The sequence below is a fragment of the Ascidiella aspersa genome, chromosome 6 (genome assembly GCF_963924565.1).
Source record: "Ascidiella aspersa chromosome 6, kaAscAspe10.2, whole genome shotgun sequence".
Classification (NCBI taxonomy): Eukaryota; Metazoa; Chordata; class Ascidiacea; order Phlebobranchia; family Ascidiidae; genus Ascidiella; species Ascidiella aspersa.
Window position 1 is genome coordinate 15,345,892 of NC_139452.1, and position 121,896 is coordinate 15,467,787.

Consider the following 121,896-nt stretch of genomic DNA (forward strand, 5'->3'; position numbering starts at 1 on the left):
TTGTTAGCAACCCTTTTGAAACAAGATAAACGCAACAATAAGGCCTGTATGCAATTAGCAAAAACAATTGGGCTTTTGTGCAGACATAAAGCTGTTGGTTGTTAATGAGCCCCACAAGTTACTTGCCCAAATATTCTTGATAAATCCCATTATATCAAGAAATGTGCCTTTTTTATCCGTGCGGTCGCTCTGTGTAAGTGAAGAACAAATCGAGTGATTTACTATACATTTATTTCCGTGTGTGTAATGTGTGTCCCTTTGCGGTTAACCAAGTAAGAATCGCGATTTGGGTTTGTCCTTGCCTTTAAGGATCCACAGTTATGAACAGATATTCTAATTTGTGAGGCCAAACTAATTTTTTGCAGCTGTCTTGAAGTCGCGATATCTTACAGTGTTTACTTTTAAGAAATTTCTAGTTTAGGTACTAGTATTCATAAACCTACTTTAGGTTACAAATGTGGTTGTTCAAACCAGACTGAGCTGCAGGTTGGGTTTCTCTAAGAAAATTAAAATAAGCCGGTGATTGGACCTACGCATCACTACTCTCCGGATCCAAACCCCATTGGTATTTTATAGAAAAATTTAGGAAATCTAAGGGTTTAAAAGGACAGTTTTCACACTATACCAGCTAAAATTCGCTGTCAAAGATGTTCTTTAGAATGGGACTTCATTACGTAAAGTAGGAATTAACATTTCATTCGGGTTGCAGTCATCGTATGCAACCGTTGGAGGTGTGCGTTTATGGATTATTTAAGAGTTTCTTTGGCGCATTTAATGATTCCTCCATTCAAATACCGGTAAAGTGAAGCCATAATATATTATGAAATATCTAACATTTGATTTAAGGTGCGCGTTCTACACGGTTTGGGGGGTCCGCAAGTGCACTGAAAACTAACATAGTTTTTAAGGAATACCGAAATGAAAATGAAGCCGTTATATGTAATAAATATTGAATATTTCGTTATATGTATTAAATATCCATTAGCAACAGAGTTTCAGCCTTTAGCAACGAACCGGTTGTAATTCTTATATGGAAGAACATCCACCCCTGTGTTACTTTGTTAATCAGCAGAAGCCTACGTTGGCTTTCTTAAGGCGAAGTTTTAAAACGATTGTAGGAGCCCAAACATTTGAATGTTTAAGAAAGAAACAAGAAGCCTTACTTTTCTTAAAATTTAAGTTAAATCATTTATGTATAGGCCCTCCTATTTACCTAGCCGATATTTTCGGTCATACTAAAAAGACGCTCTTCCGGCAGTTTATTTTCGGTTATAAGAACAACGTTAACTTAGCCATCCATGAACTATTACTTATGGAAGTAAATTTGTTTAATGCAGTGGTCTCCAACCCCTGGGACGCGACCCCAAGCGTCACCTGAAATTTTTGTGGGGTCGCCATAAACTCACCATAATCCTGCTTTTAGTACGATTTATGTATTTCGTTTTCTTTATGAATTCACTCTAATAAACGTGACTGAATGCATCTTCTACATAAAATTGCAGATTTTGTGTATAATTTACGCATATTTGCTCTTGTTACTTTGTTCCAGTATTATTTAAAATATTTTTAATTCGTACCTGACACAAAATGGGGTCGCAATATAAATTCTCATTTCAGTTTATTTAAATTGGGGTCACTTATTTAAAAGGTTGGAGATCACTGGTCTAATGTATCATTTAATGTATAAAAAAACTTTTATTTAATCTGACCAATATATAAAAAGGTTAGGGACCACTGTTCTATATAGGCTGCCTATATTTGCTAATGTATCTATTGTCAATTGACATATACGGGAACACACAGCAAGACCTAAAAGGCACGACAAATACCTATACCAGGCGTAATACGTCCTTAATTCATCGTAATAAGGCCCAAATAGCAAAAATGATGCCTGAAACTTAAGGGAAAGGGTATGTGACGATCGGGGGCCGTCAGTCTGGTATCGGCCGTTTTGGTGTCGGCGTTTGGACGACCTAGTTTGACCGGAGCCGTTTTGGCACCGGATTGTTTGTCCCTGTTTTGGGTTAGTGGGAGTAAAAAATGGGTTTGGGTTAAACGTAGTAGGATAAATAGTGATGTACTTAGGGTGGGGTTTGGGGTTAGGTAAAAATATATACTAAATGCAGTTTAGAATTTTTTTACAACTTTAGGCAGTGCAGTCAAATTAATGGCCTAAGCTCATTCGCTACATTCTCAGTGAACAGATTTCTCATTCTCATCACGCGCTAAAATAAGTTGATTTCATTTTTTTATTGATGATTGATTGATGCACGATTTCACTGGTTGATTGATGCAAGAAATCAGTGTAGGAGATGTGTAACAATTTGAATGGTTATGTCACATAAAGAGAAATTAGGAATAAGTGATACATAATTAACGGCTGAAGAGGCATGAGTTATTTTAGTTGTGAGAGGAATTATGGCAAAACTGTGGGACAAGTTGAGCGGTAGTTATAGAAAGCCTTAAGATTGTGTGAGTGTATTTTAAACTGTTATTGAGAAAATAAAGATGCCAGAGATACACAAAAATTTCTCTATTTTGTTAATACCAAAAAAATACCACCAAAAAAGATTAAATCATAAACCACAGACAGTGGCTAGTGGTCATACGTTGATACAAACTTGCGTTTTACGTAATGCTGGCTAAGAGCACTGTGACCAGAGGGGACACCTGACCATGCCCCATAAATATATATTTTTCGCGCGAACTTCTATCTGTCTTTATTGTGTTTTAGTCCATTTTAAGTAACTCCGTTAATATCAAAGTTGCTATGTGTGTCATAGCATGTTGCGCCGCATGACTAACGAAATCCAATTTTTTTGTTTAGTTATAACTAGGGCGATTATTTTTTTTTTTTTGAAATTTTGTCAAAATTTGCATCTTAGGTAAAAATTGGTCAAAATTATTTCAAGTCAAAATCAATTAAAAATGCACATAAATCGTTTACAAAATTAAAAAAATGTAGTTCGATTTTTGAAATTGTCAATTAGCTGAAATTTCATCATAAAAATTCAGTTTTAAATTGTGTCAACAACATTTTAACTCTTCATTAGAGCATACGCGAGCCGACAGAATTAACCACTATAAATTCAGCTATAGAACTTCGTTTTTGCTTAAGGCCTATGTAGTTGCATTTCTGTTTTGCCCAAATGTAATGAACAGTATTTGTGTTTTTTCGCTTGTGATTTTTTATTCTTTGCAGTTGAACAACTTTTTCCAAAATTCCCAGCGTTTTGTTTATTTAGGAAATTTTTAGCTGTTAATCCTTTTTTTTAAAAGATTAGCTATAAGCTTTGAATAAACCCGAAAAAAAAATATTTGTGTTCGACCGGTAGTCAGTCAAACATCAAAAACGTGTGTTGACGACGCCAAGACACTAATGCAGTACTTTAAACAACAATATGTTGTTTAAATCAAGGCGCTGGCCTAGAATCGTATCAATAATAAATGCCTGTGTTTTTAACAATTATGCGATTTTTATGTGCATAAGCCTATTTCGATTAAATTAAAAGTTTTTCCAAATTTGAAACTAACAAACGCATTTTTTCGCGCTTTGCGCGATTAGACTGCATTTCAGGGACTACAAATCGTCTTTTTAGGATTAATAATTTTATGACTTCACGATTTGTCAACTTTTTGTCATCCTTTTTTAACTGGCCGCCGTGAGAAAAATAAAGACTGTCAATGCGGCCGTCAAGAGATAAAAGGTTGGGCACCCCTAATTTAGAGGTTATTACGAATTTATATTTTATTCCGACGTTGATGTTGTTCTTATTTCGGTATTATGGATAGTGTTTACATATATATACTTTGTAGGTGTATCGCCCAAATGTTTTAGTGTATGCCGCGAGTGGAAAAAGGTAAGGTAGGTTTCAAAATGTATAAACTTCGGCTTCGTGTTTCATGTAGTTTGAGTTAAACGTTCAACTATGAATCGCTAAATATATACAATAATTGACTTTTAAGAATATTAATTGACTCACATCTAACCCAAGTTCTAAAAAGTGTGAAAACAAACTATCAGTTCGCTATTAACAGCTCTTAGCATGGCCTGCACAACGGTTACGTCCTCATAGGAAATCTGAGGTTATCGTTCGCCAATAAAGACTAATCGGTACCTTGACAGTCACTTCAGGCGATCAAGGCTGTAAGCTTTATTAGTTTGAGTAGCAGAATACAAAGCGGCCGTCCACAACTGTTTGGTCAGCAAATATATTTATTATGTTCAAAGTATAAAATTTAGTAGAAAGAAATATTCGAACCATTAGCCTTTTAGCGCATAAGTGGAAATCTCAGCCTACATCATCAGCACGGTCAAGTTGAAATGTATGCCGAACTACAATAACACAATTTGCAGTGCTGTTTACCTCACGGAAATTTAGCGTTTTTAAAAAAATATTGAATACAGTTTTGCGAGGTACAATGATATATCGCATTGTAAAGTACGAATTTGACAATTAAAGCAGTTAATACAAGCTTTTGTTCTACTTTGACATAAAAAACACGGTAAGCTTGTCGAGAAACAATACAATATCGTATTGTAAGGTACGAATTTGACAATTAAAGCAGTTAATACAAGCCTTTGTTCTACTTTGACATAAAAAACACGGTAAGCTTGTCGAGAAACAATACAATTTGTCTTTATATTGTGCCACCTATTTACCGCTTAGTCTTTCCTTTCTTCATCACGGGTTTCTTTCGAAGACTATTTAAATGTTTATTCGTTCGTTTTGAGACATTGCTGCTGTCTTCTGTTGAACTTTTTTGCGAAATGATTGTCGATTTGACTTACTCGAGAAATAAAATCTAAAAGTTTTCAATCTTTATCATAAAACACTCTAATAACACTGGTCAACAGCCAATTGTAAACGGAGATGTGATGAATGGCTTCTTAATGTGTTTTTGGTACTGATTCTGAAAATGCCCTCATTTTTTTCTAGCACATCAGGCACTTTAGTTTTTTAGTGTATTGCTGTATTCTCCAAAAAAAAACAGTATAGAAAAGATCTTTCATCAACGATTTTTGTAACAAAGCAGTTAATTTCTAGATGTAAAAACAGCATCCGAGCTGAGTATACATGTTGTTCAAACAACTTCTCGTAAAACTACAGCAGAAAAAAAGATAATGAATAAATGTTAGGGGTAATGCCAGATTTTAATCAGTAATGTTGTTACATATACTTTTCAAATTTAAGTGACCAACGACAATCAATGAATCACTTCAGATATCACTAAGTTGGAAGATTTTACGTAAGCTGTTTGATGAACCAAGAAAACCTATACCACATAATGCCCCAATGCATGTTGTTTCACTTCCTCCTCATAAATGTCACGAATTCTTCCTGATAAAGTTGAAGATTGAATGGAGTTAATAAGCACCAAACAAAAGCCAAACAGATTTAAACAACCTACTGCAGATGCATGTTTTTTTTCAAACGAAAATTCAGAACTGCTTGTATTATACTTTAGACTTTCTTGTCTCAGGCAAAATCAGTCACTATAGGTTTATAAAAGAGAAATATATTTCGCCAATCACGGCATCATCAGTCTCTAAAGACCAAATGCAAAATAATGTAAACACGTAAGTTAGGTGGTAAAAATTAAAAGTCATAGTGAAATAATAATAGAACCAAGAGCAACAAACTACGGGACCAGGTTAAAAACATATAAGAAAAAAGTTATAGGTATAGGGCTATAGAAAACCGGACCATCCTGCTACCCAAGTCTTGATAAAAACAACAACCAGCTGTGTTGGTAAAGCGAAAAGAAAAAAGGAAAAAAGGGTGGCAAGAGGTGACAACAAAGAAAATAAGGCAAACGGTAGAGGACAATTGTAACTAAAATAAAAGATAAAACAATACAAAATAAAATAAAAAGTAAAAACAAAGAAGGCGCATTATTATTTAATACCTGGTAAAACCATTTTTTGTATATTGATACTGGCATGAACTTTATTGTGCCATTTATCTTCTGCTATATCCAACAGATAATACGGAGGTTGAGCGTCAAATTGAACATAAAACACTCGGGAAGCAACGGTTTGTTTGACAAATAACTTTTATGACACATAACATAATGGTGTTGCAAAGCAGCCTTGTCCGAGTTGCCATCGGACTTAAACGAGTTCCAAACCGAGCGATCTGCTTGTATTAGGATTAAAATAAAACAAATTGCTTGAGATTAATGTAGTATAAATACATAACGGATATGAAACTCAACCTACAGTAGGTGGTTCATTTTGCTACAACAGCCGTACTACCAACTGCATCAATATAAGACTATAAGCCTATAAGAAACTGTAAGTGACTAATATCACAAAAGTTACGCCTACAAAAAAATGGAGCTCTATATGTTTAGCATTTCTCTCCAAAACGGTTTTACTACTAAGCTAACCAAAACGAAAGTAATCTTGATGGAACAAAATATTAGTAAAATATCAAAGGATGCACATTGTAAAAATGTAGAATTACGCGCTTGCCTGGCATTTGGTGACTGTGTGCTAACTTTCAAGGAAATGCAAATTGCATTATTTTCCGTTCGGTGTTAATGACCTGCCTAGCTTAGTATATAGATGGGTTATGTATATCCCTCAAAGTGCATTTTCTGCACACCTAGTTGAATATTTTCCAGAAAATCTAGGTTTAGTTAGTGACAAAAAAAATTGACATTTTAAGCAACAAAACCCCATCACCAAGGATTTTAAAAGGGGGAAATAGTTGAAAATACCATCATAGAAGTTCTATGGTGATGACTTGAGTTATGTGTATAAATAAGCTTTATGTCAGACGTTTTTAAAGGCCATTTATTACTGATGTGCGTTGTTTTAAATGAGTTTTTTCGAAAAATTTAAATTTAAAGATATTTTAAAAATGTGATGTGCTAGAGATAAACTAAAGGTTTATTCGAAATCAGCGCGAAAAATACATCTAAGATGAAATACTCACAATTTCGTTTGGAAAAAAAAGTCAAAATTTGTTGACCAGTGTAATCCAAACTGCTACGTTATATAGGCATAAACTGTAGCGGCATGTTGAAATTTATATGACTAATTGCAATTACAACAGACGTTTTCTTATTTTAGGTAAAATTTATCCACGGGAATATTTTAACTAACGCTTTGTTATTGCGTGTTCTGTTAAGTCAGCTAATTATTATAGATCAGTTGTTCTCAAACTTTTTTAAAAAAATTACGCAACGGTCCCCCCAATTTATTTTAAATTGCTCACGGTCCCTTGAAAAAATAAACATATAAACACAAAATAACCCCTTTTTTTAATGGTATCAAAATGGGACGGGTGCACTTGCTTCTTTGCTATCAGCTCGGCTATATTATCCTTAACGCAGGGGTGTTCAAATGATTTCTGCCATGATCCAACACAGCCAAACCTGACAACATGATGATCCACCAAATACGAATAGTAAACATGTTGGACACACTTTAATTTTTATGGTGCTTTATTTATGTAAACGCGATAACTGTAATATTTAATCTCGTTTATTGTTTTTGTTAACCTTTATAAGTCAGGGCGCACGTGGCGAGCGAAGCGAGCGCGATTTGTTTTAGGTAAACCTGCATTTCTTTTAAATTTCGTTCAAGTTTTTATTACATTGCCGGATTTACAAAATGTTAAAAAATATATATGTTTAATATTTTTGAATAAGTTTACCATTAACGGTAACGAAGCGCTGGTCTAGTTCAAAAGACCGCATCAAAACAAGCCGGACGTAGAAAGATGATTCGCGCGAAGCGGGAAAATTTTTCGCACTTAAGTAGTTAAAATAGTCAAAAAGTATTGGAAATAGACTCGTATCTATAGTTTGTCAAAGAGGCGGCGGGTCGAATGAATTACATTGGCGGGGCGCATCCGGCCCGCGGGTCGTAGGTTGCCAACCCCTGTTTTAGACTTTAGGTCTTACAATAGCATCGAATTTGGGTTTTCTGTCGCTGACTTAAATCCTCAAACGCTCACAAAGATTAGCATTTGGGAGTTTCTTTCTATGCTTGATTTTTTGCAAAATTCATTAACACTGACAATTGGTATTCACATGAAACACTGTAGAAAGTTTGTTTTTTTTAAGATTACTTTAGAAGATCCGCACAAAACGCTGAAAAGATCGGGAACCGGATCGTGATCCGCCATTTGAACATGACCGCTCTAACGAATCACTTTATTTGAGTAAAGCAATCCTCTCACAGTGGCAACGCAGCAGCTGTAAAAACGTAATTCTCATTAACACTATGCAACACTATGACGTCACAATGCACAATTTAACTCGAAGCGTACAATAACGTGAATGAACAACTAATCAGCTTGTTTGGAAAAGTAAGTTGCCTGAAAATTTTAATGCACAGAAAAAAATCTTCTTTAGGAGCGTCGTGTTGATTTTTTGTTAGGTGCTTCGCGGTCCCAGAAAATTGTCTCGCGGACCCAAAAGGACCGCGGACCCCAGTTTGAGAACCGCTGTTATAGATTATCAGAAAGAGTAAAAAAAGTAATCGGTCTTCTCACTAGGGTTTGAGCATAGGCGTAGCCAGTGGGGGGCCTGAGGGGCCATGCCCCCCCCAAAATTTATAAAAATTTTACTCTTAATAATTTGTTTTTTAGCATTTATGAGCAGTACCACATCTGTCGATCACACACATACAACACCTTTAATTGTCATGCATTGTTACGTCACAAACGATGTAGTTAATATTACGTTTACTATACATTAAGGTAGTTTTACTACTTTTGACAGTTTTTGCTCTTTGAATGGAGTATTGCGTTGAACACTCAGTCAGTTGATGCTCTAAACGTTTTGCTAGCATTGTTTTTGTGTTCGTCACGGCAGTTAATACAATAACAATAAGCTAAACAAAAAAGTCGAAATTTTTTGGCCCCCCCCAAAATTTTCGACTGGCTACGCCACTGGGTTTGAGTCATGTTTCTATTATATTTGACACTAGATGAAATACCCGGAGTTGCCCAGGTTAAATGGGTATTTAAGTGTAACAATAATATTCAGCCTTGGGCAATAAGCGCGATATATTATTTGCATTCCTACAATGTCCCGATTTTGCGTGGTTAAAAATGTCTGAAGCCATCCAGCTGATGATTGTGGATTACCATTGCATACTATGGTGTACCAAGTGTAAATTAATGTGTAATTTACCATTTAACCCAAAGTAATATTTGTGTAAAGGGTCGAGTGAATACTTGCTCACAATTAAAGTAGGATGCGGCCCTTGTGAAAGCAGCCACTATTTTAGGCCCCACATATTTGCAAAGGAGCTGTGTCCATAACAAATATTCCCCGAGCCAAATCATTCAAGAGTATAGGTTAAACAAAATGTAAGATTCCATCAAACTGTGGACTCTTAATAACTATTTCATATAATGTTACACCCTGCGATATTTGCTAAGCCGCGTAATATTGCCGGATTGCGTAATATCCTTGCCAGAGTGCTAAATAGTGTAAAAATAGTGTGTAAAGTGCTAAATATTTTATTTTCCTAATCGTTGCACTACGTAAGAAATTTCATATTACGTGCTTTTTTAATAATTTGCAATGATTGGATAGCTTATTACAGTAAAAACAACCATGGTACTGGCGCCTGGTAATCCCTGTACTTTTAGCCACTGATTGTGTGTGAAATGAAAATATTTTTCCACAATAAAACCTTGTATGGAAACGGCCTGCGGTGTAAAAGCGGCAATTAATCGATTTGTGTCATATTTAAAACAAATATCTAATCCCGGTGCCAAATCGTTCTCGATTGGCCATCAAGTTGTTCCCTGGTAATCACCATAACATAGCATTATGTTGACCCATAAGGTGTCAGTGTTTTCGTATCTCGCTTTATTACGGTGCCAATGAAATTACTAGTGGCAATTAAGCATGTAACCAAAAGGTAATGTTCCGCATTGTGTCTAAAATAGGTCGTCGAAACACTTACAATTAAACCTTTTAACGATACGACCAGTGTTGTAATGTTTCAGTGTGCTTATATCTAGCTTTATAACCGATGATTTAAAAATTACTTGTGGCAATTTAGCATGTAATCAAAAGGTTTTGCTTCTTTTTTTTTGTCTAAAATAGGTCGTCGAAACATTTGAAAGGAAACCTTTGGATGCGGCCAGTGTTAGTGACAACTCCATAACATTTTCGCGATGGTCGGTCCTACTCCCAAAAACCCGTGGGAAACCACCCACTAATGCAAAACGTTAAATTGTAGCAGCCATTGTTCGCATTGCGTGATATTCGAGCAAAAGCGTAATCCTGGTACCATACTGCGTTAAAGTAAGTAAAATCTCTCTTTGCCAGCGACCGACTGGGCAAACATGTGCCGGCAGACAAACTTTCTCATTTATATAGTAGATAATGTGTGAAAATTTGGTCATATAATAATGTATTCTTTTTATTTGCAAATTCATATGTTATAAAAAAACTTTTGTTTGCTGCGAATTTCTATTTCAAAAGATGAATTGGTTATAACTATAGGTATCATTGATAGGCACCGCTATAGGTGGTAACAAAACAATGCAAGGACCGAGTTTTCAAAGACGTAACAACCAAGGCAAAAAAATCGAAAGAAATATGGGCAAACTTGTTTTTTGCACAAAAATTGTCTACAGTTAAATGTACAATTTTTCTTTATGTTTCAAAAAATCAACATTGGCCTTAAATTGTTATATTAATTATTCACGCGTAAACATATGCACTGCGTAGTCGTTTGCAGTACTGTAGGTTAAGTACGATAATATTAGCGGCGTAAAAAGCCTAGTTAAAGTTAGCTTGAGAATTAGAGAACAATATAACAATATTGACTAATCAGTACAATTAACTATTTGTCCCACTTTAGGCAATTATAGGTTTGTAGGTTTGTTTAAACTTCTTTGGTTTGTGTCATTATGGAGTCATTCTTGTTGTTTTAGATATTCGCAACTTGTTTGGTTTGTAGCGAATAGTGATTTACACATGAGGCAATATGTAGAAACAGAAAAACTTCAATCTTGCGTTTACCGTAACCAAATAAAATGTCTATAGCCACTGTAAAGTTACATGCCATGAGTTTATTTTTTGATGCAAGTCACGTTAGGAAATTTCAAAAGTCAATGTCTTCAATGATCATAGCTTTTTCAAAAAACAAACTTTCCCATTAAAGTTTATAATATTTAAAAATGCATTGACGACAGCATAAGCATGATTGTATAGATTTGTGGATACAACATGATTTGTATAGATTGAAAACAGGATTTGTATAGATTGAGGAAATTATACAATCACAACAAAACAAAAAAAATATGACGTCAGGTAAACGTATGGTGGTGCAGAAAATGGGTTTTCATGTATGTCACGTTTCACCAAACGTAGTGCCGCCGAAAAATTGTTTATGGGGTTATGTGCCCGCTGGCCACGATTTAAACGAGCGAGTGCGTTCTGTCGGCCGCATGTGAGTGAGCTAGCCTATTGATGCACGATTCAAGTAAGCCGGAGAAACAAGTTTTGCGTTGACGTTAAGCTTTTTTACTTTTAAAATGGGTTCATTGGAAGAAGGCAAGTACAAATACATTCACCTGGTGAGTACAACAGTTAGCCTAAGTTGCGGATAATTTCAATTTACGGCCTATATTTAACTTATTCAGCGTAATAAAAGAAAAAAACACCTATAACTGTATAAGGCTATAGCTATCTTGGTAATTTAAAAACGATAATAAGCGTAGAAATAGTATAATCACAGACAATGTTTAGAGCACAATACAATGGTTTAACATTTGAATAAAAGCTTTATCCATTGAGAAGTGAATTTTGCCAAATGCTTCGTTATCACTTCAGTAAATTATGGCTCCAGGCGTATCGTACTTAAAAAGTTTCTAGGAAACTCAGAGCGTTTTAAAACGAAATGTAAAACATTTATTATTATTAATTTTCTTGCAATTAATGTTCAACTTTTGGCCAGCGACAATGATTAATTGTTATTAGTCCAACATTAGCTCTCGTTTTTTTTCATAAATTCCACTTTTTCAAAACAGCATAGATATGCAACCTGGTTTGACTGGTGTCTTCTCTGCGTTGGTTCGTTATGTTCAATAGCGACCGGCGCGAGGTTTCCGTCGTTTCTGTTGTTGTTCGGCAGTGTGCTTGACGATTTCACATCATATGGTATTAACGAACAATGCGGCAATAACTGCAGCATTCTATTGAAGAACCAATCGTAAGTGAGAATGAGGTTAAAGTAAAATGTAACTTCTTTGTTCTACAAAGACACTCTATTATTTTTTGCGTGGTATTCTTTAGTAGGTAAACAATTTTATTTAAAGGAAGGGGAATTGCTTTTATTGACCTTTACAAAAAGTTTTATTTTAAATACCAAATATTTGTCGTTTTTGTGTTAATTTTACAGCGCATGGGATGGATTTTTGGGATCTAATGCAACGTTATCGTTCTATGTGCGAGTCGGACAAACGTTTCGCAATATTGCAGTGCTTGGGATTCTTATTTTTCTGATCGGAGGAATGCAAGCCTTTTGTTGGTCATTGTACGGTACAAGGTAGTCTAGGTCTATGGGTACATGCACTATACGTACAACTAAAATGAGCAGAACTATTTCTACAACGATAGGACTAAGTCTAAATATAAAACTATACTTACACAGCGAGCGTACTTTGCTAAACGCAGCGCCATTGTTTTTTTCAGACAGGCTTCAACTATTCGCCTGAAGCTCTTTGGCGCTATACTTCGTCAGGAAATCACGTTTTTGCAGTCTGCCTCTGTTGGAGAACTTAACCAGTATTTAAACGAGTAAGACATATACTTGCTGTTCAGTTTAATATGGTGTTAAACACTTGAACAAGTTTTACAAAATACGTAGTAATAATTGAAATATTTTTTTAACAAATTTTAGTAGCGAACTTAAGGTAAAGTCGTAATTATTAAAGAAGTATACACAATCGTTATTAGTGGCCAATATTTTGCACCACTATTATTTTTCCATATTTTATGGAAAGCCAGTATTTGTATATTTAGGGCAGGTTTCACCGTATTACTTCCCACGTATGTTAAACAATTAAGACACAATTTTCAGTCTTGGAAATTGCTAGGCCAAAAACTCAAGCAGATTCAAATACCCACAACGTTTTAAACATAGTTCAATCTGTTATTCTCGGTAGATTTGCACATTAAACGCTTGACAAATTAAAGACTAAAGCCTGTGGCGGACGCCATTTTTTATTTCGCAGGTCACATTTAGCCGGACTGCTACAAGGTGTGCATCCCAGTTTTACACTGTTAGCATGCGATAAATCGCCAACATTATACCCCATGCAACGGACTCCGGTTGTACGATAACACCAACCTTTGTCACAAGTATATAGCAGTTTTGTAAACAAGTCATTTTTAAATGACTTCAGTCCCCAGTCATTTGCAAAAAAAAGTTAAGTCCAAGTAAATTTTTTTGCAAAAATAACAAGTCAAGTCCCAGTCCAAAAAAATTCGTCCGACTATGAGCAACAATTTAAGAAAAAATACCACAAACGCCATATACAGGAATAAAATTGTTTAATGTGCTATACTTTGAATTCATTTTAATGAAAAACACTTAATTTAATCCCAAGATATTTGACAAACTGACTTAAGTCCAAGTCAGGTCATTTGTCCAAAAGACTTAAGTCAAATCAAGTCATTTGAAAACAGTGACTTACGTCAAGTCAATAACTTAAGTCATTACAACACTGGTATGTAGGCTACTCTATATTTAGGGACATGCACAATATTCAAGTTGGAATTTCGGAGCAAGTATCGCACGCTATCAGCAACATGTCTTCAGCTATTCTCTCGCTAGCTTTGGGGCTCTGGCTTAGTTGGAAGTTGTCACTGGTAGCGATTGCAACGCTTCCATTGTTTATTGCAGCACGAGTAGCCATGCTCCGGGTAATTTTGTGGCAACTTTATACAGTGCATAGTCATACGTGTACTCTAAATGTGTTTTAATTTAGGCACATCTTTTAGTAATTCGGCTTAGTCGTACTTTAACCACAGTTTGTTTATCAGGGGAATGGCGAATACAGAGCAAAAGAGCATAAAGCTTATTCGCAAGCTGGATCAATCGCCGAAGAAGCAATCGCTTCGATACGAACAGTCACAAGTCTTGGTTGTCAACAGGAAACGATCCAGAGGTAAGTTCAGCAACAACGGTTTATATAAGTACCGGTAGGCCTATGTCAGGTTAACATGATTCTGGTTCGGCTGTGCGCTTGCTTTTAATTTATTAAAACAATATAATGTGTACAGATTTTTATAAAAAAAAAACTTGTTTAAAAAAGACTATTACTTAAATATCAACTAAGTCATGGAATCCACATTGATATACTGTAATCTAGCACTGTTTAAGTAGTATTGCCAACGATTAGGAAATATTCATACTGATATAGGGGTGCTTTCGAACTAGCCACTGGGCCGGTGCGATCAGTTGGCCTAAACAGGATTTTAGTGCAAGCTGGTCGAAACGACCATAACGCCGTTGCTGGCTTCTTCAAGCCTGCGTACTCTCCTCCAAGATCGTTGGTTTGAATTTTGTATTTTCTGTAGGTGTCTTAAATGACATTAAACAATCCCAACCTACAAACTGAGTTAACTTTTAGGATATGTTCTGCTCTACTCGGTATTTTTCTTGCACAGGGTAAGTTAACTTACTAACTTTTTACAATTTGAATCATTTATTTAGATACGTAAGTCACTTGGAGGAATCCAAAAAAGCGGCTTTTCGGACAGGAGTTGTAACCGGAGCTAGTATAGGCTGGATGAGACTGGCGGTCGGTGCACTGTACAGCGTGTCATTTTGGTACGGGGCGCAGTTATTTCTTTCCAACGACTTACGTGCCGGAGAAGTGTCCAGCACCATATTTTCTATGATACTGATGGGACGCAGTTTTGGCGAGGTAAATATAATAGTATTCTCAATCTTATCTATAGATAGCACCCGGTTGCTCTGGATATCAAGATAAGGACATTTGTTTTATGGTATAAGTATAGATCCAAGAAGTATGGGTTTGATTTTTATGGTTCCAAACCAAGTGTTTCCAACGCCTTCTTAAACTCTATAGTAATGTTGTGGTCAAGTAAATATCATGCAACGAATAAAAATGTTCATTGATCATTTCAAGTGTGTATTGATCAACTTTTCCAATTATTTGTCCTAAATTTAATTTGAATTAAAGGTCAAAATAATTACTCATGTATCAGCCTATACCTGAAATTGAGTAAGCTATCAAAGAGTCAAAACTTTGCTCTGCAGTTTGTAACCGGGCTACAATGCTTCGCCAAAGCAAGATTTGCTGGCAAGAACGTTTTGGGAATGATCGACCATCCGTCGAAGTTGGACGTATTTTCTGACACAGGATCAAAACCTTCTGTCATAAAGAGCAACGTAGAATTTAACAAAGTCACTTTTCGCTACCCCAAGCGAGAAGACACAAAGGTCAATGCAAATAAACGTAAATTGAAATGTTTGCGCAAAATATCCAACTTTTTTTTTCAAGCCATTAAAACTAACTTCCTCATTTGATTGATAGTGATAAAGACAGTAACATAACTATGCATTTTATGCCAATTGTTTAACTCCGGTGTTCATTTTTTTAAAGCTAAATATTTACCGATGATTTACTATATCGTCTCACGTATATATCAACCAGGTGTTTGACCAGTTAAGCCTTACCGTGCCAGAAGGCAAGACCGTTGCGATCGTTGGGGCAAGCGGTGCTGGGAAAACAACCTTTGCCAAGCTTCTGCAACGATGGCATGACGTCGAGGTTAGTCGACTATAAAACGATTTTTAGGTTCTGCCTTCGACTTGTTTACCTATAAACGATTTGAATAACTCACTGATAATAAACAATTAGTAATCCTAATTGATAGACAACAATATAATATTAGTATTAATAAAAAGGAAAGCTATCACTAATGGGAATTATGAGAGCGAAAAACTAGAAGAGATGCGTGTATGCGTTTCCATTGCTTTTTACATCCAATACGCAGGACGGTTCGATATCGATCGGCGGCCACGACATCCGCGACCTCAATCTCCGCTGGTTGAGAAGTCAGATCAGCTTCGTTGCTCAGCAACCAGTGCTATTCAACACGACCATAGAAGAAAACATCGGCTGGGGCGGAGAGAATGTAACAAAGGACCAGATCGTGGATGCGGCATCTTTGGCTAATGCAATCGACTTTATCGAGGGCCTTCCCAATGTATAAACTATAAACAATACCACTTGACAAAAACTATTTTGGTTACCTTTACCTAGAGTGCCACTTCTTGTTTTGTGTTACAGGGTTTTCAGACCTTGGTTGGCGATCGAGGAATTAAGTTAAGCGGCGGACAAAAACAGCGGATTGCAATTGCGCGAGCCCTCATAGGCGACCCGAAGATATTGGTGTTGGACGAAGCCACCTCCGCTCTCGACACAGAAAATGAAGCGCTGGTTCAAAAAGCACTAATAAAGGCGTCTGTCGGTTTGTAGAGCAATCTCGCGTATATACAGGCCGTCTATTGATATTACCATAATTACCATTATATGATTACGAAAACATAATATGTTTAGCAGATATTCGTTTCAAAAGACGGAATTAACTCTATAGTTATTTATTGATGCTACTAACAAGTTATTTAAATTACTTTTTTATTTACAAGAACAAATTTCCTTTTATATAGTTTAAATCCGGAAGAAATGTTTTTGCATAGTTTCTAATACAAGACACAACAGGTTCGACTTATGGCCTAAACATGTTTTTCTTTTACAACAAATTCACAGGTCGTACCACGATCGTAATAGCTCACCGTCTGAACACGATCACCAGCGCTGACAAGATCTGTTTGCTCAAAGGAGGCTCTGTAGCCGAGAGCGGCACACACGATGAACTCATGAGATTAGATGGTGGAGCATACAGATCACTGGTCGAACACCAACTTGAGAAAGGCGCTTTGTCTGATGCGTGCTGCGCTCATGGTAAGCCTGATTTGTCCAAACAAGTACTTTCATGTATAGACTAGGGTTGCCATACGTCTGGATTTCCCCGGACATGTCCGGAATTTTAGTGTTCAAACTGCGTCCGGGGGGAAATGCCAAAATATGCTTAAATGTCCGGAATTTTTTTAAATTGTTTGTTGCGTTACGGGTAGTAATTTCATTGTTACGTCATAAACGACAATACTGCGCTTTATTTGGGATACATGGATGATTGAACTCTTTGTATATGGCCGTATTTGTCCTAATTTTAAATAGAGAAATCAGGTGGAGAGAAATCAGGCAGTGCCACCTGATTTCTCTATTTAGAATGGATGATTGAGTGGAGCTGGGCTAATAGCTGAAGGCCTTATATCTTGGTCGATATTGCAAAATTTAGAACATGTCTGAAACGATAAGAGCGTATATTCGCTGAAGAAAATTATAAAGCAGTAAAAGCAGTAGAAAAATAGCGCAACAAGAAGTCTGTTGCAGACCAAATGAGAACTTGCATAGGGCCTACGTGTATTGCAATACAACATTTATTTTCTGTTTGTGTATAGTTTCGTGTTTATCCTTCTTTCACAAAAAACAATGGCGGTAAAGTACTTTGGTAATATTTTAAAGTTGGTCAATGAACTGAGGTAAATTTTTTATGGATTTGCGCATTATCAAATATAGTAACCCTAGCCTAGAGATCACCAGAGGTCAAATCAGAGATGGCCCAATACTAGCCTAGTGCGATCATGATCAATGGCGGATCGCGATCCGGTTCCAAATCTTTTCAGCGTTTTGTGCGGATCTTCCAATGTAGTCTTTGAAAAAAAACGTTCTACAGTGTTTTCATGTGAATACCATTTGCCAGTGTCGATGAATTTTGTAAAAAATCAAGCATAGAGGGAAACTCCCAAATGCTAATCTTTGTGAGCGTTTGAGGATATCATTAAGCGACAGAAAGCCCCAATTCGAGGCTATTGTAAGACCTAAAGTCTAAAACAGGGGTCGGCAACCTACGGCCGGAAGCGCCCCGCCAATGTAATTCATTTGGTCCGCCGCCTCTTTGACAAACTGGATACGAGTCCATTTTAAATACTTTTTGACTATTTTAACTACGTAAGTGCGGAAAATTTTCCCGCTTGGCGCGAATGATCTTTCTACGTCCAACTTGTTTACGTTTTGATGCGGTCTTTTGAATTAGATCAGCGCTTCTTTACCGTTAACGGAAAACGTATTATATTTTTAATATTTTTATTTTCGGCAATGTAATAAAATCTTGCCAGAAATTTAAAAGAAATGCTGGTATACCTAAAATATCGCGCTCGCTTCGCTCGCCCTGTGCGCCTGGAAGTTATCGCGTTTCTTCAAACTATTTTATTACATTTTTCATTTGTAGTATAGATAAAAAAAAATTGTGTGCGGCGCACAAAGACCTTTCTGGGTTTGGTTTTGGCCCGCGACTAGAAAAATGTTCCCGACCCTGGTCTAAACCAACCTATCATTGTTCTCACTAAAATCTTGGTGCTGTATAGCACACTTCACTTTTGAGTTTTTACAAAGTTATCAATATTTTGTAGGGTACATTTACATAAATAAAGCACCATAATAATTAAAGCGTGTCCAATATGTTTACTATTCGTATTTGGTGGATCATCATGTTGTCAGGTTTGGCTGTGGTGGATCATGGCAGAAATAATTAGAGTGTCCGGATTTCAGGCCACGAAAATATGGTAACCCTAGTATAGACGTGCTAAATTGTTTGGTTGAAATGTCCTCACACCGTTAAGGATATCAAACAAAATTTGTCCGGAAAATGGACGAGATAATGCCACTCCTAATGAAGTTGTAACACGATGGTACTAATTATCCTATAAGTTTTTCAAATAAAGGTTTATAACAGGAGTAGATCTCTCATGCATGTGCAAACCGGATGTGTTTGCTATGAAATTGTTGTTTTCTATTTATTCAAACCAATACCTGCGGTAATATTGTTCTTATGTTATAGGTTTAAACTTTTGACGTTGTTATAGATATATAGATAGTCTTATACTATATTAACATAAGTAATTTAAGCCATTTCTTTATTTAGTTGTTGTTTGGTAAAACTGGAGAGGGTCCATAAAGTCCATAGGCTTTCACTAAGCAAAATATATAACCTTTTAAACGAACTACGCCATTTTACATAATTTTTCCAAACAATTTTTTTTTAACAATAAACTCTACAATTCACGTATAGACCCACTCAATCATAGCTCTCTATCCGAGAAGACAGAAAATTGCGAAAATCATTCACACAACGACGATGTTGAGTTTGCAAGTGGAAAATTGGACAACAACTCTTCGTTTTTAAAAGTTTTGTCTCTCAGCAAACCTGAATGGCCTTTTCTTACCCGTGTGTAAATTTGTTTATTTGAAATATTTGTATTGACTTTTTACTTTTTTTTTTTTAACCAATACATTCAAGTCTGGTAATCTATAACTTTATGTATTTGAACGCCATACAGGAAGTATAACTTACGGAAATATTTATAGGCGACAGATTAAAAGACTTTGTATTTCAAAAAAATAAATAAATCGATCCGATGTTTGATTTTAGCTCAATATTAACTTAGCTCAACGATACTGTTTTGGAAACCTGTTTCATTTGTGCTTTTCCTAGTCGGTTGTTTCTGCGGTGTGATAAGTGGCTGTGCTGATGCTGTGATGGGCCTGCTGTTCGGACACTGCATTGCTCTGTTCTTGAACGAAGACGTGCGGACGACGGCAATTCATCTGGCCGCTGGTTACATCAGTGTTGCCGTTCTTAACAGTTTAAGCTACACTGGCTCCGTGAGTATACGATAATATCAACCCAATTTGAAAACTTGTTTTATTTACATATAAACGGTACAACTTGCCGTTTAATCGCAATATATTTTAAAATTGATATAGGGTATCGCATATGCCAAGTGTTCAGCAAATCTCATATTTCGACTTCGCAAGGCGCTTTTCTGGAATCTTTTAAGACAAGAGATTGGCTATTTTGATGAACCTTGTAATAGTTGTTCGTCGTTGGCTGACCGTATGGCAATGGATGCCATACGAACAAGTAATGTGTCCATCGACAAATCGACTTCGGCATCAAGCTAATTTCCGCACTTGGTAAGATTATTGCAAGTTCATTGATATATCACCAGAAAAATTGCCGTCTGAACATAATTGAATAACTATTGTCGGGTGAGGTATGGTGATTAACTATACTCTTCAAATATATTTTTTTGATGCAGGTTGTGCAGTAATCATATCGCTAGCCATGAGCTGGCAACTGGCTTTACTCGCTTTAGCGATTACTCCTTTTACAGTCTTCTCTGCTGTACTCAACACAAGAGTATTTCAACCAACCGTAAATGTCGCAAATGGTAATATCCTAAATGAAGTTATACAAATTCAAAAAGTTTGTGTGTAACTCAGCAAGGCCACGTATTAAAATCAAAATTAAATTTAAAATATTTAATGACTTTAGTCCTCAGAGAGAACGAAGTTGCGTTTTACCTAGTATAAAAGAATAATATTAATATGGTGCTGGTTTTCACTTTTAAACTATTCGTAGACCAGCATTTTTTAATAATACAGGTGAATTTGCAAGTGAAATGATCAGCAATATGACCACCTTGGTTGGATTGACAGGAGAAGAAAGAGCCTTGGCTGCATACAAGGAATCTCAAGACGCGATTCTTAAGTAAGTGACGGTATAGGCTACAAATTACTACTTCGCGAAAATTCATATCGTTCCAAACATAGGGTGGAAACAGAGATGGTTCGTGAATTTTTGTTTTTTGCTGTGCATTTAAACTTTGAAAATTTTGTTGTTGCCGGTCAAACTTATTTTTAAAAAAACAACTGTAATCGAGTTGAAATACCTTTAAGGTGTTGGCGGCATAGCGAGGACGCAATTACGATTTGGTTCAAATTGGCAAAACTGTTATTCAGGAGTGGTGGTGACGCATTGAAAAGACAAAAATAGTTCGTACATTTCTCGATGAAAAGAAAACTATTTTGGTATATAGAGAAACAAATGAGCATGTAGCTGTATTAAAGTTCAACAAATGTCATTCCAAGAAGACATAAACGCCATAAATTAAACAAAACACAGCAAATAGTTTTAATGCGATGGATGTAGCTGTTTTTTCTCCGCCAGCTGCTAACAATTAACGTTTTATTATCTTGAACAAGATAATTGTTACGTCTTAAACATGTGAAACCTCAAATTAAAGGTATTTAAAACGAAACATTGCAAATTACCCAATCTGAAAGTTTTAAAAGTTGAAAGTTTTCGGAAATTTATATAGATGCTTTAAAAAGTTTTCGCAAGATTTATACGTAGTCGCATACCACCTGAAAGACTCTCGCGCACAACCGGTGGTACGCGTACCACAGTTTGGGAACCACTGATTTACGCCATGCTGTATAGACTGTTTAAAACTGGGTACCAAATTTTTCATTGAATAACTTCATTAACTTGATTATCATTAAACGAAGGAAATATAAATAGCTATATGCAACAAATACTGTTTATTAACTTCAGTTTGAAATTCCATTAGAATTTAGTTTAGAATTGCATTCAAAAAACATTTCAACTATATTCATACTGAAACATGCCTCGGGCTGGTAGAATTTCCTCTGGGGGCCGGATCTGGCGCGCGGGTTATAGTTTGGTGACACCCGTTAAAAGTAATCAATAAATTGTTGGGTGCTGGCATACTTGAAATACAGGTTTGTTAATTCGTTTAGGCTTTCTGCCATTACATTTGTTGTTCCTACCAATATACCTATAAACCGATATTTTGGGCGTATGAAACACCAAATGACGTTAACACTAAAGTTAAATAGGAAAAATTGAAGTATTTAAACGTTAAAAGTTTTGTCATCTTGTAAAAAAAAATCTTATTTAAGGTAGAAATCGCTTTTTTGACTAAATATCGCTCTGTTGGCTGAAATGTTCAAGTTAGTTTAAACCAGAAGGCACCGATTTGTATATTTTCGGATGAGTGCCGACACTCTAACTTCGTAACGTGGATCGGCTATTACCCGGGGTCGACAACCTATGGATCACGATCCATATATGGCTCTTTTTGTGACGCCATATGGCTTTTTTAATAAAACAATCTTGCAGGCAGATAAATCTAATTAAGCTATCATATTTCTTAGCATAATTTAAATAAAACTGCACGCGGCCACTACCGCTTTCCTAACTTTATTTTTCCGTTTTTAACACAAATAGTAGTAAATTTTTCGTTGTATTTCGGGTATGTTATCCCGTTAGATGGAATCTCTTTATATACAAAAGGCCCTGCTCTTTCGACAGGGCTTCGTAATGAGAGTTGAGCAAATCATCTGATTGATTTTTTCGTGCTTAGTAAGTGCTGTCTTTTTTTTGAGAAACAAATAAATGCATTGTTCAAATTGCTATTTTGTTTAACCTATAACTAGATGTAAAAAAGAATTATATGTCTCTAATGAAAATACAACCTAGAATATTTGACTTTTATGGCTGCCTTAGCTAAAAAGGTTCCCGACCCCTGCTAAAGTTAGCACTATTTACGTTCGCAGCAATATACAAAAAAGGTTATACACAAGTATTTGTTCAACTCTTTTTCTTTTCTGCAGAGCTAGGTACAAGAATGCTTTGGCTGTAGGGGCTTCGAATGGTTTCTCACAGTGCATGCTAGTATTGTCATTTGCGTCTTTGTTTGGATTGGGTGCTTATCTTATTGTGTCACAAGGATTATCACCGGGAAATGTCATAAAGTAAATTGTTAGATTCTACATAATTAATTTTGATTATTCAGGAGTTTATTTATTTATCATAATTGGATGTTATAAAAAATTGTTTATTTAATAAGTGATTAATTGAACTTTGATGTTGTCCTGTTAACTGAGTATAGCACGTTGCAACCTCTTTATAATGAAAGCTAAAAACACATATTCATATTCAGTACATCATCCTTGAACCGTTCGCGGTAGCCACAACAATTAAACTCTTTTATTTTTCCGCTAAAACTAGAGTTGGAGCTGTAATAACGTTTACAGCAATGGTCTCCGGTCAAGTTACAACCATATCGCCTGACTTTGCGGCAGCGAAACGGTCGGCAGCAAGGCTGTTTCAACTTCTTGAACGAAAGTCTTTAATTGAACCTTTGTGCGAAGATCACCTGAACATCTCAGTAAGATCAGTCATTTTTCAACCGTTTATTTCTGAAGACAATGTGTCGAATGAACATCACAAATATACGCACACTGATACGGACATGAACACAATTTAGAGATATGATTACCCCTTCACATTTCTTAAAAAGGAATAAAGGAACCAAGTTTTTTTATAAGTATTTATCTTGTTATGGTTTGAGTTATAAAAACGACTATTTTTTTGAATTGTTGCCCTTTGATTCGATGAAGGAAATTACTGCACTTTTTGTGCATTGACAGTATACATGTGTCCACTAGTTGAAATTTTATTTCAATATCCATAACCGATATTTTGGACAAAAAGTATCGCGACTCTATCAGATACCAAATGACGCCATTTCTATGCTAAAAAAGGATTTTGAAACGTTAAATAATATTTATGTCAAGTTGTTAGGGTAAAATTGCGATATTCAGTTGTTAACCCATTATTTTGATTAGTCTACCTTATAAAGTAGAAATCTACGTGGGATTGCAACTAATGCAAAAAATTCCTAATGCATAAAATTCCAATATTAATTTACATCGAATCGGGACCGATACCACCTGAGTAGGACATGCATCGATACTACCACATTTTATCGGGTATCGGATTTAACCCGATATTATCGAACCTACTTAATTTGCACTATTTAATAGCAGTGGATCCAACATAACAAAAAGAATATGATTCCACCCTATATAAGGTTTGCTATATCGTTTAGGTTTTGCCTAGTCGTGATATAATTTTTCGCGATGTGCGCTTTTGCTACCCGTCTAGACCGGGACACGTCGTATTGGATGGTGTAAATTTCACGATTAAAGGTGGACAGACGATGGCGCTAGTGGGCAAGTCCGGGTGTGGTAAATCCACTTGTATTCAATTGCTGCAACGTTTCTACGACGTGGATGGCGGATTAATAGTAAGTTAGTAAATCAAGGCGTTTGTGATTGAAATGCACCTTTTAAATGCTAAACCTAAAAATGCCGCACTAAAAACATTAATTACGCGTTTTCCCAAATATGTGTTTTTGACTTTACAAAAACCTTTGTTTTAGACATTGGACGGACAAGACATAAGATTCTTAAATACAAGTTGGCTTCGAAATCAGATAGGAATGGTTGAGCAGGAACCATTGCTATTTGATCAAAGTGTTAGAGATAACATTACGTAAGTGTTAGAGATGATATTACGGTCTTTGGTTGTATTCATTGCCAAAAATATCGGATGCTTTGTTTAGACTGGGCTTACGAAATCAAACTCTGACGGATGTTGAACTCAAGAAGCTCGTCGAAATATCTAATCTTGAGCTCATTTGTGAAAAGGTTTGCTTACGTTTTTGCCTAAAGATTATTTTATACTATAAAAAAGTCTGTTTACTGTGACAATCCTTGTCTGGTGTTTACGTTTTAGATCGGCACATCTACAATCGGCAGAGGAGGGGCATATCTGTCCGTAGGCCAACGGCAGAGGGTTGCCGTTGCCAGGGCGCTTGCAAGAGAGCCCGCCATACTACTATTGGATGAAGCAACGTCATCCCTTGATGCTGAGAGGGAAAAGGTCAGACTTAAACATTCGTGTTTTATTTAGAGAATCAAATAGGAAATCAAAGGCGATCGATTTTAGTCGATATTTGGATAAATGTCGAATCGCTACTATGCCCTCGATTCGTTAATCGCTTTCATGTATTTGTTTATCGAACATCAAAGTTATAATCAAAACTTGTACCGTTATCTGTCTGCTGAACATTTCGATTTTAGGGATTTTAGTTGATGTTTCTCTTTGTTAGAGCTGGTCTATATGCAGTGTTATAAAACCCAGGTTTCAATAGTTTTTGGTTATAGCGGTTAAAATTTACTAAATTTGATTCGATTTCGCGAATTTAAATGTGGTCGCCATCAGTTAATTTGTTCTTGTGTATAAATAAGAACAAAGACCCCTGGTCTGGTTGATTTTAGCTTTAACGTTTTGTCACCAACAAAATTTAAATGAACTGTCTATGACAGTAATTGTTCCTTTTTTGTTTAAACTTGCAGATGTGGACTTAGATCACATGTTTGTTACAGAGAAAACACACATCGCGTAAGTTAAGCTGACCTCTGTTTAAAGCAGCGACCCAATTGACGGAAATAGTTGAGCCTTAGGACCCAACGGGTTATATAACTGTTGAATTCAGTCCAGTGTTGTAAACAAGTTATTTTGAAACCACTTAAGTCCCAGTCAAATCATAAATTTAATCCATCAAGTCTTTTCTAATAAATAACAAACCAAGTCCCATTCCAAGTCATCGGTTTCCCAAGTCAAATCCAAGTCTAGTCATAATTACAGCAACTCAACTTTAAGTCAAGTCCTTGTTATAACAAAACTTTAAACTAACAAAACAGGTAACTTCATCCCATTATAAGTAATAACTCAAGAGCAAGCAAATTATTTTATGTACAAAAATTAAGATAAAAAAACTCAATTCTTTAAAACAAATGCGTAATGAAAGCACTTTATTTCAACCCAAATCATTGGTCCGAAAGGCATAATTAAGTCAAGTCGTTATTTAAAAAAGACTTAAGTGAAGTCACTGACACGACGCAGTAATGATTTAAAGTATTGCCCAAAAAACAAATGGTTCATTTTGCAAATAAAATTATTTCAGATTATTCAAGAAAGCGTTATTATTTCAGATTATTCAAGAAGCGTTAAAGACAGCCAGAAAGGGGCGTACTTGCTTGGTAGTCGCTCATCGACTGTCCACTGTCAGAGATGCCGACAGCATTGCCGTATTAGAGGGTGGAAAAATCGTGGAAATTGGAACTCACTCTGATTTGGTTCGGTCGAAAGGAGCGTATAGCAGGTAACTGTCAATATTTTGCGTTTATCGAGTTTTATATTCTTATTAAACTAAACTAACCAATTTGTTTTACTAGGCTCATCGAAGCTCAATACATCAAGGACTGATGAATGATAAAAAAAAACAATCAAGTTTACACTTTGTATAAAATACTAATCAATGTTATTGTTTTGTCTCGAAAGAATAAAATTGTTTAAAGAAAATTTCATTGTTTTAACCAAAAAAGAATTACAACATAAAAAAGCAAATTATAGCCTCTTAATGCTGAAGTATTAAAAGGCATTATATAAAACAAATGTACTAAAAATGCAAACTGGATAACTTAACTTGTCCTCAATGTTTGTTTGCATTAACCTATGTCAGGGATGGCGAGCCACTGGCCCGCGGGTCCCGAAGTGACCCACCACAGATTTTTAATGACCAACTTTGTCTCTCTAGGTTAGAAATACCGCAATGTTATCCATCATTTTCAGGAATAGATAAATGTAAAAAAAACAATTTTTCGTTAGATAGCACTATACTGTTTAAATCAGGGCTCTCTAATCTGTAGGTCGTGCAAAAGTGTTTTAGGGGTGATGAGTAGGCCTACATTAACTGCACTTAAACAAATGCGTGCGGAAAAGCAGACAAATAAAAGCATTTTGTTTATCGCTGTAGATATGTCGAACGTAAAGGGTGGCAAACACTTAAAGGAAATTAAGAGCGTGCAGACTGAAAATGCTGAAAACCCTGGTTAAACCATGCTAAACAGCTTTCTGCCGAACTCCTGTAATCCCATAAAAATGCTGCATCATTTGTTAACTATATTAGGTTTTTAATATTAGTGGGAATCGGAATTTGGAAATCGACCATAAACCTTGAATCACCAACCCAGACAATAACACTTAAAACGACGTAGCAGCAAAGTTTCGCATAAAATTAGCATATAATTAAATATATGACCGACTTTCATTTTGCAAGGATTACGGTCGTGTTTGTGACCGCGTAATGAAAGGGTTCGCCATCCCTGCCCTAGATGGCGATTTTGTGTTCCAAAATTAATTATTAAGCGTCATAAACACGCGAAAGGAATGTAGTACATGACATTTTTGACAGTGATTTAGTACAGTCGACTTTAAGAAATGTTTCAAGAAGTGTATAACACCTATCCGGTTAAAATATGATATTAAAAAAGCTCTAAATATGTTTAGTCGTAATGTTGTTTCTTTGTTCACCATTATTTAGAGAAGAATTATGAAGTTGTTAGTTTCATTTGCATTTGTGTATTTTGTATTAGTATTGATAAAGGGATGTGCCTGTAAAGGTAAGCAAACGCTTTTCTAGCTTTTAAGCAAACAAATTAAGTATTGCTTTTTTAAACTGCTGCTTATTTTAAAGATTTGATTATTATCGAACCATTCATACAACACAGAAATTTTGCATAAAATACAACAATAGAAACATCCTTTTTATAATAGTATAGGGTGGACATCTCGAATCACGCCTATACCACGTTCGAAACAGCCTGCCCACGCCTATAGACTGCCTACGCCAATAGCCTACCCAATCACGCATATAGCCAACAAATAAGAACAATGTACAATTCTTGATAAAGGTTTCTTGAAAATTCTTAATGAAATACAAAAAAGTTATTTATAAGCAAAGAAATTTAACAGAGTTCAGGACGACTTGAAAGATCGTATAACATTTTTATCAAAAACCATTCGAAAAAGGAAGTTAAATAAAGTCTACGGATTGTTATTGATGCTTAAAAGTTTTAGATTGTAATATGAGATTTTTTTGTTTAAAAGTGTAAATAGGATATATTTTAACTTGAATAAAATAAGTATTCCACATCAGTTATCACTGATAAATAGCCTGCCCTACTTTGCAGTGTCCCTAATAATATATTTGATGTAATCTTGCAAACGCTGCATGCGATTCGGTTTATATTACGAGCTCAATACTCTTTTGGTAGACATGCGGGTACATCAATATATGCTACCAGCTCTATCAGGTAAATCATACATCGCTTGCCAGGGGTGGTTCTGTAATAGGTCATTCCCCTCAAAAAAGATATCAACTTTAACTATACCCAAATGCAAGAATTTTCCCGCTAATCTTTTTCAATTTTATACTATTGTTTTTTCTTTTTAAAGACATATTTTAGGTATAAAGGTGTCGTACACTATTTTCTCTTATTCTATGTTTCCACAGCCGATAGCGCTGTGTGGACTCAGACTCTTCGAAAGTGATATTTTTGTCAGACTGTCGAGTGAACGTAGTTACTTAGCAATGGCGATTGTTTCGTGAGTTAGATCTATTCAGGTTTTAAAAGAAAATAAACGCAAGTATTATATTTTGAGCTTCGACCAATTTATACGAGATTTTGGACAGTTTTTAAGTGTGGAGTCAATAATGCACACCTCTTTATGTGTCCCATGCGCCAAGTCTCCTGCTAAGTTAAATGTTACTCCTACTGAATCCAAATAAACGCATTTTTTCGCGTAGGCCTAATTGTTCACCAGTTCCTTTGGAAATAACACGCTTGTTAAGATTACTTGAATTGTAACCTCAAATTACGACAAACATCTGATGTCATATCTGAAAAACTTTTGTTTTCCCCTGCCTTTTGCCCGCAAACGCACACACAAACAAACTTCCTGGATCCGCCTCTGTCCAATTTACTTACTGTGCAGATGAGAGCCACAGAGTTAAACGTTCTACCACCGGGTATAGTTTTCCTTTGATGGACAGCATTAAACGGGCGTTTGTGGAAGAGCATAACCACTTTCGCCGCAAGCCCTGTGCGAGCAACATGAGGAAAGTAACCTGGGACGAAGCACTTGCGGAAACCGCCACCACATATTCCAAGTGAGAAATGTCGAACACCTCTTGATTGACGTAGGTCGATACGATAAATGGTAACGTTGGAACACAAAGTACTAACCCTATAAAACATTAACGTTGACAACAGTACTATCTGAATCTACTAAGTCTCAATAAACTGCCAACCATTTTAATAAGCACATTACCGGATTGTTGAATTTAAAATTCCTTAAAAATATCTGTACAACTCAGCCTTTTGGCCATTAAAGCTCACATAATTATTTCCTGATTCACTTCAAGTTGCAGCCACACACGCTAAAAAGCAATTGGCGAATATGAGTAGCCTATAGTGAAAACTGTTTCGCTATATATGCTAAAGAGAGTCTGTTTAATGCATTAAATAAAACGTTCATGCAAACAATTACGATAATGTTTGTCAAGTTCTATGTGATGGCAAAAAATCAACTGTTTCGATGCAAATGTGTTACAAAGAGATAGTAAAAAAGTCACATGGTTTCTCAGAGTTGGGAGGCATTGCAATCTTTGAGAGGCAACGATCATCAAATATTTTAATTATTTGTTAGTTAAACTACAATTTGTGATATTGAATAATTATGCTGTCTGACACCTAACCTGGTAAGGTTCTGTGACGATTTTTTGAAACTTGAGCAGGGTGGCATACTTTGCAGGGAGTCCATGGAAAGGGGCACGGACTCATAAAAGGTTCCGCTAACTGGAAAAGCACACACAGTTTAAAATACGCCATTTCACGCAAAGTATAGGTTTTGTTGTAAAAACTTTTGTAGTAATAGGCTAAGTATTTTTATATTGCAGGAACTGTAACTTTAGCCACAGTCCAGATGATCGCCACACCGCACAGTTTCAGGATGTTGGCGAGAACATACAAAAAGGAGGCGGTTCTTTTTTCAAAATCCCCCAAAGAGCGACTGGATTGTGGTACGGAGAGGTGAGTTATCGAATATATAGATGTTTGTGTCAATTAAATTGATGCCGGTCCTACTCAACTCAAAATGGTACAAGGGCCGATAGCAGCTTATAATTGGTAAGTTTTCACTGTACACCATTGAGAAAGTCACGCCGTTTCAGTTAAAGGATCGCTGCCGGAACGGCGTTCCGCAAAAATACTTTTTTAGGCATATTTTATCGGTAAAAAAATTTCTATTTTCACCAGGCTAGCCCGCCATCTCCGTGGTTCAATGTATTTAAAGTACCAACATAACTGTGTAACCATAACTGCTTTACAATTAAGTAGATTCATTGTATCTGCACTAGCCTAATTTGTAGTGTAAATATGATTACAGACGAGTTATATCAGCATTCAAACATACAAATATTAAAATATAAAGTTTAAATATCTAGACTGACTTACTTTGGCGGTTGTTTAAAAAGCTCAAAATGTTCTGAAAATGAAACCTTTTTCTAAGCCAACCCTTGCTTCAAACTCTTTAAAAGTTGGTTAGGATTTCTGGGCAAAAAATATTTCCTAATTTATCCTAACCTCTTTCTTACTAAAAGCCTTGAAATTTTTAAGAAGTAAATGTTTTTTGGTTGAGCAAAAATATTTAAGGCTGGGCAGTAGGGGCCCGGGGCAGATCAATCTTTTTTGTATGGGGGGAAGTCGTGAAAATGTTAGAGATAACGTCATAAAGCGTGACGTCATTAAACAAATATTCTCAAGAAACTTTGGAAATGTTCAATCGAATACATTCAAGGCTATGGCAACAAAGCGATGAAATATCCGATTATTTTGGTTAAATTGACACAACTTCTATTTTTAGCGTTTCAAGATAAAGCGGTGTTACCTACAATACAATACAATTACAATATAGAAAAGAGGTTATAGATTGGCGCGACGCGCGAAAAAAAAACTCGGTATACTTGACAGAAATTGCATTTATGGGGATCTGTGAGTTCATGTGGCGCTAGCCTATGAACACAAACAAAATGTATAATTAAATTGCTTTCTTTAAACCGTCTTAATTTTTATCGTTTATCTAGTTTAATTTGGCTGAATAAGGCCCTCTTGCTCTGGTTTATGTAAAGGCCCTTTTGCTCTGGATTCTGTTCATGGGCGATAAAATGCAGTTATGTATTTGTCGAGTCCTGAGTCCGGCCCGGACTCTACAGCCTGTATTTCACTAATTTACGTAACTAAAATAACATGGATATTCAGCAATCCACTTATAGGGGTGTCGTATAATTCATTCACTCACAATACTTGGAAAATATTCCACCATATAATATTCCACCTTTACAATTTCCAATTGGCGGCCATATCCGTTTTAAAATTCGGTAGGCTACTGCGCCTGCGCATGTCGGACTCAGGTAGTTTTACAAGGTCTTACTCGAGTCCCGAGTCCGACTCCAGCAAAAACAAACCGACTCCTCGAGTCCCGAGTCCGACTCCGCAGCCCTGTTTCGAACTGTGTTTTATTTCGACGTTGATGTTGTTCTTAATTCAGTGTTATGACTGAAGTCCGAAAAACGATTAGGGCTAGGCAAAGTAATTTCCAGCAAACATTTATTACGTCACAATTGACAATGAGATGTTGTTGTGTTTACTTGATATTAGCTACAAACATCAATGAAAAATTGGCAATGCTAAATGATCAAAACTGGGCGAAAAATGTAAAGACATTTTGGGTTTAATTTAAGTAATGTGCAAAAGGCAAATTGCACTGCGCAAAGTATCTGGCGTGGCTGCGGAATTGCGCAGTAACAGTGGGGTAGGCTACTTATTTTTACCACATACCCCTAAATAGTATTTTTGCTGCGCTTGGACCAGTGTACGCATGGAATTTTAGAGATGTGGACGTGGTCAAAAATTGAGGTCACAATACAAATCAACTTTACAATTCTGCTGTTTCCGGTCCAAACATGTGAAAGTGCAATGGAGTCTAAATATTCATTCAGTTTTCAGTGTAAAAACGTTTTATTTTTAATTTACCACTTTTCTTTAAAAAAATAATAACTTTTCAAATATACACTAATATTTCAATAAGGGCTTCATGGACCCCCTTAAACTAGTTCACGTACCAATAAAGAGTCCATGGACCCCAGTTTAAGAACTTCTGCCTTAGAAGGAACACTGAGACTCAGAATGCTTCAACCGAAGCAAGCCATATTTTTCTGTTATTTTAAGTTTCGGCAATAACTTATGTCGGCACCAGTGTTAGATGGAGTCGAGATAAAACTAATAAAATTCCAATTAACAGAAAAATGAAACAATAGAAAAAAAACGCAACGGTAGGCTACAGATGAATAAGCACTAGGCTACTTGGTTTCTTCCAGGGAGTCGAACCGGAACCGAACCGGAACTTTATGAACCGGTTTTAGGTCAATTTTTTCTGAACCGTAACCGAACCTGAACCGGTTTTTATGAGATTTTAAGGAGTCAAACCGGAACTGAACCGAATAATTTGAAAGTACCTGAACCTTAACCGAACCCGAACCTGTAAATAATAGCGGTTTGCTCCTGCATGACGTCACAACTTCTATTTTACAGAGTCAAGTTACGCCATGTTCGAAATTTTATGAAAAAAATATGAATACCGGTACTGAATAAAAAAAATCGTTTATTTGTTATTTTTTAGATATTTCAATATTGAGTTGCTGTTTTTTGAATAAGTCACGTAACTTAGATTAAATGACTTACAATTCAAAGATTATTCTCTACATTTATCGACCCACATTTTGAGATTTAACGCAAATTATATTGTATCTGAATCGGAACTTTATGAACCGGTTTTGAAATAACGATGGTTGAACCGGAGCTGAACCGGAACTTTTAAATTACTCCGAACCGAAACCGGAACTGAACCGTATTCCAAAAAAATCCTTGAACCCGAACCGAACCTGAACCGGGAAAGTCAAACGGTTCGACTCCCTGGTTTCTTCAAACGATAAATAACGGTCTCATGACTGTCAGCTGATTATAAGCTAAGGTTTAAATTGTTAAATCAACAGAAAAAGCAAATAATAAAAAAGTAAGAAAATGAACAGGAATAAATACAACCGAAGTCTGTTAATTGTGGCGTGATACAAATATTTCTGTTCGGTTAAAATTTACTGCATGGGTAGTATTGGTAAGTATAGGTGTACAAAAAACGTAGGGTAATAGTGTTTTTTAACGGGTATTTGGGTTTGGCGAATGGGAGTCTAGTTGCAAGTTGCCTATGTTGCAGCATTACCGGTACGTTTTATATAGCACAAATATTACGACTATGATACAACCACTTGCGAAGCCGGAAGGAAGTGCGGTCACTACACTCAACTGGTTTGGGCAAAAATATACAAAATTGGATGTGGAGTCTCTCTTTGCAAGTAGGTAAAACACGCAATATTTAAATTGCCTCTTTCGACGTCAATTGGACTAATATTTTTATGACATAAATGATAAAGTGGACTTCATCAAACACGTAAACAATTTACTGCAATAAATGTTATTTAAAGTGCTACAAACGTGTGTGAATTTCCAACAAGTTTCCATAAATCATTTTTGTGCGATAAACGCGTAATAACTTAGTTGGAACTTTGGATTGCCAAGCAAAACTCGAAAAAAAGCTTGAATCATTTAACTATTAAGAACCATCTTTTAAAACTAAGTGGTCTATATTGATTTAGTTAGTTTCAAACGCAATCAACACATATACGATGTGACACCTTTGAAAAATGTAAAATAAATCTATTGCTGAAAATGTTTAACTGTTTAGCGTACTTGTTGTGTGTAACTTGTAGCAACCTGCTGGGCAAAGGAAGACAAGGATTTCTCACCGTCTGTCACTATGGTCCCGGAGGAAATACACGGTTAGTAAAATTCGACAGTTTTATGTGGAATGATGAAAAGGCAGGGTATAACGTTGTACCATAGGCGTACATCTGTTCCTGCTCGTTGAAACATAACAATTTAAAAAGCATTGTCAAATTTGTTTTAAGGACTCTTCACCCAGGGGGACATATTACCAACGATAAGCCATATAAGAAAGGAGAAGCCTGTAACATTCCTTTGCGAGCAGTACCGTGAAGTTGAGAGAAAATTGTGCGTGCCCTAAGTTGCGTCCAGTTTTATTACATGAACTAAATTGTCGTTTGTGTTGTATTTTACCAATTTAGTTTCTGTGTTTCAATAACTCACGATATTTAGCCTACTATTATTTTGTGTGATTTAAAATCAATAAAATTGATAAATAAATAAAAGAGTGTGGTGATAAATAAGAGTTTTAAAATGCAGGCATCAAAATTGGTAGCCCTTCTCATGGGGGTAAGCCTTTCTTCGGGCGGCCAATTACCTGCCGATAACCTTCTTAGAATCATCAAGAGTCTGTCAAATGCTGTTCGGCGAGCAACTAATGTGTAATGCCAGGAGGTTTCACAACTTCCTTAAAGGGTGTTAAGTTCCAAAAAACATTCCATCGTATAATGCTTGCTTAAAGTACAATGCAGGGCTACAATATTCAGCGAGGTTATGCACACCGTATTTGTGAAGTAATTTGTTTAAAAATTACTGTACTGAAAAAGGTTTGTATAGCACCACGTTTTCGACACAGGCATGTGGAGTTATTTTTTAACTTTTACCAAATTTAGTGGCTTTGAACCAAAAGTTGATCTTACTAAGTCCGGTTTGTTTACGTTATGATGCTGTCTTTTGAACTAGACCAGCGCTTCTTTACCGTTGCGCCGTGGAAGGTTGCCAAGTGAGTCACGGACAAACGGAAAACGTATTCACAAATATTGGACATATATTTTTAACATTTTTTCATTTTCGGCAACGTAAAAAAAACTTGCAAAAAATTTAAAAGAAATACCGGTATAGCAAAAAATCGCGCCCTGACATAAAAAGGTTAACAAGCACTGAACTAGATTGACTATTATTGCTATCGCGTTTTCTCAAAAGTATTCATATTACACTTTTCATTAGTTGTATGGATGACGACGTGTGGACTCGGATTTTAAACCAAACAAACGCTTTTTTTTCGAGCTTTGCGCCAACACTTTACTGTCTCGTTAAATGTAATTAAACACGCTTTGAAGTGCAAAAAAACCCGAAGCCCGCCTGATTTACAGCTGTTCTTACATTTTAATAACACAATTCCTGGATCCACATTTTGTGCGGCCCGCAGTGACCTTTCTGAGTTTGGTTTGGGCCTGCCACTAAAAAAAGGTTGACGACCCCTGCTATAACAACTACCTATAAGGCCTATGCGTATATTACTTGTAATCTCTTTCAGTCATTTCAAGATATTTAGTCGGAACATATATTGCGAATGATTTTTGTCGTTTAAACTTTAAAGCATACACAATTTACCAATATGAAGACCCCATCACAATTTTCGCCAACTTGAACTATAATATTTAATGCGCCACACAAAAGTATTTTGTTACAAGTTTTTTATGTTGTCATAGCGCCGGGTGGTCTCAAATTCTCAGCAACAAAATAATCCAGTAATCAAGTGCCATTTGCGCGAATCTATAACGTCTTTACAATGTCGACATCAGTAACAGATCTCATACTAGGAAATATATAAGGCATATGCGAAATATTTATTTGTGCGCATTTTTTTAGCACTAATAGCGCTAATAATTTCACATTTAAGAAGGAGTTAAACGGGTCACCTTAAGTTTTTAGCGTTAGACTTGTTTCGTGATATTGTTTTATGTTTGCGTCGTCAGCAAAATAACAAGATTTCTTAGTTTTATTTCTAAATGGTTTTGAAGTTCGCTAATTAGCCTCACTATTAGATCACCACTTAGGTCGATTCAGACCCAATAAATAAAACTTTGCGTCGCGGCAACAAAAAGCTTAAAAATCACAATGAAAATCAATAAAATTATAGCCTTTTCCGAAAGCGCTTTTCTCCACTTTTATGCGACCATAGCCTCTTTCTAAAAAGTGCACATTAAGCAAAAGTAATCCAGAAAACGTAAAATGTTCATAAACGTCATTGTAATATAACTTTTGTATTGTGAGTAACTCTTCAACCTTAAACTTTATTAAGAAAACGAACTGTAGGCCTTTGGTGTTTGGGCTTCTTTACATTGCACGTGGCTTCTGTTCAGCGATAAATCTGTAGGATTAATGGCTCTCGCAGCCGGTTTGCCAAAACAATACATTCACTTCTCATATATCCACGCTTTGCAGCCATCCCAGGGTTTATTCTACGTTAAAATATACACTAGTCACTCCGAATTGTCAGTATTAGCATCCAGGATGAAATCACACTCGCCAAAAATCGCGGCACGCGGCATGCCGCCTACAAATATTTGTTTTCTAATTCCGCCTCGATTGTTCACCTTACCATAATACTCGTTGTTTAATTCGTTCTTGCAAATGCGCAAGCGTGCATTGTTATCTGTTACCCATTGAGGGTAAATTATAATATACCACAGATAAACACGTTAAGACCACCAGAAAGCACGAAAACAACAAACATTTTGTTTACAGGCACTCGCCAGTTATGTTGCCAGTTGGGCGAGTGGCTGTCAATCAGCATCCGTAATTGGCGGGAGGGGTAACATGTGACATCCCAACCTTGCACCCCCTTCAATCTATGATGGCGGTTATCCGCCATTTTGTGTGATGTACCATAAACTCCTGAGACTTAAATTTGCAAAATAGAAGGATGGCCAACAGTAGAAATGATGGTTTATATTGGTGTTGCTTTGAACATTTCACCGTGACCAGGTACAATGTAATCAGCAATGGACAATACTTTTTGCCTGTTTTTCGTTTGCATTTCTACATTTTCACTCAATGATTTCCAATCTTCTGTTTCATGATCATTGCCATTTTCAAACAGATCTCCAGCAATAACAACAGTACCCAAATCAGTGTCTCTTACAACAACAGAGACATCACTGTGCATGTGTCCTGGGGTGGGTATGACATCAATTGTATCACAAAGTTTGTATAATGCAGTATCAGTGTTGAAGTCAAAACTTTCAAACTTGTTTTTTCGAAATATGTCATACCCAACAATAAACTTGGCTTCGGGGAATAAATTTAAATTTCCTACATGATCTGAATGACCATGTGTACAAATAATTATGTCAATATCTTCAATATTATGACCAGCATCTTTAATTAAATCAATGAGTACTGAACGATTCCACGGTCCACTTGTATCCACCAGTATTGGTCCAATTTCACTTTCTATTAATGTAACAGTGCAATCCGCCACAAAAGAGTTCTTACTTTCAGCATGGCAATATCCATTTTGTAAAACTTTAATTTTATTTTGAAACATCACAGAGACATATAAATATACTGAAATCTTCTATGAATTTTTTAGGAAATAATAAATACTTTGGTTGATATATTCACAAGCTTAACTTGATGAATGCTGCCTCAAAAGGGTATTAAATAACAGATAAAAATGTATGTTTTTAGTTTTATACAATTTTTTGTTGAGTGGCTTCAAAAATCTAACAACAATTGTGGCAAAATCTTTTCAATATGTTCAACTTCACAAACAGCACCATCTTCATTTAAAGTTTGTTTTGCTGCTCTTAATGCAGCTTCTTCTATGAAAATGCGTACAAGTTCAGCACACATTACTGCAGATGAATCTTTACTTGACAATTTTGTACTAGAATCTTTAAAATTTTTTTGAAACAACTTAACGATAAATTCAGTTGAAAATTTAACATCTTTTACATCTTCCAAATCACTTTCAGACATCATCAGTATACAAATAAAATTTTAATTTTAAAGAAAACTATTTATGATATAATAACAAATAAAAGCTAGTATGTCACTATATCTTTTTCTAAATACATTAAGAATGTTATTGTTATTAAAAAAATATATATATATTTATATATATATATATGCCTATCTGAGATATATGGTACTGTTGGTCTTGGCGTTTTAAAGGAAACAGCTAGCATGTGGAAATGTACCAAAAAAATGAAATATAAAAACACAGCATTCTTCTAATATTGGTTGTTTACATAAATAGGCAATTAAGCCCCCTATTCCAGGTGTGTCAAACTAACAGTCAGTGGCCCACTACTCAAAAGTCCCCTATTCCAGGGGCTGCTGCCTTCAAGACCATTACATGTCGTTTGAACCAGGTGTGTCAAAACTTCTGGCCTCCGAGTGGCATACAGCCCTAAACAGACTTAGACACATGTATGCCGGCCTAATATTTCAATTTTTTGCACTTGATGTGCAAATGATGTAGAAGATATTGCCCCAAACCTATTCCAGCGCGCCAAGTTCGTGCAGGTGAATTGTACAGTACACCTAAATGGCATGGATGTGCTCTTAATGCTGTGGATCACATCTGCAGGTATTTTATGGCAATGTGCACCTTGACTACAAAAGGTGCACACATGATTCAAGAAATCATGTTCGAAAATCATGTTCACCCAAGAATCATGTTCATTTTGAGAGAATCTCCTATTTGGGCTTGTGAAAGTAGGGCACTATTTGTTCAACAAGCAGTTGTCGAACATATGAACCAACAGACAAGCAGATATTTGGACACTCTTTGGATATCAAACCTAAGAGCCAACGCATAAAAAAGATTATAAAAAGGAAGGTCAACAAATCTGATTTATTTTAGAACTATTGATGCTTTGGATTTAACGCTGGATCCCCACCTGTGCCGGGTTGTGCGTAAGATTTGCGTCAAGTCTGTTCGGTGGAGACGCGACAACTAAAGAAATAGCGTTCCATCTTATTAGTCGCGATCAGACTGCTTTAAAGCGTTTTTGTCTAACCGGTGGGATTCAGATATTTTTACATTTTCTAAACATTAACACCCTCCTGATAAAATGATAATTATCAGCGGTGATTGACCTCTAGTGGAATTTTTTTTTCTGAAAAACGCCGAAAAAATTATAAACACATTCGGTGTTCGGTGACAATACAGAAAAAAAGGACAAAGGTTATTGGAAGCCATTCAAATTTATTTTCTGCACACCACAGGCAACCTTTTTAGCACGCCGAGACCGTGACATTTTTGGAAAATTGCATTTTATACAAATTGTATACTCCTATATGCAGTGACGTGCGGTGAGGTTCCTATAGATGGTGAGGCAAAAATTTTGTCGATTCAAGTTTTTCTTTAACAATCACAAAAACGGTATCGTTCTAATAAAAAAGTTTAACCTTTTTTGTTTAGCTTTTGCCATTGTATGAACTGCGTATCTAACACAAATAAATATGCTAACAAACCGTTTCGAGCAGCAACTGGCTGAGTTTTAGCGCAAAAAATGACTAAAAAGTAGTAAAACTACATTAATATAGCAAACGTAATAATAAGTACATCGTTTATGACGTTACACATGACAATTAAAGGTGTGGCATGCCGGTGATCGACTATTGTGGTATGCTACTGCTCATAAAAGCTACAAAACAAATTATTATTAAGAATATAATATTTATAAATTTTTGGGTGGCCATGGCCCCGTGGCTACGCCTATGAGCCACACATCCACTCCGTTTTTACCAATCTTTTTGAAAGTTGCGTGTTATTTTTTTGTCCAGTTGTCTGATGCAAAACTGTTAAATTTGCAACAGTTCTGCCTTTATTTATGACTTTAACTTTAGAGCTTTACACTACAAGACGTCAATGTACCGGTACACGCAATATGCAGGCATGTAAGCTGGACAAAAAAGGTTAACTGTGGAAGTCACAATTCAGGCATGCCTCAAATCATAGCTAAAACGTTCATCATGTTTTGCGAGAGAATTTACTAAAGAAAAAGGCACGCATAATGCAGTGTAAGGCACTTTTGTGATCTGAACAGAGGCACGGCTTGGCACTGCCTCACTTCGCGTGTTCGATTTTTACCGCATGAACGCATGCCTTACTTCGCTCATTTGATTTTTACCGCGTGAATGCTTGATATTAATAACGCAGCAGAATTAGAAGAAAAAACTAAAGCACGCTTTAGGTATAGAAACGTAATATTTGCGGTAGAGATTAACTGATATAGCTTTTGCTTGATATATCTTCTGCTTTGCCAGATGTTGGTAGGTGAGGCAGTGCCTCACCTGCCCAGAGGCGTAGCGAGGGTATTTTGCGCCCCGGGGCAAACTAGAAATTTGGCGCCCCCTCCTCCATGTTTAATCACATTGTTTATGGAATTAACATAATATACCGTACTTTATACGGAAAACAGTTAAGGCGCGTTTTGGTTATACAAACTATACACGTATGACTCACTTAGTCACTGTCAAACATGAATAATTATCAACTATAGATCATTTTTCTTGATTTCACTGTCGCAACTGGTCAATCACGTCATCGAAATCTGTTGTTTCCCATGTTTCTCTTTCAACTCTAAGAATAGCCAAATCTTTCAGACGATCCTGTCCCATTGATGCACGGCGTTGCAGATACGTCAAAAATAAGTTTCAATTTGCTGAACGACTGGTCACAACTTGCAATTGAAACTGCTATTGTTAACAGAATTTGTAGTGAAGATCGCATATTGGGAAATACGTCATCATCAAAACACAATAAACCAACAAACTCTAAAGGAGAGCTTCAGTTCGGTTACTAAGCAGCATTCGCCAATCACCAATTTCAATAAAAAGATCGTCGCCATTAAAGTTCGTGTCGTAGAAATTCGCAAAATCTGCACAATTTCCACGCGTTGCATCCTCATCTGTGTCAGATAGAAGAGTCTTTAACGTCCAGCAAATATCCAAATTTATTGTTCAGGTCTTTTACTCGTGAAAAAACGTGTTGACATCTCATATTGAAGCCGATCAAATACATTCTTCATAACGCGCTCAATTTCTTCTTCTGATGAAAGTCGTGCATCCTTTGCCAGTTTTCCAGGCATTTTTTACGTCAGCTTATTCTTTTGTCCAGCTCAATCCCCAGATCGAGTGTTTTGTTTTGGCCTGTTTTACAACAGCTTGGCTCAAACCATCACGAAATGAGTCTTGGCTTTTATGGTGATTTGAATGGTTTAGTTTGGTGTTTATTCTGTTTTTTATGATGTCCTATACTTTACATTAAAATTACACGTGTAGGTAACTGAAGACATAGTTCGTGGATTTGCGATTTGCGAGCTTCGCTACTAATTTTTAATTGTTTTCAGTTGCTGGACTAGAACTGCTACATTTACGACCGATTAGGGCTATGTTTAGTCGGAACAATTATACGGTATAGTTGTGCAATTGGGTTGGGCACCACTATTACGCCTGTACAAACTCCGTTTTTTTTCCCAACTTAACGATTGAAACTTCTAACAAGAAAAAAAACGGTCCTATGTAAATTATAGTTTTAACCAAAAGTAACAGAACTTTTTCGCGCTACGTGCAACCAACGATACACTTTACTTTTTTTTATGTTGTCTAACCAATATGTAATTCCAAAATACCGAATTGCTTTTCGTAGGGGGGGGGGGGGCGAAGCGCAGGACAATTACCAAAGGGGGGGCGCGGTTTATTAAAGGTTAAGAACACCTAGACGAAACCAGCTGCACGCAGAATCAGTATCTTGGCTGCTGTGATGGGTGGTAACAACATCAGTCTAGTTGTGGGTTGCGTATCAGATGACGTCTGCCACAGCCGCTGGTGCGATCTTGCTTGTAATCGTTTTTTGCCCTTGTTGTGAACAATTTGTAAACCTCATTTTGGCGCCCCTCCACCTTGGCGCCCGGGGACACATGTACCCCCCCGCACCCCCCTAGCTACGCCTCTGCACCTGCCTCCCCTGACTGCTCGCCCTGCTCCTAGTCCTATGGTATACCGCACCTGGCAAACTTGATGCGCCAAAATTTTTTAAAGGGCAATATCTCCGAAAGTTTTGCTGCTAATAAGCTGAAATTTTATACAGTCTTTGCATTGGGTTTATCAATATAATCAAGCCATCATACTTTCAGCGAAAATTATTTAAAAAAATTAATATTCATTTTTATGAATATTTTATTCTAGCTGAATTTTTCACCATATAAACCACAAGGCATATTCCCTTCATAAAGAGGCATCGCTTGCATAGGCGTAGCCAGAGGGGGGGCTGAGGGGCCATGGCCCCCCAAAAATTTATAAAAATTTTACTCTTAACAATTTGTTTTTAGCATTTATGAGCAGTACCACATCAGTCCATCACAGGCATTCAACACATTTAATTGTCATGCACCGTTACGTCACAAACAATGTAGTTAATATTGCGTTTACTATACATTAAGGTAGTTTTACAACTTTTAGACAGTTTTTGCTCTTTATATGGTTTTGAGTATTGCGTTTAACACTCAGTCAGTTGATGCTCTAAGCGTTTTGCTAGCATTGTTTTTGTGTTCGTCACGGCAGTTAACACAATGACAAAAGCTAAACAAAAAAGTCCAAATTTTTTGGCCCCCCCAAAATTTTCGGATGGCTACGCCACTGATCGCTTGTGCTGTAGTCAAATCAGTTCGGCAATGCTTTTAATAGCTGATTAAAAATTCATAACTGCTAAACTTCGACATCAAGCAATAATGTGTGTTGTATAGTCATTTTTTTCTTTTGCTGAACATTTAGAATTACAATAAATTTAATCTAGAAACGTCTATAGATTTTTTATAGAGAAATCTAAAAATCAATCTAAAAACGAATTTTGAAAATATTCCATACATTTGGACAACAAAATTAACATTTAAAGTTTAAAGCTGTATAAAGAGGTGGAAAGGGTTTTGTTTAAAGCTCTAAGATTTTCTGTTTATAAAACATTTTACTGAACATGACCAGCTACTGAAAATTTGATTTTATGCCCCATTATTTTTTTTTTCAATTCGTAAAAATTTTAAACTTTTGAAATTAATGAAATATTTATCCTGGATAGCGAATCTGTCACTAGTTCAGATCAGGGCTGCGGAGTCGGACTCAGGACACGAGGAGTCGGTTTGTTTTGCTGGAGTCGGAATCGGGACTCGAGTAAGACCACGTAAAACTACCATTGTTCCGAGTCTGGCATGCGCAGTACCAAATTTTAAAGCTGATGGCCGCCAACTGGAAATTGTAAAGGTGAAATAGCATATGGTGGAATATTTTCCACCATGTATTATTAGTGAATGAATTATACGACACCCTTAAAAGTGGATTTTTGATTATCCACGTTATTTTCGTTACGTAAATTGGCGGAATGTATAGTAAGGGCGGGACTCGGGACTCGGGACTCGACGAAATCGCACATTGGACCGGAGTCGGACTCGTTTTTTTTTGGCCGGAGTCGGACTCGTTATTTTTAACCGACTCCGCAGCCCTGGTTCAGATTATACAATAATTTTTTTTTATTATAATCTAAAAAAATCTAACATTTACATTGTATCTAAATCTGTATTAAAATATTCTAGGACGCCAACTATGGTGGGTTGCGCCTCAACCACAACCTTTGAGGTATATCGGTGACAAAGAATCCAAGGCATCGTTGACAGAATGTTCACGAATCAGTGACAGGGTGGCACCTAGTCGGTGACAGGGTGTCACGGAATCGGTGACATGGTGTCACGAAATCGGTGGCAGGGTGTCACCAAATCGTTGACAGGGTGTCACCAAGTCAGTGACAGGGTCTCACCGAATCTGTGACATGGCGTAACTGAATCGGTGACAGAGTCCTGTGACTATACTATGACCAACGCCTATCTATAACACGCTTGGACACGGCGATTGTCTCCCATACGTTTAGATATGTCACGTGACAAATAGCCCTTGCAGTTTCACACTTGGTCGCATTACCTAGTATCGTCGGTGAATGGCGGGAAAAGGGATAAGCAAGTACGGTTTAGAGGGCAAAATTTAGGTGTTTTTAAATTTTAGTCGCTAAGACCAAGACTTAGGTGGCAAAATGTAAATGAGTTGTTTTCACATCTTCAGAACTGTTTATTAATAATGATAAAATAATCATTTGTATTATAACAGGGTATGTTTTTTAGTCACTGACAGTCTGATACGAGGCGGAATTTTAAAATATTTTAGTGATAAATTCTGCTGTTGACAATTTTAGGCGCTGGTCTAGAATCGTACCACAACGCACATTATTTGGGTTAAGGTGGGTCAAGTACTATTATTATTAAATAATAAATTTGACCCAGCAACACCCAAACGCTAACTCGCACCCTTATCAAAATATTGTAGGTTGATTTAATAATTGTGGTGGGATTCTAGACTAGCGCCCAATTTTATAACTGACGGTCATACCATAGATAGATTTCCATAATATGTCATGACATTATATTGCAGAACGTTGTAAATTTGTCAGTTTGTTGACTAATAGTTTTCTAAAAACATGTCAAAAATTTACTGCTTTCCTGGTTGCCCAAGCAAACGCCCAACCCCACTATACAAGATTCCTGCGAAGAAATTTTGTTTCGGGGAAAAATGGCAGTGGGCTGATAACCTGGAATGTATTATTTTGGGCTTGCGTGCTGATTGCTGATCCCTCTATTCATGACTTATTTAAACGTGATTTAGTGAAAATTTGTGGTATACACTTTAAAGAGAGTGATCTTACTACTTCATGTAAGTATGTTTGTATTACCATCTTGTGACACAATAACAGTACTCAAATAATTTTTACCATATGTTGCAACAGCTGCTAATCAGCTTTGTTTGAGAGTTGTTGCACTGCCCAGTCTCAACATGCCAAAGTTAACTACACCAAAAGTTCCGCGAAAGGCTCCAACTCCTCGTATTTTCACTCAACAAGCGAAACATGCCACTCTCTCACAGTTTACTAGTTAAATCAAAGGTCGACTTTGTCAGCCATGGAACATAAAACGTCAATCTGATGATTATGTACATTTGGCTTATCAGTCAGACCTGTTCGATCGGGATAAGTAGGCTATGCAATATTTGTGAATAAAGAATTGGAGTTGGATGTGCAATATTTTGGTTGGTCCTCATCATCTGTTGTGGTTTCTGAGTTTAATGTTGCAAACAACACCTTTTTTCAACTGCTAAACTTTATAAGTTCATTAGAAACTTGTATTGGTACTACCACAGAATATTGGACAAATGTGAAGCCGCATATTGTGACCACCTTATTATTTCCATTTCGGATTAACTTATTAAATTAATTGCAGGATAAATGAACTGCAATGCTCAGTTAAAACTCTGCTTGCAGAAAAAACTAAGCTTGTTTGTTTAGAACCAAGCGAGGCAAACGACCTGGATAACTGCTTAAAAGAAGGTTATTTTAGATGCATGGCAAGCGAAATGTTAGAGTAAAATAATTTAAACATTGTTTATACTACAGTTGAAAAAGCAGGTCAGATGGATGACTTCCACAAAACCTTTTGGAGTGAGCAGTTGAAATTAAATAGAAAGATCAGATAGGCCTACACAATCGACATCATCCAGATTTGATCAAGTAAATACACTACTGACATGCAATAAATCCTCCACTGCAATCAAAACAATATTTTTAGTAGAGATAGACTGATATATCGGTTTACGGATAATATAAGCCAATATTTGGCTTCTACCGATATATCTGTATTGGTAAATGTAGGCCGATACTTTGGCCGATATTTTAGTAAAAAATGCGATCTAATTTTTCCTGTACCGTACAACAAACAAATTACCCATTTTGGGTTTTACAATCACGCCAATTTAAAATGTAAAAGAGTACCGGTAGTTCAATAATTATTAAAGGTATATAAACCAAAACGTTATTTACATTTTATTTTCAATTAGTTCAAGTTTTGAACATTTCGCAGATATATATAAAAAATAGGTATCGGGTATCGGTTGACAAAATTGTAACAAATCGGGAATCAGTAACGGTCCCAAAAAATGATATCGGTCGATCTCTAATTGTTAGGCCCTGTTTGCTGTTGTACTCCAGGGGTCCACAAGCATATCGAATGCTGCAACAATCGAATGTGGTTGTTTTGCCTTTCACTTCGCACCCAACCTTATTTCATTACGCGCGCAAAAAATCAGCTGGTTTTAGATAATGCAGCCATGCATGACCTTGCAAGGACTAGTGATCGTTTAAAAGCCTTTGTGTCCAAGCGTGTTATAGATAGGCGTTGCTGTGACAGAGTCCTGTGACAGATTTGGTGACACTGACAGGGCAACGACATAGAAACAATATATGTCGTTGCGCAGAGTGTCAATGAAAAGTCACTGTTGGATTTGTTTAATGTACCTATACCATTATTGTTTTGCGTTACTTTCTCGCCAATATACGCTTCGCCTAGTTCTACAAAAAAATATTTCGTCGAAAATATCTAAAGCGCTAAATAAAAATGAAAGTGGATTTGAGTTAAGACATGTGTCTGCTCTGTTGTGTTAAAATTTAAGAAAATTCCTCGGTTCGGAAAGTTGTTTATTTTGCCTTTTTTTGTCGCTAATGTAAGATATGCGAAAGAAAATTGTGGTAAACGTGTTTAAAAAAAAAACAAAAAAAATTTTTTTTCGCCGAAATGACAATGGTACTACAGCCTACTTATTTTCTTTTTTGAATTGGTGCATAAGTTATTAACAGACATTAAACGAAAATGTTACGGTTGGCTTATATTTTTACAGTGTAGCGATATTTGGTAGTTGGTGTAAAAACTCGTAAAAATTAGTGGTGTAAAGCTAACAGCAAAGGACCATTTGCCTATATCAAGTTTACAAAATGTCTTATCCGAAGCAACCTAGTTATCCGATACAACCCATGAACCAATGTGTTATTCAAGATGATATTACCCAAGCTATTAACCAAAATTCATATGAGGCATGTCAAGAAATTTTAAAAAAAGATCCCTTCAAAGTGAAAGCCGCGGTAAGGTGAAAGGTTTAACAAAAATACTATAGAAAAGGGTTTCCATACTATGTTTAAAGTAGTGTTCCTCTCGAGAATGTTTCGACGGGAAATTCCCGGGATTTCCTGCGAATTACCAATCCCGAATCCTGGGAAATTTTTTTTTATAATCCTGGGTATTCGGCAACATAGTAAAACTTTAAAAGAAATTGTCGTTTTTGACTAATATAAAGAAAAAAACGTACCAACCATGTTAACGTCGTTGCCTAAGTTGCTTAATTTGCGCTTGCCAGCTGAAAAACTTAATCAAATATTTACCAATAAAAATGCACCCTGCATATGCACCTTTTTTTTAAATAAAAACAAATAAGGGACCTGACTTTAATACGAGAAGGTCTTGTAAGATTGCAGAAGCAACGATACAGAACATAAATGAGCTTAATTAAATGTTTGGAGCTAATATAAAATAATTTCAAATGTTATAATGAGGTAATTTTAGGTATATTTTTTTCGTCGGGATTGTCGGGAAGTTTTATTTTTTAATCCCGTTTCCCGGGATTGAAAAAATCCAGGAAAAAGAGGAACCCTAGTTTAAAGTCTGTGTTATGCAGTTATTTGTCTCTGCAATTATTTGTCTCTGCAATTTGTATAGCTTTGTCTTTTTGTTGGTGGACAAATATAGAAGTAACACACAATAAGACCTAAAAGGCAACAATACCTAAACAGAAAAGTCTATAAAACCATAGTATTAAAACCAATGACGTAATACAGTCAAATGCGGACTCATATCCAGTACAACATAAGATAAAAATTATTTAAATAATCCCTAAATCTGCCGGAATAAGGCCTGAATTCATCGGAAGAAGGCCTAAATGGCCCAAATAACGCCCAAACCTGTGGGCAGAGGGTATGGGATGATCAGGGGCCATCAGTCTGGCATCAGCCGTTTTCGTAATTACGTTTGGACGCCCTAGTGACCTAGTCTGACCAGTGCGGTCAGGGCGTCGCTGTATTGGCACCGGATTTTTGGTCCTGTTTGGGCTTATTGGTGGGTAATGGGTGGGGTTAGAAAAAGTGTTAGTGGTGAAATTATTAGGGGAGTTAGTACTATGCTTAGTGGTTAGCTGTACTTTTGATTTTGACTATTTAGGTCTTATTCCAATGGGTTTAGGACGACTGTTATATCAGTCATTGCCTGAGTTGTTTTATATGCAAAAAAATGCGCCATGCACAGTAAAGAGGCTGAAAATGGCAAGTATATGATTGGGTGTTTGAACTTTTGATGCAATCGTATCACAATCATAAACAGACGTCACTGCACAAAGCCCCATGTTGTTTTTGCAGAGAGGAAAGGGGCAAAATTCAGATAATATTGACATAATAATCTCTTACGCCTATAGATTTTGCGTTTTAAAACACGCCAACTCGAAAAGTGAAAGGGAATCCTGAAAATCCCGACGAAAGTTTTTTTAGGGTACAAGTTAGCATTTGGGTGGATCCAGTATATTTATTCTCCACTACTTATTTCAGTACTTTTATAATAGATTTTGGATACCCTACCGTGTTATTTGTTTGTTTTTTCTGTAGAAAAAGCAAGACTAACAATCTAACCTGTAAAATTACTGATTACAGTATATATATATATAGAATTTCAACCTGTTTTCAACAAACTGAACATAAAAGTCTTAACTTTTTAACATTTAAATTTATTTTTACAAATGAAATAACTTTATTCTGATTTTTATGGTCAGGCAGAAACTGCGCCCAAGTAGGAAAAACTTATAACCCGCTTGAACATAGGCGCCAAACTTTCAAAATTTCAGGGCGTGTTTTTAATCAGTGCAAAATGCGTCAGTAATCACCAACAAAACGTACCAATACTTAAAACCGATTTAGCGCTTCCGTGTTTTGTCATTTAAACAATGAGTTGTGTGACGTAACAAATAGCAAATGCGTGCTCTAAAATGATTAAGGGCAACATAATGATCTCTGTCAGTGAACAATATAATACTTCCTTGATACACGATTATTTATTCACAATACTGAATGGTAAAGCGTTAAGTTATACTTGCTAACAGAGTCGTAACATACCTGAAACTCACACACATAGACCTCATTGTTGCGTTATCTTTAAAGTTTTGATAGACAAATTTTTTTATGTTGGTTGCGATTGGAAGCTTATGCTTAAGATTAATGTTTTCTTTTAAGCGTTTGAGCTTCACAGCGTCTTTTAACATTTAGAAATGTTACGTCAGATGAAGCAGTGTGTAAAATAGGGTATAAAAAATTAAAAAAAACAGGTTGACAGTTCTGTCGATTTCAGGCTCAGTTGATAGGTTGATGCCCACTTTACCAGAAGAGGTTTTACTCCGACAGAACTCTTATCAGCCTATAGGGCTAAGGCTTTGACAACCGACATCAGAGTTCGGCAACCTTTTTCTATAGACGCGTGTCTAAGCTAAACCTAAAATGTTTTCTGGGGCCAATATTAAATTTTCCCTAAGAATTTGAAAATGGGTTTAATTAAAATAAGAAGAAGCTGTTAAATTCATTAAGATATTCGAAGTTGGCAAGTATGCATGGCGCAGGTGCATGAATAAGATTCGCGCAAAGCGCAAAAAATGCTGTTACATTGTTAAAATACCTTTAAAATAATATGAAAGAGGTTGCAGGCTTTAACACATTGGCGGGTCGTATTTTGCGAGTTTAGCATTTAGTCTTACATATATCTGCTAACGGAAACTGTCCCACGCTGTAAGTTTCGCACATTATTTTGGTGAACCTAAACTGTACAACCGGTATGGCGTATCTTCAATATAATTAGTGGAAATTGCACACTAATTTCAAGTTTGACTTGGTCAAATTCTAGGCATTTGACGCTCTGCCAAAAATCCAGGGCGTCAAAAAACGCTCTGCACACCCACGTTCGGTGCCTATGCGCTTGAAAATATAAATTGCTTTATTGTTAAAACCGCTGTAATAAAATTACAAACTCTACCTAAATTTTGCATGGTTTAACATACTGCAAGAAGACATTAAGCATAGAAGTCTTAACTTTACAACATCAATTTTATTTTTGACAAGGTGAACTTATTTTGATTTTTACAGTCATGCAGATAATTGCACTAACTATTTTTAATTTTTTTTTGCATGGTTGCTTTATGAGGTGTTGTGCTATTGGGCACCACTTACAAACAACGAAGTCATGTACGTCGATAGTGACTCCCTGACTGACTGCATACAAACTTCCCTATTGATGTATATACATACAAAACCAAAGAGAAACATGCTTTTGGCAGATAAATATCCAAATTTTAATAGCCAACAATATATTTTATGTATACAATTGACGGCTGTCCTGTGAATACTGGTTTCAAGTGCAGCCGTCAATTGTAAATTTACAAACAAAGTATATTGACATATCATGCATTGTTAACATTTTTGCAGGGTTTTAATGGCATGACTCCATTGCATCAATCCTGTCTTCGGGGACTTCCAGAGATAACCAAGTTATTTCTTGAATACAAAGCAGACATCAATGCCAGATCTGATTTTGGTAAGTTTTTTTAAAATATGTATTATTTTGTGTCTCCTATCAGACTCTGGACTCGAGTAAGACTACGTCAAAATACCTGAGTCCCGAGTCCAAAATGCACATTATCACATTTTGAAACTGATAAGGCAGCAAACTGTAAATTGTAAAAAGATATTAGCATATGGAGGAATATTTCCCAACCACAGTGTTGTGGGTTGATGAATTATATGATACCCCTGTAAATGTATTGCTTAATATCCACTTTATTTTAGTTCAGTAAATGGGTGAAATTCAGACTGTGGGTCGGAGTCGGAGCCATTCGGACCAATCACTGGTTTTAATCTTAAACTAACTCAACAGAATATATGTGATTTTAAAGTAGTGTATTACAATGTGGAAAAGACTTTTCAATTACACTAAACTAAAACAATTGATAAAACGTGTTAAAAACCTACAGTTTTTTTTAAAAGGGATCAAAAAATTGCATATTAAGGAATATACAATGAAGGTTGTTGTTGGAACTCATGTGAGTTCACATTGCAAGTTGTGGTTATTCAAGGCAGAAATACTTTAACCCTTTTATGTAAATACTCTGGTTGGTATTTATTATGTTGACCATGTGCAATCCTGGTCAAAACCAGAGCATTTAGAAAAGTTTAAATACTTACGGACATTGTTATTTATTGTTAAGAGGAAACGCCACTCCATTATGCTTGTCGAAGAGGTGATGTAAGAATAATTCATCTTCTTATTTCTTCTGGCAGCGAAGTCAATATGGTAGATAAGCAAGGGTCGGGCTGTATGCACTATGCCACACAAGGGGGCAGCATGTAAGGCATATTTCATAATGTTGAATACTGCATTAGTTTATAATGCAGGACAATATTGAGTTTTAACAGTGACAATTTTAATTGTATATTACTTCTTTTTCAAATATCTTTACTTTGTTTTTAAAAAATGAACAAGCTAAAATGATATTTTATTCTTTATCAATTTAACAGTGCTTGTTTTCCAGAATTGCTTTAGAATACTTGAGACAACATACCAACCTCAGTTATAATACACAAAATCACCTGGGTGAAACTCCATTACACATAAGTTGCCAATCGCGAAACCAAATGATGACACAATATCTTCTAAGAAAATCGGTTTGTGAAAGCCTTTTCTTTTATGGTTTATGTATAGCATTACATATAATCATAATATATGCCAAACAAAGGTGTGCAGCAGAATGTTTTAGACACCCTGGATTTCTTGCTGTTTTTTTTTTGTTTAATAAGCATTACAGACTGGTACAAAACACGCCCTGGACTTTTTAAAGTTCCGTGCCTATGGGTATAATCATACATCATTTTTGTTTTATTTATACTCCTATTGTTGTTTATGCTATTTTTCATGTCGCTGATTTACTAAATAAGGTTTTTATAAAGGGAAAATGAGTTTATTTTTTCTGACGGTCTTTATGTTTTCCCCTCCCAAATGGTTTGATTTTCCTCAATAGAGATGTGATGTATGTATCCGCAACAACAAAGGTATGACAGTGTTACATATTGCTGCACAACTTGGTGATGCAGAACTTTGCTGGAAGTTGATAACGATTGCTTCTTGTAAATTGTGCCACATAAAGGACAATACAGGAGACACAGCATTAGATCTGGCGAAAAGGGAACTGACTGACAGGTAGGGATGTACACTTTTTATGCTTTCAAACACTATTAATTTTTTTAAACTAAGAATAATATTAATTAGAGAGTAACTCTGATTTTGAATTGTTATCGTTGGTTAGGTTTTTATGTTCCAAATGGTATATTTTTTTAATATTCATTATTACCCAAAGTGAACACTTTTAAATCTGGTGCTTCCCATGTAGGGGCGTATCCAGAAATCCAAAAATGAGGGGTCCCAAATTTTCAACTTAGGGAATTCCCCGTTTTTCCGTGTGACGTTAATGACGTCATAAAATAGTGACGGAAATAATAAAGAAAAACGAAAACAAGATTGCGAAATATATGTGATTGATTTTGGTAGTCTGTCTCTAGACATGTACAGGACAACACTAAACTACAAGCACATTTATCACCACCTACAATACTAAACGAAGACTGTTTTTCCCGGGTGTTATGCGATTAACGCAACATCTGCGCCGAGCTGTGCTGTGCACCAAGTCAGCTAAAATACAAGCACGTCTTAGACATCAGCACCACCTAACTCGATGTTTTGAGCGAGAAAAAACGGAGACCCTTGAGTTATTGTTGTTAATTGTCGAACACACTTGCTGATTAGCCAACCCGAAAGAATAACAAAAGGCGCAAGAGAAAAAATATCCTACGTTTACGGTCGACCAAACAAGAAACAAAAAACGGCGTTTTGCGTTTGATTTTGGTTCCGTGTTAGCTTAATACTCTGGCCTAAATACATTAAAAACATTGCAACTTCAGACGGTGAGTTAAACCTTGACAAAACCAACAAAAAAACGATGTCACCATGTTTGGCACTTATGTTTATTTGCTTATTTATCTTTACTGATTCAATTTTTTTGTTGGTTAGGCACAAACGATTGACTGAACAGCTGGAATATTATTCCAAACTAGAACCAACGTCATATCCAAAAGGCCCAACTCGTAAGATGTCTTTAGTATGTTGTGTTTGAACAAATCCTTTCCACTGCATTTAAGCATTTCTTTACAATTAGTTTGCTTTTAAACTTGTGATTTTTATTTGTTTCACAACCGCATGGTAATTTGGTGTTTATAAATTGATAAATGTAAGACAACAAATTATTGCAGCTTTTTACTATAAAATTAGGCTTTATGTTTATATTGCAGTTACGTGGTTCTTTCTCTTGTTTCTACCTTTTACATGGGCAGCAGTTGTTTTTGCACTTTGTACTTTTCTCAATAGCCACTCAGGATTGTTTGCAATTGTCATGTTTGTCCTTCTTGTTATTTATGTAAGCAGGTAAGTTGTTTTTTGTTTCTTTTTTATATATATACAATTTATTAAACTGTCAACAATTTTTCAGACAAGGACATAGAATTCCACACCCATGCAGATGGCCAAACCCCATATTTTTGGGAGGATTTTCAGGTGGAATTTTTCACTGTATAATTGGTGCTTATTTCGTACTCTTGCCAGATATCCTTTTGTGTCATAACTATGTATGTTGTCAGGTTAAAAGCAGCGCAAACTAACATTTACATGCAGTTTTTCTTTAAATTCATTTGACCTTAAGTCAAACATTTATATTACAAATAGCAATTTGACAAACCAAATTTTGTTGGATTAGTGCAATGTTTTCCTTACATAAGATATTTTATCTTCACGACTATGGCCATGTCCCTGGTCAGCATTACTGATAACCGTTTTATGTTCACTGTGTGTCTACAACTTGAGAAAACTGGTCTTTGAAAACCCTGGAGTTGTTAAGAAGGGTCAAACAACCATTGACGGAAGACAGATGGGTATCATGGACATCGTTCTTGAAAATTGTAAAGAGTCTGATTTTTGCCCTTACACAGAGGTATTAAATCATCAGCTGCATATCAACGCGTTGTGTTTTTTTGTTTAATGGCATGCTTTACAAATAGCTTTTGTTTTGCTTTTGTAACCAAGCCTTGGGTAATGTACATTGGTCTCACAAGGTTCTATAAATTACAGTAAAACCTATTTAGTTATACCACTTACCAACATAGGTTTTTTGAATTGTTTTTGAATCGCAGATGTATTCACAGCTTACAATCAACTGTTATTTTATAAATGTTTTAGGGCAGGTGTATAAAAACTGGGGGCACACAATAACCTAGAAGTAACAATATCTAAAGCAGAATAATTTGTAATACCATAGTATTAAGCCAACTACCATGTAATACCCAAGACATAATAAAAACTGAAATCAACTAAATAAGGCATAGCCCTATAAGTCTTAAATACATCGAAATAAGCACTAAGGGGTTGGGGTTCAAATTATTAGAGCAGTTAGTGATCAGTAAGTTTTAATTTTGGTTCTATGGCTGAAGTCATATTTAGTTATGACTGAAATGCCGGGATGTCACTTGACATTTGATTTCAACACTATACCCAATATTTTGGACCAAAAGTGTTGGGATGTGACTCGTTCTGACACCATATTATTTTGATTAATATGCCCAAGGAAGCAAAATAGATGAAATTGAAACTTTTAAAGGTAATTTTTTTTCAGTTTATTAGGCCAAAATTTGCTTCAATACGATATTACTGGACATATCCCTACTGACATGAGTTATTTAAATTGACCCACATTATTTTACACCAATAAAGCTAATCGATTCGTCTCGGTTTTATTAATCTAGTTTTACAGTTTCTTATATTCAGTTACAGTAATCTAAATATGACAGAATACTGAATTTACACACTTTACAGTGTGGCAACTCGCGTTACTATTTATAATTGGGACATTTAAAAACTGTAATGAGCAAAAAAATTTAGATTTTCTTGATTACTTTGTTGATTTTTTTAATTACTTCACAAATATCAAACAACTTTTGTATACTTTTACCGTTTACTTTTTTGCACCCCTTTGTCTGTGTGATGTTTCGATTAATCTAAAGTAAGTGCCTGGAGAATGCAGATCATTCTGCATTTGAAGTAATAGTAAAAGCATATGAGCTTTGTGTGAAAACTCTGAGCTTCTTGTTTTCAGAGGACTTTCTTTGAAGGATGTCAACTAAGTGATTTTTCATGTTTTAGCTATACGAAACTTTTTGCAGCCAAATGGAACAGAAGTGAAATTTTACAACTTATTTTTTTACAGATAATCAAGCCTTCTAAAACTAAGTATTGCAGAATTTGTGAGCATTTGACTGAGGGTTTGGATCACCACTGTCTTTTCTTGAACAACTGCATAGCAAAACTGAACCACAAAAGCTTTGTTGTCTTTCTACTCATTGTGATGATTTTGCAGGTAGTTTTTTGGTTTCCATCAACTATTTTAAGGATTAAATTTATTTCTGTTGTTATTCGTACCCAACATTGCAGATATTGTAAATTTATTATTGCATGGTTGCTGTTCAGTTATGATTCCAAAATAATATTTTTCATACCTCATTTACTCAGACAAATTTTGATGAAATTTTAAACGGCAATTTTATATAGCTTACCGTATATTTTGATATTTTTTTAGTAAAGTTTCATATGTTTTGTAAAAATTTAGTTTAGTCAAAAGAAGTCATATCAAAACTTTATATGCGGCCCTCGATAGTCAATAATTACAGGTATTTGGCCCGCGATCGCTAGTCCTAATAGTTATCATCTTCCCCTTTATGAAAACGTGTGGTGACCCCTGTTCTAGAGTAGTCTACTTTACCAATTGTTAAGTAAAAGTATACTTTAATTTTAACAGTACGTTAGGATTGGGTGTCAAATTATTTTTTGGCAGCGGATTTAACCAAACGTCAGTATTGTTTGCCGGAGTAGTTTATGACCGCGGAGTTTTCCAATGATATATTTTTCGGTTCACACATGGAAGACTTTCTCTTCGTTGTCCAGGTGATGTTCGTGGTGGAATCATTGCTGTTTGTCGGCTCCACTAATTGCAGTGAATCAATTGTGATGTGCCTGTACCATAATCACGCATGGGTGTTCGATCTGACTTTGCTTTGTACACTGTCATTCCTTTGGGAGTCCACGCTTGTGGGATCACAGCTCATCAACATTGCCAAAGGGCAGACCGAGTACTATAAACGGTGTGTATGTTTTTCAAAAGAAAATAAACTCTTTGTTAATAATTAAAAGTAAAAAAAGATTTTTTAACAATCGAGAAATAGAGCCGTAATTAATCTTTATAAACAATACAATAGTATTAAGACCACCGATATAATAAAACGAAATACGCAGTAATTATTGTACGACGAAGCAAACCTAAACTCGCCAGAATAAGATCTCAGACAACAGCAAAACCATAATGACACCGTATGGGGCAATTTGGCGCCGCCATTCTGGCATCGATGTCTTGACCCCACTGTTTGTCCTTGTTTGGGGTTAAGGGTGGACAATGATGCGTTCTGAATTTTAGATAGCGTTGTATTTATTAGTAGAGTTACTGATAAAGTTTGGTGTGGAATTTGAGGTTATGTAAGAAGTTGTTTAATTCATGCGAACGTGGACTTATCTGATGGGTTTAGGTTTTACTCTATTTTATACTCCGAAATAAAATGTATTCGTCCTATATGAGTCTTGTTATTACTGCGTTTTAAAATTATAAATCCGGCCTCATTCTTATAGTCCTGTTGTAGTTTTCGCTAAGTTTTATTGACAACGTTTTATCTAACAGGCACCATCATAAAGTTACGGCAAAGGAAGCCCTTGTGAATGTCTTTCGGTTCTTCATCGCAGATACCAATAGAAAACGTGAAGTTATACCAGAAAAACAGTCGCTGTTAATTGCGTAATTGAAAGCTTAAATTATTTTAGGATGTTTTAATGTTTCTTACCTTAACCGTTTCCTATTGCATAAAATTTGATTTTGAAAACTTGAAGCTGCACAAGTGCAATTACATTTCTATGTTTTCTAGTAGTTTTTGAATAAAACGTGTTTGTAAGTTTTGTTTTACTTGGCTGAATTTTTTTCTGTCCTATACTGTTACCCTAGATCAAGGTTCACCAAACTTTGACTGTACTTTAATAGAATTTTGCCAGAAGAGCAATTTTACAATTGAAACAATACCTGGCAGCAACAGTATATTTTTTGCTGTGCTATGTATTCTAATTTTGCTTTTTTGTTACGGCTATTTGCTTAATTGAGTGTTTTTTTGTGTTATGTGTTCTGCTACTAGTTTATCTGTTTCTCAACCACACATGCAAAGTTTACTAAGAGCTTTATTGTTGTGTTACTGTGAATGTTAATTCAAAAATTTGGCAAGTTTGTAGAGTACTTTGATCGCCCATCAGATGAAAACCCTAAGTTATGATAGTCTGATGATGCATTGACCTAGAAAAGAACTGTGCTAAAACTGTTATTTTCCCTAAAATGTCACAATTTGATACCAAAAAATACACATTAGCCAGTAACGCCGTATAACACTATTCTTTGTTATGACTGTTGTTTATTGGTGGCAGACCTAGTTGTTCCAGTAAAGAATCGTGCCATTTTTGCCGATCTGAAATTGCCGAAAAGGTACTAGTTGAAATGTAGCCTATTGATATTAACCATATATTGCATACTAAAATATATACAAGATTTTATTATTCGTCTATATATACTTACTCGGTCTATACTATTGTACTTTTTTGAATATCACAAGTTTTTTTCTAGAGAAAAGCTTAATCAATCAAAAACCTTTCGATAGCATATGTTACTTTGTTAAAGTGTGTTTTTAATCTATTTTATGATTTGTTATTTTTATGTTTTTGTATCATTTTATGACAATTTATTCACTGACTACTGCTGATTTGCATTTTTGCCTCGTCCTAACATTGGTCAGAAACCAGATTTTAAGTGTTTCGATTTTGTATGATAAATCTTCGCAAACTGTGTACTTGATTAAAGGGTCTAAACTTGGTTCATATTTTTACCGCGGGTCATAATTTAGAAACATACAAGGACGGATGAAGGATTTTTGTTTGGGATCTGTGGTAAAGAGACCAGTAAATGAATTACTGTTATGGCAAAAAATTTTTTAAGGTACGCCGTACCGTACCGGTAAAAAAATATTATTTTTTTACTGGTTCATTTCCCTTTTTTCACCAGGCCATCACGCCATCTCCTCGGATTAAACTAAAGATTTCATAAAGTTTTTCATCTTTTCGGTAAAAAATGTTCTACTTTGACCCCTGTCTGGAAGACATCTAAAAATTTTAGGCATGACGTCACAAAGTTTCGTCATAAATGTAAAGTCTTGAGACAATTAAGCTTGAAAATATACGCTGTTCTTGGGCGAACTTGTGCGCAAATACGCAGACAAGATCAAACTAATCGCGCGAATTGGCAAAACTTTTAATTTTAAAGGATACGTAACGCAATGGCGTAATGGTATTTTCAGTAAAAATGGGAATCCTTTGTAGTTGTTATGAGATTACACTCCACAATATGTGCTATAACATGCATTTTACGTTTTAGCTGAATATATTTACCTAGCCAAAACACAACAATACAAGTAGAACGAAGCGTCGAAAAATCACATGTAGCCTACTTAATAAAACATCGCAAAAATAAAGTTTCATAGTCTGGTGGCTGAACAGCTTTCTGTTGATTATTTTTGGACCATGACAGCTATGGTTCTTTAGTATTGCACTTAATACACGCACATAAATGGAACCGGTATGCAGTACATTATTTTGCTGTCCGTGCTATCATCAAAAGTGAATAGATAAAAAAAATTCGGCGTTTGATGCAAGGCTCTTTTTAATTGAAATCATTGTTTTATTAACGTAACGCTATACTAAAGTAGCCTGAGTCTTTTTACAACCAATCCTACAAAAATATAAATAACTATAGTTGCAACGAGATATATTGCTGAAGGTAAACTTGGTAAAAATATCTGTTGTCAAACAAGCCCTCCTCATTTAGGTTTGCATTTTTTTCGTTGAAGGAAAGATCGGCTTTCATTGAATGTTACCTCCCATACTTAGAGGCAAAATATCGCGTTGAATTGAATAAAAGCTCCTTCGCTTAATGCTATAGAATAGAACCTTAGGGGATCAATTAAAGCGACGAAATTTTACATCTAAACTTCATATTGGTAAGGGCGGCGTAAAAAAACTATGAGAATCGCATATATCGCATGAATAGGCAAAATGTGAATCGTCTAAAAATCTTCGTTTTAGCACTTTAAAACCAATAGCCAAACAAATACATAGCAATAAAACAAGTTGCCCGTGTGCTTCAATGGCCTATAACCAGTTTAGCGGGCCAGTATTATCACAGAAGAGAATAACGATGCGTTTTCACAATCTGAAACACGGTTCGGCAACCTGCCGGCTCTTTGACAAACTATAGACACGATTCTATTTCAATACTATTCGCTTATTTTAACTACAGTAGGCCTACCTTTAGTGAGACAAATTGCGAATAATCTTACTACGCCCGGTTTGTTTACATTTTGATGCTGTCTTTTGAACAAGATCAGCTCTTCTTTACCGTTGCGCCTCGGAAGGCTGCTAAATGCTTTGCGGACAAACGGAAAACGTGTTCAAAATTATTGGACATAGATTTTTTAACATTTTTTTATTTTTATTTTCGGCCATTCAATAAAACCTTGCAAGAAATTGAATAGAAATGCCGGTACCGGTATACCAAAAAAATCACCCTCGCTTCGCTCGCCAGGTGCACCCGGACCTAAAAAGGTTTACAAACGCTGAACTAGATTAAATATTAAAGTTATCGCATTTGCTCAAAGTAGTTTTGTTACACCTTTCATTAGTTGTCGGATTTTAAACGAAACAAACGTTTTTTTCGCGCTTTGCGCCACCACTTTATTACTGCCTCTTAAATACGGTGCATCTAAAGTATACAGGTAGTATCGCAAGGATCGCTAGGATCGCTATAGGATCGCAAGGATCGCTAGGATCGCTAGGATCGCCAGGATCGCTAGGATCGCTGGGTTCGCCAGGATCGCTAGGATCGCTAGAATCGCAAGGATCGCTAGGATCGCCAGACACACAATGATTGCAAGGTACACAAGGATTGCAAGGTACACAAGGATCGCAAGGTCGCAAGGTAAGATAAACACTCGGATGACTTAAATTAAACATCAAATCGGTTAAATAAATTATTCTTTTAGCGCAAGCATATAGTTATTCGGGCTAATTCGCAAACACATTTTACAATTGAGTCGAGTTTATTGTGTGGGTTTTAACCACAATGAAGGAAAATTTATTGCAAACAAACAAACGAGAAACAGTACTTACAATACGTACAATATTCGTTCGATAATTTACCTCCGTGTACGGTACGTAGAGATCAGAAGTGAACAGTGAGACTGCTGGTTTTTGGTATAAAATTAAATCCCTTGTAGCTCCTAGCGATCCTTGCGATCCTTTTGTACCTTGCAATCCTTGTGTACCCTTCAATCATTGTGTAGGTTGCGATCCTAGCGATCCTAGCAATCCGAGCGATCCTTGCGATCCTAGCGATCCTTGCGATCCTTTTGTACCTTGGAATCCTTGTGTAGGCTACCTTGCAATCATTGTGTACCTTGCGATCCTATAGCGATCCTAGCGATCCTAGCGATCCTTGCGATCCTAGCGATCCTTTTGTACCTTGCAATCCTTGTGTACCTTGCAATCATTGTGTACCTTGCGATCCTAGCGATTCTATATTTTAGATGCACCCTTTTAACAACACAATTATTAGTTAACATTTTGTGCGGCCCGCAAATACCTTTCTGAGTTTGGTTTTGGCCCTTGACTAGAAAAAGGTTGCCGACCCCCTGATTTAAAAGGTTGATAGGCTACATCTGCTAACTAAAAGTGATTCATTTTTTTTGAATTACTTCATATTAGTATTCGATATAGTGTAGCACAAAAAATACATAAAGGCTGGTTTACACTATAGACGCGTCAACGTCCAACGCTAGCGTCGTCAAGTTCACACATAACGCGTTGCCAGCGTTAACGGCAACTTTCCTCGCTTCCAACCAACAGCGTCAAAGTTAAAATATTTCAACTTTTCCGCACCGAAACCGTGTTTTCAAAACATTTTAAGTAAACGCTACACGCGTCTAGTGTGAAATATCTGTGATACCATGTAGCATCCATGTCCAAAAGAATTGCTACAGGAACGACGAAGGTTAGCCTACTATTTCAGACTAAAACCAATAAATGCTAAACACATTATAGAAAGAAGTGCGCCGGTTTGGTTTAAATTGACAAAACTGGCATAGAGGGAAGAATAATTAATTCTAAGCTTGCGACTTAAAAAGTAAAAAACTGCCTTTTTCTTGAGAAAACCCTGATAGTTTCAGTATTGGGGAACCACCAGTAGGAGAATACTTTATTTGTTTTCAATATAAACTGGGTAACACTAATTTACGGAATGATGACTGGTCGGAATGGTCGGAACGCTCACTAATTTACGGAATGGTCGGAATTGTCGGAATGGAATGAATAGGGCCGAAACTAATTTGATGAATGGTCGGAATAGAATGAACGAAGCTGTATGGACACAATGAACTGTCGGAATGAAATGAACGAAGCTGTATGAACACAATTAACTGTCGGAATGAAATGAACGAAGCTGTAGGGACAGAATGAACTGTCGGAATGAAATGAACCTGAATTAGTTAATTGCAAATTCCAATTTTGGGCGCTGGTCTAGAATCCTACCACAGTTATGAAATCAACGCACAAAATTGAGTTGCGGGTTAGCGTTTGGTTGTGGATGGGTCAAGTATTATTATATTTTTTATTTAATAATAATACTTGACCCACCTTAACCCAAACGCTAACCCGCAACCTAACCTAAATAATGCGCTTGTGGTAGGATTCTAGACCAGCGCCCAATTTTAAAATAAGTTAAGTTGTTTGTAAACCTCAGGTGTGCATAAAACCTATTCCGACAGTTCATTCTGCTCCTACAGCGTCATTCATTCCATTTCGACAGTTCATTCCGTTCGGACCATTCATCAAATTAGTTTCGGCCCTATTCATTCTATTCCGACAATTCCGTAAATTAGTGAGCGTTCCGACCATTCATCATTCCGTAAATTAGTGTTACCCATATAAACTTGGCATAAGGTTATTTTCATTTTTTCAAGCAATATTGATGAGCGTTATTTTCACCAGTTTAAACAATAGCATTGAACTAAAGTCATGACCCAAGATCAAGGAAAAATTTGTGACATTAAAATAATTTCAACGGAGTCACTTTGCCAATCGAAATATGTCACTCCTATGCGATTAAAGTACAAACAAGTAAGCTAGTAGATTGTGTTCATCTATTTTACACTATGTTAAGGGTTACTTAAAGTTTAAATAACATTACGACGTCGACATCAGTATGTTTCTGGAATTTGAACTATTGCTTGCCACTATGGAAGGTATGGCAAAGTGCAGCCCCGATTTTTCAACAGACTAAACCTGCACCCCTAGAAAATGAATATATGCACCTTTCTCAAATGTTATAAAGGCGGGGTTAACTTTTGCCTTTATTGCACCCGGTCACCCTGTTTTTTTCGGTTGTTTGTCTTACTCGCTCGCTCAATTAACAAATCTTCCAGTCTAAATTTTGTGGCAGCAGCACATTCGATATTTTTTACCCAATTTGATGTAAATCAAATTAGAAAGGTATATTTAGTTTGGTATCACACATTCAGTGGTAGTGGGATTCCCAACCTTGAGTATGCATAAAACCTTTGCACACCTTTAAAACTTAGCAGTAACCATCTTGGCAAAAATTTTCATAAAATTTGACTGGCCAATCCTTAAAACGTACAATTTGTTTTTTAAAATGTTGCCACCATATAAAACAATAATTTTATTACTCAGCTATTCATGATGTAGTAGCATCTATGTCAGGTATTTTCTTTCTGAAAATATGCAAAAATATGAATAAAGTGTGACTTATAAACTTAGTTTATCTTTATATTTTTTAAGACGCTGTTATCTTTTACTACTTTACTTCTCTGCTCTGTCTTCCACATATATTAAAAATGGGACAGAAATATTTTTCCTAATTGTCTGTCATGCAAATAACTTTTCTTATATCTTTTAATCTTAAATTTAAATTGTTTGAAAGACCATAATTCTTAGGTGACTTGAAAGTTCTATAATTTTAATATTTTGTATTGTTTCAGGCAGGAAAAGAAAAAATATGGGATTACATAGTTGCACATAACAGGTTTATAATGTTTATATGATTTTTTAAGGTATAAACAACACTTTCATGGAAAAGGTTTTATTTTCTTAGTTTGTTTTGTTGAAAGAAATCTACATAAAACTTTTTTCGTTAAAATTAATAATATGTTTTTACATGCAATAGTTCTTTTTATTGCTTATAAACAGCATTTCTAAAATAATTCGTATTTTTATTATTTTAGTGTTGCCATTCTTCTGTACAATACTTCTTCAAAAAGTTTTGTTCTTGTGAAGCAGTTCAGACCACGTAAGAAAACTTAAAGTAATATAACTACTCCAGTTGCTGTACTGTTTTGTGCAAACTTAAGGATTATTTATTCCTTGTTTTGTTGTGAAGCTGTTTATATGACCAATTGTGCAATGGCAAAGGAGCAAGGGAGTGATTCTAAAGGTTTGCAAATAATTCATTAAAATATTTGGCAATAAAATAATACCATACCCGTATACAGTTAAAAATGTTAAAATTTTATATTATATTTGTGACTGAAAAAAAATTAAAAGAATTTGTGTCAACTATTGGAGCATAATGGTTAAATAGAGCTTGTAGTAAGACCTACCGGTAATAAGAATATCAAAGCCCATACAGAAGTTGGTATCTTTTTGAATGTTTCTTCTTTCTGCTGTCTTTCTCCGCACTATATAATATACACTTATAATCAGTGCCTTCTCACTATGTTGAATAAACTTCTGTATGGGCTTTGATATTCTTGTTACGTGTGTTAACCATGTTACCTAATATTTTTTAGTTGCCATATCAAGCGCAGTTACAATCGAGCTGTGTGCTGGTTTAATAGACAGGGAAGACACACCTGAAAACATCGCAGTTTCTGAAGTTTTTGAAGAAACTGGATACAAAATTAGGCCTGAAAATTTGGAACTTATTCAAACATTTAGGTGGTAATTATTATTTTCTACCAGTTTTTATGTAAATTACCTAGTTTTGTGTTTATTTTTTTAAATAAAGTCAAATTTTTGACATATTTAATATATTATAGGAAAATGTTTATGTTGAAAATATACTCATCCCCCTTTTTGCTTTGTTATAGAAGTGGTGTTGGATTGTCAGGAGGAATACAGTGGCTGTACTATGCAGAAATAACTGATGAAATGAAAGTGAGTAGTGTAAAAAAAATGTCAATAGAACATTATAAATATATATATGTTTAAATTTTTTTTTACAATTTTAATTTTGGTCGGGGACAATTAAGCTAAAAAAAGTTTACAACACTGGTTTACATTTAAGGTGTCTGGTGGTGGAGGTTCAATAGCTGAAGGAGAAATGATTGACCTTTTCCATGTAAAGCTGGAAGATGTCCAGTCCTTTATTTTTGAATCAACAAACTGTCCTTGGACCTCAGGATTGCTGCTTGCTTTTACTTGGTTTTTATTGAAAAAACAAAATCAGACATAAATGGATTGAGCTAATTTATTTATTTATTTTTTTTTTGGAAAAAAATGCATTGCATCATTAGTAAAATAATTGTAGAGATTGTGTACACAGTTTCGTTATCGCCCCTTATACTGTATTAGTCAATTATAATTGAAATTACTTAGCAATCTATTATTGATGTATTAGTCAATAATAATTGAAATTACTTAGCAATCAAACGTTTCATTTTTATTTATCAATTCAAAGGTTGTGTAATCACATTAAATGTTTTTGTTTGTTTGGTTTATGCAAGTATCTTGTATATAAATAAAAAGGTGCAAAAACATTTACCATTCCAGTTGTCAAACAATTTTATTTTAATTGTGCCGTGGTACTCGTTATATATTCTATGTACATAATTAAAAAAGTTTACGCATAGTTATATAGGCTTTCGCTGAAGAGAACGGTAGAACTGCACTACACTTACTTTTAATGCCAATTGACTCACTGGCGACTTTGAAAACGATAGGCTATGATAAAAAAGGCTAAACTACCAAGGGGAGCCATCTTTAGTGTTGTTAGGACTGTTAATGACTTAACGTAGGCCACTGTTTTCACATGACTTGGCTAAAGTCTTAAGTCATTTGATATTTGGGTTAAACCAAAGAGATTATGATTATATAATCTCTTTGGGTTAAACATTGTTTTTTATAAAAAAATATCATTGTGTTTGTTCTTAAAATAGTTTACCCGCTAAAAGATTTTTGTTAATTTAAAGTTAACATATTGCTTATAATAATCGAAGGATTTTACACATTTTGATAGTTTAACGTTTTTTATGTGCAAAAGACTAAACTAAAAGTCATTTCAAACTTGCTTATTTGAAAGCAAGCATATCACTACGTTAAATAAGATTTAGGCGACATGGATCGTCGTATTGTGTCAAAAAATAGGCCTCAGTTTTCGATGATATTAGTTATAGGTAAATCTACGAGTCAAAGTTGATCGGCCTTTAGCATCGTTTTGTGTCAGATAAAACATTTAAAACACTGAAGAAAGTAACTGTGTTAGAGGCTCTTGATTAAAACGATTTGTAATTAGTTCGTTAGGATTTTAAATAATTATAATATATTAATTATGGCGGGCATACGTGGGTTTTGTGGTCTTATAAACTATTTTAAGTTTGTGTTTAAAATATTTGACGAAATCACGATATATCCAAGTTTGTTATTGGTGAATTTCTAAGGTTTAAAATAATGCGAAATGGATTTTAATGGACTTAACACGTGGTAAACTTTTTTTTTACCTGTAAATCATCGTGTTTTAGCTTTTAGGTAGTGTGTTTTTAAATAAATTGCACAAATGTAATATATGTCAAACCGGCTTACAACTATTGAGTTTTCCACCTGCTCTAGTGTTTAAGCAGTTGCGATCGGTACGTGTGAAAGTAAGGGCCTCCTATGGCAATTGCTGCAGCTTGCTTTTTGTTGGTCTGTACTGTAGGCGCGGCTATATGCAGTTGAATAGCTGCTGTACGGTAAATTATTATAACACAGATTAACAGATCACCATCGCAAATTTTAAGAAAAGTCCTAGCAAACTTTTTAAACTTGTCGCACCAACGCAAGAGGGAATGGGGAGTTTTGGCAAGAGAAACGGATAGAAAACCACTTCAGTGCAATATTGCAACGCTGTGTTGAACGAGAATAATTGAACTTGAGATTTGCCCTTGGCCGATAAATAAATATTGGCAATGGAAGGCGAGAAGGAGAAGTGGTCAGGTGCATTTATACCATCTATAACGAAGGTAACTTGATTTCACTTTAAAATCACGGTGTTTTTGTAATACCATAGCCCGGTGCTTGTTGTTTACATCTCGGCTCACTTTTACAAAGTTTTTTGGCGTTGGTCTACAATCCAACCAAGTTTATGTTGAGGGGTTTATACTGCTAACAATACTTTGGTTAGGGTGCGAGTTAGCGCTTGGGTTCAGGTGGCATAAGTATTATTATTATATTTATTCAGATTACATATTTATGTCTTCCTTGCAATTTTAACTTTGTCAACTCGTTTTGTTAGTTTTAAAATAAATGTGGTAGATTTTGGATCAGCGCTCTTTTTTACATATAAGGTTGTTATTCTGCAACTATTTTGCAACACAGTATTGTGTGCCTCAAAAGGTTTTCAACTGTGCCTTCTGGTAATTTAAGAAAAACAAATTAACTTCTGGTAATTTAAGAAAACACCCCATTTGTGACAAATATGCAGGTATTCAAGGGGGAGGTACTCATGCAAGATTGTTTAAAACAATTCATGTGCCACATGAGTTTAAAAAGACATCTGCTTACCTTAAAATTTACCGCTGAGCACCCAAAATCTGCCATGAAATACAGACTGGCCGGCAAGCATGCTAAAGTAGAATGCACACATTAAATATACAAATGTTTTTCAACCCTTTTAAGACAGGAAACCCTTTTTAGCAGGTCTACGTAATTACAGTCTAATTGTTACACATCGAATATTACTATTTCACAACAATAAAAAGGAAATCACAATCAAACATTTAAACTGGTTATGGTTTATTATATAAAAATCAAGTTCTGGATTGATTGTGTTAAACCAGTGATTTTCAACATGTGTTCGATATTAAATTATTCAATTATTTGCATAACACCTGACATCTTTCATGAAGCCCTTGTGTTTTGCAGAACACCGAATGAAAATCACTGCTTTAGATAACCGATATTCTCTACTTTACTGTGATTGTTAGGATATAAGTGTATTTTTTGTGAAGAGTGTACTAGGAATTTGTTTTATTGTGCCACAAGATAAAAGTTTGTTAACCACTGTATTAAGGTAGAATTGGTTAGTGGTAGCCACCCACAAGTATTTAGGTTCAGGTGATATTAGAAAAATAGTTATTAAAAAATCCATCTACACCAATGTATGCAGTTTGTAAGTAGCAACCTGTGCTTAAAAAGTGATATCAAAATGTCAAAAAATTAGGGGCATGAATTTAAATGTAGAATAGATCTTTTTTATCAGTGCACAAAAAACTAATGGATCGAAAGGATTTGTGTAGTTGTATTAGGTTTAGCCTAATGCAGGGGTGTCCAACTCAAACATGCCGGCATGCCAATTTTTATCTTATAACTTCTTGCCGTGCCAAAGGTTCGTAACCAAACCAATTCTTTTTCATCATAAAATCGTTTTTTTTACCAAAATCAAAAACGTTTATTTAAACTTGAAACACTGTGTAGTAGAAATGCGCATTACTGCATCTAAGTGTTCGTCGATGAGCTAACTATTGTAACTTCACACCAAGCTATATAGTTGTGTTAATGCTACCCTCCAGCCCTTCACTACAGTACAATGGTATATTATCAGATGTAATTGTTAGATGTCCTAATTGCAAGGATTGTTTTATATTGTGAACAAACAATGGCAATTGGCTGTATAACAAATTTAGTATTTTTTGACAATTGACTGAATAACTAATTGTATTTTTTTTGACAATTGGCTAAATAAAAGTTTTAGTGTTTTTTTTGGGGACTTGCATGCCATTTTTTATTTGGCCGCGTGCCACATTTGGCATGCGTGCCGCTTGTTGGACACCCCTGGCCTAATGCTTAGTTAATGTAAAACATGCAGAAGGATAGTGGGTTGTAAAAAAAAATCTATCAAGGTACACAGATTTACCTTAAATGAATAAATTTTAATTATTCAAATTTTAGCCAATTTTAATTATTCAAATGTAAAACTAATGTTAGATGTTGTTTATTGCACTAAACTTGGTGTATGTTACTTAGTAACCGTGTACAATTGTATTTAGATTCAGCAATCGCGGCATTCAACTCTTGTCCTCTCAACTGATGCCTTGCAATATTTGAATTCCCTCCTTACAAGATTACTTGTTTCAATAATAATTCCATTGCCAAAAAACATTACGGTACACTATTACATATTTTGAATCTGTTATAATCTGTGATTAGTCTTCATCTATTATACTTTTTGGTATGCAATTTGTGAAATATCTATCTAAAACCTTTTCTTTGTTTATATGTTTACTTCACAACCTTTATAGGAAGCACATGATCTTTTGTCACGAAAATTTCCTGAACCACTGCTAAGTTGGGTGCTAGAAGATTCAAAACACACTCGTGAAAAGGGACGAAAGAAACCACATCTATCTATTGATAAAGTGCATCACATAGTAAAGGTAAGTGTACAACTTGCAAAATTATATGTCACACTTTACCTATATATATACTTGCTTATGTTAAACTTATGACTAACTGTTAGATTTTTTATTTTCTAAAAGAATACAAACGTAACTATGTTTAATGAATTATTTTTAGTGTTACTCTTTTCCTGTTGTTAACTAAAAAGTGATGTGCATATTACATATATATACACCATATAGAATAAAACATACATATATATTTCATTTTCACACAACAGATTGAAGCTTTGAAATAGTTTTAAAATATCTCAGTAAATGTGTACATGTTCTCCTATTGTGCACTTAAGATTAACAAGGGTGCAACTATTGTATTACTTGAAGGATCATGCTGGTAGTGGGCCTGATAAGCAGGTGTCACTGTTCTATGCTGCTGTCTTGGAATACATGCTATTGGATATTCTTAAGCTGACTGCTAACTATGTTGAAAACATTTCACTATATCGCAAGGAAATAACATGCCAGGACATAAAAATTGCAATGTTTGCAGATAAGGTGCTGTATAACTGTAGCACATTGTGTATTATATTGTTTTTGTAAGGAGTAATGACCTAAAGGAAGTTAACCCTACTGATGTCATTTCTACAGTGTCTATAATAGGGTTGCCCATTGTTTCAGTTAGTGGTTCCATATTAGTGTAATCATGTACCATTATAGGGTTTATTGTTGTTATAAAACAGTACACATAGGTTTAAGTTGTTTGACATTGTTTAACTGTCCATGGTAAATTGTTCAATAAGCTGTTTCTGTTTATAAAGTATTCATGTAACATAGTTTGTGTGACTCAGAAACAATTTGCAAATAATTATAATATTGTTCTCCCTGATGCTGAGTCTTTTGACCACCCTGGTTAATGAAATGATTGTAAAATAAATTCCTAAATTTACCTAATTTCCTAAATTAACTGCCTATTATTTGTTAATAAAGCAATATACATTTTTATTTCTGTTTAACCAAGCCTAATTAAACCTTGGCCCAACCACATTCTTCAAACTAGTTCTATATGGAATATATTCTAAAAACTCACTTTTTGTATGGCTAAAATATATTACAGAGATTTTTATTGTAATGCCAATATATATTCATTATTTTAAAACTTTCTAAATCTGTCTCAAGGTTTTGGTGAACATATTTCAAGAAGATGAAGCAGATGATGATATTCCATTGTTGCCAATCTTAACAACTGATGATATTGGTATATTAGTTACCCCATACGTTTAAATTTACAAAGCCAAAATATTTCTTGTTAAACCTTCTATAATTGAGTAATAAATACCTTACAGGTCTAAAAGTTTATGTTGTAAAAAGTTGGTAAAAGGCGTCAATCCTTTTTGAATTTGTATTTTTTAAACTTGTTGATTTTGTTTTACTTATTTCAATTTTCACAGGTGATACATCATATACAGCACTTGTTCGAAACCTTCTGTCTGAAGAGCAGCGGTACTTACGTGACTTGCAACTTATTATAAAGCTCATAAAGAATGTTTTTACAGAGCGCTCAGACTTATTCACTGATGCAGTAAGTTATGCAGTTTTGTGTATTTTAAAACTACTAAATTTCCCAATCATACTTGTAATGTTTCTTGGTAACATGTAGCAGAAGAACCTTTAAAAGGCTAAAGGTTCAATTACTCATTGATTATGTTTATATACTTTAAAATGTTTATACGGTCTTAAAGTCATTGTTATCTGGGTGATACAAGCAAAAGTCTAAAACTGAACACATTTTTAATATACTTGTACCCAAACACAATAATGTGAGTTAACTACTTTAACAGGATGTTGACCTTATTTTCTGCAACATTGAAGATGTAGCAGAGCTGTCAACTAAACTTATTGTTATGTTGGAAGAAGCCATTGAAATGACAGATGAGACCAACCCAGTGCCCCTCGTTGGCAATTGTTTTGAGGAACTAGCAGAGGTAATTTTATTACTGTATAATTTTTTATGGGAAACCCACATTAAATATATTTAGATTTGTAGCATTAAACTAATTATATATTTTGCTTTTTATATCTTTTCCTTCCTTGTTTCATACCCTAATACCGATTAACTTCTCGTAAAAAGTTTATGTGTTTAAATGCAACAGGGCATGGTATTGGTACTTTTTGGCAATTGAAGTCAATTTTTTCTGTTGTTTTAGGAATGCAGTTTTGAACTGTATTCTGATTATGCTCGAAACATCACGGATGAAAAATGGTTGAAAAATTTTTATGAAATTTTGCAACAAGCAAATATCAATGCTGTTCTTAAGGTACTAACTTATTTAAATATATTTATATAATACATTTATATACAACCAGTTAACTTGAGCTGTTCAGGATCATAGGTTGTAACTTAATGTTTTTATATATTGAAAGTTTAAGATGTATTATGTCATTGAAAAACATGCGTTACCTTGGTTTAGTCTATGCTGTCACGTCTTGTTTGACATAGACAAGTAATTTGCAGCTATTCTTGCTCGCAAATTGGACATTTTGTTGAGTCATAAATGTTGTGCAGGTCTTGTGGCTATGACCGCTGTGACCTCAATACATTGCCTGCAAGCTATATTGCCAGGTTATTTTAGTTGGTTTATTTACTTAGTCTAAAAATGTCATGAATTTCACACTTTGATTTGATGCACTTGCCCAGAACATGGATAGTTGTTGAATTGTAATTATTTAAAATCTACAGATGCCTCCTTGCTCTTTTGACTTGTGGTGTTTGCTTAAAACGGTATACTTTTTAAAAAAAAAGAACCATTAGGTTTTTAATTTGTCACTCAAATTGGATATGTTTGGATAAATTAATTTTGCATTATCTTCCAATCAATTAAAGTTTTATCAAACAATATTATCTTTAATTTTTTTTTTCATTTATAAATAATGCAAATAATAGAAATCACAATAAAATACAAAAAACTTTAATAAACCTAAGACTGTTAAGGTCAAAAAATAAAAATATTTTAGAAATTGTTTTAACTTTAATACATTTTAAGAGAGATTTTTGACTAAAATATCTTGCGATATTTTTTGATTTATATAATAATGTAGATTGTTTAAATTTAAACATGAATCTATATTTAATTAAAAGGGGCAGTGTAACATTACAAACTGTTATAATTTAGGAAATATTAAAGTTTGTTGTAATATCTCATTTTAGAGTCGTTATGGTGGCTTCCGAGATGTGGTCTACTATGTTTTGCCAAACCTTTTGTTGGCCCCAATTTACCACTGCTTTTATTATTTTGAGCAAATTCAAGTGAGTGATAATTTTTGTTTGAAATAGGTGTGTACCTAGTTAAATATATTTTTTTTCTAATTTAAATTATGTTATCATTCCTTACATTATAGTGAAAACTGTTTAAACCAAAAAAAGCTACAAAAAGAAATATAATAATGTGTTAAAATATCACAATCTCATCCTTGTAAACACCTAAAAATATCAACTTAACAGATTTTGGAGCAAAATTCATTTGATGAAGACAAAGAATGCTTCAGCCAAGCAGTCAGTGCAATAGCTCCTATAAAGCCAATATTAGAATCTTGTGCTGCTACTCTCCCTAAAGCCCGCCCAAGGTAGTGTGTTTTATCTGCGATGAGGAAACTAGTCTGTTTAAGTGGCAAATATTCTCCTATTAATTAAAATAAATACAATCCACCTTTAAAATTAAAACTTCTCAAAGTATATTTGTAGAAAAGTTTGTAAATCTAGCAGTTAGCATTTATAATATGGCTCTTCCTGAAGCAAACTTTGTTTGGATCTCATAGACTATGAAATAGGATAATATATATAACAAACTACATTGAGTACGCAGGGTAAAAAATGCCTTTATCTAGTGTAAGTTGCGAACATTTTTGGCACCTTATGAGTTAAAGGAAGAAAATTTAAACCTTATATGCCAACAAACCAGACCCATACTTTCGCCCATGTATACAATTAATGCTCACAGTACCCAAGTTGTATTATTAAAAATGCAGTGAATCAAGTCTTCGCATTTCTTGGAAAGGAGGAGTTCAAATGGAAAAAATGAAACAAATTGAAGCAAGCATTGAGGGTTGGGTGGGAAAAACAATCACCCAGTTCTGCAATGAGTTTATCTATGAGGTCGGTTTTTATTTCAAAGACGTGGGTTTTTTAAACCAAATATCCAGTGTATTTCTAGTAGAAAAGTGAAATATTGCCCGATAGTTAAATGGATTTGCCCACTGTAGCAGTCCTTAAATACATAAGTTTAAATATCCTTATTGTAAGTTTACTCAATGCCTTTAAAAGCCTGTTTCATAAGGGCAATTTGAATGCCAATTTATTCCCCCTGTTTAATAAAAAAGTAAAAAAGATGTATGAAGTTGGTTTAGAATTCACCAGTAGCAGTAGGTGAAATAACATTGTTGTACACCAAATTCTAATTCACAAAAAACTTCTCCCAAAATTGTTTAAGAATCTCACTTAAATGTTGTAAAAAATTATAAAAAAACAACATTTTGCTGAATATTCAGGGGTCTGATTTTTAACGTCTTATTGATGTGACATGAAAAGACAATTTGTCCAGTTGGTTTTTTTTTCCTCAAGGGTGAACTGACGAGGCTATCCGGAAAGAGGATATCAGAGCGCAAAGTCTTTCTTCTGGATGCCTTATTGGTTTGCTGCAAATCAAACCAACAACGACGGCCAATGCCATCCGTCATAATGACCCACGAATACAGGTTGAAGGAGAAAATTCTTCTTCGTAAGGTAAATTCGACGAAAAAAATTGGCTTGAATGGGTTCGATTAAAAATTTAAGGTTACACGTCTGCGCGAGATTGATTTGCTTAGATATGTAAATAATTATGCTAATAAAAATACGCTATTACGTTTACTTGCATCGTGAAATCCGATTTGGTGAAATTGGACATACACGTTAAATAAACGCTTTACACATTCTCCTAAAATGACCATTCTTTGAAGCGCCGCATTTCGTAACCAAGTAGCAAATATATGTGCTACCTGGGCTGTTCTTTCACGTATTTTTGACAGCACATGGCAGTTAAAAAAGATTAATAGAATTTTAGTTGTACGAAAAAAAATACATTTTCAAGCATCGTTGGTTTCAAAAGCAGGAGTCGGTTGAAATAACCCGAGACCGACTCCCGAGTCCAACTTCGGTCAAATGTGCGATTTTGTCGCGTCCCGAGTCCGACCGTTACTCTACAACAGTCTGTGTTTCGCCAATATACGTAACTAAAATTACGTGGATATTCAGCAATCCACTTATAGGGGTGTCGTATAATTCATTCACTCGCAATACATGGTTGGAAAATATTCCGCCATATGCTATTCCACCTTTACAATTTCCAGTTGGCGGCCATATCACTTTTAAAATTTGGTACTGCGCATGTCAGACTCGGAACTCTGGTAGTTTTACGTGGTTTTACTCGAGTCCCGACTCCGACTCCAGCAAAACAGACCGACTTCTCGAGTCGCGAGTCCGACTCCGATTCCGCAGTCCTGTTCAAAAGTACTCCCAACCCTCCCTCTAACCTTTGTTTATCCGGCCTAAACAATCAATTTTTTTTCGCGTAGATGGAAGTGACCGACGACGAGACAAACGACTGTCAGTTCTTCTTGTCAGACGGTGACACAAAGTATGAGTTTGCCGCCCCGACGAGCGCCCTAAAGCGCATCTGGATGTCTCACCTGGTCCGGCTTCAGTACCGCTCCACCTACGACCGGATGCTAGACCAGCTAATGCGCGAAGAGGCCCGACAGCAACCCCTCAGAATACCGACTCCCAACCTGTAGGTTTTGAGTTGCTGTTATTTGTAAAACACAAAAAACATTTTTGCACAAACCGGTGGTGAATTTATTTCTATTGTCCTATTTTTATGGTTGCGCCTTTGGTCCATTTAGATTGGCCATTAAAGGGGCTAGAAATGTAATCTGTGGTCCACAACATTTTTAAATATTGTATCTGTAATTACCCCTTGTGATGTAAACTAAAGTCCTTATTCAAACAAATTGGGAATGGTATGGATAAGGTTAAGTTTTTTGTTATAGAGATATATACACAGACTGCTATTTGTTTTCTTTTGAATTACCAAGAGTCACTATTTTTTATATTATTGCATATCTGATCTCTAGATATCGTTTCGCCGAGCCCGACAGTCTTGAAAATTTGGTTTTGGACAGTGAAGATCAAATCCCTCCTTCGATAAAGGGCGGAACCGTTCTAAAGCTGGTTGAACGTTTAACGTATCACCTTTATTACGGTACGATAGGTCAACTGTTTTAAAGTTTTTTTATATATTTTTTTATTTTCAATTTCACGTTCGTGTCTTGGATTCTTATTTTAGTATAGCACTGTATTTGTTTCTTCAGGTAAAATGAATAAAGAGATGGTTTTTAAGCTTTAAATATTACATAAAACATTAATCGTCTAATCGATATATGTTTTTGTGGCGTTTGGCATCCCCTCAATGCGTGTAACTATTTGGACTCATTAAAAGCAAAATGAAATATGTGCTGCTCACTACTGTACTTTTTTTGTTGCGCCAGAAAAGGGCTTGTATTTACGCCCAATTTCCCATGTTGTATTTACGCCCAATTTCCCCTGTTGTCCATATGAATTGACTGTTATTCTTTTCGTCGACAGACTCTGGTTTTACAAAAACCTTTCTGACAACTTTCCGTTCTTTTTGCCAACCAAACCGTCTCATGGATCTCCTTATCGAAAGGTATGCCGACATTTTGGTCCTTTGTCGTACCTTCCTTTAAATTAAAAAAAAATAATTGGGTAGCGAGCAGCAGATCGTTGCTTACTCATGAGAAATCAACTTTTAACTATTTTTGTTTCTTGTAAAAAAATTTTGTTAAGGACTAGTATCGAAAACTTTTTTAAGCTTTACATATAGTTTCAATGCGTTTTTTGTGTTTTCCAGATTCAACATCCCCGAACCGCCACCCAGTGGCGAGCAGGCGGCTGCCATCGAAAGGGGAGAAATCGTTACAAGGGACGACTTAAAGCGCTTCCGCAAGGAATACCTTCAACCGATCCAGCTAAGGTTTGGTGGCGTGCTGTAGTCTGCTAAATACCTACACTTGCCTTAAATATAGGTGAGGTTTTGGCTCGCCATATCGCAAATATAAATATAACTTAAATTTAACGATTAAACAATACGGGTATATTTTTTGGTTGTTTTTATACGAATAAGTTTTTATTCTGAGCGTCTTTCCTGAAAAAAAGAAGAAAAAAAAAGCCTTAAAAATAGGGAGTACGATTGCAAACAATATGCTTATATCCGATAAAACAAAATTGCTTACTATGTTTTAAAAAATTGCATTAAGTGATTGTATTTCTTTTAAGTCCATAAATTCTCACCAATAAATGACTGCATACAACGTTTTTTAAAGCAATATCAATTTAAAAAAATTATTTGGATTTCGTTACTGAATCAAACGAACAGGTAAAGTCATTTCAAAAATTGCTAAACCTTTTTCATGTTAATTAGCAAAAAAGTCGAAGGATTGCACTATCCCCATTACGTCGCTCTGTCGTTCCTTCCTAAATTCATCCGTTCTGCTGTCAGGGTGATGAACGTGATCCGCCAGTGGCTGGAGCACCACTGGTACGACTTCGAGAACGACCCGAACCTGCTACAGCGCGTGCGCGACTTCGTGTCGACCGTGCGCGGCAAGAACATGCAAAAGTGGGCGCGCACCATGTCCAAGATCATAGCCAAGAAGATGGAAGGCGAGGAGGAACCTCCCGTGCCGTCGTTCGCTGCAGACCCGCCCGTCGTCGAATGGCACCTCACTCACGAGCAGGAAAAGTTCAACATCATGTCGCTGCACCCGATCGAGATCGCGCGTCAGCTAACTCTGCACGAGTTCTCGCTCTACAGGTTAGTCGCGCCTGGAGATTGAGATATATATATCGGTTCACCGATACTATCGGCCGAAATTTGGCTTTTACCAATACATCGGTATCGGTAAATGTAGGCCGATACGTTAGCCGATATTTTAGTATAAAAATATGACATTTTTTCTTTACAACGAACAACTTTTTATTTGGTAAAAAACATTTGGATTTTAGCATCACGCCAAGTAATATTGGTTTAATAATAATTAATAAAGGTATATAAACTAAACTGTTATTTGGATTTTTTTTTTGATTAATTCAAGTTTTACACATTTCCCAGGTATATAAAAAATCGGTATCTGTATCGGATATCGGTTGACAAAACTGTAAAAAATCGGTATCGGTCTAAAAAAGTGTTATCGGTCGATCTCTGATTGAGATGGTAACGTCTATGGAAAGTGTGCGAACTGCGCATTTGATCGAAAAATTGATATTCCCGCCCCGTTTTTTTAATTTTGTTCGTCCATGTGTGTTGACTGTTTTCGGGAGAAAAAGGTTTTATATTCGCCACGATACGCCCTGTCCACTAAAAATGCCTTTTTTATTTTATTATAAGAATAGCTGCGTTTTTTGTACAGTTGTTAGTTAGATAACTAAAGTATCGGTTAGTAGTAGCATAAGTCAAAAGAAAAGACAAAACGTCTGTAGGTCACATTTTTTGGAAGATTAGGATAAATATTTCTCATTTTGAATATAATAGTTTTTGTTTTTTCAAGAAAACATTTGTAAACTGTTTTTGGAAGTACATATATGTTTTTGTTATTTTTATTTTGTTTAATGGCCAAACGAATACGCATTACCTGGTTCTGTCTTCTCTTAAAATGTAGTTATTCTATTTTTTTCCACATTTTAGCCATAGTTGCTCTTATAAATATATTAGGTCATTTTTATTTCAAATATCATATTGAATAACTTTTTTATTTACGAGACTAAATTTTAAGTTTATTAAAACTGTTAGCCACTACAAATTTGTCCAGAAAAACATATAAAAATTGTTTGAATCAATCAAATTTATAGTTTTGCAGTGTTAAAACCAAATATTCTATCACAAATGAATAGGCAACTTTCGTTTACGGTTGTAAGAATGTCCTCTTGAATACAGTATTATTTTCTGATATCGTTAGTATATCGTCAGTTTTTTCTTTGCAATAGAAAAGTGCAACCCTCCGAGCTGGTTGGAAGTGTTTGGACGAAAGCTGACAAAGAGGAAACCTCTCCCAACCTACTTCGCATCATTCATTTTTCTACCACCATCACGCGATGGGTTACCGACTCCATACTCTCCGTAAAAAATCATTATGTTTTTAAGTAGAGCACAACTTAACTGATAGATACTGAAAGCGAAGGACAACTTATTTCCTTAACTAAGACTGCAAAAATGTGTTAAAAAATAGTATTGCTTCCTTGAACTTCCACATTTATGTATACTTCTTAAATTTATTTATGATTACAAACATACTGCGCAGAAAATTAGTGTTGGGCTTGTTCAGCGCAAAGCAACAATTTTATGTTTAGCGTTTACATCAGAACTTGGGCAGTTAAAACACTATAAAAGCAGGTCAGTCAAAACACAATTCATTTTCAGAACTGTCTCGGCTTACCGTATTCGTTTTGTTTGCCCTCTTGACTAAATCTTCCGCTGATTTTTTAGATGAAGAACTTCGAGGAGCGTACGGCGGTAATGAGTCGCACGATTGAGATCATGCAGGTGCTCAAGCAGCTAAACAACTTTAACGGCTTGTTGGAGTTCGTCGCCGCCTTTAACGCTTCCGCCATTCATCGTCTTAACCACACCAAACAGGTAGCTGGGCTCAAGGCACGCGCCATAATGGGCGCTATTGGATTTGAAGCACTTGAAAAAGAGTGCGAGTCCACTCGTTTTAAGTTTTGTGTCTAATTTGCGTTGTCATGCTGTTGTGACAAAATGTTTATTTTTATTGTTGTTACAATTACGTAAACTAATGTAGTCCTATTTTTGCCCCCTATTGACATAGTATTTTTTCCATAAAATATCCTGGTTTAGATATTTATTGTTTTTTTTTTTATCTCGAGTCGAAATGCTCCTCGGTTAACTGCAGAGCACGCCGTTGGTTTACATTGTAAGAAGATATAATGTACACTGCCTTTCGTTTAGCGTCTTCCCGATCGACTGGTCGAAGTGCTGAACGAGTGCATGGATTTGTGTGAGTCCAGGTTGAAGAAGGTTCTCGACAAGCTACGCTCTTGCGACCCGCCCTGTGTGCCGTTTGTAGGTCAGTGCCTTTATGTTGCTGTAGCGTGTAAAATCCTAAGTTTTCTGTCAAGAATAGGCCGGTTTACAATTTGTTGGTGCTTGTCAATGACATAAAATGATGCACAACAAAGTGCACTTCGCGCAACGTGTTTGTGTAACACAGTGGTTCTTAACCGGAATGCCGCCGGACCCTTGGATGCCATTTCTAATGCCGAAGGGTTCCAAAAGATATTTGAGAATCTTTAAGAATCTGATTTTTGCTTAACTCTTACAACTTTTTGTTTAAGATTAGAGTGAAATAAATCCAATTAAAACTTCGTACATTGTGCGGAGTTGATGTGTGTTGCCCCAGTTTAGTTTATTGTGACATTCTAGTGATTTACCTACGGAAATATCTTGTAGGGGTTCCGCAATCTATTTGCTATTTCTGAGAGGTGCCGAAACCCACAAAAGCTCGAGAACCACTGGTGTAACAGTTAAGCTGTCTCAGTTTGCCATTTTAGCATGCTTTACGTGAAATCCACTTGACCCTGTGTGCTGCTTGTCAATCCGCAAATTACCATTTTCATATTTGTCAAGGTCCTTTTCTCACTAACATCTTGAAAACGGAAGAGGGAAATCCCCACTTGTTGCCTAACTACCCGGAACATCTCGAGTTGATCAACTTTGGCAAAAGGTAATTACATAGAAATGTAGATCAACACCTGGCAAGTCAGACATTCATCACTAAATTCATTCTTCTTAAATCTTGTAGATTGTATTTGAAATTTGCCTACAAATGAAAGGCTGTTTTTTCTAAAAAATAAAAATTTCTAAACGTCATTTGTCGGTCTGTGGTTTGCAGCTTACTTACAAAATAGACGTCATTGGGTTTTAAGTTTTAGGTTGTCCTCAATTTTTTGTATTGTTTTAATCGTTTGTGTTTTTATTGTAACCGTAAATCTTAAAATACGGATCCTTACGAATTGTCAAACACCATACGAATTCACAGTTAACTCATAGTGCCCCAAGCGGTATGGTTTAAAGTTATCTTGCCCACGAACAAGCCCTTTTATTCCCTAGTAATTGACTTGTGAATATAATCAATGGCGTAACAAGACAACGAACAATTCAAACGGTCGCTCGAAGCGTTCTTGTATCGTGATGCAATGGAAATTTCCACCGCCTTTCATTGTTACAGCGTATTTTGTATCCGTGGGCAGTGTTGCCTTCCTTCCGGTATAATGTAAGCCATGCCACATGCTTGACAACCTTATTAGCAATTAACTTCCCATTGTTGATATTCAGGGCAGGGGGTCGCAAATAGTATGTCGCTACCCAAATTTGGGTCGCCATACCACTCTCTTTGGGTCTGAAATATATTAAAATTTCCATATAGTGACGTATTTTTGTAAAGATTTATCGTTTATATAAGAAAATGTCAGACATAACTGCCTCCTTTTTTATCTAATCTTGTTTTGTCTTACAATATATTTGTTGATGTTAATTATAGCGCGACATCCTTAAGCTTAGTAAAATGTTGCGCCGACTTTAGCCGGACAAGGATGAGGCCTTGTAAACCTAAGTACTAATTGTTTCCGACTTTAACTACCCAAACTCAACTTTTTGCTTAGTGGAAATGTTTTTTCGCTTTCTAGTTTGTTCTATTCTGCTGTGAGGTAGTGTTGTTAGCCTTTTCTCTGTGGTCAAAGCGCCATGCGGACGTAGCACTCTATAAGAATAAGTGTTGTGTACTTCATCTTAAAAAATGCCTCAAAGAGCAATCTGGGTAATTCTTTACATAACGGACAAAGCTTCAATGTTTAGTGGAAAAGCTCCTACAAAAAACAGTCATAAATCAAAAGCAAATGGTAGTATTCGCAAACTAAAGAGGTATCGTGCCGATCCGGTAACAAAATAATATATGACTTCCAGCCATGCTTTTGTGATCAAACGCAGCGATTTTTACCTTAGAAGGTAAATTTCTTAAAATATAATTAGTTAACTACTGTAAGGGAACCAAATTTAGGTTTAATAACCTATAAAATTATCTTTAAACGTTTTAATTTCATCTATTTTGCTTGGTTTGACGTATTAATGACGTCATTAAGTATCAGATCGCGATACTTTTTGTCCAAAATATTGAATCGCTATCGGAATAAATCGTCAAGCATCAGACATCCCTACCTCTAACATTAAGTTTGTCATACGTTGTTCGACCAAAGTAAGTGGGCTCTTAGGATAAAAAACTAGTTATTCGTGTAGTTCAACAGCAACGTTAACGCTACATAATTATACCAAGAACAGATCACAATAAGCGGTATACTTATAGCAGTGATTCTCAACCTTTTTGTGCCGGAGCCGCATTTCAAACCTAAGGTTTGCAAGGAGCCGCATAAAAAACAACAGTAGGCATATAATTAGGAAACATTAGGAAAGCTGTTGAAAATAGCTATTTTTTGTCACAGCTTGTCGATCAGGACTAAATATATTATGACGTCACAAACCATAAAATTATTTTACACAGCAGGACGGAAGTAACCCGGTAACATTAGTATACTACTTCGTACCCGGGAGTAACATTAGTTCTTCGTACTCGGTTCCTTGGTGATACAATTCATTAATCCTTGATTTATTTTACTTTCCTTGTTGCAATCCTGCTACTACTAACTAATTTTTCACTCCGTTAGAGCCGCAAAATGTACAGTTGAGAGCCGCGGTTGAGAATCATTGCTTATGAGTATAGCTGTAAACCTAAAATGTTTTGCCTTTTCATCAGGCGAATGGTGGCTTCGATCATGTTGGAGATCCAGCAGTACCAAAATCAGCCTTACAACTTCACCGAGGTGCTACAAATCAAGAACTACTTGACGCACCTCGATCCCCTTGGTAAGATGACCACCAAGCAGTTTCAGGAGCAGACCTATAACCTTTCTTTGGAGGTGGAGCCAAGACACTCTAAACCTGCCGTTTTTGTAAGTTTTCAGTGTTTTTTCTTGGCGATGATATATCGACTTAACGACAACATCTGCCGATATGTCGGTACCTGTAAACTTGGGCCGATATTTTTTTTTTACCAAGAAAATATTATATAGCTTTTCCCTACAAACAAAACAAACTAATTTCCTATTTTTTTAACTTGCGAATTTGTACTAAAAATAAGTTCTGCCATTTATTTGTTTGCGTCTAGTTGGCCACGTGTGTCATTTCCTGATAAAGAATAGTAAGCCGAAACGTTGCTTTAACAAATATATACCAGAATAACTTATTTTTAGTATATTATGCCTGGTAGCAACAACATATTTATTTCGAATTTTTACTTAGCTTTAATTTTTTTGGCCGACTGATTTAACAAGACTTTAGTTTGGTTTACGGTGTTCAGCATCGTGCGAAGGTATTGTGCAAAATAAGGGGTTGTATGATACAATACGATAAATTGAAAATTATTTGTGTTTTATTTTAAATTTATTTAATTACTACTATATCCAAGGTATATCAAAAAATCGTTATCGGTTATCAGTTGGCAAAAACGCTCTAAAAGAGTGATATCGGTTAATACTTTTAATTACCTAGAAAAAATGACGCAACTTTTGAATGTCTGAAAGAACTGGCAGTACGATTCTTAGTTAACTTTGAAACTTTTTTTTATACCTACCAGTACCTATAAAGGGTGGTTGTTTTATACTTATTGTTTACCATGAGTTGCAAACGCATTAAAATAATGCTTTTGATATTGTGTGTGACCACTGATCATCAAGTTAAAAGTGTTATTTTTTAAGATTTTTAATAACGTGCGTCAACTTTATTAACAACTTGTTGCGAAGTACTCACGAAAGGCTGTAAAGAAATTGCTAAACTCATCTCTCCAAATTTTTGTCTGCTTACTAAAATATATTTTCCAGCCGAAGACGCTTCCTGAAAAGGACCTGAAGTCACCGGGAATCGTACCGAGTAAGAAAAACTCGAAGGGTCTGTACAGGGACGAGTCCAGGATCTCGCTCATGATGGAGCGGCGAAACTCGGCGCAAGAGGAGGAGCAACCTCCCGTGAGGACCCCGGCCACTCCGGAAGAGCCCACGACCCCGGTTGAACCCCAGCCCCCGCCTCCTCCGCGCCCCCCCAGGGAGCCGTTTTCCGACCTGGTTTCCGCCCCGCCCACCATGGGCCAGCGCAACGTGTTCGTTTTCGACCGCGAGAAGTTGAAAAAGGGCGCTTCCGTTGATATTGCCGAGCGGGCGCCTCCGTTGCCCCCAAAGGATTTCTTCCCGCCGCGACACAACACTGTCCAGTCGCCTTTACATGAACCGGGCTTTTTCCACAACGAGTCTATGTTCCAGTTTCACCACCCGCCACAGTCCGAGTTGGCCATGTTTGACCCGGAAACACAGATCGACAATGACTTTAACTCGTTCGTTTACCCTCAGCCGTCTCAACCACTGCCCAGTCGTGGCGGCGATCGTTTTTTCGGTGGTCATGTTTTACCAAACATTGTGGACAACGGACCCCCGCCTCCAGTTCCGCCAAGAGATCCGCCGGTCATACCTCCTAGAGATCCGTCTCCAGGCATCGGTACGTTTGACAATAGGTATGTCCTCGACCCCACACGATTTGTGGCACCCAGCGCAAATAGCGTCACCCGCTTCAGCACAAGTTCAGATATTCCGCCCCCAGTTCCACGAAGATATCACCCGCCTCAATAAGGGTTCGGCGGTGATTAGATGCGGTACATTTATATAGCTTTCTTAATATATCCTTGTTGATGATGCTCTAACCATGTTCCTACTTTTTCTTCTATAGTTTGTCGCAAAGCGCCTGAAGTTTCTAAAGCAAAAAGATTTTCAAACAAACATATTTAACTAAATTAATCTTGATAATTTGAACATTCTCTCTACTGCTTTATAATTTCAGGAATCACGCTGTTTTCCGTTTGTCCCCAAATTCTGTTTCATCCGTGCCGTATCGTGTTTTGATGAAATACATTGTCGTAACCTACAAACTCTCGTTTTGTTTTCTCATGTGCTGTTAAATATTGGAACCGCTTAGCCAAGCATCAGCTACATTTAAAGAAATAATGAAAAGCAGACGAGTGAAAGTCGCTCTTCATTTTTCGCAGCGCGACTCTAATTGGTAAAACACGGTGATCCAAGAAAAAACTAAAGCATTTTTCGCTTTCAAAATTTCATAATAAAATGCCAAGTTTACAAGAATTTCACATTTCACTCTCTGTAGCAACGATGCGGAAACAATATTTGTAAACAATGCTAAAAAAGTAAAAAATTTTTAACAAATTATAAAATGGCGTATAACTCAAGAATGCAAATTATAATGGTAAGAAAACTATCATGCAGCGAATGACTATTTACGTTTTTTTTTTTGACATACTTCCTCTTTTTGGTCTAAGTCAGAAAAATACCTAAACCCGTTAGGATAATTATGTTACTGGTCATTTCAGTGTTTCCTCTAGCCGCAGTTTATAAGGTGCGCAACTGCGCAACCACACCAAACAAATTGCGCAGTAAAATTTGCCTTTTGTGCACTATTATTCTCAAATTAAAAACTAAAAAATCTTTACATTTTTTGCCACAACTGTTTGAATAGTTTGCATTGGGTTTTTTTCATTGATGTTTGTAGCTAAAAGCACGTAACAAAACAAATCTGCGTTGACGATTTTGACGTAATACATGTTGTGCTGTGTATGATTTTTATCTAATGTAGAATATATGTCTACACAGAAAAAAACAAGCTGAAAAAATGAGTTTAGAAGAGTGTTGAACAAAGCAGTGAAGTGCTTAATAACAATTTGGGATCATGAAACGCGTAAATGCACTTTTGGGAACGTATTTTAGCACAACCCCAATTTTTTCGTGATTTCTGTGCATAGCTGGGGCGTCAATGGCCCACACAAATTGACAAATTATTTTCATGAGTGCCAATGAGCGAGTACTTTACGAATCTTGATTGTCTGCTAAAGGCAACACGTAGGCCTATCCTATCTCAAAATTCGACCCAAAAATTGAATATTTTCTTGCGCGATCGCTGAGTTGCCATATCTTTGAACTTCATTACTTACTTAAACCAGATTGCAGTTGCACATAGAATTTTCTTAAAAATATTTGTTTCATGACGTCACGATTCGTGACATTTCTAAAATTTTCACGAATCGCCCCCATACATAAAACAATGAACTCCCGCGGGACCCTGCCAACCATAGGCGTAGCCAGGGGGGCCTGAGGGGCCATGCCCCCTTCCCCCCCAAAAAAAAAAATTATAAATATTTTACTTTTTTTTCAACATTTATGAGCAGTACAACAACAGTCGATCACCTTCAATTGCCATGCATTGCTACGTCACAAACAATGTAGTTATCATAACGTTTGCTATACAATAATGTAGTTTTACTACTTTCAGACAGTTTTTGCTCTTGGACTGTTGTTTGAGTATTGCGTTAACACTCAGTCAGTTGCTGCTCGAAATGGTTTGCTAACATTGCTATTTGTGTTCGTTAGGGTGGTACTAAATACCGAATGGTACCGAATGATACCGAATGGCACCGAATGGCACCGAATGGCACCGAATGGTACCGAATGGTACTGAATGGAACCGAATGGGATCGAATGCTAACGAATGCCAACCAAACTAAACGTCTGATTTACTCCTAAATCTGATTTAATTTTACACGAAGGATATCATGTCGCATGAGAGTATTTTAAAACGTATGAGACCTAAGGAGGGATGCAATGAACATGGTACCGAATGAAACCCAATGAAACCTATTGTAACTCGTACTAGAAACACTAAATACCGAATAGAACCGAATGGAACCCAATAGAACCTATTGTAACTCGAAATAGAAACACTAAATACCGAATGGCACCGAATGGTACCGAATGGAAGCAAATAGAACCCATTGTAACTCGTAATAGAAACACTAAATACCGAATGGTACCGAATGGAAGCAAATAGAACCCATTGTAACTCGGAATAGAAACACTAAATACCGAATGGTACCGAATGGTACCGAATGGTACCGAATGGTACCGAATGGTACCGAATGGTGCCGAATGGTACCGAATGGTACCGAATGGAACCCAATGGCACCGAATGGCACCGAATGGAACCGAACGGAACCTAATAGACCCCACTGTAACTCGTAATAGAAACACTGAATACCGAATGGTACGGAATGGTACCGAATGGAAGCAAATAGGACCCATTATTGTAACTCGTAATAGAAACACTAAATACCGAATGGTACCGAATGGAACCAAATAGAACCCACTAAACGGTTCTATTAAGTTCCATTCGGTACCATTCGGTATTTAGCGATAATCCTACGAGATAATTGGGTTCCATTGGGTTCCATTCGGTATTCAGTGATTCTTCTATGAGTACTTTTGGGTTCAATTGGGTTCCAATGGGTATCATTTGGTACCATTGGGTTCCATTGGGTTCCATTCGGTACCATTCGATACCATTTGGTACCGTTCGGTATTTAGTACGGTAAATCTCCTACGACATTGGGTCAAACGAGCTACATTAGGTCCTATTGGATTATTTTGGGTTCCATTCGGTCCATTCGGTATTTCGTGATTATTCTACGAGTTACAATGGGTTATTTTGGGTTTCATTGGGTTTCATTCGGTACCATGTTCATTGCATCCCTCCTTAGGCCTCATATACGTTTTAAAATACTCTCATGCGACATGATATCCTTCGTGTAAAATTAAATCAGATTTAGGAGTAAAACAGATTAGTTTGGTTGGCATTCGTTAGCATTCGATCCCATGTGGTTCCATTCGGTGCCATTCGGTACCAATCGGTACCATTCGGTACCATTCGGTACCATTCGGTACCATTCGGTACCATTCGGTATTTAGTACCACCCTGTTCGTTACGGCAGTTAATACAATGACAAAAGCTAAACCAAAAATTCCAACTTTTTGCTTCAGGTAATATAATTTTTGTGTGTTTCTCAAAACGCTAATTTTTTGGCAATTATAGCCCAAAGACATTATAACCATTATACTCTTATAATCTCTTTGGATAGCCTCTACTCCAAAAAATATAATTTTATGACACGGCTTCTGGAAAAGCAATGTATTTTATACCGGCTTGCCGTTTTTCAATGAATATTTGACTGAAACGCCATTCCGGTTTACTTTTGGCCGGTAAAAGCTTTGTAATCCACCGTTTCAATGCGTATCTTTCAATAAAAGCTAGCCAGCCTACAAAATCTCGCCCTATTTCAGCCTACAATTTCAATGGCAAAATAAACATATTTATTTAGCGTCTAGAAAAAAAAATATTTATATTGAATATCTTCCCTAAATATTATCTTCCCTAAATTTAATTTATTTGTACATATGACGTAAAACATTTTTTTCGGGAATTCCCTAATTGGAAATTTATGTTTTGACCACTTGTTTGTCGTTTTTGTAAGAAGCTTTTTGTACGTCAATCAAAGGTTGTCAGTTATACAGGGTGTTCCAAGAGAAACAGTGCAGTAAACTCATACAGAATAAGTAAATAAAATACTTTCCTAGAAAAATATTATTTACTGCAAATCACAGACAGGCCTTATACTCTTATCAATTGTGAAATAGTTAGGTTAAATATCATAAACATGTATCAAGTCCTTGTGTTACAATAACTGTTGGAACTTGGAAGTGATGTGTGCCGTTAACTTGCTGACACAAATTGAAGCGTTTCAGCATATTGTCAAACAAACTTTTAAGTTCTCCAGGTTGAATTCTTTGGATGACTCTTGCTATTTCGTCCTATAATTCCCCTGTCTTGGGATTGTCTGCATACACAGGGGTAACACTAATTTACGGAATGATGAATGGTCGGAACCCTCACAGTATTATTATTGAATATAATAACACTTGACCCACCTTCACCCAAACGCTAACCCCCACCCTAACTCAAATATTGTGCATTGGTTTAATAATTGTTTTAACGGGTTAACACTTAAATTAGTGAGCGTTCCGACCATTCTGACCATTCATCATTCCATAAATTAGTATTATCCATACACAGGTTTCATGCAGTTTGTGAACCCCTTGGATTTTGTACGGACAAAATTTAAGCTGATGTAGTGTGTTGACCCAAGAGAGACCAGATTCTTCTGACTAACGGCCAGAGATTTCCTTGGACTTTTCTGTAGATTGTCGGTAATGTCCTGTAGTACTCTTTCTGTAGATATAGTAGGCTATGTCTGTCACTTGGTTTGTCTTGAACACTGCCAGTTTCCTTAAATTTCAGCAACAATCCCAACATGCAGTTTTGGTGAGACAAACGGTCAGCACCAAATGTTCTTTTGGATATTCTTTGTAGCTACTTCCTTTGTGTTTAGTCCACCATTAAACAAAGCATTTTCAACCAGAAATATCCTTTCTTTCAAAGGGTTAAAGGGTCTACTGAACTTATGAAAATGACTGTGTTTGATTGTTTATTATGTTATGATATGTTACCATGGTCATATACATTAGGACACCATAATGATCAAAAAGACATGTTAAGAGTAAAATTGTTGTAATATCATTCCAGTGTTGTAATGACTTAAGTCAATGACTTGACTTAAGTGCACTTAAGTCACTGTTTTTTAATGACTTGACTTGACTTAAGTCTTTTGGGCAAATGACTTGACTTGACTAAAGTCATTTGGACAAATGAATTAGGTTAATATAAATTGTTTTAATTAGGAAATTATTTATAAAATTGCGTTATTTATCCCAATCTTTGCACATAAAACAATTTGCTTGTAATATGTTGCTTTTGTGTTATTTTTTTGCTTGAGTTTCTCATACTCGGAAGAGTTTGCCGGTTTTCATAATTTAAAGTTTTATTTTTTTGGACAAGGGCTGGACTTGAAGTTGACTTGCTCTAACTGTGACTTGACTGGGACTTGACTTAGGCAACCGATGACTTGGACTGGTACTTGACTTGTTATTTATTCAAAAAGACTTGAATTGGACTGGGACTTAAGTCATTTCAAAATGACTTGTTTACAGCACTGATCATTTCACAGGAGTGTGTATTTTTCGCCACAATTGCTGACATGTGGTAGATTTAACAACGATATGTTACTACCATGTTTAGTGCACTGATTCCTTAAATCTAAGATTTTAGTAACAAATAGATATGTCTACCTAGGAAACTAAGAAATATTTTATTTTTGATCCGAACATAGAATATTTACGGTGAGTAGTGCAGGTGTACAAGTCATAGGTGTTCAATCAAGGGTTTTATGCACTTGGTTTTGAAATTTTACCACAACTGAACTTTACCTTTTTTGAAATTTAGGTGTGAAATTGGCGCTCGTCTTGAATCCTACCACAACAAACATTATTTGGGTTAGCCCTGTGAAACTTACTAATTCCGTATTTCCAAACAAATTACTTTTAAATAAGTAAGAGGCTATTTGGCTGCCAACCCATTATAAACCGAACTTCGAAGTACGCTAACCGAGAAGCGCAAAATATTCGCAATAAGAATTGTGTGTGCGGTACATTCCTCACATTTGTAGCATATAAAACAATGAAAAGTTAATTTACTTTGAAGGTTGCTATGATTTCAAATGTAGAAGAACTCTAACAGAACCTCATTAAATCAAACCAGTTAAATTTTTGTTTTCAATTTTGAAGCTTTTAGCTTGCCTTGCAAAGTAACATCACCTTGACCATTGCAAGATAAATGTCGACCTTAATTCCTGATCAGTAACAGCAAAATAATCTAGCAAAGCTAGCAATTCATGTCAGACACATTAACTAGGTCTTAAAAGATATATATATATTTCGCCAACTGAGGCATTGTCAGTATATCTGAATAAAAACCAACGCAACAGTATAAGGTAGAGTCAGAAACATTAAAGATAAAAACAAAAATAAAACAAACATTTATATTTTAGTTATTTTACTTTGTTTTATTTAATCTTTGATGTTTCTGACTCTTTCTTATACTGTTTGTTTCTTATACTGAAGATCTAGTTAATGTGTCTGACCTGAATTGCTAGCTTTGCTAGATTATTTTGCTGATATTTTATGAAATAGAGATAAATTTATGGTAAAGTGTAATTAACTTATACTAAAAATGTTAGACAATTTTTTCTACTCAAAATCTAATACATTCATAAAAGTCAAATATAGCACATTGAAAGGTATGACAAATATAAGTTTTGTGTTTTTTTAAATGATTTTGGTGTGAAACTATTACCAATTAATTTATTTTTCCACATTTGTGTTAGAGGGTGGGCTCTTTTTGTCAGGTGAGCACAATTTTATTGTCATTCTAAGATATATAGTTAAGCGGTCACATTTTTTCAAACTGTAGTATTGGAAAAGCTGCATAAGATGCCAATTGTTGTATTACTTTTTCTGATCAAAATACAATTGTTTCAGTTGTATTTTGCCTAGTAATCCAATTTAGTACTGAGCTCACTTAATCTGCATTTAAAGTCTTAATAGACATATCTTTTCTTAAAAGTATGTCACAAATACCTGGACATACTGGAGGCAAAGAGACAAAATCACAAAAAAAGAATCGAAAAAGATCAGAAAAAAGAAAAAAAGAGGTATATACATATATTATATTTCGGTTTAAGCACAATTATTATTATAATAAATATACAGATTATTTTCCAGTATAATGCCATTTAATTTAAAGAAAAAATGTTATATAATTTTATAGGCTCTACCCAACCTGCCAAAACAGGAGAGCCTGAGTGTTGAGTTGAATTTTCAAAAAGAAAAAGAAAATAAAGAGGAAAATAAAAATGAAAATCTGAAAGTGGTTGAACCTGATACCACTTTTCAACAATTCAATGCTACAACTGCTCATCGTAATACAGAAAACAAAAATATAAATGCCCTAGACCAATCACCAGTGGAAATTCAGACTGCTTATACCGTGCCTAGTGTTCAACCTGTTGCAAAACAGGTATATTTAGAAAAATGAGCTGAAACTTAACTGGATATATTACATCAGACATAAATAAATAATGTTAAAACATATAGACAAACAAGGCAACTAACAACAACTCTTCTACATATGTATGTACAAATTAAAAGTAGAACTAATTTAGAAGTAATCTACACTTATAAGCATGACACTGTGCGAAAAGCGTATCAACATGTTTTACTTTCTGTAAATTAGTAATATTTGGTGTACCCAATAAAATATTGTGCAACAGGATTATGGATTGCTGATAATGTTGGCTCCAGACAAATTGCAGTTTTAAATTGTTTGGGCATACATGTGCAGCATATCTACACTTTGTTGTATATATATATATATATATATATATATATATATATATGCTTTGTTGTTTAGTTGTGTATCTAACATTTCACTCTAGTCTACAACTTACTAGTAAAAGGCAGTTTTGATTGTTATACAGGCATTATATTGTCTTAGTTGTTCCACAGTAATGATAATAAACAAAATTTTACTGTGTAGACATATTCTTAAAATTCTAACATGTGTTGTTTCAAACATGCAAAATTTGTTTTGGTAATGAAGCATAGTAAAGTTAAATTATTGCAAACAACATATTCATATCTATGCCCTGTGTTTTTATATACAGGTTGTTCCAAATAAACAACCAAGGCACCATGACTTGACTAATACCAACCACACACCTGGCAATTTTTATTCTCAACATGAAAAACAAGCTCATGATAAGGTATACACCAATCAAGCCCAGGGTGGTCAACATTCATCACATGACAAAAGATGGATGGGTGAATCGCATGACCGAGTAGCAGGCTATCATACACAGGGAGCTACTCCCTACCAACAACCAGTTCACCAAAGAACAGTTGGTCTAACTAGTTTCAGGTTTGTGTTGCTGAGGTGATTGGTTTCAGGCTCAGCTATAAATTGCTTTGTACTCTATAGTTATTTATTTGATATTATGCCATATTATTGCTTCGGATTGTCGTTTTATGTTTTTTTTAGAAACAGTAACTATAAAAGTATGTATTTATGTACTTTGTTTGTAGTGGAAAAGATGATGACCTTATTGAATTGTCCAAGGAACTTGTGCGAATTTTGAGGCATGGGAAATACAAGTACATCCCAATTAATGATGGCAAGTTTTCTTTTTTAATTTAATCTGGACTGTTCCTTTTGTGATTTTTTTGCCTAAATAAATTTCTTTCGTAAAGGAGGGGAAGCTACAGTAATCTTTTACTAAAACGGTTGTACAAGTTTTTGATCTAAAAAAAATAAAAAAAAATAAAGTAAACCATTTTATTGTGATTGTGCAGAGGGTTTTGCAAAAGTTAAAGACATTCTCAATGACAAAAAGTTTTGCAACCTGTTTCCCAAAGTTAACTTTAATTTAATTCGCAAAATTGTTGAAACTAACAACAAAAAAAGATTTGAACTCAAAGAAGTAGATGGTTGTATGATGATCAAGGCTACCCAAGGCCACACTGTAAAGGTAAAAATGCATTGATTTTGATAATTAAAAAATACAGCAGCGTTTTAAGATGTACGTTTGCACAAATTTGTTAAGTATTTTGTTTAATTTGGTTATATATTGTAAATAACACCTCTTAAATTTTTGAAACAACATAAACGTTTTTTGTTATTGTTATATGGTTTAATGCAATATTACACCTGTGAGGTCGAGTCGAGAAACAAACATACGCCAATGCTTGCATTGTGTTCATTCAAAACCTCACTTTTAATCATTTAATAAAAAACACACAAATATGTGTTTAAAAACAACTGTGATCCAGCCCAAAATGGTTATTGACGGCTCAATTTTTTGATACAGCTTTATGTTAAAAACATATTTTTTAGTATGAAAACCTTTCTCTGGCTCCTGTAACGGATTCAAAGGAATTCGACGCTGTCGTCCATGGAACCTATTATGAAAGTTGGGAAATCATAAAAACGGAAGGGCTTAACAGGATGACTGTTAGTAATCTTGTGTTCAGTTAGTTAGGGAAACCTACAACTGCTCATGAACCATATAGGCATTGTTTAGCGAAGACTAAAGTACTTTGAACAGTAAACCGCACTATGAGCTACATTTTCCAGAAACAATTTTCAAGCATTGTTCAATAGTCCGATGCGTTTTGATTCTATGACAAGTTGGTTTACTTTCCAGCGAAGCGCTATAAAAAGATGTAACATTTTGTTATTTTGGCATGTATGTGCTTTTTAACTTGCAATGAAAGTTAGGTCGTCGTTAAGTTGTATATAAATGGTTCACGTCAGGTAATGTTGACAAAAACAAATTGCCTTACTAAAGAAATTTGCCCTGTTCGAGGAAATGCGGGTTTTCGTTGTTTAATCTGACAATCTCCTTTATGGACAAATCCTAACAAACGTTTATTGTTTAAAGCGAACACACATCCATTTTGCGGTCGGAATGCCCCAAGAATCGCAAGTTATTAGCGGTATGAGAGGATCGTCAGAAGTGATTATCAAGATGGATCTGGAAAAGGCTTTGAAGGGTTTATAACTTATTTTTTACCACTAATACGCAAACACTGACATAATATTAATGGGTGTATGCCTTACTTAAGCGGCACGGGCAAATAGTTTATGGCATATTAACCTAACTTAGTTGTAAAAAACAGGTTCTGGTGGCCCAGTTTGATATGCCATCTACCACATTCTCAGTAATCTGTATTGTTTCAATTTAAAAATCCTAATGAGAATTGATGTATTTCAGCCGGTTTAAAGTTCTTCAAATCAAGCAACAATGTTATACTTTGCGAGGGTGACAAACACGGAAGAATTCACCCAAAATTCTTCGAACTGGTGGTTCAACGCCGACCATGTAGGATAACTTTTGTGATGTCAATTACAATAAATACGTTGTTACTATAGTGTTCTCATTATTAGTTTTTCAGGGCTACACTTGTTCATTGACGATGCAATTATTGCAATTGTCCTAATTTATGCACACGAAATTCGTAACATTATCGTTACTAGAGTTTATGGTGCAAGTCCGAGCTCCATTAAAAGTTAATTTTGTTGTGTTTTTTAAAGGATCTTGATCCAAGTATAATATTGTTTTTTATAAGATTCTTTTTATTCTGTTTGAGTTATAAGCAGTGTTGTAATGACTTAAGTCAATGACTTGACTAGTCATTGTTTCTAAATGACTTGACTAAAATTGTTTTGGTAAAATGACTTGACTTGAATTAACCCTTTTAGACAAATGACTTGTCTTGGACTTGATTCATTGAGAAATTAAGTGTTTTTATTTAACATTTTATTATAAAATTTAGCTATTTATCAAGTTTTGCATGTAAACTATTCGATGGCTTCATGTTGTTTTTTGTTATTTTTTCAGCGAATTAATATTGCTCATAATCAAACTAGTTTACTATTCTTAATGGTTTATCGTGTTATTATTATATTAGTGGTTTGGCTTGAAGATGGCTTTGCTATTAATGACTTGATATGGACAACTGATCACTTTGACTCATACTTATTTTTTTATTTTTGAAAAAGGACTTTAACTCGAACTTAAGTTATTTTACAAAAGACTAGACTGGGACTTAGTCATTTCCAAATGGCTTGTTTACAACACTGGTTATAAGTGTTACTTTGCTTACCGCACCGATTTACGCGAAACGCCATAAATAGTATATCTCTGTTTTTCTTTTGTGTCACTTTTGTTTTTACCTAATATTGCTTATACGTGGAGGTTGTGGATTGGGTGTGATATACATATTGCAAAATATTACAATTTTTCTATTTTAGATCAAAAGCTGAATTTCAACGTGCCACCTGACTACGATGATAAGCCGCCTAAAAATTTTGAAAATACAACTGACAGGCGTTCACTAAGCAGACAGAAAAACACAGAAGCTTAACCATCTGTAAGAAGAGCGGAGAACAATGCAAATGTCACTCAAATTAAAAAGAAGCGGAATTGAAGAAATCTGTACATGCCGAACAAGATAGTTTGGGTTCGCTTACGTATATATTGTCGAAAGCGTTCTTCTTTTGTTAATAGAATTCGTATAAGATGCGATAGGTGCCCAATAGTTTAAATTTTAGTTATCAGTAGTGCTAAGAAATGTTTCATAGAAACTACCGAGCTATAAAAGAGTTTGACTTAAAACTTGCGTAATTCTTTTTAATTCTTTAAATTGAAGGTTTTGCCAAAGTTTAAACCAAATCAACGCGTTTTTGCCGCTATTCGCCCGAATCGACTGTTTTTTTATCTGCATGTTCCCCACGAGTTTGCTAGAGAACAACGGCTGTTTTTACATTAATTGTTTTATGACTTCACGCTATAAAGTACCTGTGATGCACTGGTTAAAAATCTCTGATTTATAGTAACATAACCAGCGCATTTGAATTGCCATATTTTTTGTAGGATTTGATCAATAAAAATATACATTTATTTACGTAAATGGCTGAATAACGACAGTAACATTTCAAGTAGTCATAACAAAATATTCCGTGATTGCAAATATATATTTGTTTTGTAAAGTTTTGTGTCATTTTGATCATGGTAGCCTATGTTTCGAAAGACTTGTAGCAATAATGGGGCGTTATGGTAAATTGGTGTCATAAAATTTCTGCACGTCATATAAAATTTTTACGTGACGTATACTTTTTTATCTATTTGAGGTTGATGTTTATTTTGTCACAATTACGAATTGTTAGGTTTAGCGATATTCTTTGTAATTTTTAGAATATAGGCTACGTTTTTACATACCGCAACATATGCCATAGTGCGCCAGACGTGTTTGGACTGGAAATATTTCTTTCAAACGAAAAAAACTACAAAAATGTAAACAAATCGTCATTTTTTGCATTTATATAGTATAAGCAGAAAATGTAGTTTGGAGTTGGCCTGGTGGTGTAACGCGAAATTTGGTCCGGGGCCAAAACTGATCCGGTCGGATCAATTTTGGCGTTGGAACAGCCGCTAAAACAGGTCCGGCTAGGCCAAAACTGCTCCGGCCTAACCTTAACCCTAGCCAGACGATCCGGACGGACCGATTTTGGCGTGACAGTGCAACTCCCCTGAAAGCACAAACGTGTGCATAATGTCACACTGTACTCTGCCACATTGAGTGCAACTGAATATAAGAATCGAAAAAACAAGATTAATATCCAAAACGATTAAAATTATATGAAATTTTTTTCAGTTAGTTCTTCGTTCCTTCTTTGCTAACTCTTCACTTCCCTCAGTTTAACAATCCCTGGTTTATCCTATACGTGACAAAAACTCTATATCAGTAGCCTAACATATATTCATTTCAAAAACATTAGGTTTATCGGTAACGCAGCGATCTACTGATAGAAACAGTACAAAACATATTTCCTTGTCATTTTTAAAAGCCTTAGAATTCCATATAGGCCTCCCTGTTACTTATCACAGTGGTGTTGAAGCGAAAATCTCGGTTTACTAGCAGCAAAGGTCAGTTTTTCTATTTTTTTAAATCAATATTTTTTTGTACCTACAAAAGCATGTCAACAGTTTTAAAAATAAAAAACTGGGCCAACAGCCTAGAATTCGAGTTTTCTTACAAGCAAATAGCTTAGAATTCGAGTTTTCTTACTTACTCGAGTCGTGCTGAGTCGGATCTTTGCAAAATTTCAATTGGAAATTCGACTTTATTTATAAATTTGAGTCTTCCCAGCAGTGGGTGAATGGAACCTTGCTCTTGGGGTTACCTAGTGTTTATTACCTCTTTTTTCCTTTTGTTAACTAATGCCTTTTTCTACTTATCAACAAACACCTGTCGATGATTCACAGGCTGTATTCAATTTTCGAACGTATTTAAACAAATTGCTGCAAGAAAGAACCGGACCTTGATATCTGTTTTTCTGTATAAACCCAGTCCAGACAGAAAAAGCCGCCTTATTCTTATGCGAAGAAAGTTGGTCAAATACTAATAAAACTGACTAGGACAAAATTATAGAAGATTTAAAGCATTTTCTTTAAGTTGGATATTTATACAATTTTATTTGAAATTTGTATTATAACCTCCAAATTGAACTTCTAATAAGGTTTTTTATTTAATCTTTGGTCAAAGAAACTATTTGGGAACGAAACAGATTCATTTAAACACGACAGCTATAGTGCTGTTATATTTGGAGTCGTGGTTGCTGCTTTATTCGTGGTAGAAGGTAGGTACATCTATATAACTGTTTTATATCGTTCGATAGCGGGCAGACATTGCACCATTTTTTAAAGCAACATCTTAAATTATAATACTATTTTATTAGAATCTACAGCAAAACTGAAAACAATTGTTAGGGATGCTGATTACCTTTACCTATCTTATTGACCTGCGTTTTTTAAATAACAATTTTAGGGCCAGGATTTGTGTCTGGCTATCTGGTTGTTTAATGTGTGCAACGTGTCATGCGTGATAATGATTAATAGGAGTTAACGCAATTACATGTTATATATTGCTGTGAAAGGTTTGATGATTGGACTACTAGGAACATCCACTTGTGAAGCCATTGCTGATCCGACAACCAGCACCATAGGACCTATTAAGTCTACAACTGATGTTGTGTCCACCACACAAGTAGGTTGATTTAGGGTCCTTAAATATTAACTCGTGTAAGTTTCGTTTGATTCCAAAATTATATCTCGAAAAATATAAACAAATGAGAATCAAACGTTAACGTTGTAGCCGCAAGAAAAAGTATGGTTGAACGAACGCCTTCCTCCTTCTCTTGTACCAATGGAGTATGAAGTCATTCTTCAGCCTGCTATAGACGATGCTGTGCCCGAAAATACCGACACCTTTTATGGTTCGTCTTCTGTGACTTTTATATGCAACAATGAAACGGATTACTTGTTACTCCATTCAATGTAAGTTAAAAAACAGGCCAATAGAAATTTAGCGCAAAATCTTACCACGTGAGAAACAAATGATTTGGTTTTGCCAGTCGATATTTACACGAGGAAACTTAATTAGCTATACGACTTTGCAAAATTGGGGAATGTGAAAATTTTGTGCCGGAGACATTTAAACAAAAAACTGTTCGATTAAAGGTAGGCTACTTAATGAATGTCCAAGCAAACGATTCATCCTATCGTAATTGTTTAATTGTTTTCGTAATTTTTTCGTCCTATCATAATTGTTTCTTTATATTTAGGTTATCCCGATAACGAATTTGTCGTTAATGAATGTTTTAACTCGCAGTCATACTCATAACGGTAAAGTAAATCGTTACTTTTCTTTCTTTTTTAGCGATATAAGTTATTCTGCCGATTTCAAAATAACGGATGAAGCTGGGATGGATTTTCCAATTGAGGAACAATTTCTTTACCGCCCTAACGAGTATTTAGTTATTAGGATTAAGTCGATGTTTAAAGCGGGAAAGAAGTACACCTTGCGTATTACGGCCTTTCAAGGAATAATTGATACCATATTTACTGGATTTTATCGAACCACATATCAACAAAGACGCCAAGATAACGGAAATAGTGAATCATCTCGTCGCACGCTCTGCTACGACGCACAAAAAGTTTCGATCTTTGCTTGAAGATATGAACAGTAAAACATGATGTGCCCCTGCAGTGTCAGGTGGTTAAGTCGCGGTAAGGTTCTCTTGAAGTTTGTTGAATATCTAGTCGAGATAAGTTTTTTTCGGTAGAGCACAGTAAGTCCCACCCTGAACTGGAGGATAAAGAGTGGCAAACTAATATTATACTTAAAGATATCACCACCCACATTCGAACATAATCTGCGTCTAAAGAGTACACAACAAACTGTTATAAATTATTTTGAGGCATAAAAATTTTTTGTAGTTAATTTGGAAATCTACACATGGGACATCAACATTGCAAGCTTTAGATGCTTTAAATAACTGAAGGTTTTCTAAGTGGATCACCAAGTCAACAGATTTTCAACATTTTTTTTGCATTTGAATAGATGGATATCAAAGACTTTCTGATGCAACTAATCGATTTCAAATCATCCTTATTGAGGGCATCATCGCTGGAAAATGATTGAAAACAAACAAACAAACAAACAAGCATTTTGACGTGCTGGGATTCTTCGCCGAAGAAATTTAGCTGTCTCAAGACGATGTCAAAAGCTTTGCTATCTGCATTGTGTGAACAAATATTTTGGCCCATGGATTTCATTCTCAGTCCACATCGCAGTCGACTAACGGGAGATCAATTGGAAGTATAGGTTCTGCCTAAAGTGTCCAAATATAATCCAAATTCTACATAAACTGGCACACTGTACATACGAATGGTTGCCGACCCCTTTCCTAAATGCTGTTGCTACTGTTGCAATGTATTCTGGCCACGCCAGTAAAAAAACTAGATGTCCGGAATCTTAAGTTACGTATTGTACAGTGTACAGGCGAGCATAATACAAGCGAACATTATTGGGCCCTCAATATAAATAGTTGATTTCGGGATCCGAACCAAAAACTATTAATTAAATATTTAACCACTGCTGCCATCACAAACAAAAGTATCATGCGCAGTTCAACTCGGACTCTATCTCCTTGGCTGCCCCTTGTGGAATCGGTTGCCAGGGGACTAGGCATTTACATTTTTGCCCGATGGAAAAATATCACACTAAATGCAATTTATGAAAAACGTTTTAATTAAAATGACGTCCAATATAGGAGAGTCTCGTAACTGTGAAAATTATTTGAAAGTTGTATATATTTCAAAAAATGTCACCATTGTTGTCAGAATAGGCAATATGTTTGAATTTCGTTGGCAAAAAAAATCAGTCTGAAGGTTGCGTTCATTTCAAATTTATTTGTAACGAGTAAAAAAATACGGACAACATTTGTAAATTACTTCATCCATATCGCGACAGAAAAAATGTTATTTCGTCAGAAATTCGTCGTTGATTTAGTAGAACCTTTGATATACGAATATTACGACTGGAACGACTCCATTACATCAGACTCTCAATTCATAGCAAGGTATTTCATGTTGTATTACAACTTAAAACTAAATACACAGAGCAGTTAGAATAGATCACTGTTTTCCCAACCGGATGGCCATTAAGACCCGCGTTATGGCATATCTAGGATTTTTAACCTGAAAACGACTATGTTTAAATACAAAACATATTGTCATATCAACAACAAAACAGAATTAAATTAAATACATTTTAATTTATATTTATAAATATCGTAGCTCTTCGAAGGGTGGATATTTAAAATGTCTATTCTACGTAAGTTTGCTTCCGGAAATATGTTCGTTATTTAAAATCACAGATAGTCCATCTCAGAGCAAAATGCTTTAGCATAAAATAAAAATTCACAATCATACGTTAATTTAATGACAATAGTGATATTCATGCATTTTCTTTAGTCCTACCATAAAGTTAAACAAAAAGATTCAAAAGAGCATTCATCCAAAATAATTATTAGTAAAATATATTCCACTGCAGAATGACCCGCGGTGAGGCAATAAATGCGGCTTGTTATTATGGAAGCCGGAACTGTACTTCTGAAGCTTTGGCTTTGTTTGGAATCTGGAAATCAAATCCTACTGTAAGGTTAGAAGTGCATTTGCCTTGTTGGACAAAACTTTCATCAATTATTTTGTATTTTATTTTTTATTATTAACACGGCCAAAATATACTGACTATACTAAAACAAGTATTTCGATAATTCAATAATTTACCAGCATGTGATTTTCTTTGATTTAGATATTGAACTCTTTGTTTGTTTGTTTAACGCAGGGGTCGGCAACCTACGGCCCGCGGGCCGGATCGGCCCGCCGATGTAATTCATCCGGCCTGCCGCCTCTTTGACAAATTAGACACGAGTCCATTTCACTTACTTTTTGACTATTTTAACTACGTAAGTGCTAATCGTCATCTCCTGTCCGGTTTGCAAATATAGTAAAATACTATTATTGAAGCAAATACTATTATTGATTCAGCTGTAAAAAGATTTTCGACCAACTACGACATGGGATTGGTATAACTTTGCAACAAATTTAAAATACTTTATGCCTAGCCACCAGCATGAACATAATTACAAATATGGCGTATATATGTGCACGTAAATCCAGAAGTTTTATGCTTTCCTGGTGTAACCCATCAGTTTTCTAAAATACTTAATTTAGAGAAACAAAAGGTTGTGATGTTGTTGATATTTAAGTGTATTATTGTATTATAGCGGTAAACCTAATTGCATTATAAAAAATGATGACTGTTTTATTTAAATATTTTTGGTTTTGTCATACCGACATAGCTAGCCTACTGTGTATGTTTTTAAATCTTACTTTTTTAAAAGCGTGAAAAATGCAATATGTTTTACACCTTGCATTAAGTCTTTGAAGTCTGACGAAACACCTGACGTAATATCATTTGTCTTGAGATAATTCAACAGTATTGCTGCAACGAAAATTCCTAATTCTGCCCTATTGCGCTAGCCTATACTTTTCTTAATGAATTAAAATAGAAGTGTTTTCAATTTAGTCTGTTTGTAATAATGTAAACGTCGATTTGAATGAGTACATTGGCTTGTAGTTCTACTGCAAGCGATGTACCTTGTGAAACGCATATTAGCAAAAGAACTTTCTTTAAGTTTAGGTCATATGACGATATCATTGAATTAAAAAAGAAATATAGGCTAAATGTACCGATTTTTCTGTATCTTATGTTCTTTTTTTACAAGTTGTTAGGATGTCATTGAGAAGAAATGTTTGACAGATAAACACCGAAAAACGCATTCCATTGGCTTTGTTCGTTTTTAAGTTGATTGATTTATTGAATAACGTGTTTCGTTATGTCTAGCTGGAGTTGATGAAATCGGTTGCAAATTCTGCCTCGTGGACCTCAACCCTTAACTCTTACATCAGCGATGTGCAAGGGAACATCTTGTGGAGGAGTCAACATGAAGCAGATATTGGGGCGTGGTTGGGAAGCATTGTCAAAGTTTTCCCTCCCATCCCGAAGAAGAGAATGTCCAAGCGTAACAGATTACCTGATTTTAAATTTTCAAAGAATTTTCTAACCAAGACCCCGTATTAATTTGGAAAAGATTTGTCATAGAGTAATGTCACTCGAAAATACCCTGATTCGAATTATGTAATGCAATTCGTGTGAGATCCTTACGACAAGAAAAATGTGTTTTATGACAAGAAGAATATGATCATGTTATCTTATGATTTGTGTTAATTTTCTCATGTTCATCAATTATTCATAAAAAAATTTAAAACATAAATGCGCATAATAAGTACTTTGAACCGATTGGTGTAATACATAGAAATTTAAACAATAATTTATTAATTGTCTTCTTTTACGGAGTATGGGAAATAAGCTTATTTGGTATATTATTTAAACATTATTGTTAGTATAACAGTCGAAGATTTTCTACTTTTTGGTACATCAACTATGTATGCTATACTGACTTCATCAATAAAAATCTAAAAAAGGTAATAAATTAAAAAATAAATATATAGTCTGTATTGCGTAAATTGCATACATAATACGCCAATAATGTTTTTGGTCATGTCAACCCACTCCCAAACTGGATTTTGTTTCCTATTTAAACAACCTAAATGCAATTGGTCATATATAACGTATATTTTGCATTAAAATATAGCGAATTTCAATCTAAAACTTTACGACAATCAACAAACTGTGTAGTGTTATTAAGACAGCGGTTCACAAACTGTATGGTTGGCACCCAGAAGTGTAAAAACTGAGCGTTCCGGGATGATTCAAATCTGCCAAAATTTGAACTGTTTGATTCCTTTTATTCAACTCCGTTTCATCCCAATATAAAGTAGATCGAGTACGGGAACCAGGCCATGCAAACTGAAACTATTTTTTTACAGCTTTTACTATATTATCACAAATTTTTCACGCGCCTTGCGCTAACATTTTTTCATTTTCAATATGTTTTCGCCTTAATTTATTTACTTTTATCCTAGAAAGGCCTTTTCTAGAAAAGGTAAATTGTTTTAAATGAGACAAATAGCCGATATTTTAGGCGACATGCAAATCCCTTTTGGGTTCTTAATACGTTACGTATATGCTTTTGAATTTGAAGTTTGGTCAATTTCAACCAAAACAAAGCAATTTTGGCGCTCCGTGCGATTAGAATGTTCTTCTTAACAATTTTGCACGAGTTGCCTAAAAAACAATAGGTAAAGTGCAGGGCTAAAACTGATACCCTGAGGGTCCATATTACGGTAGTAACGGTCCCGCATAATAACTTCATTTGGTAAAGGTCGTTCGAAGGTTGCGTGTTCCAACAGCTTAGCCACAGCAAGGTATTAAACGTATCTGAGTTTATTGAATAACATCAGAATGGCAATCAACTTACAGGAATAACTTAAGGTCCATGGTACAGTACTAACAGTCCAGCATAATAACTCCTGTACGTTACATTATTTTGGATGAATGAGTTGAGCCATTTGTTCAGCTGCGTTCAGTTGAATAAGTTAAGATCCCCTTTCGTTAAGTCTCGTTTGGCTTTTGTGCACATCGCTTAGCCATATAATTGTTTTGCAGAGACGTGATGACTTAACGGCATGGAAATAACATCTTCGTGTTGCTTTCAAATGTTTATGGTGACAGGACTGCGTTTGCGTCACGTCATAAGGTTGGTTATAAAACTTAGTTTCGAATAATAACAACAAATAATAAAACGAACCCTACAAAAGCAACAAAATTCGGTATTTGTGAATTCGTTTTATTGTGTTTCTTATCGAAAGTGTTTTTTAAAGGAAAAAGTACCATCGTGTGCGTTTTCATGCACGCACATTTTATTTCGTTCGGCCTTGACCTATATATAGCTAAACTAAAACACCACATAGCGGTTGGGTCGGTGGTCCATGTAACCTCTTAAGGACCTAAATCATTAACCCGACAATGTGTCGAAACCATACTGTGTAACCGGAAAATACTTTTTTGCCTGTGGATAGGAGGTAGAATACGATAACGCACAATAAGATCTACAAAGCGACAATATCTTAAGCGCAGAACAATCTATAATACCATAGTATTAGGAATAACGACATAATAGCCAAATATACGCAGTAATATCGACGACAGAATAGGATCCAAATCGTCTGAAAAAGAACTAAATCTGACGGAATGAGTCCTAAACTCATCAGAATAAGGCCTATAAACCTAAATGATCAAAATAACGTCCGATAAATGACGGTATGGGACAACCGAGTGCCATCGGTCGAACATTGGCCGTTTTTGTGTCGACGTTTAAGTGTCCTAGTTTGAACGGCACCGCAGGGTACCGCTGTTTTGGTACCGGTTGTTGGTTTCTGTTTGGGTTTAGTGTTGGGTAATGAGTGGGTTTGGAAAAAGGGTTATGATTTAACTTATAAGGGGAGTTATTAATGTGCTTAGGGTTTAGTATTTTACTTTTAATTCTTACTATTTAGGTATTATTCTGACGGTTTTACGTTCTACTATATTAGGTATATTAGTCCTATTTTAGCCGAAGGTGATTTATTCCGACGTTAATGTTGTTGTTATTTCGGTATTATGGCTGGAGCCGTTAAAAACATCTACGCAGGTATAGACATTACTATATCGTATGTAATAATAGTATTATACTACTAATTGAAACCGAATAATGCACGTTTTAGCTTTAGAAGGTGATATACGCGTGATTGGTGCCGTGAGCAGATCCCACTTTGAAGTCAAAACAGTGCATTAGGTCTTTTCCGCAAGCGAGACAAAACTTATCAACGTACATTTCCTTAAAATTGCGTCAACATGCGCTTATGTGCACTTTATTTTTGTAGATTTATGCACAACACAGCTTGCATTACTTTCGTTAAAATATGTCTTTAACGAAGTTAATTACTAATTGTTTGATACTAAAGAGGCTCAAAAGTTTACAACTTTAATGAGATTATACTCCTTAACATAGTTTCATGTGTTGTTTTTCTTAGGTGGGTTAAGTTTTGAATGGCGGTTAAACTGTTAAAGAGTTTTTAGGGCTTTGTCCGGCATCCCAATTAACCAAAAAGTCTCACTTTTTTAGTGAGCCAGCATTTTCCACACATTACATGGATCAAATATGCGATCTATTAATAGATAATTCCGACTAATTATTGTTGCTTTTATACTTCTTAATTCTTCCTAAACACCAAAATACTTTTTCCTATTTTTAAATGACAGCAACCTAAGCCTTCTTTCGTAACGTCGCGCTATGACGTATTTACACTGAAATGACCCAACAAATGTAATTCTGGAGACTGTTTAAAACGTCACGATTTTAAGCTAAAAATAGGTAACCCAAGTCAAAGGATTTTATCAGAATAGTTAGCCGATTCAGTGGACTAATGATGCAAGTAAAGCAGGCTAGAAAAACAGCTAGTCTGTGGTGAGGTTCTAATAACACACTACCTCCGCTCTGCTTACGCAGTATGGCCCGAGGTCGTAGGTAACACACTACTATAGTATGTTAGGTATTTATTCGGGGAGAATGGTAAATTTACGTACATTAATTAATTTTATTGTTAAATAGTTTATAAATTACGTAATAAAAATATTTTATAATTTTTAATACATCATGTCAAAATCACGTAACGAAGGCGTTAACATGTTTTGTGGTTTTAGTCGACAAAGCATATGAACTATACCTTACACAAATGAACAGTATAAAATAAATGGTTTACCTGAACAAGTTTTAACAGGACAATTATCTATTAACTAATCATTTATAAAATAAATTAACGCCTTTTTTTCGTAAAGAAAAGTATATATGAGACATGTTTTATTGAAACACTAGATTGCTATTATATGCACGAAACCACCGACCAGTGAAACAGAAAAAAAAACATCTAATACGGTTTCATGGTCAGAAGATTCTTCTTAAACGCGAAATCGAAATCAGGTAATCTGTTACGCTTGTACATTCTCTTCTTTGGAGTGGGAGGGAACACCTTGACAGAGCTTCCCAACCACGCCCCAATATCTGCTTCATGTTGACTCCTCCACAAGATGTTCACTTGCACATCACTGATGTAAGAATTTATGGTTGAGGTCCATGAGGCAGAATTTGCAACCGATTTCATTGATTCCAGCTGGAAACAAAAAAGCTAATTTAAGTACAATATTTTAATTTAATCATAACGTGTATAAACAGGCAAATTTATTTTACACATTACAGGATCATAACCAGACTGACAGATTTCTAAGTCGGAGATAACGGAATTATAACTTAGCCCTGTGACAATTGTCACGATTAGTTAAACTAACATATGGGTACCGGTATGTCATGAAACCTACCAAGGCTATGTCAAAGTCAGTCGAAAACCGTCTTACAGCTGCGTTGATTATATTGTTTGCTGCGCTTGAAGTCCCCCTTAAACAAACAATTTGAGAAATAAATTAATCAGAAAAGTCAAATGATTAGAACATCACGTTAACTTTTGTTTTACCTCATTCATTATAGGAAAAAGTCCAGTTAAAAATGTTATTCATAGTTACACTATCGCAAACTATGTTAGTATATAATTTATTTAAAATTCACGTGAAAGAGCTTCGCATAAAATATTCGCAATACAACATTTTTTCTCACGCCTGGATAATTTCATCCCAGTTGTTGTAGAGATAAGAAATCGATTGATATTTTCCATGCTCTTGTCCAGCTATATACGAAAGGGTTCTAGAAAGTTCGGATTTCGGAATTCTCGCTACGTCACTTAGACAATAGTCGAGATAACGTTGGACGATCCACTGTTCTTGGTTGCAAGAAAGTGCGTATCTGCAAAATCGAAATCAAATGAAATTAATTTGTTTTATGTTTAATAACGTATTTATATAGTTGTCTATGTGGGGCTTAAAACAACAAGGAGCTGCAAATGACAACCGTACTGTAGCTTGAATGAATACTTTTTGCAGAATATAGTGATGTATTGCCAAATCATCGTGCGACGTGGTACTTATTTAAAGGCTAACGTCAACAATTATACGAAACATTCAAATAAACTATATTGGTGACTAATGTGCTATTTTAGGAATTACCATACCAGTTAAAGTCACACCTTAAACTTCGTAGATAACCGATGTCGGTGATTGAAAGCAGTGCATTCCACACAAAATCCCAATCTTCAACAGTGCCCTCCTTAATTGCAGTGCAGTAAACATCAGTGCGATAAAGTGTATTGAGGCTTAAAAAACATGTTCAAGTTTATAGGCTTAATAATTTTCGAAATCTATCGTTACAGCAAAAAGCATATAACTTAATTGTTCTATAGAGTTGATGTATAAACTACAAAATCGAATGTGTGTGTTTATTTTTCGGCAATTGGCATTGCTTTTATACGCCTTTCATGGCAGGAATAATGAAATGTTGAATTTTTAAACCGAAATGTTTGATGTTTCTCAGATTAGTCTCACATTTTACAGAAAATCATCGTTATGAAATATTTAGTTAAACAAACCTTAACTATTGAGAAAACATGGTGATTAAAATGCTCAATATAAACTTTAATTGTAATGGTAAATGCAAGTAACGACCAAAGGAAGGTTACACTATTTGGAATACTTCCCTTTGTCCTTAAATATTGTTTAATCTGCGAGCATTTGAGTTAAAATGATTTAATTATAAATTAAGTAAATGCAGGTCTAACCTAACGGTAGGGTTGGATTTCCAGTTTGCAAACATGGCCAAAGCCTCCGAAGTACAGTTCTGGCTTCCATAGTAACAAGCTGCGTCTATTGCTTCAACACGTGTCATTCTGTAGAAAAATGCTTTTTAACATAAATTTAGCCCAAAAGCTCAGTTTTACATTCATTCTTTTAAATTGTTTTTAGCTTCCTAACTTAAAAACATAATTTGAAGTTATCGCACATATGAAATATGAATTTTATCACAGTGGGAGATAGATCGTTTAATATAGTTTTTGGCTGCCTCTCTGTAACATATGTCAATAAGGTAAAACAAACGTGTTTTGAGCGCATTTACCTGAAACGTAAACAAGCTTCCCTTTTTTATATAAAAAGTACCTAAGACCTTTATCATGGTGAAATCTGCCTATTAGTATTTAGATTCGATTTCAGGTGAACTCATAAAAATACCTTGATCCTCTCATAAAGAGACATTTTCCAATATATTTTTAAGAAAATTTTTAATATTCAATTTTATAACGAATACTGGTAACCTTTAAGGGAACGAGTTGGAAAATGGATTTTAGATTGAATGTAAAATACATGATCCTTTTGAGCAACTTTTGCACAGTTGAAGCATGCACGGAGTTTCTATTCCAGTAATAACGAAGGTGGGCTACTAAATCTAACAAACATAAGGAACAGATCACTACTGTGGAATACCTTGCAACATATTCGGAATCAGATTTATCGGAGTCGTCCCAGCCGAAATGTTGGTATATCGATGGTTCGACCATATCAACGACGAATTTCTTAAATGGAAATATAACATTTGTTTAAATAAAAAGTAAACGGTTTTGACTGAATGTATTTCGACTTCATTTCACTTTTCGCATTACTTAGACCGAAATCAGCAGATTTCTGAGTTTATTTGTATTTTGACGTCAATGTATGACGTCATCTCTAGAAAATGTCATGCCTACTGTGGTACACGCAAAGCAAAAACACAAAATAAGGGTCCTAAGAGGACTTAAGTCAAGTCATTAAATTAAGTCATTACAACACTGGCAATTGGTTGTGTAATAAGGCCGAATACTGTTGGTTGACCTTCCTACGGCCACTGCGATATGCACTGTTTAATTTAGATTTAGAAAGTTTAAAAATACTATTTTTATCTCGAACCATCTTCATAAAACTATAGTGTAATGTCTAAAAGCAAAGCATCTAGAGAACAGCTTTACCCTGAAGTCGCCATACAAAGGTGAACCGGAGAGCATGTAATCGAAGTAAACTATCTCATCCGTGAAGGTCTTCCAGGGAATGTATTCGATGTCTTGTTTTAGAAATTTTGTTGCTTCCAGGGCGTAACTTACGGGTACTTCGTTCGCCCTGAACAGATTCAAGGTCATAAACTTTTGAGAATAAAAGGTTCGGTACTGTGCTATGAATGAAAAATGTTAACTATAATAATTTGATATTATACGAACGTGTAAATAAATAACAAATGATCACATACTAAAATTTTGATTCATTCAGGCCATGTAAATCATAGATCAATAAGATCTTACCTAACAAGGTTGAAAGCATCATCAATCAGTTGTGCTCTGCTTTGGGGAGAAACTTCCTTGAATACAAACAAATATGTCTCAAAAATGTAAAAACTACAAAAATATATTAATTATAAAGAGGGTTCTTCAGACAAAAATTTATTCTGTACCGACGTTTCGATAACCTATCCAGGTAATCTTCATCAGGGCATATAAACTTGTAACCTTGCAGAGGTATATATACAGTGAAGAAAAACGACGAAAAAACAAGGTGGCAAAACGAGGCGAAAAAAGAAAACAAGGCCCGAATAACGTAAAAACGTAAAAACCGACTGCAGCCTTCTAATGGCCGCTACTGCACAAAAATTGATAGGAAGGTGCAAGAAATGTATCTTGCTTAACGTTCATGGTGTTAGAATGAGTGTGTATCGCCCAGGATTCTAAGAAGACACGGCGGTGGTAATCTCCTTCTCTAGTTACAATCGAAGCACATCCAAAGTCGATGTCATGACGTTGCTTTGTCGCGGGACTGGACAAAGCAGATTTCGACGCATCGTGTTGCCGGACATCTCGTTGATGTTCTTTCCTTCTCGTAGTAAATGCTCGTCCCGTTTCCCCAATGTACACTGCGGAACATTCTGCACAGGGAATACAATAAACCACCCCCTTTGTGTCAAATATATCCACGAGGTCTTTGGGTCGGGAAATCATCCTGCCCAGGGTCTGATATGGTGTTACCGCCACTGTTAAACCAAAATCGCGTAACATGCGCTGGACGACCTCTGTTAAATTTGGAATATACGGTAAAACTACTAATCCATCCGTTTGGCGTCGAGTCTCTGATTTACGACGAGGTGCTTTAAGTATCCACTTGGGGTACCCATTACGGCGTAGAGCTGCGCGTACGTACGATATTCGTGGACCAGGTCCGTCGGATCGCTTGTGAGGCGTCTGGCTCGATTTATCAAGGTATGCACGAACGCACGTTTGTGACCAAGTGGGTGATGAGATGTGAAGTGCAAGATACCGTTTCTCGACGTATTGGTGGGACGTTTGGCGAATGGGCAGGTGAAAACACAGGTGTACCGTAAACCGACGAACACGGACAGGGTCTTGCACTTCACATCTCATCACCCACTTGGTCACAAACGTGCGTTCGTGCATACCTTGATAAATCGAGCCAGACGCCTCACAAGCGATCCGACGGACCTGGTCCACGAATATCGTACGTACGCGCAGTTCTACGCCGTAATGGGTACCCCAAGTGGATACTTAAAGAACCTCGTCGTAAATCAGAGATTCGACGCCAAACGGATGGATTAGTAGTTTTACCATATATTCCAAATTTAACAGAGGTCGTCCAGCGCATGTTACGCGATTTCGGTTTAACAGTGGCGGTAACACCATATCAGACCCTGGGCAGGATGATTTCCCGACCCAAAGACCCCGTGGATATATTTGACACAAAGGGGGTGGTTTATTGTATTCCCTGTGCATGTTCCGCAGTGTACATTGGGGAAACGGGACGAGCATTTAATACGAGAAGGAAAGAACATCAACGAGATGTCCGGCAACACGATGCGTCGAAATCTGCTTTGTCCAGTCACGCGACAAAACAACGTCATGACATCGACTTTGGATGTGCTTCGATTGTAACTAGAAAAGGAGATTACCACCGCCGTGTCTTCTTAGAATTCTGGGCGATACACACTCATTCTAACACCATGAACGTTAAGCAAGATACATTTCTTGCACCTTCCTATCAATTTTTGTGCAGTAGCGGCCATAAGAAGGCTGCAGTCGGTTTTTACGTTTTCACGTTATTCGGGCCTTGTTTTCTTTTTTCGCCTCGTTTTGCCACCTTGTTTTTTCGTCGTTTTTCTTCACTGTATATATAACTGTGCAAGGTTACAAGTTTATATGCCCTGATGAAGATTACCTGGATAGGTTATCGGCATATAATTGTTATAGGCATATAATTGTTAGCATTTAAATAATAATTGCTACTCACAAAACAATACGTTTTATAATTGGTTCTCACTACCTAGGCTGTTAAACAGTTTGATCGTTAATACAGCATAAATGTAATATACGCAAATACAACATGTTGGTGTATTATGGAATTAGTCAGGAACAATAGTCATATATTTGAGCCGTCATTTTTATAATTAGACAGAGTTGGGGGAGTAACAGATTAAAATCTTTCTTCCCCTTTCATGTCCCAGTTTCAGTCATTCCTATCCAAAAATAACTACGCATGTCGAAAAAATTCCTAATTACTGACTTTTGTTCTATTTTGTGTTTTTTTTTTATTTTACTTTTTTATATTTTGCCCATCGTTTATACTGTTTTCATTTTTTCTTCAAATATACCCACGATGTCTTTAAAAATATATCTTTTTAAAATGTACTACGCAAAAATGAAATAAATAACATAATTTTGATTAAAATTACTTTAAAATTAAATTTAGTCAAGTCAAAAAATTTTATTAAAATAAAAATGAATTGCAAAACTTCCCACTTGTAATCGCCTATATTAAGTTCTACATTATTTGAAATTAAATTTTCAATATGAATTTTTGGAGTCTATTTGCTAGCTTAGTTTGTCACATGTAAAATAAACTCACCGTAAATCTCGGACCCTCGAGCATTGTCGCAATATTGTTCAAAATATCCCTGTCGTACTTAACACGATAGAACCCTTTGGCTTTTGGATTCCCAATAATAAATTCGGAGTCTGCCCGAAAAGTTACTAAAGAAAAACATAGCATTTTTGTTTACAAAACACTATATAGGTTAAGAATAGGGCCCGCAAAAGTCAATAAAGTTAAAATTTTTAAAGGACCTCGTCTGTCCACGAATCAAAGAATAAAGTTGTTTTCCGTACCTAGGGGACTGTTTCTAAGAAGTTTATATGTTAAAATAAAGTTAAAATTTACAATAAAGTCAAAATTTCAATAAAGTCAAAATTTTCAATAAAGTCAAAATTTGTCAAATTATGGCTTTTGACAAAGTTTTTGTGTTTCTCGAGAGTAGTTATTGTAAAAATCTTCGTAGAAGCATTTTAAATCAGGAACTGCGACACAATTAAACCATATTAACCCATAAAAGCAGGAAATATGTCACAATGCCCACTTCGATCAGCAATAACTTTCATCGCAAATTGTCCATTTTTTTATTCGTAGTTACGCAATTAAATAAATCTTATAAAACACTTCCTCTTCACAAACGTGTTCTTTCAGAAGATGAACAGTTTGGATCTTAGGAATAGCCTACTGACATTCTGTAATATAAAAATTCCTAAGCAAGCTAAATCTAATGCCCGAAAACACGACACACTTTTCAAATCCATAAAAAACCTTGACTTTTCGACAAAATATAACGTTTGGGTTTGAAATCGACAAAATATTATGTTTGGGTAACTGGCATCAATTCAAGGAAGAACTGTAGCCTCTACAAATAAGCAATTTCGTTAGGTTAAAATCAAGTTAAAAATTGATAAAAATAAAGTTACATTTTTTTTTAGGTTAAAATAAAAATAGCCCTAGTTATGAATAATAGGCCTAAAGCGTTATTGGTATTCTGTAATTTAGGCCAGAACGGTCAAGATAGGCAACATTCTTGCTATTCTGGGGCACACATTACTATTTGCTTGTTTTGGTGGACAATACACAATGAACTTTGAACATCCAGGATGATATTTGTTAAATTTTCGTCTAATTTGTCACAAATTTATTTTTGGAAAATACTTACAATTACTTCCTGGGAGAAGCCACAGGTAAGTTGTATTCATATCAGGCTTTTCTTTGTAGCCGAAGTAAACATACCACTCATAACTGTGAAAACAACGAAACGTATTAAATAGAACTTCCTTATTTACAGGATTTTGATTAAATCCTGGTCTAACAAAAGCTAAACGTAGAGATATATTTTAACTCTAGTCATTGAAATAAGTCTTACAAACTTCCAGCTCTTGAAGCAGAGACCTAACGTACTTAATGACGAGCATTCCTAAAAAATGCACTCTAAGATATCTACTCTTTTTAAAGAATATATACCACGTTATTTTATTTGGAAGTATGTCCTATTTAAAACGTAAGAAACAAGTTGTAATATCCATTCTTCAATTTTGTCAAGCTTGCTTTTACCGTGGTTGCTTCATCATGTCAGCGTAAAAAATAATAAGATAATGTCAAGCAACACAAAAAGAGCCGAGAAGACCAAGAGAAATCGAAAACATGTTGCTTAAATATCACGATTTACAATATTGTTAGAAAAATAAACACATGCCAATGTTATGAACATGACTCACTTGTAGGTTTCGCTTCCCGGAGTGCTTACAGGGGTATCTTCGGGGTCCACAAGGAAGTATTTCTGCCTAACGACGTAATCTTCTGCACCTGCACCCCGACTTACAGTGAGGAGCGGGTAGCCCATTTGCAGCGTCCAGCTTTCAAGAATCAATTGCAAGTCGGCGTCAAATTTCACGCCGTTCTTTTCTGCTTCCTTATTTTTGGGGTAGTATATATATTGACATAATATGTTAAAAAAACAGTTTTATTATCTTTATTTATTATAACAATAAAAGCTTATTTTATGCTAAGGGTACCACTTTGAACACAGTTATGAATTTGTAATAAACACTATTATCATATTTTTACTTCAATCCAGTTCTTGAAGAGATCATCGTGTACTGCATTTCCATAGGCGAATTCATTCAAATAGTTCTAGAAAGTTATAAAACAAAACTTTTATTTCTAACGAAAGCTTTTATTTTACAATTATTTATTACCTTTAGCCCATTGGTAAAAGTTGGTTCTCCAAGAATTTCTTCAAACATGCGAATAACGGATCCACCCTGCAAGAAACAGAAAATCGTTCAATTTTAAACAGATTGGTTGTATAATTAACGATCAACAAATATTCCATATATCCTGAGCTGCTAAATAAGTTGCGGAATATTTTACATCTTCTGAGACCGATAATGCTTTTCTTCACAATGACTCTGGTATTAGGAATATTCGATAATTCTGTGTTTCAAAAGGCTTATTTTCATTTTTTGTCAAATATTGTTTTAGGTGATGATTTGCTTTACAACAATGAAGATGATAGGTCGTATAATTCGTTTTTGGAGCACGCTAACCCATCCTGAAGGCCAGGTAGAGGTAGATATTTCGAATTACCTAATGTTGTACGAGGTACTGCAACATGCTAAGCAATTACATATTAAGAAAATTTGTTTTCTATAATGACATGTCCTTCTTACAGCAATGTGTGCTTGCCAGGTAAATATCGTTCGCTTACCGATAAACAAAGTTTGAATTATATGTCCTGTTCGAACATGGCAACAAATATAAGCTGGTTGTTAATTAGTCATTTATTTATCTTGCAAAACACTATTTAAATATAGTCTTGTAAACGGTACATACACTTAGTGGTTGCTGTGTTATTTCTTCGTTGGGCGAGCAAACTGGTTTGCATAGTACCCAGACCGTTTTTTACTTCACGTTTTTAACTAATTATATACCTTGGAATATGTTATTGTCGAAAAGAATCCTTCCGGATGAACGAGAGGATGTGAAGTAGAATAGGAATCAACCGTCAAAGCTCCCTGGAGTTCTTCCAGAATAAACATCTCGTCCTTTTGTTATGGGAAATTACATACGATACGTGTAAATGCATTGACATTTAATAAGATGTATATAACTATAACAAAAAGATAAATTTTAAAACCTATTAAAGTTCTGCTTTAATTTATAAAATGGACCATCATTTTTTCCGAATTTGCCCATTCTTACAAATTATATTAGGTAATTTATAGTTGCCCACATTTTTCCAAGTTGGTTGAATATGTTCCATTCCAATAAAAGATACATACGTCGCAAAACCTTCATTGAGCCATATCTCGTTCCACCATGCACAAGATACTAGGTTCCCAAACCACTTAAAATGCAAAACGCATATATTCCAGTGTTGTATAGTAATTTAATTATAGAATTATCAAAGTCGACTTAAGTGTACTAAAGTCCCTGCTTTCACCTCGCCTTTTAATTCTATAAATTACTTTAACTTAAATCATTAATAGGCCTATAAGTGACTTGATTGAAATTTAATTATTTATTCAAATATATTTAGGTAAAATTTGGTTATTTTCGTCAACTATCAAGTATGGGAAGGTTGTAAGTATAAAGGGAATGATGGGACACTTTTTTCAAATGATTATAGTTCTCAGTTATAACAATGATTTTAAATAATGTCAAACCTATACTTGATACCTCTGTCATAAACGCCTCAAAAGCACCTATAACGTTGCCTCTACCTAGTTAACTTCGTTTTTAGATCGTCCTATAGATAAAACGTTGTTATGTCCCGTCTTTAGAAACCAGAGTTTCAAATGATTGGACAGTGTGATTCGCAAGAGTGGGCAGGAAGAATCCGTTATTTTAAATTGATCACTTTATACCACAAAGATTAAAAACAACTCTAACCTGCTACACTTACATAAGTTTTAAACTAACCTGTTTGAAACAATTTCACAGAATCTTACAACGAATTTGCTGTGGTAAGCGAAATAAAAAAAAATTAAATTAACAGGATACGTGCGCGGCAAAGAATGACTATTTTGGTACATTAGTTGTTTTGTGTATATATTTTTCTTGGCCAATGTTTTTTAACAGTAGATTTAGGTTGATACTGTGTTTCAAAACAGCAATAAACAGTTCCCCTATAGTGATATGTAATATATGTGTTCAATAATGTGCGATACTATTGACGTCTTTTTAGTGAGGTCAGAGGAATGACTACAATGGGATCATTGTGTTAACACGGGAGCCTTAAACATCATACTATTAATCTTCTCTTAATTAATGGCTGACCTATTTTACAATATTTTGTTTTAGAATTAAGTTATACGACATTGAAAACCTGGTGAGCAAGTTCGTGAGCGATGATATAAGTGATAAAGTATTTGCTCGTAATGGACGAAACACCTTCTTCGTACAACAAATACTCGTGTCTATATATCACCAATCCCCAATTCTCCATCGCTCCGGCTCCGAAATCGTTTACTCCGATTTGATCTATGAAACAATTTAAGGTGGACAATAATATAAATTATTTCATAAACTCTTGAATAGTATATGTTTTCAACGGTTTGTACATTATAACCAGTAGCAGTTTGCAAATTATTTATCACATACGTTATTATAAAAAGCATGCATAAACAAAACAGTTTAATTTGCAACTGTTTAACATTTACGAATTTAACTGTTTGAGTTGCAGGTTTCAGGACGATGAAAAACTACCACGAATAAACCACCAAGCTTACCTGATTGTGGAAAAAAATTCTACACATTAAAATTTTGAAATCTCTAAAATATTCTTATCAAAAGACTTCGTATTGGTTATATTCTAATGTCCTACCTGATTTAGGGAAACTGTATGGTATGTCGTAGTAGTCGCCAAAGTAGTCCAGATATCTTGGTGTAATGTCAGCCGCGTATGTTGCCTCTTTGTTTTTAATGGATGCAGGCCTTGCATAAATCCTTGTCTTTGAAAAGTAATTTTAAACACACGATATAGGCTACTTGTACATTTCAAAAGGTTGTCATCTTACTATATACCATATATACTATATACCGATCTAACTATTTATATTTATGTCAAAAATACACCTATTTGTTCCTTTCCAGTGCTATTTACCGAGGTATTTAGATCACCCAGGAATGTGTCTGACGATTCAGTATAGTAAACCGCTTCGAAAACGTGAAACATTGGCTAACGATAACTTTCTCAATTATTTATTTTTAAACTTTAGGACCTACATTGGTCTTACATTGCAATATTCTTTTAGAATCCAGAAAACGATGTCTGATCGTATTTTCGCATTTGTTTGCATATTTACATTTGTAATAACTTCATTAAAGGACAAGCAACAGCGTTAACTTATTTGAACCTTAAACGATAACAAGAATCAACGCAATAGCGTCTGAAATAAATGTCTTTCATTTAGTTTTTGCACATTTCACTTAATTACCATCGTTTACATAACAAGTGTTTCCTTGTAAATTCGAAATTCCTTCCTATTGACGAATTTCAAAGCCTAACCTTACCTGTACAACATTATCTCTAGTGAAGGTTTCGTTGTAATCAAAGTCGCACACTACAAACGCAAGAAGGTAGGTTGGCATCACGAGGGTTGTATTAAATACAGTGGCATCCCAGGTATTTCCGTCAATAACTTCTGTCTGCAGCAATAGCAAGATTCCGGTTAATTTTTCAGTAAAAAAAGAAAAACTTGTAATAACCAAAACCAAAATGATTGAAATCAAAATTCTCTAAACAAGATTTAATATCTTGTTGTTATTATGGCAGAAACGGGAACTAAGAAAATATGTTTATCGGTTGATCATCCTAGGGTTAAAATCGAAAAAACGAAAAATCGAAAAAGGAAATTTTTATGATGGTCCAAAATCCCTCCAAATTAAGGCCCGTTTTCACTACAGCTGCAGTGAGCTGCGCTGGGCGTAAAAATCGCTACAAAACGTAACGTTTTTCTATTGCTGCACTGGGCTTGAGTTTAGCAAAGCGTGGAAATCGCTCCAAAGCGTATTTTTTTCAGCTGCACGGAGCCTGAGTTTAGCAAAGCGTAACTTTAAGCTTGCTGCAGCTGCTGCACGGGGCTTGAGTTTAGCAAAGCGTTCGCCACAATAGAATTTAAAGGCAAATTACGCTTTGCTCAGCTCAGTGCAGCTGTAGTGTAAACGGGCCTTTAGGGTTAATACTTGCCCTATTTGAAACAGCTGGCATGTTTGTGATTCCAAAGTAACCCTGATCGCTTCTGTGATATAAAGTTGTGTCGAATGTTGCTTTCATGCTCGGTTCGTCGAAGCAGGGAAAGGCGTGTCGGGATCCTCTAGTTTCCATTTGAGAAACCGCTATAATTCTGGTAAAAATTAACCACACGTTTGGCGTTGTGAAATACAAAAAATTGATTCATTATATTCCTTCTTGTTGTAGAGGGTATATTTTTGTAGGAAAATATGTGTAAGCAAATGATGCACAATTTTGTACTACCACCTTGATAAGTACAATACACACCAAAGCCTATACAGTCTATAAAACTACCGTGTTTCTCCTTCTTCGTTGATGTATGTGCTCCTGTAAAATCCCGTGAGATCTGAACCAAGTGGCCCCCAAAATTGAGGAGCATGGAAGATATATCTCACCCCCTCTTGGCACATTGACGCTGTCCTAATCACTAGATACTGGTTGGAGCGGTAAAAGAAGAACTCGTCAATGGGGAAATTGTTATGACTTTCATCAGTTATCGTGAAATCATCAGTATAGTTCAAATCACTAAAATTGAAAAGCAGTTACGTGGTTCACTGTGCCTTCATGTACTAAATTGTAAAATAGTCGTTCTAACTTAAACCAAATAGTTAAGTAAAAATGGAGTTAATCACCTTCCAATAAGTAAAAAAATAAAGTTGTTTCCGAGGAGTTAAACAGTTTGCGTCGAAAAATGTATTATATGGTTTTTGTGCTGGGTCATGTTATTATTCATCAGTTACAAACATTACCACGGTAAATTTCAAATTATAATAGAGGTGTATTGTAGTTAAATCATCTTTAGCTAATATAGAATTTGACTAGCTTGTTTATGACTTACGTCGAGTGAAGGATCAAGTAGTCTGTCGCGTTGCTACACATGTACGTAACAGACGAGGATCCGTAGAAAATGTTAGTAAATGGGTTTAAGAAGATGTCAAAGTCGGGGCGAAGACTTACAGTGTAACTCTCTGGTATGAGAGAAATAGGTAATCTTTCATCCTCCCATATTTCAGGCTAAAACACACATTTGAAATAAAGCTTATAGTTGTCCCAAAGAATTTAGTTGCAATGCAAGCAAGCTATTTAGCAAGAGGTGACTTTATATCCTATAATGATTATACTACACAATAAACAGTATGCCTGATAATAAAGTCGAACAAAATTTAGGCATATATTAAATTTTGGCACATTTGAGCCAAAGGTTGAGCTATGCCATTCATTTATCATTCTGACATTTAGTAAGTGATTATAGGCGATAAAATCAGTTTGCTTTGCGTCATTGCATTTTGGCCGTTAACACCAGTACCATGTTTGTATTGCTTCAGCAAACAATAACAGGGGTCGGCAACCTTTTCGTATGGATGCGGGCCCGACCCAAACTCAGAAAGATCTCTGCGGGACGAAATAATTTTAACTAATTCTTTTGTTAAAGTGTGAAGTTTTAAGCATTTTATTATAACAACCGTTTATCAGGGACTGACCTAGGATTTTTATGAATTATGCATTTAAAATGGGTTTATTTAGCCCACATTAAAAAACCCATTTGTGTTTAAATTCGAGTGTGCTCAGCGTCTTTCAAGATCACAATAAAATGGTATAACAAAAATGCCCTAGCGAAACGCTATACATTTAATTTTTAATCTAGTTCAGTGGTTCCCATATTTTTCGGCATATTTTCGTATTATTTTTTCTCTAAATTGTTCAAGTAAGAGTAATAGTTGTTACAGAGACTTCAATTGTGTACAAATGGTGTTACTTCGAATTAAACAAGTGTTGCCAAACGGGCCTGCTCTTCAAACGTACAACGTGCCCATTTATGGTTCCCAAACTGTGGGCCATACAGCTACTTGAATTATTACAACTATACATTTTGTTTTACTAAAATAGTTGTTGGCATATCTAAAATTTATTGTGACTGCGAAGACTGTGCGTGCGATTTGTTCTTCAAAAGACTGATTAGAAACTTAGTAAAGCTCCATTTGTCGCTAGACAAATGCAATTAGCGAATAAAATTGTTATATTGGAAAACTCTCGTTAAGCAATATGCACTAGTCATCATTAGAGGTGGAAAAAACGGTGGGCCACTGTGAGTGTCTGTGTTATAAAATAAATTGGGCCACGGAATAAAAAAGTTGGGGAGTAATAACGGAATAAAAAAGTACCACTGGTTTAGTTTTTTAGTCATTGATTGATTGAAAACAGAATAATAGTGATGTCATAAACACGACTGGATGACAGATAAAATTGTCATTTACAAAATTGCAAGTATGGTAGAAAATTTATCACCTTCTACTGCTACATTTTTAGTTTGTGTTGCCCCTTTTCTTGTCATTTTTTTTGTTTAACATGTAGTACACGGCGCCCTACCTGACAATGTTATGCGACCCCCTTGTGTCCATCAAAACGGAAATATACTAGATGAGCAAAAGAGATTTGCGCGAAAAAAATGTCATTTACGTTGATAAAATAAACAAAAAATATGGATAACGGCCTCTTGTCAAATAAGTTTGCAAAAGTGGTGGCGGGCCGGGTGATTTACGTTGGCGAGATTTACACTTTTCTCACTGGGTCTTATACGGCGACCCGTAGTTTGCCATCCCATGAACTAAGCATTGCGATTGTGTAGCAAATTAGCAGTAAATATGTTCTAGCATTCCTTTTGTTTTAAGCCTTATTGTCATGTTTTCTGTTTACGCGGTTTTAACTTGCTTACAAAACGACTTAATTATAGATCTGTTTATCAATGGTTGGTAGCTATAAAGATTGCGTGTTATAAATAATATAATGGCATTTTTGTAACCCACCCCACATATAGTTTGTTAAAATTTTAGGATCAATTAATTATAAATGTTTGGTTTATTGACCCAAGTGTTTCCGTCAGATTCATTAGGTTACTTCAGTCTCATTTACTGTGTTAGTAGTGAACGGACTAGTGATGACAGGCCCTGTGGTGCTGGTTGCTGTTGATGCAGTGCTGGTTACTTTTGTTGTAGTGCTGGTTACTGGTGGGTCTGTCGGTTTGTCGGTGATAGGACCAGGTCCAGAGTGAACAGGGTCACACGTAGGTCGACCCAACAGCCCGATGAGTAAACCTTAAAATAACGTTTGTCATAGGCTAGTGCGCTATTGAAGGCAAACAATACCCTCGAGATAGTGTTGAATTTTGGCTACGACTTACCTTTTTTACAAAAAATTATTAATTGTTTGAAATTAAACATTATTTGGCATTATGTTTACATTAATCCCCTAAAAGTTACTTGACGGCCCCAATTTAAAATCTTTGTCCTTTCTTAATTACCAAAGATATGTCCGCTATTTTTGTTAAACAACTAATTTACTAATGATTAGATAGCATTTATATTATCATCTTTTTAAGGAAAAAAGCATGAAAATCACATTAATACGTTTATCGTTGTAAGCACTTATTATTAGTTACAATTTTACATAGCCCGTGCATAGGGGTCCGCAAAAGTACAGCATAGGGGCCAGCAAAAGTGGGTCGTAAAAATATTCACTTAGCGTCGCGAATTATGACCAATTATAACTATCGCCATACCCTTCGCTTAGCTGGAAATCTATTGAGATTTATAGTATGTTTTATTTTTTCTTATCTTTTTAGTCTTCCCTTTAGCCAAAGCGTCGTAAGCACTTTACTCTATAAAATTAAAGTTATGCAAACTTAATATATTATTTTGTTCCTAAAACGCAATTCCTTTATAAGTGTACAACTCGGACTGAAAATTAATTACAAATTTGTGAGCATTTGCACTACTAAAACCAAGGCAATGGAAATTTTCGCAAATTTTGACAACAAACGCGCTATTTTAATATGCATAACTGGAAACTTTACTTGATTTGCGCGTTTCTACAGCTGTGGGGTGCTTTAACAAAGTTGTTAGTTGCATTTACAACATCTCGCGAAGAATTTGGTATGCGAAGATTTAGGACTTTAGTAATTTAGGGTCGAGCACAAAAAGTATTTGCGAACCCCTGATGTACAGTAGTTTTTTTTTATATTTTTTTGTAAAATAAGAAATATTTAAAATTGCGCTAGGCCTATGTTCAATTTAATATTACCTTCAGCTACAAAAAGACACACCACGAAGCTTCCAAATACAATGGCCGCTGTTGTGGATACTACCAAAGTTTTACCCATAATTTATAAATTCACTAATAGACGCAAAACTCTGTGTTAAATGTAATACTATAAAGTTATAAATGAAAATTTCTGCCATCGAAAAGCATTACTATTTACGACTTAAGTTTCGATACAAAACTTTTGGCCTTTTTGTCTATGCAAACCCTTATTATATGTTCCAGCTAACCTCAAATCGCATTAAGAATTTGGTTTATCTGACCACTGTGGTTTATCTGACCATTA

At 35.4% G+C, this 121,896-nt stretch overlaps 8 protein-coding genes across 9 annotated transcripts; 6 read left to right on the forward strand and 2 right to left on the reverse strand.

Moving 5' to 3' along the window:
- Positions 1-11,488: 11,488 nt before the first annotated feature.
- Positions 11,489-26,130, forward strand: LOC146140409 (ATP-dependent translocase ABCB1-like). Its single transcript, XM_083392621.1, has 25 exons — positions 11,489-11,561; positions 12,015-12,196; positions 12,386-12,532; positions 12,679-12,783; positions 13,740-13,911; positions 14,032-14,156; positions 14,705-14,918; positions 15,275-15,457; positions 15,672-15,788; positions 16,015-16,227; positions 16,311-16,491; positions 16,791-16,985; positions 19,216-19,371; positions 19,639-19,808; positions 19,911-20,067; positions 20,201-20,377; positions 20,592-20,697; positions 22,626-22,766; positions 23,023-23,182; positions 23,906-24,103; positions 24,239-24,351; positions 24,422-24,506; positions 24,595-24,741; positions 25,857-26,026; positions 26,100-26,130. The coding sequence occupies exons 1-25, from the start codon at positions 11,520-11,522 to the stop codon at positions 26,128-26,130; spliced, it is 3,687 nt and encodes a 1,228-aa protein (XP_083248747.1). The 5' UTR covers positions 11,489-11,519.
- A 9,019-nt stretch (positions 26,131-35,149) lies between these two features.
- On the reverse strand, positions 35,150-37,268 carry LOC146140410 (metallo-beta-lactamase domain-containing protein 1-like). The gene has a single exon (XM_083391818.1). The coding sequence runs from the start codon at positions 37,093-37,095 to the stop codon at positions 36,496-36,498; it is 600 nt and encodes a 199-aa protein (XP_083247944.1). The 5' UTR covers positions 37,096-37,268; the 3' UTR covers positions 35,150-36,495.
- Positions 37,269-46,279: 9,011 nt separating this feature from the next.
- Positions 46,280-57,621, forward strand: LOC146140411 (uncharacterized). The gene is made up of 12 exons (XM_083391524.1): positions 46,280-46,566; positions 49,993-50,101; positions 50,772-50,910; positions 51,096-51,228; positions 51,582-51,760; positions 52,628-52,701; positions 52,906-53,038; positions 53,103-53,215; positions 53,404-53,600; positions 54,870-55,019; positions 55,604-55,800; positions 56,388-57,621. Exons 1-12 carry the CDS (start codon positions 46,420-46,422, stop codon positions 56,503-56,505), a joined length of 1,689 nt encoding a protein of 562 aa, XP_083247650.1. The 5' UTR covers positions 46,280-46,419; the 3' UTR covers positions 56,506-57,621.
- A 3,542-nt stretch (positions 57,622-61,163) lies between these two features.
- Positions 61,164-64,647, forward strand: LOC146140412 (uridine diphosphate glucose pyrophosphatase NUDT14-like). Its single transcript, XM_083391863.1, has 7 exons — positions 61,164-61,966; positions 62,848-62,891; positions 63,091-63,155; positions 63,246-63,299; positions 63,655-63,802; positions 63,955-64,021; positions 64,152-64,647. The coding sequence occupies exons 1-7, from the start codon at positions 61,865-61,867 to the stop codon at positions 64,317-64,319; spliced, it is 648 nt and encodes a 215-aa protein (XP_083247989.1). The 5' UTR covers positions 61,164-61,864; the 3' UTR covers positions 64,320-64,647.
- Positions 64,648-65,787: 1,140 nt separating this feature from the next.
- LOC146140413 (son of sevenless homolog 1-like) lies at positions 65,788-83,595 on the forward strand. Its single transcript, XM_083391107.1, has 23 exons — positions 65,788-66,084; positions 68,110-68,226; positions 68,362-68,496; positions 68,842-69,012; positions 69,634-69,712; positions 69,906-70,036; positions 70,296-70,439; positions 70,662-70,772; positions 71,663-71,761; positions 71,957-72,078; positions 72,481-72,607; positions 73,073-73,234; positions 74,065-74,279; positions 74,623-74,750; positions 75,134-75,215; positions 75,420-75,542; positions 76,068-76,382; positions 77,552-77,684; positions 78,051-78,200; positions 78,534-78,651; positions 79,212-79,308; positions 81,391-81,586; positions 82,514-83,595. The coding sequence occupies exons 1-23, from the start codon at positions 66,031-66,033 to the stop codon at positions 83,309-83,311; spliced, it is 3,807 nt and encodes a 1,268-aa protein (XP_083247233.1). The 5' UTR covers positions 65,788-66,030; the 3' UTR covers positions 83,312-83,595.
- A 3,499-nt stretch (positions 83,596-87,094) lies between these two features.
- On the forward strand, positions 87,095-95,078 carry LOC146140414 (tRNA 2'-phosphotransferase 1-like). Of its 2 annotated transcripts, XM_083391964.1 has the most exons (9): positions 87,095-90,183; positions 90,300-90,548; positions 91,195-91,448; positions 91,613-91,701; positions 91,880-92,055; positions 92,421-92,537; positions 92,968-93,079; positions 93,301-93,408; positions 94,341-95,078. In XM_083391964.1, the coding sequence occupies exons 1-9, from the start codon at positions 90,097-90,099 to the stop codon at positions 94,451-94,453; spliced, it is 1,305 nt and encodes a 434-aa protein (XP_083248090.1). In that variant the 5' UTR covers positions 87,095-90,096; the 3' UTR covers positions 94,454-95,078. The 2 variants fall into 2 exon arrangements, with proteins under 2 accessions (XP_083248090.1, XP_083248091.1); XM_083391965.1 differs by lacking the exon at positions 90,300-90,548.
- A 1,925-nt stretch (positions 95,079-97,003) lies between these two features.
- On the forward strand, positions 97,004-98,102 carry LOC146140415 (aminopeptidase N-like). Its single transcript, XM_083392622.1, has 3 exons — positions 97,004-97,135; positions 97,244-97,425; positions 97,808-98,102. The coding sequence occupies exons 1-3, from the start codon at positions 97,004-97,006 to the stop codon at positions 98,100-98,102; spliced, it is 609 nt and encodes a 202-aa protein (XP_083248748.1).
- A 7,264-nt stretch (positions 98,103-105,366) lies between these two features.
- On the reverse strand, positions 105,367-121,671 carry LOC146140416 (aminopeptidase Ey-like). The gene is made up of 22 exons (XM_083392623.1): positions 121,593-121,671; positions 120,426-120,607; positions 118,354-118,529; positions 117,467-117,627; positions 116,795-116,925; positions 116,106-116,232; positions 115,608-115,762; positions 114,513-114,626; positions 114,211-114,324; positions 113,476-113,541; positions 112,996-113,189; positions 112,437-112,519; positions 111,311-111,435; positions 109,176-109,322; positions 108,706-108,761; positions 108,379-108,526; positions 107,861-107,949; positions 107,161-107,268; positions 106,573-106,698; positions 106,107-106,292; positions 105,815-105,890; positions 105,367-105,609 (listed from the first exon to the last, which is right to left on the reverse strand). The coding sequence occupies exons 1-22, from the start codon at positions 121,669-121,671 to the stop codon at positions 105,367-105,369; spliced, it is 2,886 nt and encodes a 961-aa protein (XP_083248749.1).
- Between the last annotated feature and the right edge of the window lie 225 nt (positions 121,672-121,896).

Bases quoted from the DNA above. Each gene is read 5' to 3' on its own strand.
- LOC146140409 (XM_083392621.1), top strand. From the start codon at position 11,520: ATGGGTTCATTGGAAGAAGGCAAGTACAAATACATTCACCTG. The intron at 16,492-16,790 runs GTTTGTAGAGCA...ACAAATTCACAG, and splicing joins ACTAATAAAGGCGTCTGTCG to GTCGTACCACGATCGTAATA. The intron at 19,372-19,638 runs GTGTGTAAATTT...TGCTTTTCCTAG, and splicing joins TGAATGGCCTTTTCTTACCC to TCGGTTGTTTCTGCGGTGTG.
- LOC146140414 (XM_083391964.1), top strand. From the start codon at position 90,097: ATGTCACAAATACCTGGACATACTGGAGGCAAAGAGACAAAATCACAA. The intron at 92,056-92,420 runs GTAAAAATGCAT...CATATTTTTTAG, and splicing joins CCCAAGGCCACACTGTAAAG to TATGAAAACCTTTCTCTGGC. The intron at 93,409-94,340 runs GTAGGATAACTT...TTTCTATTTTAG, and splicing joins GGTGGTTCAACGCCGACCAT to ATCAAAAGCTGAATTTCAAC.
- LOC146140410 (XM_083391818.1), bottom strand. From the start codon at position 37,095: ATGTTTCAAAATAAAATTAAAGTTTTACAAAATGGATATTGCCATGCT.
- LOC146140411 (XM_083391524.1), top strand. From the start codon at position 46,420: ATGTCTTATCCGAAGCAACCTAGTTATCCGATACAACCCATGAACCAA. The intron at 46,567-49,992 runs GTAAGGTGAAAG...ACATTTTTGCAG, and splicing joins CCTTCAAAGTGAAAGCCGCG to GGTTTTAATGGCATGACTCC. The intron at 53,039-53,102 runs GTAAGTTGTTTT...ACAATTTTTCAG, and splicing joins CTTGTTATTTATGTAAGCAG to ACAAGGACATAGAATTCCAC.
- LOC146140413 (XM_083391107.1), top strand. From the start codon at position 66,031: ATGGAAGGCGAGAAGGAGAAGTGGTCAGGTGCATTTATACCATCTATA. The intron at 69,713-69,905 runs GTATATTAGTTA...CAATTTTCACAG, and splicing joins CTTAACAACTGATGATATTG to GTGATACATCATATACAGCA. The intron at 78,652-79,211 runs GTCAGTGCCTTT...ATATTTGTCAAG, and splicing joins GCCCTGTGTGCCGTTTGTAG to GTCCTTTTCTCACTAACATC.
- LOC146140415 (XM_083392622.1), top strand. From the start codon at position 97,004: ATGTTATATATTGCTGTGAAAGGTTTGATGATTGGACTACTAGGAACA. The intron at 97,136-97,243 runs GTAGGTTGATTT...TTAACGTTGTAG, and splicing joins ATGTTGTGTCCACCACACAA to CCGCAAGAAAAAGTATGGTT. The intron at 97,426-97,807 runs GTAAGTTAAAAA...TTTCTTTTTTAG, and splicing joins TACTTGTTACTCCATTCAAT to CGATATAAGTTATTCTGCCG.
- LOC146140416 (XM_083392623.1), bottom strand. From the start codon at position 121,671: ATGGGTAAAACTTTGGTAGTATCCACAACAGCGGCCATTGTATTTGGA. The intron at 120,608-121,592 runs GTAATATTAAAT...CGTTATTTTAAG, and splicing joins GTGTCTTTTTGTAGCTGAAG to GTTTACTCATCGGGCTGTTG. The intron at 108,527-108,705 runs GTAAGATCTTAT...GAATCTGTTCAG, and splicing joins GATGCTTTCAACCTTGTTAG to GGCGAACGAAGTACCCGTAA.
- LOC146140412 (XM_083391863.1), top strand. From the start codon at position 61,865: ATGACCCAAGATCAAGGAAAAATTTGTGACATTAAAATAATTTCAACG. The intron at 62,892-63,090 runs GTTTATAATGTT...TTATTATTTTAG, and splicing joins TACATAGTTGCACATAACAG to TGTTGCCATTCTTCTGTACA. The intron at 63,156-63,245 runs GTAAGAAAACTT...TTTGTTGTGAAG, and splicing joins TGTGAAGCAGTTCAGACCAC to CTGTTTATATGACCAATTGT.